The 107,221-nt window shown below is 40.4% G+C and overlaps 2 protein-coding genes and 1 long non-coding RNA gene across 8 annotated transcripts; 1 reads left to right on the plus strand and 2 right to left on the minus strand.

Moving 5' to 3' along the window:
• Positions 1–2,819: 2,819 nt before the first annotated feature.
• On the minus strand, positions 2,820–25,476 carry tspan31 (tetraspanin 31). 2 transcript variants are annotated; one of them, XM_057829344.1, is made up of 6 exons: positions 25,390–25,476; positions 19,241–19,408; positions 19,086–19,166; positions 16,334–16,474; positions 16,140–16,253; positions 2,820–7,947 (listed from the first exon to the last, which is right to left on the minus strand). In XM_057829344.1, exons 1-6 carry the CDS (start codon positions 25,411–25,413, stop codon positions 7,873–7,875), a joined length of 603 nt encoding a protein of 200 aa, XP_057685327.1. In that variant the 5' UTR covers positions 25,414–25,476; the 3' UTR covers positions 2,820–7,872. The 2 variants fall into 2 exon arrangements, with proteins under 2 accessions (XP_057685327.1, XP_057685326.1); XM_057829343.1 differs by lacking the exon at positions 25,390–25,476 and adding an exon at positions 23,639–23,858.
• Positions 25,477–26,486: 1,010 nt separating this feature from the next.
• LOC130906606 (arf-GAP with GTPase, ANK repeat and PH domain-containing protein 1-like) lies at positions 26,487–96,178 on the plus strand. 5 transcript variants are annotated; one of them, XM_057821119.1, is made up of 19 exons: positions 26,488–28,643; positions 48,276–48,334; positions 53,638–53,725; positions 54,026–54,111; positions 54,179–54,314; positions 59,929–60,063; positions 60,126–60,244; positions 60,653–60,793; positions 60,913–60,987; positions 63,066–63,170; positions 63,526–63,703; positions 74,216–74,329; positions 76,662–76,811; positions 78,989–79,048; positions 79,161–79,312; positions 84,753–84,843; positions 84,953–85,175; positions 90,020–90,272; positions 92,902–96,176. In XM_057821119.1, exons 1-19 carry the CDS (start codon positions 28,289–28,291, stop codon positions 93,085–93,087), a joined length of 2,706 nt encoding a protein of 901 aa, XP_057677102.1. In that variant the 5' UTR covers positions 26,488–28,288; the 3' UTR covers positions 93,088–96,176. The 5 variants fall into 5 exon arrangements, with proteins under 5 accessions (XP_057677111.1, XP_057677102.1, XP_057677081.1 ...); XM_057821098.1 differs by lacking the exon at positions 26,488–28,643 and adding an exon at positions 31,912–39,323 and having other exon boundaries at positions 92,902–96,178; XM_057821128.1 differs by lacking the exon at positions 78,989–79,048 and having other exon boundaries at positions 26,487–28,643.
• Positions 49,495–77,170, minus strand: LOC130906628 (uncharacterized). The gene is made up of 3 exons (XR_009061349.1): positions 76,642–77,170; positions 54,070–54,217; positions 49,495–53,750 (listed from the first exon to the last, which is right to left on the minus strand). It is a non-coding gene; the product is annotated as an uncharacterized LOC130906628 (long non-coding RNA).
• Positions 96,179–107,221: the final 11,043 nt, after the last annotated feature.

Below are 107,221 nucleotides of genomic sequence, written 5' to 3' on the forward strand. Positions count from 1 at the left end.
TGCTAATGCAATGCTTGTGTACTTTTATTTTGTAGTTTTATGACGGTCTGAAGAGGACAATGGTTTGAGGCCATTTTATTAATAAATCAGATGAAAAAGGAAGAAGAATTATTAAGGCGTCATTCACTAGCTGTCTAGCTTTGGAAAAAGTAGACGCTTCGGAGTGAGGACAACATAGACAGATTTAAATGACAGTAGAGTGAAATGCCCACTACAGTCCTTATGTACCGTATGTTGAATGTATATATCCATCTTGTGTCTTATCTTTCCATTCCAACAATTTATTTTACAGAATATATATATAATTTACAGAAAAATATGGCATATTTTATAGACTGTTTGAATTGCGATTAATTGCGATTAATTACGATTAATTAATTTTTAAGCTGTAATTAACTCGATTAAAAATTTTAATCGTTTGACAGCCCTAGTTTTAACTCATTATCGGTATAAAAGACGCCTGTCCACAACCTCAGTCAGTCACACTCAAAACTCCACTATGGCCATGACCAAAGAGCTGTCGAAGAAGACCAGAGAGAAAATTGTAGACCTGCATCAGGCTGGGAAGACCGAATCGGCAATAGGTAAAACGCTTGGTGTAAAGAAATCAACTGTGGGAGCAATTATTAGAAAATGGAAGACATACAAGACCACTGCTAATCTCCCTCGTTCTGGGGCTCCATGCAAGATCTCACCACGTGGCGTCAAAATGATAAGAACGGTGAGCAAAAATCCCAGAACCACACGGGGGGACCTAGTGTATGACCTACAGAGAGCTGGGACCACAGTAACAAAGGCTACTATCAGTAACACAATGCGCCGCCAGGGACTTAAATCCTGCACTGCCAGATGTGCCCCCCTGCTGAAGCCAGTACACGTCCAGGCCAATCTGCGGTTTGCTAGAGAGCATTTGGATGATCCAGAAGAGGACAGGGAGAATGTGTTGTGGTCAGATGAAACCAAAATAGAAATTTTTGGTAGAAACACAGGTTCTTGTGTTTGGAGAAGAAAAAATACTGAATTGCATCTGAAGAACACCATACCCACTGTGAAGCATGGGTGTGAAAACATGCTTTGGGCGTGTTTTTCTGCAAAGGGACCAGGACGACTGATCTGTGTAAAGGAAAGAATGAATGGGGCCATATATCGAGAGATTTTGAGTGAAAATCTCCTTCCAACAGCAAGGGCATTGAAGATGAGACGGGGCTGGGTCTTTCAGCATGACAATGATCCCAAACACACAGCCAGGGCAACAAAGGAGTGGCTTCGTAAGAAGCATTTCAAGGTCCTGGAGTGGCCTAGCCAGTCTCCGGATCTCAACCCCATAGAAAATCTGTGGAGGGAGTTGAAAGTCCGTGTTGCCCAGCGACAGCCCTAAAACATCACTGTTTTAGAGGAGATCTGCATGGAGGAATGGGCCAAAATACCAGCAAGAGGAGTAAAAAGCTTGTGAAGAGTTCCAGAAAACGTTTGGCCTCAGTTATTGCCCACAAAGGGTACATAACAAAGTATTGAGACGAACTTTTGGTATTGACCGAATACTTATTTTCCACCATGATTTGCAAATAAATTCTTTAAAAAACAAACAATGTGATTTTCTGTTTTTTTTCCCCCCACATTCTGTCTCTCATGGTTGATGTTTACCCAAGTTGACAATTACAGGCCTAATATTTTCAAGTGGGAGAACCTGCACAATTAGTGGTTGACTAAATATTTATTTGCCTCACTGTTTATATAATTCCTGACCCGAAGTATTATTACCATATTAATGATATATTCCTATTTTCCATAAAATATAACTCATCAATGGTATTGAAACCCAATCACTGACTGCAACAAAATCTAATTTGCAATTTTATTTGTAAAATAATCTCCCCAAACGAAGGGGAAAAAATACATCTCAACCACGAACGCACACAAATCAGGATGACAGACACACACACAAAAAAATATAAGGCTTATTTACAAGTCAAACTCATTTGATGCCATTGACGGCACTAGACATCCAATCGGTTTGTAGTCTCACTACGAACGGATCGGACGTCTACTAGTGTTAAAACTTATTGAAATCGCAAGTAGGTCCAGCTGCGGCCCGCGGTGCTCAAGCAGGTTAATGGATGGCAAATGATTGATCTGATTGATGGTTGAAAGTAGGGGGCGCGGTTGGTTTGTACCGCGAGCTGCAGCTGGACCCTTCTCTGAAATTTAAGGCAGAAGCATGAAAAAGGCTTTCCTTGCCCCTACCATCAAATTTAATGCATTTACATTAAAACTAAGTCAAAACTAGCTTATTTCTTGAAAATTTGAATTGCTCAAATGTCAAAGCATTTGCTATTTACTCAATGACAGCGCTAGACGTCCAGATTTGTTTGAAGTAAGACGGCTTGCAGCAAAAAAAAAAGTTTGCGGGTAATTTCTTTTTGATTTGTGGCATTTCCGGGTCACAGTAATTAGTAAATTGTAAATGTATAGTCCTACAAAGCATCGTGGGATCACTGCAAACTCTCTCGAGTCCAGAATAATTGGATGCCTATTCCCGTCAAACATTTTTTTGAATGATTTTTCATTTGAAACCGTATTTTCAGTTTTGCCCTCGAAAGCATTGTTCGACGACTTCCAAACCTCCCATTCCAAAAGGATTGGACGTCTAATGCCATCAATGGCAGTAAATGAGTAAAAAAAATATAATTTACGTTTAAAAATAGTTAAAAAAAAACAAAAAACAAACGGATTGGACGCGTCAAAAGGATGATTGGACGTCTATTACCGTCAATTGCGCTGAGTTAAAAGCTCATCAAAAACGTTGTGAAATGAGGAGGAAACATTAAACATCAAATGTAACTTTTTTTTTTTTTTACTTTTACAAAGCAATTAACACTGATGAAAAAAATAAGATTATAACCCGTTAATGCCTGGATTTAAATTGAACAAATATACATAAATCATTGAAGGAATTCATAAGTACATAATAGTATTCATTTAAAAAAAAAAAAAAGTATAGAAAATTATGTTGAAAAAAATATATGTATAAAATTGATTCAAAATAAACTTTTTTTTAAGATAATTTCTCAAATTTGTATTAGAGAATTATTGAATTTTCCCCAAAACTACGTATTATTTTGTTCTTGTGGAATAAATTAATACATGAAAATAGTAAAAAAAAAAAAAAAAAAACGCATTTAAAAAATATTGAATAAAAAATAATGCAAAATTTGAAAAAGCTTAAATATACTGAAAAATATACTTTAAATGAACCGTAGAAAATTAGAATAGAAAAAACATTCTAAAATTTGTTTGATATTTTTCTTCCCCCAATTTTTAATTTGTATTTTTTTGTTTGTGTAGAATACATAAATCCAAAATTAGTAGTCATAAAAAAAAGAGAATTAAATAGGAAAAATTACAGCAGACATAGAAAAAAAAAAATCAAAAGATATAGAAAATCAAAAATGTTATAAAAATAATTTTGGGGGGAAAAAAAATCTTAAATATAGGAAGAATTTACAAATAATTCCTCATATTTCATATATTTTCAAAAAATTATTCTCAATAATTTATTTAAACTAAATGGTTAAAAAAAACATTTTTAAAATTTAGGATTTTTTTTTTCATATTTTTCAATTTAATTTTCTATAGTTTGTTTAATTGCCATTTTTATATTTTGAATTCCCCAATATTTATATGAAGTATGACAAATGTAAATTCAGGCATCAAAAAATAAGTAGTGCTGGGCGATTGGAATCGTCATGAAAACTATACATTTTAAATTATTTCACTAAAAATGGTACAAATGATGTCTGTCTGGGTTAATCTTGCTGTTTTGCTTTAACAGTGCGTTTTACAATAGTTTTGAATGCAGCACTCAACTTAAAAGAGGGAGTGACCATAGATATCTCATATTTATGCTACATATTGATGCGTATAAGCGGCGTTGGCTGCCATCTTAAAGCAGTCGACATATCAGGCGTGGCTATGGTTCAGGCTGTTGCAAAATATTTATATTATTATGGATGCCATAAATTTAATGTGATGTTTATGAAAAAAACAAATCAATTGAAAATGTACTGTATAGCTAGTACACGCTCTATTCATGTTAGGGTCATCGAATGGCTCTGACACAAAATGGCTGTCAAGTGACAAAGTTTTCTATAATGTGTTTAATCCTTCACTAGACTCGCTACAATGTGTTCAACTGCTATTTGTACAATTTATGAACCATGAGTTTTTGCTGTGACGTGCCTTATGATACCCGTTTATAAAGGCTGAAGCCCTGTCCTATCACCACTCAGGTTGTTGTCGTTCTTGCCAATCGGCTAATAGAGGGCATGCATGCACAGCGCACGGACTTAGTGGTGCCTGTGTTGTCTGTAGGTTACCCTTTTGCCCCAGTAGAGGGCACCCTTTAGCCTGTAGAACTAGAGCACATGTGCTTGTTTTTCTTCATGTGGATGCTAACTTTGAAATCCTACTCCTCAGTTTTTCGTGAGCCATTCATCTTGAAACTTACTCGCTATGTAACGTGAGCCGATATCAATCCTCGGGGCCCGATTGTTTGTTTCGGGGCTGATTAATTAAATGCAGAATTATAGTTAGAAGTTAGCCAAGAGATGTTTGCACAGAGTACAAGTTGCTACTAGGTTAGAAATTAACCAGCAGGAGGCAGCCTTCAGGCTGTAGCAGCGCATGTGCTTGTTTTTCTCCTTTTTTCCTACTTTTCTGTCATTCGTGACCTGATCGTCTTGAAACTTGCTAGCGATGTAGCATAGGCCGGATCTAGCAATCCTCTGAGCCCGATTTTTTTGTACCGGGAATGATTACCGTACTTGCCGCAATCAAAGGCGCACCTTATATAGATCAATATTGTTAATCATGGCATGATTCCTTTCAGCACGGCTCCATCTAGTGGCTGCATAACGCAACTCCAACCACTACTACTACTACTACTGCCCCTTAATAATGCAGTGCACTCTTCATATGAAAACTGTTTTAGAATAGAACATTCATTGAAGGTGTTCCTTATAGTGTGGGAAAACACAGTAAGGAGTTAGCCAGGATCGGGCACCCTTTAGCCTGTAGTAGTAGCAGCATATGTGCTTGTTTTCCTTCTTGTGAATGCTAACTTTGAAAGCCTACTACCGGTACTCGTGAACCGTTCATCTTGAAACTTGCTAGCAATGTAGAATAGGCTGATATCTAACGATTCTCTAAGCCCCATTTTTTATAAAGGGAATGATTAATTGCAGGATTACAATTAGGAGTTAGCCAGTAGAGGGCAGCCTTCTGAAGGTTAAGAATTTGCTAGTAGAGGGCATGCATGCACAAAAACAAAAAAATGGACTTGTTGGTGCCGTGTTGCCTGTAGGAGTTAGCCAGTAGAGGGGAACCTTCAGCCTGTAGTAGCACATGTGCTTGTTTTACTTTTTGTGAATGCCAACTTTGAAGTCCTATTCCTCCATCTTTTGTGAACTGATCATCTTGAAACTTGCTAGCTACGTAGCATGAGCTGGTGTCTTTGGATCCTCGGGGCCCAATTTTTTTTTTGTATCAGGGCTGATTAATCAATGGCAGAATTGTGAGGACACAGCCAGTAGAGGGCAGCCTTCTGTAGGTGAGGAATTTGATAATAGAGGGCACGCGTGCACTGGATTGGAGTTTAAGTTGCTTGTAGGTTACTGGTGTACAGCTAGCATTAACGTAGCTGTGCCGAATAAATAACGATATAAGAAAATTCATCACCCAGCACTACGTGAATCACTTTTAGCGATACTAAAAAAAAAAAAAAAAAAAATTCTTGCTTCACATATCGAAGTTAAATAGGAGGTGAGGCTACGTACATGACAGCTAGCATAACACAAAAAGAAACTAGAGTGGAAACGACACCAAAAAATCAGTATTATGTACATATATTAAGTCTGCAGTCCGTTGGCGCTCCAACATGTGCCAGCTGGCTCAGTTACAGTTCAGGAAAAAAATTCTGATGCGCGACTTGGAATTTCACGTCGAATGCTTGTCGGGACGAGTTTCTAGGTAAATGGCCATCAGTCAAAATGCAGAGTTTGGATTTGCTATTTGGAATTTTGGACCAGGAGAAGTAAAAGACTGCGAACACCGGACTCGTCTCTTTACGTAGAGGTGTCAAAGTCAAGGCCCGAGGGCCAGATTTTGTTCGTCACATTACTACGTACGGCCCGTTAAAGCAAATCATGTGCATCAACTTTGTCGTTAAAATTTTACATTTTTTTAATAAAACTTTTAAAAATGAGATGTCGCGAGATAATTTAGTGACAAATCACGCCCCATTCATTGAACTCATTGGCTTCCATTGAACTAATGAACATTAGTTTAGTTGGCCCCTCCCAGTCAAAATTAATTGAACGTCTAATAACGTCAATGACACTGGATTTTACGGCACTAGATGATGAGCATGTCAATGGCAGGCAATGAGTTAATTTTGGGTCATTCTAGGTTAACTTCCTGAACATTTTTGGTCACTTTTTGTTGACTTAAGGGAATTTTTGGGTCACTACCCATTGAGTTTGGGGCATTTCCGTGTCACTTCCTGTTAGTTTGGGGAATTTTTTGGGTCAATTCCTGTTGATTTCGGAGACGCTTATTGGTCACTTTGTTGTTTTCTGACACAGTTTCTGATTATTTTTAGAGTATTTCTGGGTCACTTCCTGTGTATTGGTCACTTCCTGTTTATTTTAGGGCATTTCCGGGTCACCTCCTGTTGGCTTTGGGGCATTTCTGGGTCACCTCCTGTTAATTTTGGTGCATTCCCCTGTCGATATTGGTGCAGTTCCGGGTCACTTCCTGTTTGTCATGGCCTATAAATTTGGGATCATTTTCTTTATTTTAGGGTATTTTTGGGCCAGTTGCTTTTGATTTTGGGGGAATTTCCAGGTTACTTTGTTGATTTCGAAACACTTTTTGATGATTTTTAGAGCATATCTGGGTCACTTCCTGTTCATTGATCACTTCCTATTCATTTTGGAGCATTAACTTCCTGTTAGCTATGTGACACGAGTCGCTTCCGGTTGATTTTAGGTCAATTTCTGTCTGTTTTGGGGCATTCCTAGGTTGCTTCCTGTTAAAAAAATTTTTTTTGTCAAAAATAATGACCACCAATGTAGAATTTTTGCAGGTCCAAATTTCAAACTAGTATACTGTTAAAAAAATCAATGGAAACATTTTTGTGGGCGTTGAATGTGCCATTGTAAATAAGTGGGGCCATTGAAATGTATGGAGAAGTTTTTGTGAAATTCTGATAGAATGTTATGTTTTTGGCAAAAAACTGGCAGATAACTTTTGTGCGCCTTGATTTCGTAACATTATTTTAAGTGTGAATTATGTGAATCTGAATGTTTGAATTCATGTACATTTTGGGTCACTTCCTGTTAATTTTGAGGCAATTTGACAAGATTTTTTAGTCAAAAATATTGACCACAAATGTAGGAAAAAGTTCATTTAAAAAATCTATGTAGTACCCACAATGGTGTCAAGTATTTTTACGAGTATTGATATCGAGCTAAAAATGTTAGTATCGTGACGACAGTAGTTAGCGTAGTGGGTCATTCCGCAAAATGGCTGCCGCTAAACGCGCTAACGTATAAGCTACTTTTGCTTTGCGCGCCGCCTCGACACGAAAACGCGTTCGCTATATGTGAGATTTCACGATAATTTGAGAGATGTTTGTCGGGTCGGGGGGCGGCCTTTAATCTCTAAGGTTGGTGGCCCTCCAGGTCGCCGGACACGTCTCGCCAATATTACGAGTTGTACGCGGTCTCGGGGGAGGATGGCGGGAGTGGGAGCGGCGTGTCCTCGTGTCGGTTGGGCGTGCCTGGTGGGTGGGAAACGCCGCTCGTGCGCCAATTATAGGAAAGCGCTGGGGTTGGCTCGTGGGTCCTTCTGGTTCCTGTAGCGGACTGCCAGCCAAACACCCAAAATCTGGAAGCGGACATTCAACAGTTAGTGAGAGGACACATTGTTCGCTGTTGTTGGTGGCGGTAGACGTTCAAACTTTCATTCGCTGCCAACCTCCAGCTTCAAATGGATTGGACGTCTACTAGTGATAAACTCGTTGAAATTCACCGCAAAAGCATGAAAAGACACCTTTTGTCGCCCCTACCAAAATGGCCGTCCTGTGGCGACGTTCCCGCCGAAGTCAGTGCATTGACATTCAAATGAAGTCAGAACTAGCTTAAAGTGCCTATGACACGAAAAAGCATGTTTATTTCATATTTCACGCGGTATTTTACGGTCCTGAATAAAATGGACCGCTTGGATGTGTGTGGAAGCGATCGTTTTATTTATTCAATTTTTGAATCCTGCGCCATGAAAATGAGTGACTTCCAGCTCCGGTCTCTGGTTGAGGACGAATGCGAATGTGACGTCACCCGCATTGCTTTATACCATGCAGATGGACTGCAGATTTAGCTGATTTTGATGATTAATTCATTTGTTTTTCATGAATCATGACAGCCAAATCTGCTGCAGGTTTTTGTGACTGCACCAGGCAGAGGCGTGTGAGCCTTTTTGGGTTTCAGAAAGTTCCCGTTCACCTCGAGATCGGCCAAAACAAGAGTGCGACAACTGTGGGACCATTGGACGTACGAGGAAGTGAGTAAAAATTGTTTCGTATTATGTCAAATACTGGGATCATTTTAATACGGAGGTGGCTTGCATTTTGTGGCTGACAATGCCCCTTGTCCACCGAGAATGCCACTCGGATGACGACCGGCGGCCTGTCGCACCACTCTCCGCTTGGCGGGTTGCTAATCGGCGAAGAAAATCGACAACCCTGCCACCGTAGGATATGATCCGGGGTAGTTTTGTGCCATTTTTCGCTTCAAAAGTAGAGAATAAGACTTTGAACCATCACTCGGTTCCGGTAAGCATGTCGGCTAGCTGTCACGCCTCCTGGTTTGTTTACGCTCTCCGAAGTCGGGGCAGGGAAATGACAAAAGCCGGACTAACATAAAATATCGTTCGGGAGGTGCAAGAAGTCAACAGCTTTGACCATTCATATTCCATTTAGCACAAGACTTATCTGTCATGACCATGCAATTTATTTAGCAATTGGGGAAAAATACTTTGATAAAAAGAATATCCTGTGAAAATACTAGAGTAGAGACATTGAAACAATGACATTTTGCGGCTTTCTTCGTCGCATTTTCCTCGTTCTGAATAATTTTCCCTCAATGGGCTGAATTCTAAATCAGGTGAAACCGTGACCCTGCCGACGTCATCCTCCTGTTGGGGACGCTACAGCCCTATAATGACAGGTAGGTGCTAAACGGCAGATTAAAAGACTAATTTCTTGTCATCTGCGCTTTGCCAAATTGTTGTATATAGTCACATCGTCTCAAAATATTCTAATTCACATAATAATGCTATTTAAGAAGTTTTGTCCCATCACAGGCACTTTAAGTTTAAATTTTATCAATGTCAAAGCAAATGCTATTTACTCTGTGGTTGCCATTGACAGCAATAGACGTCCGATCCGTTTTAAGTGGGAGGGACGAATGAACATACGTTCGCTGTTGCCCTCCCAGTTCAAATAAACTGGACAACTGGTTTTGATAATCTCATTTCAATTAACGGCAGAAGTATGAAAAGAGCCTTCATCCCCCCTACCAACATGACCGCCAGTCGGTGACATTCCCATCAAAGTCAATGCATTGACATTCAAATCAAGTTATAACTATTGTATTTCTCAATTGAAGATTACAGGTAGTCCCTGGGTTACGACTTACTCAAATTTAGTGCTGCAATGATTAATCGATTAATTCGAGTAATTCGATTAGAAAAAAAGATTCAAAATAAATTTTGCTGCTTTGAGTATTTGTTTAAGTGGCGTTGTAATGGTATATTTTGAAAGTGTTTGTATTTAGTTTTATTGATTTGGTTGGATACACTGCCCTCTAATGGCAGCAGTGAATATGACTTAAAGAGCATACGACATGAGAAAAAAAGTCTTAAATAGCATTATTATGTGAATTAGAATCATATTTTGAGACGATTCGACTATATACAACAATGTAGCAAAGCGCAGATGACGAGAAATTAGTCTTTTAAAGGGATCCTCTATTTTTAAGACAAGTAATTCTTAAAACATGTTAGTATGAGTTATAATAATTTAATATTAAAACCCCTCTTAATGTTTTTGTTTTAATAAAGTTTGTAAAATTATTTTAAGTGATAGGTCGCCATTCTTGTTACGTCGCAGTGCGTGACGTCACTGGCCCCGAATGCCGAAATTCCAGCTTGTCACTCGTTAACTTTCCCAACATGTTGTAAGTTCTACCCTTCCTACTTGAACCAGATCTGAAAAGTGAAGAGCAGGACAGCACTGTCGGTCGTTCACAAGACGAGTTTCAGGGAAAAATGCGTGCAGCAAATACCTGATAAGACAAAAGTTGGGCAAAACTGGTGATGCGAGAGAGTCCTGTTGGTAACTCCGGTTGGGAGCGAGAGTGCATGCTGTTGGGATTCGGGAACTCCGGTTATATTAGCAGATATTCAAGGTAAGCATATTGCATTTTCAAACGTTTTCCCAATATAATTATGTAGATTGTTAGCATCCAGAGCTGTCGTGTGCTTTACATACAGTACAGGCCAATGAGCACACCTTGTGTAATCCAGGTCTTGTACATTGTAACGCGTGGTAGCTAGGATACGTGTATAAAAGTACCAGAAAGGGGAGAAGCTTCCACTTATGCACATTTATTCACAAAAAATAATATTTCAACCTTCACCACTCTTCACTCGAGAACTCAGCAGTACACAAACACGCATTCCCTGACGAACTCCAACATTGTTGTAAAGTCCACGTCAGAGTCACTGTCGTCACTGTAGCGTGCCATAGTGCTTTAATTATTTAGTATGATTTGGGGAAAACTCCCACGAAGAATAGTCAACAAAAAAGATGGCAATACTAATCCAAATCCGCGTTTTTTACTCACTCGAAGATCCAGGAATTAGACCGATCCCATGGCAATATCGCAGCCGCGATTAGGCCGTCGATTCCACAAAATAGACTGATCCGAAAAGCCGCTGTGGGACCGACGAATAAAAATAAACGGACAGATCCAAAACCATTATTGCAGAGGCGACGGGACCCTTACTTGACTGAGAATCCAGGAAAAATGTTCGGGCGCCAGTTGTAACGCGTGGTGGGTAGGATACATGCATACAGGGACCAAAAAGGGGGAGAAGCTTCCACTTATGCACATTTATTCACTAAAAATAATAATTCTATCTTGACCACTCACTTCACTCCCCTTTTTTCCATTTGACTGGAAATTGCATCCAAAGGCAGCACATCGTGGCATTTTACTTCGCGAGTTTAAGCAGCAATAAGCAATTGTTGAACACGCTACACATTCGGAAAGATACCAATTACGTCATCACTGCGAGCCCGCAAACCATGGTGCCAACTAACGGTCAAATTTAACATTTTATGTGTTTCTAACAACATATTTTCGTACAAGAGAACAATTGTGCTTTATTAGAGCCTACATGTATTTAAATCAGAGGATCACTTTAATCTGCCGGTTAGCCACGCCTACCATTATAGGGCTCTAGCGTCCCCAACAGGTGGATGACGTCAGCGGGAGAATTGGCTCATCGGTTTTACTATTCAGCCATTGAGGGGGAATTATTCAGAACGAGGAAAACGCGACGAAGAGAGCCGCAAAATGTCATTGTTTCAGTCTCTCTACACCAATATTTTTACAGGATATATTTTTTTATCCAAGTATTTTTCCCCAATAGATAAATAAATGGCTTGAGAAGGACCAGTCAGCCCGTCGAGGGGGAACTATTCACAACGAGGAAAACGCGACGAAGAGAGCTGCAAAATGTCATTGTTTCTGTCTCTTTACTTCAATATTTTTACAGGATATTCTTTTTATCCAAGTATTTTCCCCAATTGCTAAATAAACTGCATGGTCATGACACAAATAACAGTCTTGTGCTAAATGGAATATGAAATAATAAAAATGCACTTATTCAGGACATGGCAAAATTACTCCATAATGGTCAAAACTGTCGACTTCACCTTTACTGTCACACCTCCCGAACGATATTTTATGACACCTAAATCGGACATATGTCATTTCCCTTCCCCGGCTTCGGAGAATGTAAACAAACCAAGAGGCGTGACAGCTAGCCGACATGCCAACCCGAACCGAGTGATGTTTCAAAGTCTTCGAAGCGGAAAAATCACACATAACTAGCCCGGTTTATTTGACATGACGACTGGGTTGTCAATTGTCTTCGCGGATCGGCAAACCGCTCAGCGGAAAGCAATTTACAGTTCGTTCCCCTGAGGAGGGCGGCTGCAGTTGTTGTGCAGCTAACGTGCAGCTAATGTGCACTAGGAGAGCTTTTTATATGCCTATCAATGATCAAACGTAAGTAGTCCTTTATTTAAAGAAAGTTTGTAGTGTTTACTTTGTAATCGCTGTATTCGTATTTGACATAATACAAAACAAGATGTTTACTCACTTCCTCGTAAGTCCAATGGTCCCACAGTAGTAGGGCTTGTTTTGGCATATATCCAGGGTGAATGGGAACCTTTTGAAACGCACACGCCTCTCCTTCATAAAGCAAGATTTTTCTGCAGCCGTTTGGCTGGCGTGATGCGAAAAATAAACGTATTAATCCGCAAAATCAGATGAATCCTTAGTCCTCATACACAACAGTACCGCTGTTTCGTGAAGAGGACGCCTTCACCCGTACACGTCACAGTGCCCTCTTCCTCAATGCAAGACCGAAGCCGGAAGTCACTCATTTTCATGGCGCGGGATTCAAAAAACTAAATAAACATAGCGATCGCTTCCACACACATCCAAGCGGTCCATATCATTCAGGAGCATAAAATAACGCGTGTATTATGAAATAAACATGCTTTTTCGTGTCACATGCACTTTAACTCATTTCACATTAGTAAATCCAGCTGCTGCCTGTTAGGCTAACATAAGCCAAGTTTTTGTTTAAGCTAATGTTTTTTAAAGCATTCGTAATTTAGTTTATAGGTATATTTAGCCGTTTTTGTGAGAATGTGTTTAAACCATTTGGTAAGAGCATTGTAAAAAAAAACGTTAGCATTTTATATAATTTAAGCTAGAGGACCTTTGCTATGTAAGTTAGCCAATTGTTCTTTTGTTGTACTTACGGTCATGTGAAAAAAATAGGACACCCCATGAAATGTTCAGTTTGAATGTTCAAATATCAATGTCTGATCTTTTCTTAGGTAAAAAACAAAAATTAACATTTTTTTAATTATTAAAGCAAATATATCCACAAAAATGCATATTCTAACTGAGGATAAGGTTAGGACACCCTTCCACCTAATGGCTAGTGTTACACCCTTCGGCTGAAATAAATTCAGTGAGACGCTTTTTGTAGCCATCTACCAGTCTTTGACATCGGTCTGAAGAAAGTTTGCCCCACTCCTCAACGCAGAATATTTTCAGCTGTGAGATGTTTTAGGGGTTTCTTGCATGTACAGCCCGTTTCAAATCACCCCACAGCATCTCAATGGGATTAAGATCTGGGCGTGGGCTCGGCCATTCCAGGACTCGCCATTCCAGCCAGTCCTTGGTGGTATGTTTTGGGTCAGTTTCGCTTCAGCTTTAATTTTTTCCACAGATAATCTCACATTTTCCTCAAGCACTTTCTGATAGAATTGATGGTGGATTCTATGATGGCTAGCTGGCCAGGTCCTGCTTTAGCAAAGCATCCCCAAACCATGACACTTCCAATTCCATGCTTCACAGTTGGTATGAGGTCGTTTTCCTGGAATGGAACGCCAAACAGGTCCTTTGTTTTGGTGTTCAAATAATTCAATTTTAGATTCATCTGTCCAAAGAACATTATTCCAGAAGTCCTGGTCTTTGTCTACATCCACTCTGGCAAACTTCAGTCTGGCCTTCATGTTCTTCTTGGAGAGCAATGGTTTCCTCCTTGCACACCTCCCATGAAGGTTAAACTTGTGAAGTCTCTTTCTGATTGTAGAGGCATGCACTTTCACATCTACAGTAGCAAAAGCCTAGTGTAGGTCCCTTGATGACATTTTAGGGTTTTTGGAGACTTCTTTTAGCATCTTGCGGTCTGCTCTACGGGAACTTGGTTGGACGGCCAGACCTGGGCATGTTAACAGTTGTTTTGAATGTCCTCGACTTGTAGACTATTTTCCGGACAGCGGAAAGGCTGTTATTTTATATTGAAATCCCTTACCAGACTCATAAGTGTCTACAGTCTTCTTTCTGAAGGCCTCAGACAGCTCCTTTGATCTCACCATGGCATTTTCTCTCACCTCAACAGTCGGGCACACCAAACTAAATGTGAGGTTTAAATAAGGCAAGCCTCCTTCAAAACACTGGGTAATGATGTTCTAATCATGTGCACCTGATCTGATACACCTGTGAGTGAGTTTAGCCATTTTAAGTGGGATTGAATGTGGGGGTGTCCCAATTTATTCCTCAACAGAAATTGCATTTATTTAAAATTACATTTTACAGAAAGTTATAAAAGATTCTTTTTTTCAGTTTTAATTGTTTAGTTCTATTACTTGAATCTCTCAAGATTGGTAAAACTGATATTAAATATCCATACGACCAAATATGTTAGAAAACACATAGGCTTCCATAGGGTGTCCTAATTTTTGACTGAAGATCTTCATTGATTTTTTTTTTTTTTTTTTTTTTTTTTTGCCGTTTCAGGCTCAGCTCAGGTATTTATTTTTTCTTATGTTTCATATCCGATTACTACACTTTGAAAATTTGGAAAGCTGTAACACACATATGCACACTTATGTTCAAAACAACAACAACAACAACAACAAAAAAAAACTTGGTGTTCAAACATCCATCTAGTCTGATCAGTATGTAAATTTAGTAAATGAAATTAGCCTAATTTGCCTAACAAAAGTCTGCTATCTTAAATGCTACGAATGGTAACATATTTAATTCTCCTAGCAAATCGCTCACGCATAACTCCTCAAACTGTAGCTCTAAACCTAATCACAAATGCATACAGAAAGATATATTAGCTGAAACAACTTACAGCCTTATGTGGGCCAAACCAGAGCGCAGCCATCCTTTATGTATGTCAGATGTCTGAGTCTGCTCCTAAATCATACAAGATGACAGTCCAGCCAGACCCAACGCTGCCACCAGAGGACAGTGTATTCTCCATCATTAAACAAAATGGTAATACTTTTGGACTTTTTGGATAGTTATTTTGATTTTTTCAAGGGTTAATTCTGACTTACGCGGAAATTAGGGTTACGTCGCCAGCGTAGGAATGGAACTCGTTCGTAACCCGGGGACTACCTGTATTTTATCAATGTCAAAGCATCTGCTATTTACTAAGTGGCTGCCATTGACAACAATAAGCGTCCGAGCTATTTGAAGCATGAGGGTTGGCAGCGAGCCGCCCACTTCATATGGACAACTGATAAACTCATTTCAACTCAAAGCATTAGGATGATTGGCTGTCAACTCACTGTCCGCCATTGACGGTGATGCACGTCCAATCCATTTGAAGTCAGAAGGATGGCAACGAATGAACAAATGTTTTGGGGTAACTTCCCGTTGATTTTCTGGCATTTCTATTTTCTAAGAATTCTATAAATGTTCTGTTTTTGTGGAGTCTTCAAAAGCATCATAATCTCATTGCCAACAAAGAATTGGATGTCTACTGCTGTCAACGGCAGTGAATGAGTTAAAAATTTAAAAAATGGTCAATATTTTGTATTCTGCAAAATCATTGTTCCACCACTGCCAGTCCTCCCATTACAAAAAGATTATAATTCTACCGCCGTTAGTGGAAGTGTATACATTTGAAAAAAAAAAAACAGTAAATATTCTGTTTGGTGTAGTTCTCGAAAGCATCGTTTGATCACTGCTAGCCATCCTGGTCTTTAAGGATTGGACATATATATATTATATATTCATTTATTTTAAATTTATGAAGTAGAAATTGGTAAATATTGTATTTCGTGGTGTCCTTGAAAGCACTGTTTGACTGCTGCTAGCACTCCCAGTTCAAAAGAATTGGATGTTGATTGCAGTCAATGACGGCCAAGAAGATAAAAAGGGTAAATGGCTGATTTTGGTGGTGCGTCTCACCTCGGTGAAGCTAAAAAAGAGGCCGACTCCTCCGAGGATCTTGAGAGCTTCGCTGGCATGGTGCAGCATCATATCTCCGCACGTGTAGCATTTCGTCGTTGCCGTCTTGCACGGCTGCGGTTGGTCGGAAGCAAAAATGGCAGATTAAGCCTTTTGCCGTCAGCGGCGGGCGCTCAAAACTTCTACGGGCTTACGGCGGGACAGTCTCGCAGATCTTCCTCGTATCGTTCACGTTGGTCAGTGACGTTGAGCAGGCCGCAGCAGTTGAGCTGACTCTCCAGGTCTGTTTTGGTCTTACTTTCCAGCATTCCCCACGCAGAGTTCAGAAACACTTCCTGTCGAGGCAAAACAGATCAGAAAAGAATTGAATAAAGGACTTTTCCAAAGTCTTTGTCTCCACTTCTCGAAAGTCTCTGGCTCGTCGCGGTCTCGACTTCTCGAAAGTCTTGGTCTCATCTCAACTCCCCCAAATCTTGGTCGCATAATGGTCATGACTCCCAGGTAATGACTTCCGAAAGCCTTGGCCTCGTCTGAAGTCTCGACTTCCGAAAGCCTTGGCCTCGTCTGAAGTCTCGACTTGCGAAAGCCTTGACCTCGTCTGAAGTCTCGACTTGCGAAAGCCTTGGTCTCGTCTGAAGTCTCGACTCTCGAAAATCTTGATCTCAAAGCCCGGTAGTCTCGGTATCGTCTTGATCCCGTCACAAATCATCTTGACAATCAGAAGTTTTAGTCTCGTCTCTGAATTGAAAAAAAAATCATGTTCTCGACTCCAAAAAGTGGTCTTGGTCATGCTTATTGGCTTCTAAAAGTCATGGTCTCATCATGGTTTCGCCTTCTGAAAGTCATGGTCTCGGCTCCTAAACGTCTTAATGTTGTCTTGGTCTAAACTCCTGAAAGTCTTGATAACCATACCCGGAAATCTTGGTCACGTCGTGGTCTCGACTCCCAAAAGTCCTGATCTCGACTCCCAAAATCCTGGTCTCGTTGTGGTCTCGATTCCCCCAAATCTTGGTCTTATCATGGTCATGACTCCTAGGTAATGATTTCCGAAAGCCTCTGCCTTGTCTGAACTTTCGAAAGTCCTTGTCTCGTCTGAAGTCTCGACTCCCGAAAGTCTTGATCTCCACGCCCGGTAGTGTCGGTCTCGTTTCGTCCCCAGCTGAAAGTCTTGGACTATCCATTGGACTATCCACTAGGCCTGAACGATATATCGTTTAAACATCGCCATCGCGATGTGCACGTGTGCAATAGTCCCATCGCAAGTGCTTGCAATAGTTTTATTTTTTTTAATCCACAAATGTATGTTGCTCCATGCTTTCTCTGTCCTGAGTTGATCGCTTTAGTGACACTCACACAACCTCCCTGTCCCTCTCCCTCCGTCCCTCTCCTAGGTCTTTGTTCCTATGCGCACTTGCTTATTAAAGTTAACGATGGTTGTGTTTGATCTTGCCACAGAGGCGGACTTCAATCACACCGCATCTTTCAGTCGTCGTTTAACTTGTTAAGCACGTGTTGCATGAAGGAAGCGTGCGCTGGAATGAATGTGTGTGCGTGGAAACGTTGGGGACAGCCGGTGTTCTGACGAATGGGTATGCTTTGTACACCTGTTGTGTTGTGTCCTGGAAATAAACACTAGAAGTGATTCTGCAGCCAAGGTAGATAAACAGAAGCATTAAATAAAGCAAAGCATTTTTCTACTACAGTACATTATTCTTGTTTAAAAATGATTCGATGATCTGCACGTGTGGTACATTATTGGAAAGCTTAAAATCTCAACTTTCTGGGGGAAGAAAAATTTTTAACAGGAGGGCATTTTTTTAAAAAAAAAGAAATGTTTTTTAAACAGCAAAACCCTAGCTGGAGGTGAGAGCATGCGAGAGCAGAATTACAGACACCATGACTTTAACGAGATATTATCGCGTACTTATCTTGTTTCGATCCAAAAGCTCCATGTCGCATGTATCACTGAGTGTCAAGACACAGCTGTGACTGGCCGCAGCTGGATTATTTCATTTTATTTTATGGGTGAAACATGGTACTATGGCAGAAATCGCAGACATCAAGGAGTGGTCGAGATTTTCTTTTTTCATATATTTACCCTTTTAAACGTTTTTTTCCCCCAATTTTTCCTTTTTTTCGGGTAAGTTATTTATCATCTATCATAGCAGGGAAAATGCGACAGTAACAAAAAAATACAATTTAGCGAAAGTTATGAGGTAGATATCCGTGACTTTTTTACAGACGCCATATTTTTCATTGTGACATAATTTGTTTAAAAATTGAAAATATGCAAGTGAATCATTTTTTAAAGTTAGCCATATACATTTCTTAAAGCATATTTTAGGGGGAACATTTTGAAAAAAACATGTCCAATATATGTATAATATGTATCTTTTTTCAATGCAAAAAAAAAAAATATATATATATATATATATATTTTTTTTTTTTTTCTTCTTTTAATATCGCAATATAATATCGCAATATATTGCAACCCCCCAAAAAATCGCAGCAATAGTTTTTTCCAATATCGTTCAGGCCTACTATCCACTTCTTAAAGTCTTGATCTCGTTGGATCTCATCTTGGCTACCTAAAGTTTTAATCTCGTCTCTGAATCGAAAAGTCATGTTCTCCACACCCGAAAGTCTTGGCCTAGTCTCCAATCTGAAAAGTGGTCTTGGTCATGACTTCTAAAAATCTTGGTCTCTTCATGGTCCCTTGGTCTTGTCGGGGTCTCGACTACCAAAATTCATGGTCGGGGTCTCGACTCCCAAAAGTCATGGTCGGGGTCTCGACTTCCCAAAATCTTGGGTCTCATCAAGGTCATGACTCCCAGGTAATGACTGCCGAAAGCCTCGGCCTCATCTCTGTCAAGTTTCAGTCTCGTACACAACGCCAATTTGCAGACGTGAAACCGAACATCAAGAAATCAACCTGCGCAGACTCACCTGCTGGCCACGGTTCATTGCCAGGCAGGAGCAGGACACTCCAAATTGAAAGAGGAAGACTATGAAAAGAATGACCATATACTGGCGAACCGCACGTTAAAGAAAGCTGACAATTGAACGGACGGACGAAGAGACCCAAACGGTGGAAAGGATACGAAGAAAAGCATGACTTGATGGTGACGCACGGCTCCAACGAGGCCCACCACGGCGATAAGTAGGAGGAAGACGCCCACGGCGATGACGCCGCCGATGATGTGGATGCTGGACACCAGGCCGAAGCCCTTCCCCCACGCCGCCACGCCGATTAACAGCAGGCCTACCAGCTGGACGGATGGACACACAAAAAGATACAAATTAATAAGAAATTTAAGTAAATACAGAAAACTAGTTAAAAATGCATTGTTTTTAATAAAAAAATGGATCAAAAGTCAAAATGGATTGGACGTCTAGCACCATTAATGGCATGTAATGAGTTGAACACTATGGGGGTAAAAAAAAAAATTAAAATTAAAAAATTAAAAAATAACTTCAGTGTTACCAAAGGTGGGTAGTAATGAGTTACATTTACTCAGTTACATTTACTTGAGTAAATTTTTGAGAAAAATGTACCTTAATTTCCCGAATATAACGAGCACTTTTTTACCCCAAAATCAACTTGTAAAATCATGGTGCGCATTATAAACGGGTACAGGGATAGAGACAAAAATATAATTACATATCTATATATATATATATATATATATATATATATATATATATATATATATATATATATATATATATATATATATATATATATATATATATATAAAGACCGATTTTTTTTTTTATTGACACGGCCATGTTGTGTTGAAGAAACGTATGTGGCGATCCGTTGCCGACCATTACGGTACGTGACGTCACCATTTTGTTTCGGTCGTGGCGCGCTAGGGAAGGAGTCGGAGGCGGAGTATCAAACAACGGAGCTAATCCGCGTTGCTTTATTGACATTTAGCCTGCAACAAAATACGGTAGCAATGTCTGTCTCACATGCAACCCGCGGAATATAACTCTCTTTCCGGCTGTTCCCGCAACAAATAACTCCCCCCGGGAACTACACAAGGTGCCAACATAAGTTCCGCCCGTGAATTCTGTTGTAACTCGTTACACGGTAATACTTCACTCTGATTGGTCGAATGATTTCGTCTGTGTGAAATTCTGCTTTTTTTCACTCTTCATAAAGCACATAATTTAGTTTCTTCAACTCATTTGAGTCAACGTTTATTGCAGCTCCGCAACTCGGACCATAATAAATGTAACACAACACAGATTTTCTGTGTCCGTCAACTATATCTGTCCCTCGGGAAACTCAAACCCAAATAACAATAGTTCCTCTTGTTAGTCTACAGCGATGCATGCTTTCGGTTTTCCGACTTCTAGCCTCACTTTTATTTTACCGGATCTATCCACGGAAGAAACATTTATTCATCATGATGAAACGAGCAAGTTATACAGCAGCCTTCAAAAGAAAAGCCACATCGGTTTTGTTTTCTCCTGGATTCTGGTAAGTTGGAGAAGTTGTCAAATCATATTATTACGTACATATTGTCAGTTTACGGTAATGTTTTGAACTACCAATGTGCTATGCTTGTGCTGTGTTTCACCAGTCAGTAAAATGACATTTCTGTATCTGTACACGAGCTCTGTTTTCTTGTATTCTTCTATTCATTGGTGCAAAAATTAGGGTGCGCGTTATAAACGGGTGCGCCTTATATTCGGGAAATTAGTTCTTAGTTTTAACACGCAAATTTTTTTTTTAGTTTTACTTGAGTAGATTTGTGAAGAAACACTACTCTTACTCCACAACTTTGGGCTAAACTAGAGTCGTTACATTTTTCACATTTATTCTACTTATTGACTTTATTTTTGCCAGAGATGCCGCCAGTGGCTGTCTCAGTTTCACCAGTGAGACGTCACAACAATAACCAGTGCCAAATGACTATTATATCAGAGGTAACAATGTTTGTTCTCCGCTAGAGAGTACTCATGCTTTTTTGGACGGGTGATGTTTCATAGTGTTGTTGTGGTCTGAATTCGATGATGTATGCGTCATCTTTTTGGGCTAATATGGTCATGTAATAGGTGTTAGTACAGTACTATCAAGGGCGTAAGTCGTCATAGGGACGGTAGGGACAGAACACTACAAACTTTGCAGGATGCTCAAATTGTCCTCAACAACTTATTTGCATAATATAATGAGTTCAGTTATACTAATATGTCATTTAAATTGTCTTCCCATATGGTGTAAGGATATAATTGGCCCTACCATAATTATTTTCATTTTCCTTGCTAACCCTAACTCATTTTTCCCTTTTCACACCTCAAAGCACGTTTGATTGGCTGATGACTTGCATTTATTTAAAATGCATTGATTTATTTTCTACATTCTTTAAAAATGTTATTTGCAGCTTATGCAGACATTTTTCTCAGATAATCATACATTAATCATAATCGAGATAAAAAGTTTTCATTTTTCTGTTGAGTTTGGCTGTACTTGTGGACAAAAGCAGTAGTGTTTTACCTGAAGGAAGGCTCCATTTTTATTTATTTTTGTTATACTCTAAGAAGTGTTTTTCAGTTATATTTAAATTGCTTATTCAGACAGACAATGTTGAGTGGTCTAAAGGCATTTTTTTTAACCATTTCTGGATAGTTAAGAGATTATTAACAAGTTTTTATTTATTGTGTGTGTGTTAATATAATTTAAAGTGCGTATGACACCAAAAAGCATGCTTATTTCATATTTTACACGTTTTTTTATGCTCCTGAATGAAATAGACCTCTTGGATGTGTGTGGAAGCGATCGTTTTGTATACTCAATTTTTGAATCCCGCGCCTTAAAAATGAGTGACTTCTGGCTCCAGTCTCGGGTTGAGGACGAATGCGAATGTGACGTCACCCGGGTTAGCTTTAAAGAATACAGCATTGCTTTATAGCATGCGGATTCAGCTGATTTTGCAAATTCATTCATTTATTTTTCACATCACGCCAGCCAAACCGCTGCAGGCTTTTGTAGCTGCACCAGGGAGAGACGTGTGAGCCTTTTTGGGTTTCAGAAAGTTCCCGTTCACCTCGAGATTGGCCCAAACAAGTGTGCGATAACTGTGGGACCATTGAACTTATGAGGGAGTAAACATCTTGTTTTGTATTATGTCAAATACTGGGATCATGGCACACGTTTTAATACGGAGGTGACTTGCATTTTGTGGCTGACATGCTCCTTGTCCAACGAGAATGTCACTAGGCCAACAACCGGCAGCTTGTCGCAGAGCCCCCCGCCAGGAGAGCGCTATACTCGGCCCTCTTCGTGTGCCCGGTGTTCTGCCAAATTTTCCATCCCATCAGAAATTGCAACTTTGTGTTAAAAACAGCCGCGAATACAGCAATTACAAAGTAAACACTACAAACTTTCTTTAACTAAAGGACTATTTACTTTGTCTGATCATGGACAGACATGTAGAAAAGTTCTCCTCAGACACATCCTGCCATGTTAGCTGCACAACAACTGCACGCTGCTCTCTCACTGTTTACGTCTTCGCTGTGTAGTTAAGCATTAATTTACGCTACATTCGTATTGACCATGTGGCAGCTACGTTATTGTCTAGCTGCTCCTCTGGCAAACATGCTCTCCTGCTCGCAGCAGGGGAACGACGAGCTATAACTTGCTTGCCGCCGGGTGGGTTGCCGATCGGCGAAGACAATCGACAACCCCGCCACAGTGTGAAATGATCCGGGGTAGTTTTGTGTGATTTTTCGCTTCGAAGACTTTGAAACATTACTCTGTTCGGGTTAGTTCGGGTTAATGTCCCATCCCCAGCAAAAAATGTACATACAGGTTATGCCGTTATATCATCCCTAGACTCCCTACCAATGTTGAGACCAAACCTACGCCCTTGTACAGTATAATAAAAGTTCATATAGATGATATTTTGTTAAGGAAAATAAATACACCTACATTTTTTAAAATCTGACATTGTTTGCAGTTAGTCACAAATTTACTTATTACTTGAGTATTCTTTTCAATGAATACTTTTTTACTTGTACTTCTGTAAATTTTTGGATGACTACTTTTACTTTAGTAATATTATTTAGAAGTAACGCCACTCTTACTTGAGTGAAATCTTTGGCCACTCTACCCACCTGAGTGTTATAATACCTGGGCGATCCGAATTTAAAGAAAAAAACACAACTTGACCTTTTGACCCATTCAGGTAATAGGAAAAGATGCCAACTGCTTAGATTTCTCAATTTGTCACGAGAGATGACATCACGTGGCCTAATAAACCGCTATTCGGACTAGCTAAATGCTAACAGGCTAATAGGAGCTACTCTCTACATTTAAATCGTCCAAACGTACCAGCAAAGTTGACCTGAAAAACCGGCGGCGTGACGGAACAAAATTGTCAAATCGTGAGTGTTTTTTTTCTGCGTTGAAGCTAGCTAGAAATGCTAGCCGGTGGCTAACGCGGCTAGCCGCAAGTTAGCACCGTGATTGAATTCGACGCTCGGCTCACCATGTAGACCACGTTCAAGGAGCATAGCGCGTTCTTGGAACACGTGAAGCCTCCGCACACCATCTTTCTCCGGTTGGAGGACAAATATTACGGAGAAAAATACCGGAGTCCGGTGGTGCACCGACGACTGTTTTGTTTGAGGCTTGAGCCTCTTTCTCCTAGACAAGAACAATAAGTAGATAGGACACAGCCAAGCCTGCCTGAACGTCGTTGCAGCTTTTCAGACATTCATTTCTCCATTCACTTTTATGTTTTTATTTAGACATTAAAAAAAAAGCAAAACCGGAAGCACATTACATACAAAAAAATAATTAAAAAAAAAAAAAAAACTATAGTCTTTCATTTCTATTTATGTATGCATTTCTAAAATTAAAAAAAACGAAAAAGGAAAGAAATTCACTTTTATGTTATTAAAAAAAAATCAAATGAAAACCAAAGAAGCAACTGTACATATTCACTTTTTTTTTTAAACAATCTTAACAAATAGCAAAAAAAGAAACGTTTTATTTATTTCCATTTTTTAAATTAAAGCGACACTAGGTAACTTTTCAACCTTTAAAAAATATTTTCATGAAATTTGTGATTATATGTCGACAAGCAACTAGTTGAATGACACCGCTTTTATATATTGAGGGGGTCTGTCACTTCAATTTGAGGAGGGTGGCAGGAACCCTGTCACACACAAAAAAAAAACTTCAAATATGCTGACTGCTTTACGGCATACGTCACATCCCTCTTTCCCCATTCATTATAAAGTCGATGCTAACACTTTCGCGCGAATTCTGCAAAGATGGCAGAGCAGCCAAAGAGACAAAAAGTTTTGAAAAGGGAGGAAACCAGGATAAGGGGTTAGCCACACTCAGCCACTCAGTTGCTAACCGTCATATGCTATTGTTTAGCCACAACTGGATTCATCACCTTATTACTATTCATCCTTCATACAACCGTTGGAAACAGAAATGTTTTTTAATCCATCTGCAGGCGACCGGGAAATTGATCTTCGATTGATTGGTGATTTTACGACGCTGTGCGGGTGTGCGCTGGTCCTCATGGGAAACGCAGTCTTCCTTAAGGCAAAACATTACATGACATAACATACATTATATTGGTCCACAGGCGTTGCTTAAATCGATCAAAACTAAAAAGTTACCAAGTGTTGCTTTGAATAATGCAAATCTCTTCAATTTGTATTTATTTTAGGGCTGTCAAACGATTAAAATTTTTAATCGAGTTAATTACAGCTTAAAAATTAATTAATCGTAATTAATCGCAATTAATCGCAATTCAAACCATCTATAAAATATGCCATATTTTTCTGTAAATTATATATATATTCTGTAAAATAAATTGTTGGAATGGAAAGATAAGACACAAGATGGATATATACATTCAACATACGGTACATAAGGACTGTAGTGGGCATTTCACTCTACTGTCATTTAAATCTGTCTATGCTGTCCTCACTCCGAAGCGTCTACTTTTTCCAAAGCTAGACAGCTAGTGAACGACGCCTTAATAATCAGACATCTTCCTTTTTCAACTGATTTATTAATAAAATGGCCTCAAACCACTGTCCTCTTTAGACCGTAGTGAAACAACAACAAAAAAGTACACAGCATTGCATTAGCAACAACGTTAGCTTAGCACGCTATACAGGTTCACTAAACATATACAAAAAGCGTCTCATACAAAAAATAGAACATTTCGCTTACTAACATAATATGTACATTCTTTACAACAACCATACTTACGGACAAATCTTGTCCAAGGATCATATAAGCACTACATTATCAGCCCGAGACGTCGTGCAGCCATAATGAAGAAAAGAAGAAAATAATAAACCATGTCGCAAAGCGACCACAAGAGTTCACATGAGTTCAAATGAATTGGACGTCTTGTGCCATCAAAAGCAGCAAATGAGTTCCACACTATATTCATAAAGGTTAGCAACATTTTTTTTTTTTTTTTAGTATACTGTAATTTTTGGACTATAAGCCACTACTTTTTCCCCTCATTTTGAATCCTGCGCGTTATAATCAAGTGCGGTTTATTTGTTGATTTATTGGCTTAATAGGTAATGTAAATAACAATCAAAATTCATCTTCTGTTCTAATTATTTCTTCAGTTACTGTTCCAATTGTTTCATTAATTGCTAACTATGGTATTTAGTAACACTATTGACAGATGTCATTAAGTATTATCCGGCAATTTATGTCACTAACTCCATTTATTTCCAGCTTGGATCTTTTACATCCATTCAAAAGTGAGATCAATTGCTGGATGACACAAAATGACTTCTGTCATAAGAATTCATTAATGTTCATGGCAGTATCATGTCATAATTAAGATGGTCTGTTGACAGTTTTATGGTGCCACTGTCAAATAGTGTTACCAAATACCACAGTTAGCAATTAATGAAACAACTGGAACAGTAACAGAAGAAATAATTAGCACAGAAGATGAAATTTGATTGTTATTTACATCTGTAAAGCTGCAATGCATGCTAGGAGGCATGTTGGATGACAACAGCGTTGACAGCAGGTGGCAGCAGAGGTTGAATGTCTCCCCCAAGGGAGCAGTGATGCCAAATGAAGCTTCTCAAAGCAATAAAGCTTTGCAGCCAATCGCTTCAAAACTTCATGGTGGTTCTTAGACAGTCATATGATGCCACTGTCAAATAATGTTTTACCGGTTAATATCTTCTGGAGTAAATATCCCATAATACAGTGAGGACAGCTGCAGTTTATAGTCCAGTGTGGCTTATCTATGAACAAATGTCATTTTCAGAACAAATTTGGTGGGTGGCGGCTTATAAATAGGCGCGCCTTATAGTCCGAAAATTTTGGTAGTTAGCAGTAAAAAGTACATTTTCCCATTCAATGGTCACTTCCTGTTAATTTTGAGGCATTTCCGGGTCTCTCGCTGTTGATTTTAGGTCACTTACTGAGGATTTTGGGGCATTTCCGGGTATTTTCCTGTTCACTGGTCACTTTTTGTTGATTTGGGGGGATTTGCGGGTCTCTTACTGTTGAGCTTGGTCCATTTACGGTTCTTTTACAATTGATTATAGGTGACTTTCCGAGGATTTTGGGGCATTTCCGAGTCTCTTCCTGTTCACTGGTCACTTCCTGTTGCTTTTGGGGAATTTCTAGATGTTTTACTCTTGATTTTGACTTGATGTTGACTTTCTGAGGATTTTGCCGAATTTCTAGGTCACTTCCTGTTGATTTTGGGTCATTTTCTGAGGATTTTGGGGCATTTACGGGTCTCTTACTGTTGATTTTGGGTCACCTCTGAAGATTTTTGGATATTTCTGTGTCACTTCCTATTGATTTTGGGCCATTTCCGGTTCTGTAACTGTTGATTTCGGGTGACTTTATGAGGATTTTCAAGCATTTCCGGGTCACCTCCTGTTCAATTTGGGTGAATTTCTTGATGATTGATGATTTTGACTTCAAATTGACTTTCTGAGGAAGATTTTGGCACATTTCAGAGTGTCTTGCTGTTCGCTGCTCACTTCCTGTTGATTTTGGGACATTTATGGGTCACTCCTTGTTTATTTTTGGGCATTTCCGGGTCTCTTACTGTTGATTTCGGGTCACTTTCTGAGGGTTTGGGGGCATTTCGAGGTCTTTTCCTGTTCTCTGGTCACTTCCTCTTGATTTATTGGTCGCTCCCTGTTGATTTCATGGCATTTCCAGGTCTCTTACTGTTGCTTTCGGGTCACTTTGTGAGGAGTTTGTGGCATTTGTGGGTCTCTTCCTATTCACTGGTCACTTCCGGTTGATTTTGGAGCATTTATGGATCACTTTCTCTTGATTATGGGGAATTTCTGGATCTTTTATAGTTGATTTTAGGTAACTTTTTGAGGATTTTGGGGCATTTCCAAGTTCGTTTTTGTTCACTGGTCACTTTTTGTTGATTTTGGGCATTTATGGGTCACTCCCTGTTGATTTTTGGACATTTCCGGGGCTCTTACTGGTAATTTCAGGTCACTTTATGAGGATTTTGAGGCATTTACGGGTCACGTCCTGTTCAACGGTCACTTCCTGTTGATTTTGGGGCATTTCCGGGTCTTTTAGTGCTGATTTCTGGTCACTTTCTGAGGGTTGGGGGTATTTCCGGGTCCCATCCTGTTCACTGGTCAATTCCTGTTAATTTTGAGGCATTTATGGGTTGCTCCCTGTTGATTTTGTGGCATTTCCGGGTCTCTTACTGTTGCTTTTGGGTCACTTTCTGAGGATTTTGGGGGTATTTCTGGGTCCCTTCCTGTTTAATGGTCACTTCCTGTTGATTTGGGGCATCTATGGGTCAGTCCTTCTTGATTTTGGGGCATTTCCGGGTCTCGTACTGTTGATTTCGGGTCACTTTCTGAGGGTTTTGGGGCATTTCCGAGTCTTTTCCTAGTCACTGGTCACTTCCGATTAATTTTGGGGCATTTACGGGTCACTTTCTCTTGATTATGGAGAATTTCTGGATCTTTTATAGTTGATTTTGGGTCACTTTTTGAGGATTTTGGGGCATTTACGAGTCACGTCGGGGTGAACGTTCGTTCATTAGCTCCTCCCAGTCAAAATGGATTGGACGTCTAGCGCCGTCAGTGGCAGCCAATAGGTTAACAAGTTCAATATTCATATAGGTTAGCAATACATGATTTTTTTTTGTATCAGTAAACAAGTACAAGTAAAGCCGCCCGCTTCGTCGACAAAGGAAGTGAAGTTTGCGTGGCGCTTTCAACCGCAACGAGCCGTCAAAGCGGCTCGAAAAAAGGAAGTCAGTCGAGTCGAGTCTTTCCTTCCCGCCGAGCTTAAACGGGCCGTAGCGGTTCGACGGGCCCCGCGAGCGACCATGAGCGCCAAATGGCTCAACTCGGCCGCCATCAAAGCGGAGGTCAAAAGGTTCGAATCGCTGTACGCCGGCATCGCCAGACTTTCCAAGCAACTGGAGAAGATCGCCGATTCGCAGCTTCGCTCAGGCCTTCAAGTTTACCTCCGTGGGATCGAAGGTAAGATGCGCTAAAAATGCTAATTCTGCTTTGCTCAATGGGTCACTTCCTGTGGATTTTTGCTCTCTTCCCGTACATTTTGAGGCATTACATCTTACTTACTGTATATTTTGGATCATTTCCTGTTGCTTTTAGGGCATTTTCAGGTCACTTGCTGTTCATTGGTCACTTCCTGTTGATATTGTGTCACTTCCCTGTTCATTTTAGGGTACTTGCAGTACTGTTAACTTTGGGTCACTTTCTGTGCATTGTGGGGCATTTCTTGTTGATTTTGGAGAGACGGCGAGAACCAAAAGTGATACTTGCCATGTGGCAAAATGGATTTTGACATGTGGCATTTTTTGGGGGGGTGTGTGGCATTTTTTTGGGGGTATATGTGAATTTCAACGGCCATGCGCATCCACGTCATTGACGGCTATGCACGTCCAAATTTTCCATTCATTTTAAATGGCAGAAAACGTGTAGGGGAGTGGGGGGAGGTCTGGGCTCCGATCTCGCGTCGCCCTGCGGCGGCTCCTCGGTGTTCTCCTGCTTCCGCCTTCCCCTCTCTACTCTGCCTGGGTATCCGCCCTGTGCTGTGTCGCGGGTTCCTGGCTGGACGCCGGTGTGTCGGCTGGATGTCGCCTGCTCTTGCGGGGGACCCCGTCCTGGGCTTGGTGGGCCGTTAGGGGTCCCGTGGCATGCCGTGCCAGTTGGGGGGCTGCGGCTGTGGCTCATGGGCCGGGTGGGCGGACGTGGGTGGAGGTGGGCATGGGGTTGGTGGTGCGTCCCCTCTTCCCATCCCTGAAGGCCGTTTGATGAGGGCGCGGGTGGCCCGGGGGACCACCCGGGGGACCACCCTGGATCCCGGGGGGGTGACGATGGCTCCTTTTCTGGGCTGCGGGAGGAGGGATGGAGTGCGCTGGCTCCCCCCCGGGCCAGCTGGGTGGGGGGCCGTGGCCCTGGGTTGGTGCCCGCGTGGCATCTTCGCCCGTCTGGGTGGCTGTCGTGTGTTTGGTAGGGCTCGCACGCGGCTGGATGGGATTGACCGCGCTCGGGTGGGAGAGGGCCCTAGTGCTGGGATTGGCGATTGGGCGGCGTAGGATCGGTTGCCTACAGGCTTACACTCACAAGGGATTCACACGGACCTGATTTGTGTACAATCCACCGCTCCCAATCACTTATCCTATAGACTCCCCCACCCTCTCCCCTTCTTTCCCTGGTCAACAGGCCCCCCACATGGTGTCAACTGGAAATACATCTAGCTGACAATAGCACCAACATATTCATAGTTAGTGTAGGCGTTTAATGTTTTTTTTGTTGTTGTTTGTGTTTCTTTTCTTTCTTTTCTTGTGTTTTTTTTTTGTCCTTTCTTCTTTTCCCCCATAACCCCTTCCTGCTCGCTGCATTGTCATGATAAACGAGGTATGTTGAATGATCACAATGGGAGTATGTCATACTCTCAATGTGAAACATTAAAACTGTTCAAACAAACTGGACACTTAGACTTCCATTCCCCGTGTCACTTCCTGTTGATTTTGGGGCTTTTCCCGGTCACTTCCTTGTTAATTTTAGGGTACTTACAGTACTGTTAATTTTAGGTCACTTCCTGTACATACTGGAGTCACTTCCTGCTGATATCAGGCCACTTCCTTGTTATTTTTTAGGATACTTGCCGGTCACTAACTCTTGATTTTAGGTCACTTCCTGTACATGTGGGATCATTTCCTGTTGATTTTGGGGGAATTTCCGTGTCACTGTCTGTTCATTGGTCACTTCCTATTCATTTTTGGGCATTTAGAGGCCAGTTCCTGTTGTTTTTGGATCACTTCTTGTTCATATGTAAATTCCTGTTTATTCTGGAGCAATTCTGTGTCACTTCCTAATGATTTTGATTTTATTTCAAGTATTCAAATCCGAATAAACAGTAAATTGCCACTGAAATAGGAATTGGCCACACAATAAACAGGAAGTGATCAAAAAACAACAGGAAGTGACCTGTAAATGCCCCAAAAACAACAGGGAGTGACCCACGGGAGTTTATGCAACTGAAAAGCAAGCATCCCAACTCAATTTATCCAGAAATTGCATTTTCTAGTTCACCTAAGCTGTACCATACCATAATGTTTTTTTGTCAAATATCAGTTTTTAGATTTTAAATTGATATCCATTTATTTATTTTAGTTCGTTTTCAGACAGCGAATGCACATTAATAAACATAACGCAATTGTACCCAAATTAGCCAAAAGGCTAGTTTTGACAGCAATAGACGTCCCAGTTCATTCGCTGCCAGCCCTCTCACAAGGGATTGGACGTCTAGCGAGGTGTATCTCTTTTAAGCAGCCGTCAACTCGGATCAAGGCCCCGCCGAGGATGCGTTTGCTTTGATTCTCCCTCAGCCTAATTATGCCAAAATTCACTCGAATGTTGTTGAAAACACACGCGGGGCGGGACTGATCTCAATGTGAGCCAGACCTCAAAGCTCGGCCAATCCCCGAGAGGCATAACAGATAAAAGAAGTGTTCTGTGGTGGTTTAAATCAGGAAGCAGCTCCGTCTTTTAGGAAGAGCTGTCATTTCTAGCTGCAAATTTAGAGTTTGGATGGAGACGAGTCGACTAGCTAGCAACTAGCTAGTCACTAGGGTGAGAAGCTGAGGCCATGGGAAATTAACATCTCGTAAAAGGAAAGTGACTTTGCGAGCAGTTGCAGGGCAGGAGACAGGAAATAGGCTGCACGTCACTCCATCCGTTCGCAACTCTTTCATTGCCATTGATGATGACAGACGTCCAATGCGTACTGCAAGCAACACGTCACTTTTGCTCATTAACATTCATGACGTTAGCAATTGTGGCCAGGTGGGTCAACCTCCCGTTTGTCCCTAATAGTAAATGAATGGAAAGAGTGTATGTTTACTGAGCTAAACATACCAATTCTTTCTGAAAATGATGTCCCTGGTGCCAAATTCACTGGTAAAGATGTGGAAGAACATACAAATGTTCAGTTAAAGAGATGGCTTGAGTGTCGAGGTCTAAAAAAGACGAGCCGACCTGATCCAGAGTTAGCTTTTTTATCGATACCCGTTTCTTGTGTGCATTGCCTTACACCATTGACAATGACATTCTCCTGTTTCAACAATCTATCCTTTACTACCATATGCCCTGTCTTTCTTATATATTATATACCTACCTGTCCGACCGCACACAATTTGTCAAACTTGGCCCCCACTCCGCTGGTGTGCCCCAGGGTTCTGTCCTGGGGCCGCTTCTCTTTATCATTTACATTCTCCCCCTCAGTTCCATCTTCCGCAAACATTCACTTCCACTGTTACGCGGATGACACCCAGCTCTACATTTCCTCAAAACCAACCTCCTCCCTTCCTCCCTCACTCTCTGTTTAGATGACATTGACTCTTGGCTCTCCTCTAACCTCCTCCTACTCAACAGCTCAAAATCAGAAGTCCTCCTGGTTGGAACCATCGGCATGTTATCTCATGTCAATAAGTTCTCTATTACCATCAACAATGTACCGATCTCTCCTTCTACTCAGGTTAAGAGTCTGGGTGTCATCCTAGACAGCATGCTCTCCTTCCGGTCACGTATCAACGGCATCACCAGATCCGCCTACTTCCACCTTAGCAATATTTCTCGTCTCCTCCCTTCCCCCCTCACCCGCAATACCGCTTCCACCCTGGTCTGTAGTCTAATAACCTCCCAGCTCGATTACTGTAACTCCCTACTCTTTGGTCTCCCTAACAATTCTCTTTCAAAAACTGCTGCTCCTCCAGAACTCAGCAGCACGCTTCATCACCCGGACCCCTGCCACACACCACATCACCCCCATCCTCTGTCAGTTTCACTGGCTTCCAGTCAAATAAAGAATCAATTACAAGATTATCATCATTACCTTCAAAGCACTCCATGGCCTGGCCTTCGTAATCTACTCTGTTTAAACAATCTACCCCATCCACTTCGCTCTTCCACGATCCTTCACCTTTCCGTCCCCCCGTGTCCGTCTCTCCACCTTTGGTTCTAGAGCTTTTAGTCACTGTGCCCCTGCTCTGGAACTCCCTACCCCCTGACCTTCACAATATATCTACCCTGTCACTCTTCAAATCCAGACTCAAAACACACCTGTTTACTCTTTCTTACCCACCATGATCCCCAGCTCTGTTTTATCTTTACGTCTATTTGTTGTGCTTTCAATCTTTTTATGATTGTTTTTAGGGCCCGAGCACTAAGCAGCGAGAGCTATATTGTAATGCAAAGGATTTTCTTTTCTTAGCAAATGAAAATGGCCAATTTGGAGGCCTGAACATGCTTGAAAACTCACCAAAATTTGCACATACATGCGGCTTTTCGTAAATTTAGATAACTTTGCATCGTTGCGAAAAAATAAAACAAAATGGCTCAGTGGCGCCCCCTTGATTTTTTAAAAAAAGGCCTCTCCATTTAGGTTTTTTCAATGTACAGCAATAAAGTTAGGGGAGTCGATAGCTTGTGCAAAAGTGCTCCAAAAAGTCTTTTTGCACTCATATTCCAAACCCAACATGAAATCGAATATTTTTGATTGAATGTGAATTTTTTATTGATTTACAGGGTGCACATTTGAGACCTTGTCGCCTAGGGCGTTAGTTGGATCGTCTTCAAAATTAGTGAGACTGTTCAGGAGACATATGAGATCTTAAGTTTTCAAAATAGTGCATTTTCATTTGTGGGTCTGACCTGGGCAGGCTGCCAAAGTCGGCCATTTTTTGGCAAAACACTAAATTCAATAAAGGCTAATAACAATAAAATGACTAATAACTCCATCATACAACGTTCAATCTTTTTCATATTTAGCATGTACGTGAGGTATACCTGCCCATTAAGCCTGGCGACCCCTAGTGGGAACAGGAAATGCCCTTTGTTACGAGACTGGCTCCTCCTCAGGTCATTCATTGTCAGACAGAAGCAGCACGGCAAAACGACACGCTAAAAAATAAGTAAAAATATCAAAATGGCTTACCTCTTCCTCTTCTGAATCACCTTGGCCCCCAACAAAATGTTCACTGCAAATGAAGTGTGAATGGCTTCACCTTACTGGCCTTAAACTGGTCTTTTGGACATCCACACAAGTTAATTAATTCTGAACATTTTTTCCTCTGAGTTTTTGGTTTCAGGAAATGTATGAAGAAAAATATCCTTCATACGTCGTAATGTCTAGAGTCGTTTCTACAAGTTCGATAGCAGCAGTGTTTGATTGTCCTGTTCTTTTTTGAAAGATTACCGGAGAAAACAAGCAGAAATAATATGGTTTGTATGCGAGGGAGTGTCTATAATGTCCCACTTCCCGAAAATCAACAGAAGGGACCCAAACCAACTAGGAAGTGACCCAAAATCAACAGGAAGTGACCTTGAAATGCCCCAAAATCAACAGGAAGTGAACAAAAATAACGAGGAAGTGAACCAGAAATGCCCCAAAAATTTACAGAACGTGACCTGAAATCAACAGGAAGTGAACTATAATAACCAGGACATGACTTCACATTTTCTCCTCTGAGTTTTTGGTCTCGGTGAATGTATGAAGAAAAACATCCTTCATACGTCGTAATGTCTAGAGTCCTTTCTGCAAGTTCCATAGCAGCAGTGTTTGATCGACCGGTTCTTTTTTGAAAGATTACCGAAGAAAACAAGCAGAAATATTTATGGTTTGTATGCGAGGGCGTGTCTATAATGTCCCACTTCCCGAAAATCAACAGAAGGGACCCAAACTATCTAGGAAGTGACCCAAAATCAACAGGAAGTGACCTCGAAATGCCCCAAAATCAACAGGAAGTGAACAAAAATAACGAGGAAGTGAACCAGAAATGCCCCAAAAATTAACAGAATGTGACCTGAAATCAACAGGAAGTGAACTATAATAACCAGGACGTGACCTTGCAATTCCCCAAAATCAACAGGAAGTACCCAGAAATGCCTCAAAACCATCAGGAAGTGATCCAGAATCAACAGAAAGTGACCTGGGAATGCCTAAAAAAAAATAACAGGAAGTGACCTGAAGATCCCATGACCCATGAGAGAGCAAGGCATCCCCATGCAATTTCTGACCGAGGCTTTATATATTATGATATGACGATTGTCATGTGGCAAATTGTATTCTTGTGGGGATTACCCTTGAAGTGGTCGTTTTAGTCCCCCTTTCCTCACAAAAATTCCCTCCTTTATGGCACTGTGGAAATAGCCACCCTAGCTGCGGCAATAGGATAGTGAGGTAACAATTTATGCCAGCAGCGCCAGGAAGACTGTGACACCTTAGCAACAAACAAGTCGAGCCACCCACTGAGAGGAGGAGGAGGAGGAGCTACGCATTTAGCACATTTGACACAGCCGCTTTAAACCCAATGGCGCCATCAAGGGGCGGATCGGGGTGGCCACCGCCCCCACCCCGTAGATATCCCTCCGATTGTGTCTAGAATCTGACACTGAAGCCATATTGAAATTATTGTTTCCTTCAGAGAGACGGTGGGCCGACCTATAAAATATTTACCTGCCATTGACGGCAATATACGTCCAATCCGTTTTGACTGGGAGGGGTGAACGAATGCCCAAAATCATGAGAACCTGACCTCAAATCAACAGAAAATGGACAGGTAGGGTTCCAAAACCAACAGAAAATGAACCTTAAGAACTCTAAGATTAACGAGGAAGTGACCTGCAAGTGCCCCAAAATCAACAGGAAGTGAACAATGAACAGACAGCAACCTGAAAATGCCCCAAATTCAACAGGAAATGCTCCAAAATGTACCGCTGACCCAAATTCAAAGGACTTGGAAATTCCCCAATATTGACTAATGAGCAGGAAATGATGCAGAAATGCCCTAAAATCAACAGGAAGAGACCAAAATCTACTTTCTGGAAGTTATCTAAACCCAACAGTAAATTAACTGTAAATGCCTCAAAATTGAGATTACCCAGAAATTCCCTAAAATCAATAGGAAATTATCCAAACTGTACAGGAAGTGACCCAAAACCAACAGGAAGTGACCCAGAAATGCCTTAAAATCAATAGGAAATGATCCAAAATGTATAAGAAGTGACCGAGAAATGCCCTAAAATCAACAGGAAGTGACCAAAATCTAATGACATCGACCCCAAATCAACATGAAGTGATCTGTAATTGCCCCAAAACCGAGAGGAAGTTATCTATGATCAAAATGTATAGGAAGCGACAAAAAAAAAAGAAAATGCCCTAAAATCAACAGGAAGTGACCAAAATCGACTGAAATTGACCCAAAATCAACAGGAAGTGACCCAGAAACGTCCTAAAACCAATAGGAAATGATCCAAAATGTATAGGAAGTGACTCAGAAACGCCCTAAAATGAACAGGAAGTCACCAAAATCGACTGAAATTGACCCAAAATCAACAGAAAGTGACCCATAAGTGCCGCAAAATCAACAGGAAATGATCCAAACTCAACAGCAAACTACAAAATGCCATTTCTAGAGTAATATTAAGTCACTTCCTGTTAATTTAGGGGCATTTCAGGGTCACTTCCTGTTGTTTTTGACGTACATGGCTGTTAATCGCATCGACTTACACATGCATCAATGTAATCCAAGTACAGCGGCATCAATAGAATCAGCACACACGGCTGTCAATGGCATCGACATACATGGCCGTCAGTGGCATGGACGTGCATGGATGTTAATGGCATCGACTTACTTGTGTGCCAGTTGAATGGCAGTGAGCTGTAATGGCAAGTTTTTGGTCAAAAATCACAACTACTCATGTTTTTCAACCATTGAAAATGAATGGGAAATTAAGTCCATTAGAAATGAATGGAACGACGTACCTTACATAGCAATGGAATCCCATTGGAAACGAATGGGAAATTTTTGGCCAAATTTTGGGGGAACTGTACGTTTTTGGAAAATTATGTTTTATGCCCCTTACCTTTCTGAAATTTTTGATTAATGATTTATGTGAATTGGATAGAAAATTGTAGGACTAGATACATTATTTCTTTTAAATCCCCAGCAAATGATTCAAAATGTACAGGAAGCGACCATAAGCTAACCCATAAATCACCTAAAATTAACAAGTGACCAAAAAATGAGCTCATATGGCTCCTCCTAGTCCAAAGGAATTGAACGTCTAACGTCAACAATAGCACTGAAAAATGAGAATTCAAAGCCATTTAAATGCTCCAAAATTAACAGGAAGTGATCAAAAATCTAAAGGAAGTGACACAAAAATGCACCAAAATGAATAGGGAGTGAGGTAAAATCTACAGGAAGAGACCTATTAGAGAGAACAACGCATCCCCACACGATTTCCCCTGAAATTGCATTTTCTAGTTTGTGTGTCACAACGAGATTTCAAGCATCCCCATTTGTACACCATTGTGAAAAATTTCCAAAGGCGCCGCTGCTTAACCCCCTCCCATCCACCCCGTAGACACCCCACCCCCGCCTCACCCTGGGAGAAAGATGGAGAGGAGGGGTTGGGATGGGAGGGATGAGCAATAAAGAGCAGAGAGCAAGCACGCTCCGCTGCTGGAGGAATCGGTGAAGACGCAAGATTGTGTGAATCCGAACAAGGAGGGGCGCGCGCAGGGACATTGTCATGTACCAGCAACCGCTGGCACCCGCGCGACGGCGTCTCCGTTGTTCTGAGCCGTGACCGCCGGGGAGACGACGGGAGGGGCGTGATGGCTCCTCCGGTTTTATCGGCGTCTCCTCCCGTTCCTCGTCCCTCGACGTCCTTCCTGAACGGAGGCTGCCGCCCGCATGCGTGTGAAGCCTGAGGAACCGGCGCTCGCCATCCAGACCAAATACTTCCAGACCTCATTATTTTTGCGGTATTTACCTCGCATGGTTCTGCATTTTATCTTGCAGAAGAACCGCAGGGATAAAATGGAGGGTGCTACAAGAAGGTCAATCGAGGACCAGGGATGAAGATTGGTCAGCCTCGGTAAGCGCTCCTGTGATCTTCAGGAACAAAAGAGTTGGAGAGGAACTTCAATCGAAAGCTCGAACAAAAGAGAAGGTGGATTTGGGGAATGGATGAAGCTAATTGGAGAAACTGCATCTCTTCCCGTCTCACCGTCGGATTCTTCCGCATCCCGATACTCTGACAGCGTCAGTAGTTCACGTCCCCGTTTGGGCTTTCGTTCGTTTACTGCGTGTCAACCCAAGCCGGACCCCATGAGCGACGGCGGCGCCTTGCAGCAGCGCACCACTTACCTCATCTCCCTAACCTTGGTCAAGGTAGAGGCAGTGGAGGAGAATGCAGGGGAAATCCAGAGGAGCACCCCGGGGAGGGAGGAGAGAAAGGTGGGGACTGGAGAAAGCGAGCTCCAACCTCTGGAGGCTCCTCTGCAATCAAGTAAAGTCAAAGATGAAACTCTGTGTATCCCCTCCCAGCCAGAAAGAGACACGAGTCCAAAGTCTCTAGACCCAGACTTGAGGGAACCAGAGATAGAGGAGGAGAATGCATGGGAGGTCCAGAGAAGCACCCTGGGGAGGGAGGAGAGCAAGGTGGGGACTGGCGAAACCTCACTCCAACTTCTGGAGACTCCTGACCAGTCAAACAAGGTCAAAGATGGAGGAAGCACCTTGAAAGATGAACCGCCGTCCATCCTCTTCCAGCCAGAGACATCCACAAGTCCAAAGTCTGTAGACCCAGACTTGCGGAAACCAGAGATAGAGAAGGAGAACGAATGGGAGGTTCAGAGAAGCACCCCAGGGAGGGAGGAGAGCAAGGTGGGGACTGGCGAAACCTCACTCCAACCTCTGGAGGCTCCTGTCCAATCGAGCGAGGTCAAAGATGGAGGTAGGACCTTGAAAGATAGACCACTATGTATCTCCTTCCAGCCAGAAAGAACCACAAGTCCAAAGTCTGTAGACCCAGACTTTAGGAAACTGGAGATAGAGGAGGAGAATGCATGGGAGGTTCAGGGGAGGGATGAGTGCAAGGTGGGGATTGGAGAAACCTCAGTCCAACCTCTGGAGGCTAAAGCTCCTGTCCAATCCAATGAAGTCAAAGATGGTGCTCCGACCTTGAAAGATGGCCCACCATGGATCCACTTCCAGCCAGAAAGAGCCACGAGTCCAAAATCTGTAGACCCAGAGACGATCCGTAGCGCCCCTGAAACGAAGCAATCCTGGCCTACGGAGACGCTAGAACCCGTCCGTACCCCGACTAGGACTAGCCTGCCCATCCGTCCTGTCAGTCTGCTGAAATCACACGGCTGCACATCCGCCCGCGGCCGGGACTCCAGGGAGGCTCGGGAACGTAGCCCCGCCTCAGCCCAGAGTCTGGACCGCAAAGACAGCCGGGTGCCTTCGCGTTCGCCAGGCCCGTGCAGGGCCTCCTGGGCGGAGGCCGGCGGGACGGATCTGTGGAGGGACGCGCGGGACGAGGTCCCGGCAGCTGCGCCACGCAAGGATAGACTCAAGTCGGGTTCCGGTTCACTCCCCGTACCGGCTAGCCGGGCTAGCAAAGCTCCCCGCAAGGGGAAGAGTCGCACGCTGGATAACAGCGACTTGAAGAGCCTCTCTCAAGACCTGGCGCTGAGCAAGGAGGCCCAGCAGGGCCAGCGAGGGGCCTCCAAGGATAGGAAGATGTTGAAATTCATCAGCGGCATTTTCACCAAGAGCAATTCGGGGCCATCACCAAGCCCGCTCTTTATTCAGAGGGACTCCAGCGAGGAGGAAGGTAAGGGGTGGCAAACATTTGGCCCCGGGGGCCAGGTCCGGTCCGCCATGTCATTTCGGCTGGCCTGTGAAAGTTCATGTTTCTTGCCAAACTATTTACAGTATATACGGTACAATACAAAAATAGAGTTTTTTTTTTTTTCATGCTTTAAATTTTCAACATTTGAATGAATAAATAATTTGAAAAATAAAAAGACTTATATCATTATTATAATCATATTATTGTATTTCTTAAAAACTCAAAGTTTAAAAATATTAACTGTTTTTTCTTTAAAACAAATAAACAACTAAAAATCTTTTTACGAAACTTACAAAAAAAGAACTATGAAAAGGCTGAAAAATTAATAATTCAAAAATGTAAATAAAAACAAAGAATTAAAAATAATTTCCTTTTTATAATTTAAGAAATTAAATAGGATTTTTTATTGTTTTTTTCATCAATCAATTTTTTTTAAATTAAAAACTGTAACTAAATTTTAAAAAATGGGGAAAAATACTATAAAAAGGCCAAAAAAATAATTAAAAACATAAAAATTGAAAATTGAATAAAATAAAATTTTTGTATCCACTTTTTTATTTTTAAAAAGTGTAACTAAATTTAAAAAAAAAAAGAATGAATAAAGTTCTATGAAAAGGCTAAAACCGCAATAATTAAAAAATGTCAATACAAATAAAGAAATAAAAAAGTTTTATTTTATTCATAATTTAATGAGGATTTTTAGTTTTTCCCCCCACCTTGTTCTTTTATTAAAAAGTGTAACTAAATTTTAAAAAATGAAAAAAGAATATGTACTATAAAGAAGCTGAAAAATGATTAATTTAAAAAAAAAAACCTAAAAAATATTTGCCGTTTTTTTCCTTTAAAAAAAAAAAAAAAAATGTAACCACATTTCAAAAAATTAAATATGTACTATAAAAATCCTAAAAATCTAACAGTAATTTAATAAATGTAAATAAAAAGAATAAAAAAAACATTTACTGTTTCAAAATAAAAAGGAAATTTTACTGTTTTTTCCCCACTTTTTTTTTTCTTTCAAATTAACAAGTGTAACTACATTTTCAAAAATTAAAAACTAAATAAGTACGGTAAAGAGGTTGAAAAGTTAATAAGTAATTAAAACCTACATATATATATATATATTTATATATAGACTGTTTTTTCATACATATTTATAACTGGAAAAATATGCATATATATACATATATATATATATATATATATATATATATATATATATATATATATATATATATATATATATATATATATACACGATGAAGAAGCGAATTATGAAAAATAAAGAAGAAAACATTTGCTATTAAGATTTTGGACAATTTTTTGATCAACAATGTCGCTAAATCACAGTTGTCAAACTGGCGGTCCGTGGGCCGCCTTGTCCTTTTGTGTTGCCCGTAAAAGTACTGTAAATCATGTGCTTCAACTTCCTAATTCTCGCTAAAATAAAAAGTACATAAAATATAAACATTTAAAATATTTACTGTTTTTTCCCTGCTGCCTCAACATTTAAAAATAACAAAATATATATTATTATTATTAGGCTACTATTACTATTTTCCTTATTGTTTATTAATTGGTTTTTTAAAAAACTAAAAATTAAAAAACTGTTTTTTCTAACTTTGTAAGAAAACTTTGTTCCCTGCCATCCTACCACTTCAAATGGATTGGACGTCTTCTAGCGATAAACCCATTTCAATTGATGGCAGACTCATAAAAACAGCTTTCATTGCCCCAACTAACATGGCCGCCACGAGGCGACGTTCCCATCAAAGTCAATGCATTGACATTCAAATGAAGTCAGAACTAGCTTATTGTCAATTATAGTAACGTTTGACTCATTGACTCAATTGACTCATTTTCAGTCCAATCCATTTGAAGTACGTGGCTCGGCAGAAAAGAGAAAACTTTGTTCCCTGCCATCCTACCACTTCAAACAGATCGGGCACCTACTAGTGATAAACTAATTTCAATTGATGGCAGAAGCATGAAAACAGCTATAATTGCCCCTACCAACATGGCCGCCACTGGGCAACGTTCCCATCAAAGTCAATGCATTGACATTCAAATGAAGTCAGAACTAGCTAATTTCTCAATTAATGTCAAAGCATCTGCAATTTACTCATTATCTGTCCAATCCATTTGAAGTAGGAGGGTCTGCATCAAATGAATGACCGTGCCACCCTCCCACTTCAAACAGATTGGGCATCTACAGTGATAAACTAATTTCAATTGATGGCAGAAGCACGAAAACAGCTTTCATTGCCCCTACCAACATGGCCGCCATGAGGCGACGTTCCCATCAAAGTCAATGCATTGACATTCAAAAGAAGTCAGAACTTGCTTATATCTCAATTAATGTCAAAGCATCTGCAATTTACTCATTATCTGTCCAATCCATTTGAAGTAGGAGGGTTGACAGCGAATGAACGAACGTGCCACCCTCCCACTTCAAATAGATTGGGCACCTAAAATTGATAAACTAATTTCAATTGATGGCAGAGGCATGAAAACAGCTTTCATTGACCTTACCAACATGTCTGCCACGAGGCAACATTCCCATCAGAGTCAATGCATTGACATTCAAATGAAGTCAGAATCTGCTTACTTCTTGAAAGAGATGGTTTTATCAATTTCAAACCATCAGCTATTTACTCATTGTCTGCCATTGACGTTAATAGACGTCCAATCCATTTGAAGTGGGAGGTTTGGCCGCGTCAGTTAGCAGCTAACCTCCCAATTTAAACGGATTGGGCGTCTACTAGCGATAAACAAAGGCATTAAAAAGACCTTTCATTGCTTCAAAAATGGGCTTACGTCGGCCATGTTGGTAGGGGCAACATTCCCATCAAAGTCAATGCATTGTCTTTAAAAACAAGTCACAACTAGCTTATTTCTCAACCAATTATCCAAGCTAATTTTTCTACTCGTGGCAAACTCATTTAAATTCAGAGCACGACAACGATTGGACGCACGTCTATCGTCGTCAACAGTTTATTTCCAGCATCGGTCGTGATGCGCAAATTCAAACCGATGACAATTTGAGCACGTACAATAACAAGGGTCTTGGACAGTCTTAATCTAATTCCCCTCTGAGCGTGGGCCCATTTCACGCCGTTGGAGGGATAATCCTCGCATAAGCGTCGCTCTGAATCATATAATGAACACTGGGGGTGGGGGTCGCCGGTGGCGCAGATGGGGCACCGCCGCTTGGGGTGATTTGCAGCTGGTAAAGCTGAAAGTGACACAAATACGCCAAGGCGCGAGGCGGTAGACGCTCACTTGCGTCAAGAGGAGGATGAGCCCTTACTTGGTGAGCTCTAAATAGTCAGAGTATTTTTATTTTCTCCACTTTTTTAGGGCGCCGTAAAGCCCACGTTCGTAAACCTCTCAATTTCACAATAAAAGGATTCACAATAAAAGCTCCCATGTATTTACAATGGCAAAACCATTTCAAGTTTTCACTTCCTGTTGATTTTGGGTCACTTCCTATTGACTTGGGGTCCTTCCTGTTGATTGTGAGGAATTTCCAGGTCAGATTTTGTGTGTTTATGGTTCACGTCCTGTTAATTTGGGAAAATTACAGGTCACTTCCTGATGATTTTGAGGTATTTCTGAGTGACTCCCAGTTGGTTTGGGTCATTTCTTGTTAACTTGGGGCAATTACAGGTCACTTCCTATTGATTTGGGGTTATTTATTAGTCACTTCCTATTGATTTTAGGTCACTTCCTGTTGATTTGGGGTATTTATGAGTCACTTCCTGTTTATTTAGGGTGACTTCCCCTTAATTTGGGACAATTACAGGTCCTGTTGGTTTTGATGCATTCATGGGTCACTACCAATTGACTTTGGGTCACTTTCTATTGATTTTGGGTCACTTTCTGTTAATTTGGGGCAATTACAGACGACTGCCTGTTGATTTTAGGTGACATCCTGTTGCCTTTGGGGCATTTATGAGACACTTCCTGTGAATTTTGGGTGGCTTCATGTTAATTTGGGACAATTTCAGGTCACTTCCTGTTGATTTTGGGACAATTTCAGGTCACTTCCTGTTGATTTTGAAGCATTTCTGAATGACTTCCTCTTGATTTAATGGCATTTAAGGGGTCACTTTCTGTTGGTTTGAGATGTCTTCCTGTTAATTTGGGAAAATTACAGGGCACTTCTTGATGGTTTCTGAGTGACTTCCTGTTAGTTTGGGTCATTTTTTGTTAATGTGGGGCAATTACAGGCCACTTCCTGTTGATTTGGGGGCATTTATGGGTCACTTCCTGTTTGTTTGAGGCAATTACAGACGACTGCCTGTTGATTTTAGGTGACATCCTGTTGACTTTGAGGTATTTATGAGTAACTTCCTGTTGTTTTTGGATGGCTTCTTGTTAATTTGGGACAATTTCAGGTCACTTCCTGTTGATTTTGGGACAATTTCAGGTCACTTCCTGTTGATTTTGGGACAATTTCAAGTCACTCCCTGTTGATTTTGGAGCATTTCTGAATGACTTCCTCTTGATTTAATGGCATTTAGGGGGTCACTTTCTGTTGATTTGAGGTCTCTTACTGTTAATATGGGAAAATTACAGATCACTTCTTGATGATTTTGAGGCATTTCTGAGTGACTTCCTGTTAGTTTGGGTCATTTCTTGTGAATTTGGGGCAGTTACAGGCCACTTCCTGTTGACTGCGGGGGATTTATGAGTCACTTCCTGTTGATTTTGGGTGACCTGTTATTTTGGGACAATTACAGGAAGTGTACTGTTGATTTTTGGGCATTTTTGAATGAGTTCATGATTTTATGGCATGTATGGGGTCGCTTCCTGTTAATTTAAGGCAATTACAGGTCATTTCCTGTTGATTTTGGAGCATTTCTGAGTCACTCCTTATTGTTTTTGGATCATTTTCTATTGATTTTGAGGCATTTCCAGGTTACTTCCTGTTAATACCGGGTGACATCCTGGTGATTTTGGGGCATTTTGGGTCACTTCCTGTTGTCTTTATGCAACTTCCTTTTTACTCAGGGCAATTACAGGTCACTTCCTGTTGATTTTGTGTCATTTTCTTTTCATTTGAAGGCATTTTTGAGGCCAATTCCTGTTGACTTTGACTCACTCCCTGTTGATTTTGGGCAATTCATGTGTCACTCCTGGTGAATTCGGGTCACTCCCTGTTAAATTGGGGGGCATCACAGGTCACTTTGTGTTGATTTTCAGACACTTCCTGTTGATTTGGTGTTTTTTCCTGTTGAATTCTGGGACTTTCTGGGTCACTGAAGCATTTGAATTTGAATCGAGATCCCCGCTTTGTCAACATTGTGACACGAAATATTTGACAAAAACTACTGCTTGTATTTACAGTGTCCCCATTCACATCAATGGTTTAAAAAATGACTTGATATCAACAGGAAGTGACCTAAAAAATACCTCAAATCAACAGGAAGTGGCCGAGAAATGTTCTAGAACCAACAGGAAAATATCCAAAATGTACATGAAGTGACCTCAGAATGTTCCTGAATGTACAGGAAGTGACCCAAAATCAACAGGAAGTCAACTGTAAATACCCTAATTTGAACAAGGAAGTGACCCAAAATTCACTCATTGGCCAACAATAATGTCCTATTCATTTAAACAGAGAAGATTGGCTGCAAATGTGCTACAAGTCCAATCCATTTGGACTAGGAAATTATGTATTTTTTGTCGCGTATTTGAAGGTTTGAGGTTTCGTGTGCTAGCATGTTCCCTCATTGTGTATTCATGCCATTACACAGGCACATTGTGGATTCGCTCAAGTAGTCAGACGACACACGCGCGCGCACACACACCTTCACCCGGCTGGGGCGGAGGAAGTGTTGCCATGGCAACCGGCAGGCAGGCAGAATCTAATGAAACAGAATGGAGGAGGAAGAGGCGGCTTTCTTGCTTGCTACGCCTGACATCAAATCCCTCCTTTAAAAAAATGGGCTGCCATTGGTGAAGCTAGATGTCCAATCTATTTTAACTAGGAGGGCTGGCAGCGAATGAACATCTGTTCATTGGTCACTTCTTGTTGATTTTGGGGCATTTCTGAATGACTTCCTCTTTATTTTATGGCATTTAGGGGTCACTTCCTGTTGATTTTAGGTCACTTCCTGTTAATTTGGGACAATGACAAGTCACTTCCGGCTATTTTGGGTCACTTCCTGTTATTTGTGGCAATTAAAGGTCACTCCCTGGTGATTATGGGGCATTTCTGAGTGACTTCCTGTTGGTTCGGGTCATTTCTTGTTAATCTGGGGCAATTACAGGTCACTTCCTGTTGGTTTTAGGTCACTCCCTTTTAATTTGGGGCAATTACAGGTTGCTTCCTGCTATACTGGGTCACTTCCTGTTATTTGTGGCAATTACAGGTCACTTCCTGATGATTTGGGGGTATTTCTGAGTGACTTCCTCTTGATTTTATGGCATTTATGGGGTCACTTCCTGTTGATATTAGGTCACTTCTAGTTATTTGTGGCAATTACAGGTCACCTGCTGTCAATTTGCAGCAGGTAATCACAGGCAACTTTCTGTTCATTTTTGCTGCTGTAACCACAGGCAACTTTCTGTTCATTTTTGGGTAATTTCTTGTTAATTTGGGGCAATTATAGGTCACTTCCTGTTGATTTCAGGTCAATTCCTGTTAATTTGGGACAATTACAGGCCACTTCCTCTTTATTTTGGGTCACTTCCTATTGATTTGGGGAAATTACAGGTCACTTCCTGATGATTTGGGCTAATTACAGGTGACTTGCTGTTGATTTTAGGTCACTTCCTGTTAATTTGGGGGCAATTATAGGTCACTTTCTGCTATTTTGGGTCACTTCCTGTTGATTTTTGGGTCATTTTTTGTTAATTTTGGGCAATTACAGGTCACTTCCTGTTTATTTCAGGTCACTCCCTGTTAATTTGGGACAATTACAGGACACTTCCTGTTGATTTTGGGTCACTTCCTATTAATTTGGGAAAAATTACAGGTCACTTCCTATGATTTGGGCTATTTACAGGTGACTTGGTGCTGATTTTAGGTCAATTCCTGTTAATTTGGGACAATTACAGGCCACTTCCTCTTTATTTTGGGTCACTTCCTATTGATTTGGGGAAATTACAGGTCACTTCCTGATGATTTGGGCTAATTACAGGTGACTTGCTGTTGATTTTAGGTCACTTCCTGTTAATTTGGGGGCAATTATAGGTCACTTTCTGCTATTTTGGGTCACTTCCTGTTGATTTTTGGGTCATTTCTTGTTAATTTGGGGCAATTACAAGTCACCTCCTGTTGATTTTAGGTCACTTCCTGTTAATTTGGGGCAATTAGAGGCCACTTCTTGTTGATTTTGGTCACTTCCTGTTAATTTGGGGCAATTACAGGTCACTTCCTGCTATTTTGAGTCAGTTCCTGTTATTTGTGGCAATTACAGGTCACTTCCTGATGATTTGGTGTAATCACAGGCAACTTTCTGTTCAGTTTTGGGTAATTTCTTGTTTATTTGGGGCAATTATAGGTCACTTCCTGTTGATTTTGGGTCACTTCCTATTAATTTGGGAAAAATTACAGGTCACTTCCTGATGATTTGGGCTAATTACAGGTGACTTGCTGTTGATTTTAGGGTCATTTCTTGTTAATTTGGGGCAATTATGAGTCACTTCTTGTTGATTTTAGGTCACTTCCTGTTATTCGTGGCAATTAAAGGTCACTTCCTGACAATTTAAGGGCATTTCTGAGTGACTTCCTGTTGGTTGAGTCATGTCTTGTTAATTTGGGGCAATTATAGGCCACTTCTTGTTGAGTTTGGGTCACTTCCTGTTAATTTGGGGCAATTACAGGTCACTTCCTGATGATTTGGGGCATTTCTGAGTGACTTCCTATTGGTTTGGGTCATTTCTTGTCAATTTGGGGCAATTATAGGTCACTTCCTGTTAATTTGGGACAATTACAGGCCACTTCTTGTTGATTTAGGGTGACATCCTGTTAATTTGGGGTAATCACAGGCCACTTCCTGTTGGTTTGGGTCATTTCTTGTTAATTTGGGGCAATTACAAGTCAATTCCTGTTGATTTTAGGTCACTTCTAGTTAATTTGGCGCAATTACAGGCCACTTCTTGTTGATGTTGGGTCACTTCCTGTTAATTTGGGGCAATTACAGGCCACTTCTTGTTGATTTTGGGTCACTTCCTGATGATTTGGGGGCATTTCTGAGTAATTTCCTGTTGGTTTAGGTCATTTCTTGTTAATTTGGGGCAATTATAGGTCACTTCCTTTTGATTTCAGGTCACTTCCTGTTAATTTGGTACAATTACAGGTCACTTGCTGTTAATTTGGGGTAATCACATGCCACTTTCTGTTGATTTTTGGGTCACTTCTTGTTAATTTGGAGCAATTACAAGTCACTTCCTATTGATTTGGGGGCATTTCTGCATGACTTCCTCTGTATTTTATGGCATTTTTTGGGGTCACTTCCTGATGATTTTAGGTCACTTCCTGTTATTTAGGGCAGTTACAGGTCACTTCCTGATGATTTTGGATAACATCCTGTTGACTTTGGGGCATTTATTAGTCAATTCCTGGTTGTTATAGTTTACTTCCTGTTGATTTTGGGTCACTTCCTGGTTGGTTTGGGTCACTTCAATTGACTTTTGGGTTACTCTGGTTTATTTTGGGCATTTCTGGGTCACTAGAGTCATTTCTGGTACATTTTAGGGCATTCCAGGGTCATTTCCTGTACCTTTTAGATCATTTTCTGTGGATTTTAGAATCATTTGTGGCTGACTTCTTGTTCATTCTCCCTGAGAAAGAGAATGTTTAGTCCCTCTCAGTTTATTTGTTTTCCCTTTGAGAATGTATTAGGTACATCAAAATGAAAAATGTACATTAAAACATTTGTAAAAAGATTCATTAGAGAATAATTACTGTTCTTTTGTCTGCAGTTAACATTGCCAACAGCCAGGAATGGAGCTTGGGCAGATCCGTCCCGGAGCTGAGACTGGTGAGTGCGGCCGACAAAATTTCCCGAAAAATGAAAAATACATCAGAAACATTTGCTCTTATGAGGCTCGAAAAAGAGGATTTGGACAACTAGCACCTTCAATGATTTAACTGTGGGACATTCCCGGGTCACTTCCTGTTCATATTGGGTTACTTCCCAATTGTTGGGGGGGGGGCATTCCCGGGAAACTTCCTGTTGATTTTGGGTCACTAATCCTGTTGATCCCAACGCATTTTTGGGTGACTTCCTGTTGATTTTTGGTCACTTTTATATTCAAACCAATTTCCTGTTAACCTGGGGGCATTTCTGGGTCACCTCATTTCATGTAACTTAATGTTGATTTTGGGAGAATATCATGTTCACTTCTAGTTGACTTTGGGTCACTTTTTTCTTAAAATTTCCTGTTAATTTGGATGGATTTCAGGGTTACTTCTTGTTGATTTTGGGTCACTTTTAACTTCAAATCAATTTCTTGTTGATTTAGGGGCACTTCTGGATCACTTTGTGTTCATTTCAGGTCACTTCCTGTTGATTTTGGGTGACCTTTATTTATAATCATATCAACACATAGTTTTGATCACTTTTTGTTTATTTTTATGGGCATTCCCGGGTCCTTTCCTGCTGATTTTGGGTCACTTTTATATAAGGGCACTTTTTTGTTACTTCCTTTTCATTTTAGGATGACTTCATTTTGATTTTGGGGAATTTCTGGGTTACTTTTTGTTGATTTGGGGGCATTTCCGCGCCACTAATGGGTCACTTCCTGTTGATGTCAGCGCATTTCTGGGTGACTTCCTGTTGATTTTGGGTCACTTTTTTAATTCAAATCCATTTCTTGTTGATTTAGGGGCACTTCCGGGTCACATCCTGTTCATTTCAGGTCACTTCCTCTTGATTTTGTATTGATTTCTGGGATTTTGTCTCACTTTTATCTTCAAATCCATTTCCTGTTGATTTAGGGGCACTTCCAGGGTCACTATGTTTTGATTTTGGGGAATTTCTGGATCAGTTTTTGCTGATTTTGAGGCATTCAACGGTCACTTACTGTCAAGCTCAAATACGAATCCTTAGGAGGACATTTATAAACATCAACAAAAATAAGGAAAGAAGACACTCAATTTAATTGAAAAGGTTGCAAGGACAAGGAGGGAAACTTTACAATGCAATACTACACTACAAAATACAGTTTCCACAATCGTTCTGAAAAAAACCCAACAAGAGAGAGTGTCATCCTTAAAAGGAAGGGAGCAGAGCGGACGACACCTCTATGAATTTGTTTGGCTATGTGTATGCATGTAGGTGGGATTAATACATGTTCCATACAATATTAATACATGTGTGTCAGCACATTTCCAGCAAAGCAAGGCTGTCTCTGTTATCTCAGTCCTTGAACAGGAAAGAATCTTCAAGGCTTCTTTAAGGCAGACATTTGTTCTTTGTGAGCCATAATCAGCAAAAACATTCATTGCGAGCAGCAGTTGATTAAAGCAAATATATAGGATTAATGCAACTACATAATAAACATCTTAATAATTATCTCATCAGAATTTCGGTTGACTTCCTGTTGATTTGGGTGACTTTTATATTCAAATCACATATTCTTTTGATCACTTTCTGTTAATTTTTTGGGGCATTTCCGGGTTACTTCCTGTTGATTTTTGGGTCACTTACTGTTGGCCGTGGGGCACTTACGGGTCACTTCCTGTTGATTTCAGTGTATTTCTGAATGACTTCCTGTGGATTTTGGTTCACTTTGAAGAGAAAAGGCACCGTCATCGCACACACCATATAATTGTTTGCATTAGTCTAACACATTCATCAAACTATTGTTTAAGCAGACTCCACTACATGCCCTTTGACACAGTAAAGTGAATCACCTTATCCGGGCTAATGAGGGGGAGATGAGAAAAATGGTACAGTTTCTTGTAGGCACCGTCTAACTGTTTGCATTACCCTAACACACGTAATATAATTAATCAGGAAATAGTATCATTTTCATATTTACGGTAGGACTGCACTACTAATATAAAATAAATAGCACACCATAGTTTAATGAGAAGAAATAGAAGAGATACACAATGCCGTCTTATCACAGAAGCCCAACGCGTGCGTCACGAACAAGATTGACGCATCAACTCTTGCAATCAGCTTTCCCAGCAAACTCCGAGGACAAAGCGCTTTGTCCTAAAACAAGTACAGCCAGCCCGGACAACAAAGTTGATAGCGGGCGTCCCATCCACGCACGAACCTAAGCCGCCCAAAACCGGCCACAGAGGGGAAGACCCAAAAGCAACGCCCAGACACACCTTCGACACGGCCCGCTTCACCAAAGACTTTAAAAAGACTGTACACTGAGATAACACAGATTTTTGCTGCTCGGAAACATGTAGCCTTGTTTTGGATCCAGAATTGTCCCTCCGTCGTCTGTTTTTGCTTTGTTTTTGACCATTGTCGACGAATAAATTGTCAACCTGCTTTCGGCAAGTCTTTTTTAAACTTTTGGAACATGGAGTCATGGAGTACAAAGGGTTAATTTCAGAGGTGGACGCGCGAAGTTCTGCCTTCCCGGTTGGCGAACGCGAGGCAGCATCGGCCGAGCGGTACTTGTTTTGGCTGTCGCTGTTTTCGTGCGTCTTGGCCGGGGGGGCGAATTTCAACAACTTTTATATTCAAATCAACACATATAATTTTGATAACTTTGTGTTCATTTTTTGGGGGGTGGGGGCATTTCTGGGTCACTCCCTTTTGAGTATTAAGTCATTGCTAGGAAATGTCTTGTTGATTATGGGGCACTGGTGGGCAGTGTTGTTAATAACGGCTTTAGAATGTAACGGTGTTACTAAAGGTGTTTGTTGGGTCTAAAACTCGTTCTTTAACTTAGTTATTTACCCAAGGCAAGCTGACAAAAGGCAGGGCACGAAGTGAGGCAGAGTCAGAGAGTTGACGTTTTTCAACCTGCAGGTTGGGAGAGCCAGGAGACAGAGTTCCGTGACCATTGCTGTCTCATCGAAGTCTCTCTCCGAGCTCCCCCGCGCTGCTAACTTTTATTGAGGGCTTGTTGCTGGGCAGAATATAGTTACAACACTGTTGTCCAACGTGGCAGTTTTGATCGGGCAAGTTCCTTATTCTAGTCATTGATTTAACAGTCACACTCTTGATTGAATTAACAGTCACACTCTTGAGCGGGCAAGATATCTTTGTTTTGAACACACATTTGCACTCAAAGTACTGTAGCTTGGTGGAAAAGTACTGAGACGTTGTGTGATGACTCAACATATGTGTGTGTATCTATTTATCAGCAGAATGTGAGCAATTGCCGGTAATAAAAATGTAAGCACATGATTATGGGCTAAAACTGTATTCTTCATATTAGCTTGGGAGTGCGTGTATAATAGTTGTGGGAGAGCAAACTGGCATAATATATTTGGCATACAAAAACAAGCTTATCTTACAGTGTTATTTTTTTTCCGTAGTTAGTAATCTAATTAATTACTTTTCTCATTTTGGCAACGCCGTTACCGTTACTGAGGCGGGAAAGGCGTGCGTTACTATGCGTTACTATGTTAGTTGAAGAACGCAAGAAAAGTCTGAGACAGACGGACTCACGGAGACGACAGAGTAGAGCAGGAGTGGGGAGGAGGCAAGGGAGTTTTAACGCCGTTGGAAACGTGATGCTAGATGGCTCCAATAATAACTGACTGTAGCCGATAGCCTACAAACTATGCCCACATGATGCTACGGTAGATATCACATACTATAGAACTACATGCAAATGACAGACACGGCGGCATTAGCAACATGTATAAAGAACTAGATGCGTTAGTAAACAGCCACCATCTTAAAGCAGTAGACTTTTCAGGAAGGCTCTGTTGTAGAGAACCTTCCTAGCGAACTAGCTAAGTAACTTTTTATCTAAAATGCTCCTAAATCGGCAAAATCTTGACTTAAATCTATCTTTAAATGATGAAACAGTTTTAAAACTTACACATGTCGAAAGTAGACAGAAGGGAACTAATGCAATAACGGGAGCAATTTTAACAACTTTAACGGTTGATTCACAACATTAAATGAATTCCACACATAGCAAAGGTTACTATCTAGTTATCGCAATATCAGCAATACCCTGGTGTCTAATTAAGTTTAAGGTAAAGAATTGGGCTAGGGCCAATTTTCCCAAAAACCCTATAAACTTCACATTGTGTAACCTGTTTTTTTATTTTTATTTTTTTGAGAAAAAAAAACATGAAAATTATCACCAGTCACTTTGCCAAGTAACTAATTACTCTTACATTCAGGTAACTGAGTTACTAACGCAATTACTTATTGGGAGAAGTAATTTGGAACTGTAATTAATCACTTTTTTAAAGTAAGATTAACAACACTGCTGGTGGATCACTTCCTATTGGTGGATCACTTCCTATTGATTAGGGGTCAATTTTTTATATTGTAATCAACATAGTTTTGATGGCTTCTTGTTGATTTTCTAGGCATTTCTGGGTCACTTCTTGTTGATTTTTGGGTCACTTTTATATTCAAATCTACTTCCTGTTGATTTAGCAGCACTTCTGGGTCACTTCCTGTTGATTTTGGGGAATTTATGGATGTCCTTTTGTTGATTTCGGCTAGGACGTAGATTTAGTCTCAATATTGGTAGGGACGATATTACCGTAATGCACATAATGTAAACAATGATCCAAATAAGGGACAGCTAGCTTGACTTTGTTGTTCCTTGTGGAGGCTGGCCTGACCGCAGTAGTGTTACGCTAACTCTGATGCAGGTCGGACTTTCAGTAGCGTGGTGTTTCCCCCACTGCCACAGCATTTACGTCTTTTTACATGACTTACAGTGGATGCTGCTGGCCGGGAAAAAAAAAAAAACGTTTGTTTGGGGGGGCGGGGGGTGAATAGACCGGCACATTCAGCAAGTGAAAAGGGATAAATGTAAGTCTGAACATAATGAAAAAAAAAAAAAATCCCTTAATAATGGTAGGGTCAGTTCTATTATTACAGCATATGGGTATACAATTTAAATTACCTATATAACTGAACTCTTTATATAATGCAAATGAGGTTGCTTAAAAGTTAAAAGTTGGTGGGGACAATTTGAGCACCCCGAAAAGTTGGTAGTGTTATGTCCCTACTGTCCCTATGCAAACCTACGCTTTTGGATTTCGGGTCCTGTAAGTGCCACAAGGTCAACAGGAAGTGACCAAAAGCCAACAGAAACTGCCTAAATATATAGGAAACGACCAGTGATTGTGCTAGCAACGATATGTCTTTCATATCCCGTTTATTTCTCGCAGGGTATTCTGGGAAGCCTGAAAAGTGGCAAGTCCGCCCTGGTGACCAAATACATCACCGGCAGCTACGTTGCGCTGGAGAAACCCGATGGTAAGACCCACTTGCAAAACGCCAACTGAGGACAAACAAAAATACATGAAGAACACAGAATTTATAATGAAAGATAAATAACGGTAAAGGATGCGAGGTATCGGCTGATGCCGATAATTTACCAATACCACGTTTTTTGAAAAAAACAAACAAACAAAAAAAAAACTTTTTTTTCCCCCTTTTGATACTAAATTACCAGATATTCACTAAACTGTAAAGTCATTGCTATCATGGTTAAGTTTGCGCTAGATGCCCAATCCGAGCTAAAAATGGTATAATGCCCCAATTTGTCTCCGTCAGGCGGCAGGTACAAAAAGGAGGTGCTCGTGGACGGACAGAGTTACCTGTTACTGATCCGAGAGGAAGCCGGGGCCCCCGACGAGCAGGTTTGTGAAGGCGTTGGCAACGAGCGTGAACGCACCCTTGTCTCACCCGGTCGTGTGCCCCCTGCAGTTCTGCGGCTGGGTGGACGCCGTCCTTCTGGTGTTCAGTCTGGAAAATGAAGAGAGTTTCCAGGAGCTTTACCGGCTGTACGGCCAGCTCAGCTCGCAGCGGGCCGACGTACCCGTCATCGTCGTCGGCACTCAAGGTGAGAATTTCTGTGTCACTTCCTGTTGTTTTTTGGGCACTTACAGGTTACTTACTATCTTGCTTACTTCACCTTTACTGTCGCAACGCCCGAACGATATTTTCTGCCACCTAAATCGGGCTAATGTCATTTCCCTTCCCGGCTTCGGAGAATGTAAACAAACCAAGAGGCATGACAGCTAGCCGTCATGCTAACCCGAACCGAGTGATGTTTCAAAGTCTTCGAAGCGGAAAATCACACATAACTAGCCCGGATCATTTCACATGACGACTGGGTTGTCGATTGTCTTCGCCGATCGGCAAACCGCTCGGCGGAGAGAAATTTACAGCTAGTTCCTCGCTACTACGGACAGGGGAGCTCGCCAGGGAAGCAGCTGGACAATTACCGCTGCCAATCAATGACAATGACATGCCAATCTATGATGGAACATAAGTGGTCCTTTATTTAAAGAAAGTTTGTACTGTTTACTTTGTAATCGCTGTATTCGCGGCTATTTTTAACTCAAAGTTGCAATTTCTGATTGGTCAGAAAATTTGACAGAACACCGAGCACATGAAGAGGGGAATAAGCCGAGTATACAAGTCGTGCTCTCCCGGCGGGGGGATGTGCGACGAGCCGCTGGTCGTCGGCCGAGGGGACAATGAGCATGTCAGCCACAAAATGCAAGCCACCTACATATTAAAATGATCCCAGTATTTGACATAATACAAAACACGATGTTTACTCACTTCCTCGTAAGTCCCATGGTCCCACTGTAGTAGGGCTTGTTTTGTCCAATATCCACCGGTGAATGGGAACCTTTTGAAACCCCAAAAAGGCGCACACACCTCTTCCTCCTATAGCAAGATTTTTCTGCAGCCGTTTGGCTGGCGTGATGCGAAAAATAAACGTATTAATCCGAAAAATCAGCTGAATACTTAGTCCTTCTCATCCAACAGTACGGCTGTATAGTGAAGAGGACTCCTTCCTCCGTACACGTCACAGCGCCCTATTTCGCAACTCGAGACTGTTGCCAGAAGTCACTCATTTTCATGGCGCCGGATTCAAAAAACGAAATAAATATAGCGATCGCTTCCACACACATCCAAGCGGTCCATTTCATTCAGGAGCATAAAATACTGCGTGTATTATGAACTAAACATGCTTTTTCGTGTCACAGGCACTTTAAATACAGTGGTATGAAAAAGTATTTGAGCCTTTTGGAATTTCTCACATTTCTGCATAAAATCATCATCAAATGTGAGCGGATCTCTGTCAAAATCACACAGATGAAAAAACAGTCTGCTTTAACTAAAGCCACTCAAACCTTTATAGGTTTTCATATTTTGATACACAAGAAAGCTGTTTGCGGGCTTTCTTGTGTACCATCTTCAGAAGAGGCTTCCTCCTGGGGTGAAAGCCATGCGCACCAATCTGATGTACAGTAGAATGCGGTGTATGGTCTGAGCACTAACGGGCTGACCCCCACCTCTTCAATCTCTGCAGCAATGCTGACAGCACTCCTGCCACGATCTTTCAAAGAAATTTAGACATTTAGGGATGTAGTTTCTAAGGGGTATACTCACTTTTGCTGCCAGGGGTTTAGATATTAATGGCTGTATTTTGAGTTATTTTGAGGGCAAAATAAATTATTATACAAGCTACACACAGACTACTTTTCATTGTGTCAAAGTGTCATTTTGTCAGTGTTGTCCCTTGAAAAGATTTACTTAAATATCTGCAGAAATGCGAGGGGTGTACTCACTTTTGTGATACACTGTAACACACACAACATGTTGGCAACATACAACCCCCTTCCACCCTTTCAAAGAGGAGGGATATTAGACTTTTTTTTCGGCCAGCAGCCACTGTAAGTAATGTAAAAAGATGTCAATGTTGTGGAGGTGGGGAACACACCACTAATTTTGCTACTGTGTGAATTTGCTAACCTGCAAAACCAGAGTAGGAAGCTGCTTAGAGAGAGAAGTGTCCTCCTGTATGTGTTTTCTATAGGGCTGTCAAACGATTAAAATTTTTAATCGAGTTAATTAAAGCTTCAAAAATAATTAATTAATAATTAAAATATGCCATATTTATCTGTAAATTATTCTTGGAATGGAAAGATATGAGACAAGACGGATATATACATTCAACATACGGTACATAAGTAGTGTATTTGTTTATTATAACAATAAATCAACAAGATGGCATTAACATTATTAATATTCTCTTAAAGATGGATATAATCCATGGATAGAAAGACTTGTAGTTCTTAAAAGGTAAATGTTAGTACAGGTTATAGAAATTTTATATTAAAACCCCTCTTAATGTTTTCGTTTTATTAAAATTTGTAAAATTTTCAATCAAAAAATAAACTAGTAGCTCGCCATTGTTGATGTAATAATTACACCATGCTCTCTCATGGTACTAACCCATAAAATCAGTTGGACCCAAGCGCCAGCAGAGGGCGCCAAACACCAAAAAACAAGTAACAAGCGGACGTTACACTGTGCTGTCATTTTAATCTTTTTGAGCGGGGCATGTGCGTTAACTGCGGCAAATTTAAACGTGATTAATTAAAAATATTAATTACCGCCCGTTAACGCGATCATTTTGACAGCCCTAGTTTTCTACTGTTAACTTTAATTGAACTGTGAGAAATGTAGTGAACCGAGGTTTACCCTCTTCGCCCCAGTTGTCAGTTTTATTTTATTTATGTCGTCTTAAAGCAGCCCAAAGTAGTTTTCATTTTTTGTTGAGTTTGGCTGTGATTGTGGTCAAAAGCAGTAGTGTAGTCAACAAAAAGTGTATATGCAGGTTATGCTGTAATATCATCCCTACCAATATTGAGACCAAACCTATTCCCTTGGTTTCGGGTCACTTCCGCTACATTAATAGGGTATTCCAGGGTCACTTCTTGTACATTTTGAATCAATTCCTGTTGATTTTAGGTCATTTACAGGTCAATTCCTGTTTATTGGTCACTTCCCGTTCGTTTTGGGCATTTCTTAGTCACATCCTGTTGATTTTGGGTCACTGAAGAAGACCCTTTCACACCCGTACCCCGGTAAATTCCTGTGTAAGGTGACACGGGATTTACATGCGTCATTGCTTTCACACATGGAGAGATATCCCGGGAATGACGTGGGTTGGACTCTTTCACAGACTTGTCCCGTGAAGCCCACTCGGCGCCCTCTGTGTGGGAAGGGCTGCTGGCTCGATTTAATAACCTGGACATTACGTCATTTCTGGTCGGCATCGGCTGTCACGTTCTGCTGGTCAGATTGTGTTTTGTTACAGAGCTGGTTGTAGGAGCAATCCCGACATCGTAACTGCAGCCAATGCAAGCTCATCAAGACTGTATTTAAACCCAGGCGATCCGAGAGAAGGGTGCCGAGATATTAACTTGCAGGGCGCCATTTGACACCTTGTACCCTCGAATTTTGTGCATTTGCAAGTTTGTTCGTCTGATACCCTTGTCTTGCAATCCCCTACGTTGTGCTGGTATTTGAGTGTATTTGTTTTGTTGTCTTATCGGCTCTTTGCCTACCGCTTGGATTAGTATTATTGATCCCCGTCGAGCTACAGTCACTGACCCGTTGTGTTATTCCCCCTATTCTGTAATCGTGTGTATTTTTGTTTGTATTTAATAAACCCTTGAACCAAGGGCGTAAGTTTGCATAGGGACGGCAGGGACAAACCACTTTTCCGGATGCTCAAATTGTTCCCACCAACTTTTAAGCAACCTTATTTGCATTATATAATGACTTCAGTTATCAGTCATTTAGATTGTCTTCCTATATGTTGTAAGGATAGAAATTACCCTACCATTATTAAGCGAATTACATTATGTTCAGACTTACATGTGCCAGTCCATTTTTTCCCCGCTTAGTTTGAGGGATATTAGTTTTTTTCCGCCAACAGCAGCCACTGTAAGTAATGTAAAAAGACGTCAGTGTTGTGGAGGTGGGGAACACGCCACTAATTTTGCTACTGGTACAGTGCCTCAAGCCAATTTTACTCATTTAGATTTCTTGAAATAAAAACAGCCAGCTGAAAATAAGCTTAAAAGACTTAAATTTTAATCAAAAAGTTTGTATATTTAATCTTAAAAAACCTGTTTGTCAGAAATGTTCTTAATTGAAGAACAGATATTGTTCAAAACATTATGTGAAAGCATTTTTTTCTTGATTTAGGTGAAAAATGACCAACTTTTAGATGTATGTATGAACAAATAGTACTGTATTGGCCCGAATATAAGACTTCTTTGCATTGAAATAAGACTGAAAAAGAGGGGGTCGTCTTATATTCGCAGTCTAGACATTATACCCATTCACGACGTTAGCTGGTGCCTGATATCATTGAAGCGATGTTCTATCATGACAGATCTCAGCTACTCTCAAGTTTAACCAGTTTGCATTATTTTATTTTATTGCAATGCTTTTCTTTATTCAGATTTGTTACAGTTACAGTTAGACTTCACTTTGATGGTTAATGCAGTTATTGCAATTTTGTTGTTTTATCACAATAGATTGGTTTATTTACATTTCAAAAACCAGAAGCCATTGTTTTACGAATGTGATTGCACTTTAGTTTGCATATTTAAATGTTCAGATGTTAAGATTTGAATGAGGCAAAATAACATTCTTTTCTCTCAAATATATTGTTATAATCATTTGTTTCGGATGTACTGTAATTATTTTCTGTAAAACAATTAATTTGGTGTTCAAAAAGTCTTTTTTCAAACTTGAGTCTTGAAAAAGAGGGGGTCGTCTTATAATTAGGGCCGTCTTATATTCGCGCCAATATGGTAATATTAGTAATATTTATTTAAACTAAGTTCAAGAATCTGATGCATTCATCTGTTAACTAGCCTTTAACACTCAAAACAAGATGGAGAAAATTATTTGGCTAGATTTAACAAAAATGATCAGATTAAGACGTTATACATTTGAAGTGTGAAAGTTAGAAATACGAGTAGTTACCAAGGGGCACTTTACATGGCGAGACGAAGACGCAATGACTGTGTTGCGGAGTGGCCTCGCGTTCGTATGGTGTCGGCGAAGACGGAAGGCAAAGACGCAAACCTTGGAATCCTGCCTCCAAAGTGGAAGAATTTGATTGCGAGGGCTTGCTCTGCATGCATATCAAAAGCTCCCGCGGCGCGGGACCACCCCGATAATGTCAGCACTCGTACACGTCACAATGGGCGTGCGCAGCGGTGCTACTAAACATTAAAAACGGCAAATATGGCGGAACGTCGGCTTTAATTTACTGTTTTTAATAATATTTGTTATTTAAATATGTTGAATGTTTCCAATTTTTGTGCCTTTTTGAACGAAAGAAAATGCCATTGCTTGGAGTGGGCGGGCATGTTGTCTTACCGGCTGAGGAGGTCAAAGTGCATCATTCGCTGTCGCCTTGTAAATCTGCACTGCCCCCTAGCGCCTGGCATGAATACTACATCGTTTTCATGTGGAATTGCGACATTGTTCGAATGGAGACGGAACCATATAAATGCAAACATGAAATTTTTCGTCTTCTCGTAGAGTCACCATGTAAACGGCCCCTAAGATCCTGCCATGCCTGGGTAAATCAAATTTTTAATCAACGACACTAATGTCTCCTCGTTTAGATAAGATCAGTAGCGGCAACCCCCGAGTGATCGACGACAAACGAGCCCGACAGTTGTGCATGGACGTACGTCACTCACTCTTCTACGAGACCTGCGCCACCTACGGCTTCAACGTCGATCGAGTCTTCTCGGAGGGTGAGTTGCTTCCCGGACGCCGAAAAAGGACGCGTCCCCATTTGTTCTCTTCTCGTATGCAGCCGCCCAGAAAATGGTGGCCCAAAAGAAGCAGACGGGTCTCCAGGCCTGCAAGTCGCTGCCCAACTCTCCGAGTCACTCCGGAGGCTCAACACCGGGATCGGCCTCCTTCCCGGGACAGGTTGGAAGACCCCACCGCGTTCCTCTTTTGTGGTTACCCAAAGTTCTCTGAAGGGTTAGGGCTCCCGTCAGCAGACATTACAAATCATGTGGCGTCCACTCGTGCTTCTGCTACGAATTTCAACGAGTTTGTTACTAGTAGACATCCAATTCATTAGCAGCTAATTTAGGCCACTTCCTGTTGAAATTGAGGCATTTCTAGGTCACTTACTATTAATTTCGGATCATTTCTAAGTCCTACGACCTTCCGATTAAAAGTAAGTCATCACTAGCCTAAATTTCTACTGATCACTGTGGTGAACTTTGGGTAACAAACCCTGGCGAATCGGGTGCCAGCGGCGTTTTTACATTCCACCTTCATGGTCATCCCATCACCCCGTCCGCGCCACCCGCCGACCTTTGCTCTCAGGTCAGCAACGGCGTGGGTGGCGGCTACGCCTGTTCCCTCCCCTCCACACCCGTGCTCAGTCACAGGGAGTTGAGGGTGGCGCATGGGGAGGGTGGCGCCCGTTCACTCAAGAGCGTCCCCCGGAGGCCCTCGCTCTTCAAGGTCAGTTCACACCCGCCGCCGTCCGTCACCGTCATTTCACGCCGTCGCACTCTGCTCGTCGTCATTACGCCCACTTTTCAGTACGGCGACAGTGCTCGAGCGGTCGCTTTTTCTTCCAGAACCGGGACCCGGATAGGAAGGGCGCTGATGCTAAAGGAGATAGTGGCGCTACACGGGCCGTTCCCATCAAACAGGTTGGTGCCAAGCAAATACTGAAATTCAACTCCGCTGTAGTATTTATAGAATATGTGTTGAGGTATTTAGTAAATGAAAAGAATTTGACAAAAAAAAAAAAGCAATGTTCATCATTCACAAAATCAAGGAACTAAATTTATTGGCAAGATCGTATAATTCCGCCAAAATTTGACGAAAACTGCCCCACATTTCCATTCAATTACAATGGCACATTCAACTCCCATTTTGAATTTTTGACAAAGAAAAAAATCTTCAATGATTGTCATTATTTTTGGAAAAACAAAACAAACCAACTTTGCCCTAAAATTAAGAGGAATGGACACAAGATGTACAGGAAATGACCTGGAAACGGCTGACAATCCACAGGAAGTGACCCAAAATCAACAGGAAGTGACTCTAAATGAACAGGAACTGACCTAGGGATGCCAAAAATCAATGGAAAGCTACCCAAAATGCAAAAGTGACACGGGATGTCCCAAAACAGGCAGTGACCAAAAATGAATAGGAAATGACTCATAAATGCCCTAAACTCTACAGGACGTGCCCCAAACCAACAGAAAGTGACTCAAAATCAACATGAAGTGACCTAAAACCAACAGAATATGACCTCGGAATGCCCTAAAATTAACAGGGAGTTGCCCAAAATGCAAAGGAAGTGACACAGGATGTTCCAAAATAAACAGGAAGTGACCCAAAATAAATAGGATTTGACCCAGATATGCCTCAAACTCAATAGGAAGAGCCCCAAACCAACAGAAAGTGAACTAAAATCAAGAAAAAGTGACCCCAGATCAACAGGAAGTAACCTAAAATCAACAGACAGTGACCTGGGAATGCCTCAAAATTTAATGGGAAGTTACCTAAAATGAAAAGGAAGTGACATTGTAAGTCTCAAAATAACAGGAAGTGACCCAAAATGAATACAAACTAACCCAGATATGCCCCAAATTCAACAGGACGTGCCCAAAACCAACACTAAGTGATCCAAAATCAACAGGATGTGACCCAGATATCCTCTAAACTCAACAGGATGTGCCCCAAACCAACAGAAAATGACTCAAAATCAACATGAAGTGACCTAAAACCAACAGAATATGACCTCGGACTGCCCAAAAATTAACAGGAAGTTGCCCAAAATGCAAAGGAAGTGACACGGGATGTCCCAAATAAACAGGAAGTGACCCAAAATGTAAAAGAAGATACCCAGATATGCCCCAAAATCAGCAGGAAGTGACCTAAACCAACAGAAAGTGACCTGGTAATGTCCCAAAATAACAGGAAGTGACCCAAAATGAATAGAAACTAACCCAGATGAGCCCCAAATTCAACAGGAAAAGCCCCAAACCAACAGGAAGTGACCCAAAATCAACAGGGAGTGACCCAAAATGAATAGGGAGTCACCCAGATATGCGTCAAAATCAAAGGGAAGTGACCTAAAATCAACAGAAAGTTATCTGGGAATGCCCCAAAATGAATAGGAAGTGAGCTAAAATGAAAAGGAAGTGACCCAAAATCAACAGGAAGTGACTTGGAAATGCCCTAAAATGACCTGCGAATACACTAAAAATCAGCAGGAAGTGACATGGGAACGTTCCGAAATGAACAGGAAGTGACAGGAAATGAAAAGAAAGTGATATTGGACTGCACAAAATTAACAGGAAATGACATGGGAATGCCCCAAAATGAACAGAAAGCGGCCCAAAATCAACAGGAAATGCCCCAAAAATCAATTTAGACAATTTGGGAAGGTTTTTCTGCAAAAAGAATAATTGACCCCAAATGGACATCTTGGCAAGCCCGACTTGAAAATCAATAGGAATCCATTTTTGTGGGAATTAAATGTGACATTGGAAATGAATGGAGCCATTGAAAATGTATTGAGAGGTTTTTGTCAAATTTTGGCAGAATCATACATTTTGCCAAACACTGGCTGATAACTTTTGTACAACTGTGATTTATTTTTATTTATTTATTTTTTGTGTAAAATATGTGAATCGGACAAAAACTAGCATTTTGAAAATTTGAAAAAAACGTTTTTTTTTTTGGTCCAAAAAAAAATCTCAAATATTTTCCTCAGAGCATCCTGTGGAAGAGAAGTGGCAGCTCGCTGAATAAGGAGTGGAAGAAGAAATATGTCACCCTGTCCAAAAATGGCACCCTCTGCTACCACTCCAGCTCCAGTGTAAGAAGCAGTCCGATTGGACGACTAGTGCCGTCAATGGCAGGCATTGAGTTAATAGCAGATGCTTTGACATAGGTTGAGAAATACGCTAGTTATAACTTCATTGTAATGTGAATGCATTGGCTATGATGGGAACGTTGCCTCGTACAGGGCAATTTTGGTAGGGGCGATGAATGTTCTTATGCTTCTGCTGTTCATTGAAATGTGTTTATCACTAGTGAACCTCCAATCCGTTTCAAGTGTGACGATTGACAGCGAATGACACTCCAAACCTCCCACTTCAAGCGGATTGGACGTCTAGCACCGTTAACGAATGAGTTCATCTAAATTTGAAGTAATTGGCGTGCCATTTCAGGACTACATGCAGAACGTGCACGGGAAGGAAATCGACCTGCTACGCGTGACGGTGAAGGTTCCCGGCAAGCGGCCCCCGAGGGCCGTGGCGCCCGCGGGCCCCTCGCCGGTGCCCCCCGCCTCCTCCGGGGTCAATGGGCTCGCCAAGGAGATGCCGAGCTCTGATGGCTCCAGCACAGGTACCTTTATTTCACGACATAGTTAAACGTCTTAGCCTCATAATTACTTCGCTGTAAATAATACAACTTCCTCTTAGTCATCCTAACTCAAGTTTACAAGAACTTCTAGAACACTGTTCTTGGAGTATACGTGCAAGTACGTGCACTTGTAGTGCAAGTCTGCTCACTTGTAGTACAGGTCCGCCAGTGACGTGCGGTGAGGTTCATTGTTGGTGAGGCACTGACTCCTTTAGTGTCAGATTTCCAAATATATAAACCAAAAAGGGTAGCTTATTCAATTGGCTACTGGTTATTTCATATCTCATCAGCATTCTTCACAAAACACGCACACACGGTACATATTATCGATACGTAAAAGTAAGAAAATAACATGCATTTGCTGTACACCCTCAATGTGTTGGCCGTCGCAATTCTATAATTCATGCAACATAAATGAGAGTAAAGAGTGGTGTACAAAACCACAGAATTCAATTCTGACCTTTAGTGAAAAATTCAGTTGTTTTTAAAACTTGTAATTCTGATACTTTAATCAATTTATTACAGATTGCTAAACAAAAAGTGTGAAAAGAAAAACAAAGAATATTTTATTTAAGGCCAAAATTTAGTTTTTAAATATTCTATTGTATTTTTCTTAGTCTAAGTTCTTTTTTTATTTTTTTTAATTTAATTTTTTTTAATTTTTTTTTTTATATAAGATTGAAATGAAAACTGTTTGTGGTCTTGCGCCTGTCCTTCACCACAAAAACCGCCGTTACTTTGGAAGAGCATAGGTTTGGTCTCAACATTCGTAGGGACGATATAACAGCATAACCTGCATGTAGGTACACTTTTTGCTGGGGACGGGACATTAATAAGACCAAACAGATTGGATGAAGGGGGCAAAGGGCCACATTTCTCATGTATATGAACCTAATTAATTAATAGGCAAAATGATCAATGCAAAATAAATCCTTATCTACTGATAATAACTTTTACGTGCATTGGTTCAGATGATACACTGTTCGATTCAAACCTTTGTTTTAAAAAAATACTAAAGAAACATTTAGAAAACTTCCTGAATAAATGTCTGGTTTTTATTAGCATAAACATAATGAAAATAATTCACTTAATAATGGTAGGGTCAATTCTATCCTTACAACATATGGAACTATTGAAAGATCTAAATTCTCTATATAACTGAACATTATATCATGCAAAAAAGGTAAGGTTGCTTAAACGTTGGTGGGGACAATTTTAGCATCCTGAAAAGTTGGTAGTGTTATGTCCCTACCGTCCCTATGCAAACCCATGCCCTTTTTGTAAAAGTCCTCCTTAATTTCCTTTACTTTAAAAAAATCTCTCTGCCTTAATGGAGAGGATTGCTTCAATTAGATCGCTGTGTTCTATTTGACAAGCCAGAACACACAGTGGATGTGTCCAAATGTCTAGCTGACCTTTCATCTTTCTCAGCAAAACCATGTAATCGTTCTACATATAAGCCACGTTTAGAAGAGCTTACACGCTCATCATTACCACGAAATGTTAACTCCTGATTAGCTAGGATGCAGGCTGCATTAATGAGGTCTTTCAAACTCTTTCGGTTGTCCTTTACCTTAGCATTCTGGATGCTACCGTTGAGCTTCCGCTGTTCGTCAAAGCCAAATCGATCCTTGAGCTTCCAAAAGTTTTTAAAGCAATCATGCTTTGAATGTAAGTGGTCGAGCTCTCGTTTTTGCTGAGGCTTCGTGGTAGTTTTTTAATGTCACAATGTCTCGTGTTAGTCCAGACATTGGCACAAGTTGAGAAGAAAAGGCAGGGAAAGCAGCAAAGCCGATTTTTCGAAGGACAGCCACATAGCCAGTCTTTTCGGGTGCACCAGTCCGTTTGAAAAGTGCGAGTTATCTTCTGTCCCGTAGTTTGAAGCAAACCTTTTAGCTCCGGTGTTGTTAATCGCGTCCACTTTTGACGGAAAGTCCAGTTTCACGTACGCCCCCTTTCAGTGCGGCAGAGTACTATCTGCCGCAACCTGTGCATTTTCACTGCGGTTTTATTTCCCATCAGCAAAACTAAATATGTCACTAACAAAAATTAAACTTTAAGGGTTAAAGACATTAGCCAGACTGTGGAAAATCAGGTCAAATAAACGTATCTGGAAACATTATAATGGCGACATGCAGATGTACGGCAACCAGCACGCTCCAATTCCATGTATCAACCCAGTTTGTTATGGAATGCGCAATCAGAGGTGAGGCTTTACTCGTTGCTGCTGCACTTCTCGTTTCATTTCGTTATTTGAACAGGAAATGGGCAAATTCAGCGATTTTGACTATAAAAAATGTTTGAAATGAGTCATACATAAAGTGCAATTGACAAATATTAATATAAATTTGATGCTATAATTATTTTTTTGTCATGATGACAGGTGAGGCTCTGCCTCACCTGCCTCCCCTGACCGCACGTCACTGAGGTCCGCGCACTTGTAGTACAGATCTACACACTTGTAGTACAGATCCGCGCACTTGTAATACAGGTGCACACAAGTAAGCACACTTGGAGTGCAAGTACGCGCAAGACTGCGCACTTGTAGTACAGGTCCGAGCAAGTACGCACACTTGGAGTGAAACTGAATGCACGTACGCGCACTTGTCATGCAAGTCTGCGCGCTTGTAGTGCAAGTTTGTGCACTGGTTGTACAGGTGCGCGCAGGTCTGCGCACTTGCAGGGCAAATATGTGCACTTGTAGTACAGGTCCGCGTACTTGTAGTGCAGGTTCGCGCACTTGTAGTGCACGTCCGAGCAAGTACGCACACTTGGAATGCAACTGCATGCAAGGTCACGCACTTGTAATGCAAATCTGCGCACTTGTAGTACAGGTGCGCAGGTCCTCACACTTGTAGTACAGGTCCGCGCAAGTATGCACACATGGAGTACAAGTGCGCGCAAGTACAGGTCCGCGTATTGTAGTGAAGGTTCGCGCACTTGTAGTGCACGTCCGAGCAAGTACGCACACTTGGAATGCAACTGCATGCAAGGTCGCACACTTGTAATGCAAGCCTGTGCGCTTGTAGTGCAAGTTTGTGCACTTGTAGTACAGGTGCGCGCAGGTCTGCGCACTTGCAGTGCAAATATGTGCACTTGGAGTACAGGCCTGCGTACTTGTAGTGCAGGTTTGCGCACTTTTAGTGCACGTCCGAGCAAGTACGCACACTTGGAATGCAACTGCATGCAAGGTCGCGCACTTGTAATGCAAGCCTGCGCGCTTGTAGTGCTAGTTTGTGCACTTGTAGTACAGGTGCGCGCAAGTCTGCGCACTTGCAGTGCAAATCTGCGCACTTGTAGTACAGGTGCACAGGTCCGCGCACTTGTAGTAAAGGTCCGCGCAAGTATGCACACTTGGAGTGCAAGTGCGCGCAAGTACGCGCAAGTACGCGCACTTGTAGTGCAAGTTTGCGCGCTTGTAGTGCAAGTTTGTGCACTGGTAGTACAGTCGCGCGCAAGTCTGCGCACTTGCAGTGCAAATATGTGCACTTATAGTACAGGTCCGCGCAATTGTAGTACAGGTCCGCGCAAGTATGCACACATGGACTGCAAGTGCGCGCAAGTACGTGCACTTGTAGTGCAAGCTTGTGCACTGGTAGTAACAGAGGCGCGCAAGTCAGCGCACTTGTAGTACAGGTACGCGCACTTGTAGCACAGCTCCACGCAAGTACGCGCACTTGTAGCGCAATTCTGCACGCTTGTAGTGCAAGTTTGTGCACTTGTAGTACAAGTTTGTGCACTTGTAGTACAAGTGCGCGCAAGTCTGCGCACTTGCAGTGCAAATCTGCGCGCTTGTAGTACAGGTGCGTGCACCTGTAGTACAGGTCCGCGCACTTATAGTACTGGTCCGCGCACTTATAGTACAGGTCTGCGCAAGTATGCTCACTTGGAGTGCAAGTGCACGGAAGTACGCGCATTTGTAGTGTAGTTTGTGCACTGGTAGTACAGGTGCGCGCATGTTTGCGCACTTGCAGTGCAAATATGTGCTCTTGTAGTACAGGTGCGCACACTTGTAGTACAGGTCCACGCACTTGTATTACAGATGTGCGCAGTTGTAGTACAGGTCCACGCACTTGTATTACAGATGTGCGCAGTTGTAGTACAGGTCCGCGCACTTGTAGTACAGGTCCGCACAACTATGAACACTTGGAGTGCAGGTGCGCGCAAGTACGCGCACTTGTAGTGAAAGTCTGCGCGCTTTTAGTGCAAGTTTGTGCACTGGTAGTACAGGTGCGCGCAAGTTTGCGCACTTGCAGCGTAAATCTGCGCACTTGTAGTACAGGTACGCGCAAGTACACACACTTGCAGTATAGGTCCGCGCACTTATAGTACACATCCATGCAAGTATGCACACTGGTAGTACAGGTGCGCGCAAGTCTGCGCACTTGCAGTGCAAATATGTGCACTTGAAGTACAGGTGCGTACACTTGTAGTACAGATCCGCGCACTTGTAGTACAGATGCGCACACTTGTAGTACAGGTCCGCGCACTTGTAGTACAGGTCCGTGCAAGTATGCACACTTGGAGTGCAGGTGCACGCAAGTACGCGCACTTGTAGTGCAAGTCTGCGCGCTTGTAGCGCAAGTTTGTACACTGGTAGTACAGGTGCGCGCAAGTCTGTGCACTTGTAGTACAGGCACGCGGAAGTATGCATACTTGTAGTACAGGTCCGCGCACTTGTAGTACAGTGCCTTGCAAAAGTATTCGGCCCCCTTGAATCTTGCAACCTTTCGCCACATTTCAGGCTTCAAACATAAAGATATGAAATTTAATTTTTTTGTCAAGAATCAACAACAAGTGGGACACAATCGTGAAGTGGAACAACATTTATTGGATAATTTAAACTTTTTTAACAAATAAAAAACTGAAAAGTGGGGCGTGTAATATTATTCGGCCCCTTTACTTTCAGTGCAGCAAACTCACTCCAGAAGTTCAGTGAGGATCTCTGAATGATCCAATGTTGTCCTAAATGACCGATGATGATAAATAGAATCCACCTGTGTGTAATCAAGTCTCCGTATAAATGCACCTGCTCTGTGATAGCCTCAGGGTTCTGTTTAAAGTGCAGAGAGCATTATGAAAATCAAGGAACACACCAGGCAGGTCCGAGATACTGTTGTGGAGAAGTTTAAAGCCGGATTTGGATACAAAAAGATTTCCCAAGCTTTAAACATCTCAAGGAGCACTGTGCAAGCCATCATATTGAAATGGAAGGAGCATCAGACCACGGCAAATCTACCAAGACCCAGCCGTCCTTCCAAACTTTCTTCTCAAACAAGGAGAAAACTGATCAGAGATGCAGCCAAGAGGCCCATGATCACGCTGGATGAACTGCAGAGATCTACAGCTGAGGTGGGAGAGTCTGTCCATAGGACAACAATCAGTCGTACACTGCACAAATCTGGCCTTTATGGAAGAGTGGCAAGAAGAAAGCCATTTCTCAAAGATATCCATAAAAAGTCTCGTTTAAAGTTTGCCACAAGCCACCTGGGAGACACACCAAACATGTGGAAGAAGGTGCTCTGGTCAGATGAAACCAAAATTGAACTTTTTGGCCACAATGCAAAACGATATGTTTGGTGTAAAAGCAACACAGCTCATCACCCTGAACACACCATCCCAACTGTCAAACATGGTGGTGGCAGCATCATGGTTTGGGCCTGCTTTTCTTCAGCAGGGACAGGGAAGATGGTTAAAATTGATGGGAAGATGGATGCAGCCAAATACAGGAACATTCTGGAAGAAAACCTGTTGGTGTCTGCACAAGACCTGAGACTGGGACGGAGATTTATCTTCCAACAGGACAATGATCCAAAACATAAAGCCAAATCTACAATGGAATGGTTCAAAAATAAACGTATCCAGGTGTTAGAATGGCCAAGTCAAAGTCCAGACCTGAATCCAATCGAGAATCTGTGGAAAGAGCTGAAGACTGCTGTTCACAAACACTCTCCATCCAACCTCACTGAGCTCGAGCTGTTTTGCAAGGAAGAATGGGCAAGAATGTCAGTCTCTCGATGTGCAAAACTGATAGAAACATACCCCAAGCGACTTGCAGCTGTAATTGGAGCAAAAGGTGGCGCTACAAAGTATTAACGCAAGGGGGCCGAATAATATTGCACGCCCCTTTTCAGTTTTTTATTTGTTAAAAAAGTTTAAATTATCCAATAAATTTTGTTCCACTTCACGATTGTGTCCCACTTGTTGTTGATTCTTGACAAAAAATTAAAATTTTATATCTTTATGTTTGAAGCCTGAAATGTGGCGAAAGGTTGCAAGGTTCAAGGGGGCCGAATACTTTTGCAAGGCACTGTACAGGTCCGCGCAAGTATGCACACTTGAAGTGCAAGTCTGCGCACTTGGAGTGCAAGTTTGTGCACTGGTAGTACAGGTGTGCGCAAGTTTCCGCACTTGCAACGCAAATCTGTGCACATGTAGTACAGGTCCGTGCACTTTTAGTATAGGTCCACGCAAGTAGGCACACTTCAAGTGCAAGTGCACTCGAGTACGCGCACTTGTAGTGCAAGTCTGTGCACTTGTAGTGCAAGTCTGCGCACTTGTAGTACAGATACGGGACTCCGGTTTCCTCCCACATCTCAAAAACATGCGTGGTAGGCTGATTGAACACTCTAAATTGTCCATTGGTATGAGCATGTGCGTGAATGGTTGTTTTTCTCATTGTGCTCTGTGATTAGCTGGCAACCCATTCAGGGTGTATCCTGCCTACTGCCCATAGTTAGCTCGGATAGACTCCAGCACCTCCGTGACCCTCGTGAGGATAAGCAGCATGTAAAATGAATGAATGAATGCATATGTATATACAGTATATAAACACCTACTACAAATTGGAAAATCCTAAATCTAAAAAAAAAAAAAAAAAATTAAACTTTTTTTTTTTTATTTGTAGCACATGTAATTAGGTTGTTGTTGCCATCGTTGTCGTTATTGTTGTGGCCATAGCTGTCATTTCATTGTTATAGTTTTGCCACCATTCCTCAGATATCATTGAGTCCAGATTTTATACTTATTAACAAATAGATTGAGTAAGATAGAATGTAGGTGCTAATAGTGACAGTTAAAATAAATTGTTATATATATCTATATAGATGAAAACTAGTATGCAAACAAGTTTATATGTCTACACATTCAATATAGCTTGGAGTACAGGGCTGGCAAGCGGAAGCTCTGATGCTGGAGGCTAACCCCTCGGCGCGGGCTTCCAAAACTTCTTTTAATGCACGGTAGCAATGGGTGGTCCTGTTGCCTGGGGGTTGCTACCCTCTGGCAGCAGGTCCCCAAATAACATTGGATAATGAATAATACACATCTTAAGAAAAACGGTTGTCATCATGAGCACCAGTAAAGCTGTTGCATAGACTTCATAATGTAATGATGGCTCAGATCGGTCATGCACTGCGCCTCGCATTCAAGTAGAAGGCCGCCCACATGAAGAGGAGCTATTCACAAACACACGCAGTGATCTCACGCCGGATTTCTGTTGAAAAAGTACGAAAACTGTACCGCATATAAACAGGAAGGATTGCCTCAGGAGTGATTTGTTCAAGGATTCATGGTAATTATTATAATTATCGTACCATGCATGCATTTTGAAACGTTGTAAAAAATAAATGGGAGAAATTAGCCGCTACTGCATTGGCATTATATATTTTTTTATGCTTTTAACCAAGAATAGAGACTGTTTTACGTCCATATCTATGAAGAATTTGGGGATTTAAGCATTTATTTACAAGAATTTTCACCAGAAAAGCTATGTTTACATCAGGCAGCCGCTAGCTACATTCACTAACAGACTAGCACTGTACTTCGACATACAGTGGGGCAAATAAGTATTTAGTCAACCACTAATTCTGCAAGTTCTCCCACTTCAAGATATTGGAGAGGCCTGTAATTGTCAACATGGGTAAACCTCAACCATGAGAGACAGAATTTGGGGGGAAAAAAAAAACAGAAAATCACGTTGTTTGATTTTTAAAGAATTTATTTGCAAAACATGGTGGAAAATAACTATTTGGTCAATACCAAAAGTTCAACTCAATACTTTGTTATGTACCCTTTGTTGGCAATAACGGAGGCCAAACGTTTTCTGTAACTCTTCACAAGCTTTTCACACACTGTTGCTGTTATTTTGGCCCATTCATCCATGCAGATCTCCTTTAGCGCAGTGATGTTTTGGGGCTGTCGTTGGCCAACAAGGACTTTCAACTCCCTCCACAGATTTTCTATGGGGTTGAGATCTGAAGACTGGCTAGGCCACTGCAGGACCTTGAACTGCTTCTTACAAAGCCACTCCTTTGTTGCCTTGGCTGTGTGTTTGGGTTTTAATTGTCATGCTGAAAGACCCAGCCACGTCTCATCTTCAATACCCTTGCTGATGGAAAGAGATTTTCACCCAAAATCTCTCGATACGTGGCCCCATTCATTCTTTCCTTTACACAGATCAGTCGTCCTGGTACCTTTGCAGAGAAACAGCCCCAAAGCATGATGTTTCCACCCCCATGCTTCACAGTTGGTATGCTGTTCTTTGGATGCAATTCCGTATTCTTTCTCCTCCAAACAGGAGAACCTGTGTTTCTACCAAAAAGTTCTATTTTGGTTTCATCTGACCGTAACACATTCTCCCAGTCCTCTTCGGGACCATCCAAATGCTCTCTAGCGAACCGCAGACAGGCCTGGACGTGTACTTTCTTCAGCAGGGGGACACATCTGGCAGTGCAGGATTTGAGTCCCTGGCGGCGCATTGTGTTACTGATAGTAGCCTTTGTTACTGTGGTCCGTGTGGTTCTGGGATTTTTGCTCACCGTTCTTGTTATCATTTTGACACCACGGGGTGAGATCTTGCATGGAGCCCCAGATCGAGGGAGATTATCAGTGGTCTTGTATGTCTTCCATTTTCTAATAATTGCTCCCACAGTTGATTTCTTTACACCAAGCGTTTTACCTATTGCAGATTCAGTCTTTCCAGCCTGGTGCAGGTCTACAATTTTGTCTCTGGTGTCCTTCGACAACTCTTTGGTCTTGGCCATAGTGGAGTTTGGAGTGTGACTGACTGAAGTTGTGGACAGGTCTTTTATACCGATAATGAGTTAAAACAGGTGGCATTAATAGAGGTAATGAGTGGATCCTCGTTAGACCTCGTTAGAAGAAGTTAGACCTCTTTGACAGCCAGAAATCTTGCTTGTTTGTAGGTGACCAAATATTTATTTTCCACTCTAATTTGGAAATAAATTTTTAAAAATCAAACAATGTGATTTTCAGTTTTTTTTTCTCCGCATTCTGTCTCTCATGGTTGAGGTTTAACCATGTTGACAATTACAGGCCTCTTTAATCTTTTCAAGTAGGAGAACTTGCACAATTGGTGGTTGACTAAATATTTATTTGCCCCACTGTATTTACGTAAAATAAAGTCTAACCCTTTTTTTTTTTTTTTTTGCTTTTAACCAAGAATCGAAACCGTTTTAAGTCCATATCTATAAAGAATTTTGGGATTTAAGCATTTATTCACAAGAATTTTCACCGGAAAAGCTCTGTTTACGCCAAGCGGCCGCTAGCTACATTCACTAACAGACTAGCATTGTACTTCAACATCTTTACCTTAAATAACTGCATGGTTTTTTTGCTTTTAACCAAGAATTGAGAATTCAGAATTCAGGGATTTAAGCATTAATTCACAAGAATTTTCAATGAAAAAAGCTCTTTGTCTGTGATCTCACTCGGTCAGTTTTGATGGCCAATGCAGGCCCCCTATTTATCGGCCCCGTGCCCCGTCCTGTATGATCAATATATGGGGACAGCGGTGATGGTGGTGGTAGTGATGTCAGTAGTGATAGTGATGATGCAATGATGATGACGATATTGGGAAGTGTTTGAAATTTTAAGGTGTGAATTATGGGTGGGACTCAAAAAAGTGGTGCATCTTCCCACTCCTTTTCAAGCTACATATGTATGTATTTATTATTATTTTCTTAAATTCATGATTGCTGTTATTGTTTCCCCCCCTTTCTTATTGTTGTATTTCTTTATTACTGCTCAAAATAAATCAGTCAATCTAAAATATAAAAAGTTTGAAGGCATGAGTGTGTGCGTGAATGGTTGTATGTCTCATTGTGCCCTGCGAGTGGCTGGGTATACCCCGCCTACTGTCCGCAGTTAGCTGGGACAGGCTCCAGCCTCTCCGCGACCCAGGTGAGGAAAAGCAGTAGAGAAAATGAATGAATGAGTGAATTTTATATATTTATAACTTGCTTTGATTTTTTTTAATTAGAGATTTTCTCATTTTTATCCGTATTTTTCCAATTTAATTTTCCATATTGAGTATTTTTGTTAAATGTAAATTCAGGCATCAAGGAGTTAACCGTTAGCCATTTTTGTTTTGTTTTGTTTTTTTTTTTCCCAAAAATTCAGGTAGAATAGCTTGACTAGTAATCCTATTTTGTGGATAAAGGTATGAATTTCCTCTTTTTGTGTTTTTGTCAGTTCCCCAGTTGTGTCCTTCCACCCTGTCTGTGCTGGACGACCGCTCCACCACTGTCGGGGAACGAGGACTTCAACGCTGCCCCTCGTCCCTGTCCACAAAAGCACAAAGCGTCGGTATGTACTCAACCAAAAAGAGGAAAAAAGTTTGAAAAGGCTTCAAACACATTCTGTATTACCCCCCCCCCCCATAAAAAGATTTTGCGTTGGGCAATAACATAAACACATAAATAATTTTAAATAAAATGAATGACCGTATTAATTAATTTTTATACAGAAAGTAATTACAGTAGATCTGAAACAAATGATTATAACTAGGGTTGTTCCGATCATGTTTTTTTGCTCCCGATCTGATCGTTTTAGTTTGAGTATCTGCCAATCTCGATATTTCCCGATCCGATTGCTTTTTTTTTGTGCTCCCGATTCAATTCCAATCATTCCCGATAATTTTTCCCGATCATATACATTTTGGCAATGCATTAAGAAAAAAATAAAACTCGGACGAATATATACATTCAACATACAGTACATAAGTACTGTATGTGTTTATTATGACAATAAATCCTCAAGATGGCATTTACATTATTAACATTTTTTCTGTGAGAGGGATCCACGGATAGAAAAACTTGTAATTCTTAAAGGATAAATGTGACCTTGTATATTGTGACTAAATATTGCCATCTATTGTATTTGTTGAGCTTTCAGTAAATGATACTGTTGCCATTTAACTTCTGCCCAAATGCATGATGGGAAGTGCAACCATGACTGTGCGTAGTGGTACCACTTGATATGTCTTCTCTGCGTTGGGAAATAAAATAGGGTGTTAAGAAAAAGATCAACTACTACCTTTCTTTCCCACATTGCTTCCCACGATATTTCTAATTGTTGAGAGAGGGATTGTAAGGCTTTAGCCAATTAAAAAAAAGCTTCAAAGGCTGCCAAAATTTTCTCTACTCATTTAACATTGCCTTTTAACTCTATGTATACGTAAAACAGTGCCATTATAGATTTAACGCGACAATGCGTGAGTGGGTAGTGCAGCGCATGCATTAATTGCGTTAAATATTTAAAAGTTAAAATTACCACCGTTAAAGTGATAAATTTGATAGCCCTAGTTCAAGCCAAAACTAAAGACTCTGGATGAGTGTAAGACATTTTGTCTGTAACGTTAAATACAATTAGAAAATGATTTAATTAAAAAAAAATATATATATCTAAAAAAGGCATGTCCGATATTTTTTTGCCGATTCCGATAATTTGAAAATGACGTGATCGGACCCGATCGATGCCGATCGATCGGGACATCTCTAATTATAACAATACATTTGAGAGAAAATTATGTTATTTTGACTCATTTAATCTTAATATCTGAACATTTATTTATGTAAACTAAAGTGCAATCACATTCGTAAATGAAGGGTTTCTGGTTTTTGAAATGTAAATAAACCAATCTATTGTGATAAAATAACAAAATTGCAATAACTGCATTAACCATCAAAGTGAAGTCTGACTGTGACTGTAGTCTTGAAACAAATCTGAATAAAGAAAAACATTGCAATAAAATAATGCAAACTGGTTAAACTTGAGAGTAGCTGAGATCTGTCATGACAGAACATTGCGTCAATGATATCTGGCGCCATCTAGCGTCGTGAATGGGTATAACATCTTGACCGCGAATATAAGACGACCCCCACTTTTTCAGTCTTATTTCAACACAAAAAACACCGTCTTATATTCAGGCCAATACGGTAATTGAAGTATCAATTTTGGAATTAAAAAAAAAAAAAAAAAAAAGAATAAATAAAAAGAATGCAAAAAGTCATGAGTAATAAAATTGGTAAATAATTCTAAATAAAATAATACTTAAATATTTTTTACAAATTAGTGAATTTAAGGTATTTTACGTAGCCCCTTAAGGGACATTATTTTAATTTTACATATTTTTGTAGTCATTATTTATGTATTTTATTATCATAATTTCATTTATTTAGTGTATCTAATGCATTTCTATTATATAGATTTATATAATGTATTTTTAAAATATTCATAATTATATATATATATATATATATATTTTTTTTTTAATGTATATATTTGTTTGAATTTTTTTGTTTCCAAGCATAAATTACACAGACATATACACACACACACACACACACATATATATATATATATATATATATATATATATATATATATATATATATATATATATATATATATATATAAATATATAATATTTAATTGCAGTATCAGAAATTACAGGCAGTTCATAGCTCCATGCGCTGGGAGGCACTAAAATGCCAGGTAGAATTAGAGCCAAGAAGATGCTTAGTAGATAATCCTTGTGTTTACTCTATTGTTGTTTTATTTGTCACCAAAATGTATTATATCGTAGCACATGGTGATATGAGTTAAATTTGGAATACCTTTTTTCCCCTGACAACAGATGCCCTCGAAGGGACGTCGGGACCTTTTTCCGGAAAAGACGCCGGCCAATCATCTCCCATGAGCGACCGCAAGAAGAACAAAAGGAAGAAGAGCATGAATCAGAAAGGAGACGCCGCCGCCACAGCCGTCGCCGTCGGGCAAGCGGAAGGTCATTTTAAAGCTTTGATTTTTTTTTTCTTTTTCAAGCTTCCCATGATTCGGCTAAGCTTAGCATTTCTGCATCAACCTTCTTCTAAGCGCTTTGATGGCTTTTCATCGTGCGATGACATATTTACACAGTACGAGTGGAATTAATGAAGGTTTTTTTTTTGTTTTTTTGTAGCAGTTACTACTCAAGTGCTAAAATCCATAAGTCGCAAAATGAACAGGAAGTCACCCAAAATCAACAGGAAGTGACCTGGAAATACCCTAAATTCATCAGGAGTGACCTGAAATGGACAAGAATTGATCCAAGAATGACCCCAAATCAACAGGAAGTGTCCTGGAAATGCCCGGATATTGACAGGAAGTGACTTAAATGCCCCAAAAGAAACAGTAGGTTCCCCCAAATGCCCCAAAATAAACAGGAAGTGACTTTTAAATGCCCCAAAATGAACAGGAAATGAACCAAACCCAACAGGAACAGGAAGTGACATTTAAATGCCATAAAATGAACAGGAAGTACCCCCAAAATCAACATGAAGTGACCTGTAAATGTCCCAATATTAACCGGAAGTGACCCAAAAAAATCCTCAAAATGAACAGGACGTGACCTAGGAATGTCCCAAAATCAACAGGAAGTGACCTGCAAATGCCCCATAATGAACAGGAAGTGACCTAAAAATTCCCCAAAATGAATAGGAAGTGCCACAAAATGAACAGGAAGTGTCTTTTAAATGCCCAAAAATGAAGAGGAAGTACCCCAAAATGAACAGGAAGTGAACCAAACACAACAGAAAGTTATTTTTAAATGCCCTAAAATGAACAGGAAGTGCCCCAAAATCAACATGAAGTGACTTGAAATGAACAGGAAGTGACCTGTGAATGCCCAATATTAACAGGAAGTGACCTAAACATTTCCCCAAAATGAATATGAAGTGACCTAGTAATGTCCCAAAATCAACAGGATGTGACCTTTAAATGCCCCAATATGGACAGGAAGTGACTTAAATGTCCCAAAATAAACAGTAGGTTCCCCCAAATGCACCAAAATAAACAGGAAGTGAACCAAACCCAACTGGAAGTGACTTTTAAATGCCCTAAAATGAACAAGAAGTGCCCCCAAATCAACGAAGTGATCTGGGTATGCCCAGTAATCAACAGCAAGTGACCTGAAACGAACAGGAAGTTACCTAAGAATGTTCAAAAATCAACAGGAAGTGAACTAAAAAATTCCCCAAAACAAACAGGAAGTTACCGAGGAATGTCCCAAAATCAACAGAAAATGACCTGTAAATGCCCCATAATGAACAGGAAGTGTCCCCCCAAAAAAACAACAGGAAGTGACCTGAAATGCCCCAATATTAACATGAAGTGACCTAAAAGTTCCCCAAAATGAACAGGAGGGGACCCAAGAATGTCACAAAACCAACAGGAAGTGACCTGTAAATGCCCCAAAATGAAAAGAAATTAACCTAAAAAAATGCCACAAAATGAACAGAAAGTACCCCAAAATGCACTAAAATGAACAGGAAGTGAACCAAACCCAACAGGAAGTGACCTAGAAATGTCCCAAAATCAACAGGAATTGACTTTTAAATGCCCCAAAACGAACAGGAAGTGCCCCAAAATGAACGGGAAGTAAACCAAACACAACAGGAAGTGACTTTTAAATGCCCCAAAATGCACTTAAATGAACAGGAAGTGCCCCAAAATGGACAGGAAGTGAACCAAACTCAACAGGCGGCGACCTAGGAATGTCCCAAAATCAACAGGAAGTGACCTGTTAATGTCCCAATATTAACAGGAAGTGACCTAAAAATTCCCCAAACTGAACAGGAAGTGCCCCAAAATGCACCAAAAAGGAACAGGAAGTGAACAAAAACAAAAATAGGAAGTTACTTGTAAATGCCCCAAAATGGATAGGAAGTGCCCCAAAATAGTGAACCAAACTCAACAGGAAGTGACTTTTAAAAGCCCTAAAATCAACAGGAAGTGACTTCAGTTTACTGACCATCAATGACAGCCAATCAAGTTAACAGTGGGGACTCATTTTTTTTTAGTAGTTGCTACTAAACTACTAATAATGGAAGGTTTGCGTCTGTCTGTCTGTCTGTCTGTCTCAATGCGCTTGACTTGACTTGCTTTGTCTTCTTTCTGCCTGTGTACTTGTCTCTCGCTCTGCAGCCAAACGCAAAATGTGGAAGTTAAAAAGCTTCGGTAGCTTGAGAAACATTAACAAGACAGGTAACACTTGTGCTCCTGTTCGTCGCATTCGGGTTTCCTTTCGGCACGTCTGCATGCGCCTTCTTTCCTCGGAGCGCTCAATGGTTGATCCGCGTACCGTTTTGTCTTTCAGATGAAGAAAATGCCGACTTTATCATTGTGTCCTTTACCGGACAGACGTGGCACTTTGAGGCTCCCAGTCTGGAAGAGAGGGACTCGTGGGTGGCGGCCATCGAGAGTCAGATCTTGGCCAGCCTGCAGTCTTGTGAGAGTAGCAGAAACAAGGTAAGCTCACTCAGCTAACCCAATGTCTGGCGTGATTTGGGTTTTATCTGATACCGGTTATTCTCCTGGACTTTTAAAAACTGTTCCAGTGCTTAAACAATTTTTGCACATATAAAAAAAAACTACCCTCTCATTTTCAGTGCTAAAAAAAAAACAATCTAACAATCAAACAGGCAGTGACCAATAAAATCTCCCCAAATCAACAGGAAGTTACCCAGAAATGCCACTGAATCAAAAGGAAGTGACCAGAGTTGAACCAAAATCCACAGGATAAGAACTGAAATGAAAAGGAAAAGCCTTGGAATCAACAGGAAGGGACCTGCAAATGGCCCAAAATTAACAGGAAGTGTTGATTTTAATATAAAAGTGACCCAAATCAATGGGAAGGGACCCGAAATGCACCTAAATCAACAGGAAGTGACCAAAAATGAACCAAAAGTGACCTTGAAATGCACTTAAATCAGCAGGAAGTAACCTAAAATCAATAGGAAGTGACCTGAAAATGCCCCCAAAAATCAACAGGAAGTGTTGATTTTATTATAAAGGTGACCCAAAAACATAGCTCATGACCAGAAATGCACTCAAATCAACAGGGAGTGACCTGAAATGTGTGTGAAATGTACCAAAACGAACAGAAAGTGACTCCAAATTAACAGGAAGTAACCTAAATTCAATAGGAAGTGTCGCGTAAATGCCACAAAATCAACAGGAAATGTGGATTTTAATATAAAGTTGACCCAAATCCATAGCTCATGACCCAAAATGAACCACAATTGACCCAGAAATTTCTCAAAATCAACTCCAAGTGACCCGAAATGTGTGTGAAATGTACCAAAATGGACAGAAAGTGACTTAAAATGAACAGGAAGTAACCTCAAATCAATAGGAAATGACATGTAAATGCCCCAAAATCAACAGGAAGTGTTGATTTTAATATAAAAGTGGCCCAAATCAACAGGAAGTGGCCCAAAATGAACCGGAATTTGCCCAGAAATGCCCCAAAATCAACAGGGCGTGACCTGAAATGCGTGTGAAATGTACCAAGCGGACAGAAAGTGACTCAAAATTAATATAAAAGTGACCTGAAATGAACCGGAATTAACCCAATATTGCCCCAAAATCAAATGGAAGTGACCTGGAAATGCACCAAAATTAGCAAAAAGTGACTCAAAATTAACAGGAAGTAGCCTAAAATCAATAAGGAAGTGACCTGTAAATGCCCAAAAAATCAATATAAAGGTGACCCAAATCCATAGCCCATGACCCGAAATGCACTCAAATCAAGAGGAAGTGCCCTGAAATGAGTGTCAAATGTACCAAAACTAACAGAAAGTCGCACAAAATTAGCAGGTAGTAACCTAAAATTAGAAAGAAGTGACCTGTAATGCACCAATATGAACCTGAAGTGTTGATTTTAATACGAAGGTGACCCAAATCCATAGCTCATTTCCCGAAATGCGCTTAAAACAACAGGAAGTGACCCAAGATGAAGCAGAATTGAACCAGAAATATTCCAAAATCAACAGGGCGTGACCTGAAATGTGTGTGAAATGTACCAAAATCAACAGGAAGTGACCTGTAAATGCCCTCAAATGAAAGGGAAGTGATTTATTTTAATAAAAAAGTGACCCAAATCAACAGGAAGTGACCCCAAATGAACCGGAATTGACCCAGAATTGCCCCATAATCAACAGGAAGTGACCTGGAAATGCACCAAAATTAGCAAAAAGTGACTCAAAGATAACAGGAAGCAACCTACAATCAATAGAAAGTGACTTTGCAATGCCCCAAAATTAATAGGAAGTGTTCATTTTTAAAATAAAAGCGACTCAGATTAACAAGAAGTGACCCAGAAATGCACTTAAATCAACAGGAAGTAACCTGTAAATGCCCCAAAATTAACAGGAAGTGCTGATTTTAATATAAGTGTGACCCAAATCAACAGGAAGTGGCCCAAAATGAATCGGAATTGACCCTGAAATGCCCCCAAATCAACAGGAAGTGCGTATTTTAATATAAATGTGACCCAACTCAACAGGAAGTGGCCCAAAATGAACCGGAATTGACCCTGAAATGCCCCCAAATCAACAGGAAGAGACCTGGAAATGCACCAAAATTGATCAAGGGTGACTTGATTTTGGAATGTACCAAAATTAGCAAAAAGTAGGGCTGTCAAAATTATCGCGTTAACGGGCGGTAATTAATTTTTAAAATTAATCACATTAAAATATTTGACGCAATTAACGCACAAGCTCCGCTCAAATGTCAGCAGAGCGTAATGTCTGCTTGTTACTTGGTTTTTGGTGTTTGGCGCCCTCTGCTGGCGCTTGGGTCCAACTGATTTTATGGCTTTCAGCACCATGAGTGAGCATGGTGTAGTTATTGATATCAACAATGGCGAGCTATTAGTTTATTTTCTGATTGAAAATTTTACAAATTTTAATAAAACGAAAACATTAAGAGGGGTTTTAATATAAAATTTCTTTAACTTGTTCTAACATTTATCTTTTAAGAACTACAAGTCTTTCTATAAATGGGTCGCTTTAAGAGAATGTTGATAATGTTAATACCATCTTGTTGATTTATTGTTATAATAAACTAATACAGTACTTATGTACCGTACGTTGAATGTATATATCCGTCTTGTGTCTTATCTTTCCATTCCAATAATAATTTACAGAAAAATATGGCATATTTTATAGATGGTTTGAATTGCGATTAATTACGATTAATTCATTTTTAAGCTGTCATTAACTCGATTAAAAATTTTAATCGTTTGACAGCCCTAGCAAAAAGCAACTCAAAATTAACAGGAAGTATCCTAAAATCAATAGGAAGTGACCTGGAAATGCCCCCAGATTAACTGGAAGTGTTGATTTTAATGTACAAGTGACCCAAATCAACGTGAAGTGAGCTGTAAATGTCCCCAAAATTGACAGGAAGTGTTGATTTTACTAAAAAGGTGATCCAAATCCAGAGCTCATGACCCGAAATGCACTCAAATCAACAGGAACTGACCTAAAATCAGTGTCAAATGTACCAAAACGAACAGAGAGTGACACAAAATTAACAGGAAGTAACCTAAAATCAGAAGGAAGTGACCTGTAATGCTCCAAAATGAACTTGAAGTGTTGATTTTAATGAAAATATGACCCAAATCCATAGCTCATGACCTGAAATGCACCGAAAGCAACAGGAAGTGACCAGAAATGAAACAAAATTATCTGGAAGTGTTGATTTTGGAATGTACAAAAATGAACAAAAAGTGACTCAAAATTAACAGAAGGTAAGTTAAAATCAATAGGAAGTGACCTGTAAATGCCCCCAAATGAAAGGGAAGTGATTGATTTTAATATAAAAGTGACTCAGATTAACAGAAAGTGACCCAGAATTGCCCCCAAATCATGAAAATGTACCAAAACAAACAAAGTGACTCAAAATTAACAGGAAGCAACCTAAATTCAATTGGAAGTGAACTGTAAATGCCCCAAAATTAACATGAAGTGTTGATTTTGATGTAAAAGTGACCCAAATCAACTGGAAGTGACCTGTAAATGCCCCAAAATCAACAGGAAGTGTTGACTTTAATATAAAAGTGACCCAAATCAACAGGAAGTGCCCCAAAATGAACCGGAATTGACCCTGAAATCCCCTAAAACAATCCGAAGTGCCCTGTAAATGCACCAAAAGTAACAGGAAGTGTTGATTTTAGTGTAAAAGTGACCCAAATAAACAAGTACTGTCCTGTAAATGCCCCAAAATCAACAGAAAACACAGATTTTTAGGGTTGTTCCGATCATGTTTTTTTGCTCCCGATCCGATCGTTTTAGTTTGAGTATCTGCCGATCCCGATATTTCCCGATCCGATTGCTTTTTTTTTGCTCCCGATTCAATTCCAATCATTCCCGATAATTTTTCCCGATCATATACATTTTGGCAATGCATTAAGAAAAAAATTAATAAAATTCGGACGAATACATACATTAAACATACAGTACATAAGTACTGTATTTGTTTATTATGACAATAAATCCTCAAGATGGCATTTACATTATTAACATTCTTTCCGTGAGAGGGATCCACGGATAGAAAGACTTGTAATTCTTAAAGGATAAATGTGACTTTGTTTATTGTGAGTAAATATTGCCATCTAGTGTATTTGTTGAGCTTTCAGTAAATGATACTGTAGCCATTTAACTGTTCTGCCCAAATGCATGATGGGAAGTGCAACCATGACTGTGCGTAGGGGCACCAATTGATATATCTTCTCTGCGTTGGGAAATAACATAGGGTGTTAAGAAAAAGATCAACTACTACCTTTCTTCCCCACATTGCTCCCCACAATATTTCTAATTATTGAGAGAGGGATTTCAAGGCGTAGGCCAATTAAAACAAGGCTCCAAAGACGGCCAAAATTCACTCCACTCATATTACACTGCCTTTCAGCTTTATAAGTACAACGGCGCCATTGTAGATTAAACGCGACAATGCGTGAGTGGGTTGTGCAGCGCATGCGTTAATTGCGTTAAATATATTAACGTGATTAATTAAAAAAAAAAACTAATTGCCGCCGTAAACGCGATAAATTTGATTGCCCTACTTTAAGCCAAAACTAAAGACTCTGGATGAGTGTAAGACGTTTTGTCTGTAACGTTAAATACAATTATAAAACGATTTAATTAAAAAATATATATATATTAAAAAAAATCATGTCCGATATTTTTTTGCCGATTCCGATACTTTGAGAATGACGTGATCGATCGATGCCGATCGATCGGGACATCTTTACTGATTTTAATATAAAGGTGACTCAAATCCATAGCTCATGATCCGAAATGCACTTAAATCAACAGGAAGTGACCCAAAATGAACATGAAGTAACCTAAAATCAATAGGAAGTGACCTGTAAATGCCCCAAAATCAATAGGAATTGTTCATTTTTAAAGTAAAAATTACTCAAATGAACAGGACCTGACCCAGAAATGCACTTAAATCAACAGGAAGTGACTCAGAAATCCACTCAAATCAACAGGAACTGACCAGAAATGAACCAAAATGCACCAAAATAAACAGGAAATGATTTTGAAATGTAACAAAATGAACAAGTAACTCAAAATCAATAGGAAGTAACCTAAAATCAATGAGAGGTAATCAATAATAATTTAACACTTAACAATCAAACACCCAGATATGACCCAAAAAATACCAGGAAGTGACCCAGAATCGCCCTCAAATTAACAGGAAGTGACCTAAGAATTTCCCAAAATAAACAAATGAGCCGAAATCTGTCAAAAGTGACCTGTAAATGCCCTAAATTCAACAGGAATTGACCCCAAATCCATAGGAATTGACCTGTTAATGCCCCCAAATCCACCTGAAAGTGATGTTTAAAGACGACGCAATTTCTCCCAATTTTGTCATTTATTTGTGTTGTGCGTAGGCACGCCGCAGCAGCCAGAGCGAGGCGGTGGCACTGCAAGCCATCCGGAACACCAAAGGCAACAACCTTTGCGTGGACTGTCAAGCACCAAGTTAGTGTTCCTCCTAAACTTATTAGCTAAAAGATTACTTTCCCGCCATCCCTCCCGCTTCAAATGTCTATCGCCGACACACATTCGCTCTTGTCATGTCTATGGAAAGACCCCACCTGGGCCAGCCTCAACCTGGGCGCGCTGATCTGCATCGAGTGCTCGGGGATCCACCGTAACCTGGGCACTCACCTGTCTCGGGTACGCTCCTTGGACCTGGACGACTGGCCCGGAGAGCTGACGCGAGTGCTGGCCGCCATCGGGAACCACACGGCCAACGGCGTCTGGGAGGCTCGAACTCTGGGCAGGCCCAAACCCGCCCCCAACGCTTCACGGTGGGTTGCTCGGCTCGTTATTTTGCTTCAGGGCGATTTGATAAACGTAACATTGCAATGTCAGCAATAAATGAACTGAAAATTGATGGGCGGTCGTATGAAAAAGTATCTGAACCTTTTGGAATTTTTCACATTTCTGCATAAATTTACCATCAAATGTGATCTTTGTCAAAATCACATAGATGAAAAAACAGTGTCTGCTTTAACTAAAACAATCCAAACATTTATAGGTTTTCATATTAATGAGGATAGCATGCAAACATTGACAGAAGGGGGAAAAATAAGTCAGCGAACCCTCTGCCTAAGGAGACTGGAAGAGCAATTGAAACCAATTTTTACCAAACAGTTTAAGTCACGTGTGTGTTCAATCACTGATGAGTGGTTTAAAGCTTCCCTGCCCACTATAAAACACACACCTGGTAAGAATTGTCTTCATGAGAAGCACTGTCTGAACTGCATCATGACTCAGTCAAAAGAGCTGTCTGAAGACCTGCGATCAAGGAGTGTTGATTTGTATAAAGCTGTGAAAGGATTCAAAACCATCTCTAAAAGTCTGGATGTTCATCAATCGACAGTCAGAGAAGTTGTCTACAAATGGAGAGAGTTTGGCACTGTTGCTTCTCTCCCAATGAGTGGCCGTCCACCAAGGATGAGGCCAAGAATTCAGCGCAGAATACTCAGAGAGGCAGTGACGTGCGGTGAGGTTCATGGTGGGTGAGGCACTGACTCCTTTAGTGTCAGATTTCCAAATATATAAACAAAAAAGGGTAGCTTATTCAATTGGCTACTGGTTATTTCATATCTCATCAGCATTCTTCACAAAACACGCACACACGGTACATATTATTGATATGTAAAAGTAAGAAAATAACATGCATTTTCTCTACACACGCAGTGTGTTGGCCGTCGCAGTTCTATAATTCATGCAACATAAATGAGAGTAAAGAGTGGTGTACAAAACCACAGAATTCAATTCTGACCTTTAGTGAAATATTCAGTTGTTTTTAAAACTTTTAATTCTGATACTTTAATCAATTTATTACAGATTGCTAAACAAAAAGTGTGAAAAGAAAAACAAAGAATATTTTATTTAAGGCCAAAATTTAGTTTTTAAATATTCTATTGTATTTTTCTTAATCTAAGCTTCTTTTTTTTTTTTTTTTTTTTTAAATAAGATTGAAATTAAAACTGTTTGTGGTCTTGCGCCTGTCCTTCACCACAAAAACCGGCGTTAATTTGGAACGGCATAGGTTTGGTCTCAACATTCGTAGGGACGATATAATAGCATAACCTGCCTATAGGTACACTTTTTGCTGGGGACGGGACATTAATAAGACCAAACAGATTAGATGAAGGGGGCAAAGGGCCACATTTCTCATGTATATGAACTTTATTAATTAATAGGCAAAATGATCAATGCAAAATAAATCCTTACCTACTGATAATAACTTTTACGTGCATTGGTTCAGATGATACACTGTTCGATTCAAACCTTTGTTTTAAAAAAATACTAAAGAAACATTTTGTAAACTTCCTGAATAAATGTCTGGTTTTTGTTAGCAAACATAAACATAATGAAAATAATTCACTTAATAATGGTAGGGTCAATTCTATCCTTACAACATATGGAACTATTGAAAGATCTAAATTCTCTATATAACTGAACATTATATCATGCAAAAAAAAGGTAAGGTTGCTTAAAAGCTGGTGGGGACAATTTTAGCATCCTGAAAAGTTGGTAGTGTTATGTCCCTACCGTCCCTATGCAAACCTACGCCCTTTTTGTAAAAGTCCTCCTTATTTTCCTTTACTTTAAAAAATCTCTCCGCCTCAATGGAGAGGATTGCTTCAGTTAGATCGTTCTGTGTTCTATTTGACAAGCCAGAAAACATAGTGGATGTGTCCAAATTTCTAGCTAACCTTTCATCTTTCTCAGCAAAACCATGTAATCGTTCTACATATATGCCACGTTTAGAAGAGCTTACACGCTCATCGTTACCACGAAATGTTAACTCCTGTTTAGCTAGGATACAGATTGCATTAATGAGGTCTTTCAAACTCCTTCGGTTTTCTTTTACCTTAGCATTGTGGCCGCTACCATTGAGCTTCCGCTGTTCGTCAAAGCCAAATCAGTCCTTGAGCTTCCAAAAGTTTTTAAAGCAATTAGGCTTTGAATGTGAGTGGTCGAGCTCTCATGTTTGCTGAGGCTTCGTGGTAGTTTTGTCACAATATCTCGTGTTAGTCCAGACATTGGCACAAGTTGAGAAGAAAAGGCAGGGAAAGCAGCAAAGGCGATTTTTTGAAGGACAGCCACATAGCCAGTCTTTTCGGGTGTACCAGTCCGTTTGAAAAGCGCGAGTTATCTTCTGTCCCGCAGTTTGAAGCGAACCTTTTAGCTCCGGTGTGGTGTTAATCGCGTCCACTTTTGACGGAAAGTCCAGTTTCACGTACGCCCCCTTTCAGTGCGGCAGAGTACTATCTGCCGCAACCTGCGCCTTTTCACTGTGGTTTTATTTCCCATCAGCAAAACTAAATATGTCGCTAACAAACATTAAACTTTAAGGGTTAAAGACATTAGCCAGACTGTGGAAAATCAGGTCAAATAAACGTATCTGGAAACATTATAATGGCGACATGCAGATGTACGGCAACCAGCACGCTCCAATTCCATGTATCAACCCAGTTTGTTATGGATTGCGCAATCAGAGGTGAGGCTTTACTCGTTGCTGCCGCACCTCTCGTTTCATATCTTTATTTGAACAGGAAATTGGCAAATTCAGCGATTTTGTCTATAAAAAATGTTTGAAATGAGTCATACATAAAGAGCAATGGACAAATATTAATATAAATTTGATGCTATAATTATTTTTTTGTCATGATGACAGGTGAGGCACTGCCTCACCTGCCTCCCCTGAAAGCAACGTCACTGCAGAGAGGTAAGAAAGAACCTTAGAGTCTGCTAAAGACTTACAGAAATCACTGGCACAGTCCAATATCTCTGTGCACACATCAACTAAATGTAAAACTATGGCCAAGAATGGTGTTCGTGGGACAACTCCACGGAGGAAGCCACTGCTGTCTAAAAAAGCATTGTTGCTCGTATAATGTTTGCAAAACGGCACTTGGACACTCCACAGAAGTTTTGGCAAAATATTTTGTGGACTGATGAAACCAAAGCTGAATTGTTTGGGAAGAACACACGTCATGTGTGGAGGAAAATGGAACAGCTCACCAACATCAACACTTTATCCCCACCAAGAAGCTTGGTGGAGGGAGCATCATGATTTGGGGCTGTTTTGCTGCCTCAGGCACTGGACAACTTGCAATCATTAAAGGAAGAATTAATTCAAAAGTTTTGCAGGAAAACCTGATGCCATCTGTCAGACAGTTGAAGCTAAAAAGAGAATGAATGCTGCAAGAAGACAATGATCCAAAACACAGAAATAAATCAACTTCAGAATGGTTTCAGAAGAACAAAATACATGTTCTGGAGGGGCCAAGTCAAAGTCCAGACTTGAACCCCATAGAGATGATTGGCATGACCTAAAGACGGCGATTCATGCCAGACATCCCAGGAATCTGACTGAACTACAGCAGTTTTGTAGAGAGGAATGGGCCAAGATTAGTCCTGACTGATGTGCCAGACTGATCTGCAGCTACAGGAAGCGTCTGGATAAAGTTATTGCTGGCAAAGGGGGGGGGGCACAAAATATTAAATTTGATAGTTCATGTACGTATTTCCCCCCCTTCTTTCAATGTTTGCATACTATCCGTATTAAAATATAAAAACTAGGGCTGTCAAACGATTAAAATTTTTAATCGAGTTAATTACAGCTTAAAAATTAATTAATCGTAATTAATCGCAATTAATCGCAATTCAAACCATCTATAAAATATCCCATATTTTTCTGTAAATTATATATATATTCTGTAAAATAAATTGTTGGAATGGAAAGATAAGACACAAGATGGATAAATACATTCAACATACGGTACATAAGGACTGTAGTGGGCATTTCACTCTACTGTCATTTAAATCTGTCTATGCTGTCCTCACTCCGAAGCGTCTACTTTTTCCAACGCTAGACAGCTAGTGAACGACGCCTTAATAATCAGACTTCTTCCTTTTTCAACTGATTTATTAATAAAATGGCCTCAAACCACTGTCCTCTTTAGACCGTAGTGAAACAACAACAAAAAAGTACACAGCATTGCATTAGCAGCAACGTTAGCTTAGCACGCTATACAGGTTCACTAAACATATACAAAAAGCGTCTCATACAAAAAATAGAACATTTCGCTTACTAACATAATATGTACATTCTTTACAACAACCATACTTACGGACAAATCTTGTCCAAGGATCATATAAGCACTACATTATCAGCCCGAGACGTCGTGCAGCCATAATGAAGAAAAGAAGAAAATAATAAACCATGTCGCAAAGCGACCACAAGAGTTCGCTGTTGGACAGCGCAAAAAGCCTTGCTGTAAAACTTACCAAAAGGCAGAATACTTTCTGAGCGGGACATATGCGTTAATTGCGTCAAATATTTTAACGTGATTAATTTAAAAAATTAATTACCGCGCGTTAACGCGATAATTTTGACAGCCCTAATAAAAACCTATTAATGTTTGGGTGGTTTTAGTTAGCAAAGACTGCTTTTTCATCTGGTCAAGGTCACATCACATTTGATGGTGATATTATGCAGAAATGTGAGAAATTCCAAAAGGTTCAGATACTTTTTTATACCACTGTATTTATTTTGTTGTCATTGACGGTCATCGACGGTTAAGCGGCCGACGAGTTGAATCGGCGTGACTTTTGCTCATTTTTCGGACAGCGAAGAGAGGGAATCGTGGATTCGCGCCAAGTACGAGCAACGGGCCTTCGTGCCGCCCCTCCGGCCGCCGGCGGATGACGACATGGCATCTCGGCTGCTGTCGGCGGTAAACGAGAGAGACCTTCCGGGTCTCCTTCTGCTGCTGGCCCACAGCAGCAAGGAGCTGGTCAACGCCCGACCGCCCCCCACCGGCACCGCCCTGCACGCCGCCTGTCAGCTGGGCGACGCCGTCATGGCGCAACTGCTCATCTGGGTGGGTCTCAGAAATCCAACTAATCATGTTAACAAAAGGTTTGCTGTACTAAAAGTAGGAGTCGGAACTTCTTGTTACCTCGTGATACGATACAATTTGCGATACAAAGCTCACGATAACGATGATCTGACGATATGGCGATACAACGATTATCGATACATTGGTCAGAAAATCATTCTCGGATATTCTACAAACAACTAATAAGAAAAACAAGCTTCTGCTGTGAATTGGAATGAGTTTATCACTAGTAGACGTCCAATCCATTTGAACTGGGAGGGTGGCAGCGAATGAACATTTGTTCATTCGCTGCCATCCCTCCCACTTCAAACGGATTGAACGTCTATGGCCATCATTGGCAGCCAATGCCAGGCAATGAGGTAATTTTGGGCCATTTAAGGTCGTTTACCTGTTGATTTTCAGTTACTTCATGTTGATTTTGGGGTATTGTATGTGTCACTTCCTGTTTGAGTTACAGAACAGGAAGTGACCTGGGAATCACCCAAATGATTAGGTAGTGACTCAAACTCAACAGGAAATGACCGGTAAATGAACAGCAAGTGACCTGTAAACAGAGGTTGCACTTGACTTTTTCGTTGTCTGTCATTTTGACTTACAGTGTCATAAAAATCTGGTCATAATCTATTTTTACCCGTCACTTACATTTTTAAAATGATAATAATGACATATTCAATAGTATTTAGTTTTCATTCATTTTTAATGAATATTCTGTCCAAACAAGCTTAACAGAGGCAAACAGACAGCGGAGTGCACCAATCAGCGACGGGCAGACGTGACTGCAAAGCGACGAGGGCAGGATGAGGGACTTGCGCGCGGAAGTAAACATACGAGGACAGCGGAGTTTATTCAACATGGCTAGCTCGAGCCAGACTGTTGTCAATGACTCGTGTCGATGTGTTTTAGCTCATTTAAAACTGAATTTACCGCGGATTGGAACATATTCTCGGCCCTCCCGTTCGCCATCCGTGTTGTTGTGGAGACGACTTTCGGCGCGCAAGAGTGACGGTGCTCGTGAAGAACACGTCACGCAAATAAACAAATCTTATTTGTCGATTGATTTTGTCCCTACTCGAGAGGCCGTTAATGGGTTGCATCCCAGACTTTTCTCTCAGTGTTTGAAAAATACAGGGAGAACAGTCTGGCCGTGCCAGGCAAACACTCAGTTGCCTTGACATTTTTCCGAGTAAGGCCAACGACATCATGCATCAAGAGAGACAATAGCTAATTAATATGCTCACTCGCCACCCTGTGGTCTGGGGTGGGAATTGCAACCTGTCAAAATGACAGATGGACTTCAGTTTTTTCCGTCACCGTTTTAAAAAACCGGTCAACGACGGAAAATATTCGGTTAACGCGACCCCTGCCTGTAAATGCCCCGAAAAATCGGACAGAATGACTGCGAATGCCCTGGTGTTGAATTAGTGCTGCGACGATTAATCGATTACCCCCGTGTATTCGATTTAAAAAAAGATTTTTTTAGAAAAAAAGATTCAAATTAAATTTTGCTGCGTCGAGTATTAGTTTAATTAAAGTGGCGTTGTAATGGTTTGTTTTGAAAGTATTTGCATTTATTTCCATTGATTTGGGCTGGATACACGGCCCTCGAGTCTACCTCATTTCACATGGCTGAATTCATCTGCTACCTGTTAAGACCAACATAAGTTTTTGTTTGAGCTAATGATTTTTTATAATGCTTTTGTAATTTAGTTCAAAGGTATATTTAGACATTTTTTGCGGCAATGTGTCTGACCCATTTGTTAAGAGCATTGTCAAAAAGCGTTAGCATTTTATAGCATTTAAGCTAGCGGACTTTTGCTATGTAAGTTAGCCAATTGTTCTTTTGTTGTACATAGATCCTATTTTTTTATATACCGTGTGAGGCTCAGCTCACGTATTTTAATTTGTGTTCCGTATCCGATTACTTGATTAATCGATAAACAGTTAATCGATTAATCGGCTACCAAATCGATAGCTGCAGCCCTATTTCGAATGAACAAACGTTCCATCGAGCACCTTCAATGGCAGCCTTAGAGTTACCTGAGACACTATTATGGTGGAAGATTTTTGTAGCAACTTGTAGGTCCCTTTTTTTTTTTTTTTTTAAACACTGACACCTTTTTAAAACGATATCTCGATTCTTGGCAGGAGCATATCGATAACCTTTTGGGATACAAAGTATCACGATATATCACCATTTCAATATTTTGTCACACCCTTACTAAAAAGTCGAATGCCGATGCTACCCAATATGTACTTTTTGAGGTCAGCTGGTTGCCCTACCCAAGATGGCAGCCAGCTAAGCATGTCACCGCAGTAAAAGTAGCTTGTCGCTCTTCCCAAGACAATGATAAATGCCCAATTGTGTGACGCACATTCATTGTCCTGAAGTGAATTTAAATGAGTTAATCACTGTTAGACATCGAATTCATTTCAAGTGGGAGGACAGCAGCGAATGTTAGAATCAGGAGCCAAAAAAATGATATCGGTGCAACACTGCAAACTAATACTCGCGTTTTATCTTGTAAATAAGTTTGGAATTATCAATACATCAAGAAACAGATTATTTAAAGTTTTGTCCTATTTTTGATCGTGCTTTGTCTGGTGCCCTCAGTACGGAATCGACGCGAAAGCCAGGGACCACCAGGGCCGGACGGCAATGATGATGGCCAAAAAAAGCGGGAGCAAAGGTTGCGTGGATATTTTGCTCCAACACGGCTGCTGTGACGAGACTTCGCCCGCCGCGACCACGCCCGTTCTCGCGCGCCGCTCAAGCGGCGCTGGAAAACACGGACCGTAGCCCGCCAAAAAGATCCGGACTGTGATAAGAAGAGGTTGGGAGGGAGACTGAAATGAGTCGCAAGCACTGTTGTCGCCATACAAAAATTTTCAATGCCATATCAATACCCTCAGAAATACCATTTTCAATACTACAAAAATCCTAAATTAAATGTTTGTTTTTTTTTTTAAATAATACAGTATTTACTCAATGTTTCTCCATTGGTGGTCATTATTTTTGACAACAGTTAAAAAAAAAATACTTGCCCAACACTAACAGTAAATGACCCAAAATCTACAGGAAGTGACCTGGGAATGCCTCAAAAACAACAAAGTGACCTGAAATCAACAGGAAGTGCCCAATGGTCAGGAAGTGCCTGGAAATGCCCTAAAACCAACAGGAAATGATCCAAACTGTACAAGAAGTGACCCTTGCATGCCCCAACCCCGAGTGTACAGTAAGTGACCCAAAATCAACAGGAAGCGATCGAGAAATGCTCCAAAATCAACAGAAAATGATGTGCAACCAACAGGAAGTGACCTGTAAATGGCCCAAAAAATTAGGAAGTGACCCAGAAATGATCTAAAATCAATAAGAAATTAGCTAAAATGAACAGGAAGTGACCCAGAATAGCCCCAATATCGATAGGAAGCTATCTGGAAATAGGAAGTGACCCAATCAACATGAAGTGATCCAAAATGATCAGCAAGTGACCCAAAATCAACAGAAAGTGACCTGTAAATGCCCCAAAATTTACTGTATAGGAAGTGACCTAAAAATGTCCCAAAATTAACAGGAGGGGATCTAATCAATTTGAACTGCAAATGTTCCAAAATCATTAAGAAATTACCTGAAATTCACAGGAAAAGACCCAGAATAGGCCCAATATCAATAGTGAGTGACTTGAAAATAGGAAGTGACCTGTAAATGCCACAAAACAATAGGAAGTGATCCAAAATGTACAGGAAGTGACCTTTAATTTCCCCAAATCAACAGAAGGTGATCCGAAATGACCAGTTCGTGACCCAAAATGCTCCAAATTTAATAAGAAATTAGCTAAAATGAACAGGAAGTGACCCAGAATAACCCCAATGTCAATGGGAAGTTATCTGAAAATAGGAAGCGACCTGTAAATGCCCCAAAATTTCTAGGAGGTGACCTAAAAAGGTTCCAAAATTAACAAGAAGTGACCCAAAATCATCCAGAAGCGACCTGTAAAATCCCCCAAATTGATAGGAAGTGACCTAAAATGTCCCAAAATGACCAAGAAGTGACCCAATCAACATGAAGCGATCTGAAGTGATGCGCAAGTGATCGAAAATCTACAGGAAGTGACACGTAAATGCCCCAAAACATTACGAAGTTACCCAGAAATGTTCCAAAATCAATTTGAAATGAGCAGGAAGTGACCTAGAATAACACTAATATCAATAGGAAGTGAACTGTAAATATCCCAAAATTTATAGGAAGTGACCCAATCAACATGAAGTGATCCAAAATGATCAGCATGTGACCCAAAATCAACAGGAAGCGACATGTAAATGCCCCAAAATTTATAGGAAGTCACCTAAAAATGTGCCAAAATGCAACAGGAAGTGACCCAATCAACATGAAGTCATCCGAAATGATTAGCAAGTGACCCAAAATTAACAGGAAGTGACCTACAAATGCGCCAAAACATTAGGACGTCACCCATAACTGTTCCAAAATCAATCAGAAATGACCTGAAATCAACAGGAAATGACCCAGAATTACCTCAATATCATAGGAAGTGACCTGTCAATGCCACAAAACAATAGGGAGTGACCCAAAATCAACAGGAAGTGACCTTTAATTGCCCCAAACCAATAGGAAGTGATCAAAAATGATCAGAAAGTTACCCACAATGACCAGGTAGTGACCTATAAAGGTTAGGAACATTAGGAAGTGGCCCAGAAATGCTTCAAAATGAATAGGAAATGACCTGAAAAAAGGAAGTGACCTGTAAATGCCACAAAACAATAGGAAGTGACCTTTAATTGCCCCAAATCAACAGGAAGTATCTGAAATGATCAGAAAGTTACCCAAAATGCTCCAAAATCATTAAAAAATGACCTGAAATTCAAGTGACCATTGATCAGTAAGTGCCTGGAAATGCCCTAAAAGCAACAGGAAATGATCCAAACCACCCAGAGTGTATCGGAACTGACCCAAAATCAACAAAAAGTGATTCAGAAATGCTCCAAAATCAACACTCTAAATGAACAGCAAAAATTAATTAGCTTTTCCCTAATCAAATTACTCGTTTAATCGTTTCAGCACTAATTCATTCCTACTGATTTCCAAACCAAGTGACTCAATTTCAACAGGAAGCTACCCCTGAATGCCCCAAAATCAACTGGAAGTTACCCCAAAATGACCCACAATCAACAGGTGGTGACGCGATATCAACAAGAAGTGATATACCAACCATCACTGCAAAGCTACCATCGCAATTTCTTCAGAAATTGCATTTTCTAGTTTATTAATGTACTTATTAATAAAAAATAATGTCAAAGTAAAAAAATATTTAAACAAAAAGTAAGATAATGACGTGTGATAATGAGTTAAATAGCAACAAAAAAAAACAAACAAAAAAAACAAAGAACACACAAAAAAATAAAGATTATTTGCCCTTCAAAGGGTCAAGTCAAATCACGACATGATGTTCCGGATAGGTTTGAATGACGAATTAATGACTTCCGCCGGAGAGAGCAGTCGACCGGGAAGAGCGAGCAACATATCAAAGCGCTCAGAGCAAGCAATATTTATTCGTTTTGTAGCTCACATTCCTTCCTCTAATCAAGTGCAATAATACAACCCCTAGCAAAAAGTATGGAATCACCAGTCTCGGACGAGCACTCACTCAGACATTTTATCATGTAGAACAAACTCAGATAAAAAACTTGAAGACGTAATGAATTAGTTCAAAGTGCAACTCTTTAGCATTCAGAAACACTAAAAGAAATGTATAAAAAACATTGTGGTGGTCAGTAAATGTTACTTTTATAGAGTAAGTGCAGGGAAATAAATATAGAATCACTTCATTCTGAGGAAAAGTATATGGAATCATGAGAAACAAAGAAATAACAATCAAAACTAGGCCTGCAAGCAGGACTGAACGGGCCCTCGCAATCTAGCGCAACTCGGACGTCACGCAACTCGGACTGTGTGCAGGTCAGGGTGGTGGCAGATCCTCCTCTCTAATCATCTCATTAGAACCTAACATGCTCGAAAGTCGCCTCTTACATTACCACACCCAAGAGATAAAAACCCCTATTGGAGAGATTACTACAAAAAAGGAGCCACTACTGAGCTGTGCAGCCAAGCCCTTATTCAAAACCAAAATTAATCTTCTAACTGGGCCAATTTGACCAAGTGTGCCAAATATTGTGGCTCTATAAGCTGCCTGACTCTCTGGAAAAAAATATTTCCTTTAAATGGCGAACAAAGGGTCGTCACGGCAACAGACAGACACGTGGACATGGGCCGTAAATAAGTATTTTAATAGGTCTTGAAACTACAATGACCAAACTGAAAAGAACTGGATATGTATTGGAAAAACGAGTGACTTTCTATTGCCACTAGTTGGCGCTGTAGGGTTGATGCAAATGACCCCTACAAGGCACTTCAGGGTATGACTCTCAACAAGCACGGGAAGTTTGTCGCAGATATGTTGTATATCTGCCGAGTTATGACTGTTCAAAGTTTTTAGCGAGACAAATTGTTGACGGTCATTTTCACTTTCCTGTTTGGACCCCTCCGCTTCAACGAAACCTCAATATTTTTCATCAGGCACCTGAACACAGGTCTTAAGGCTTCCCTTATACAGGTTTGAGGTAGATTGTTTTTTTCCCTTTAGAGGAGGTGTGTGTCCCGTAAAAAAAGGGCTTTTCCTGTTCCCACTAGGAGGCGCCAGGCACAAATGGTAAATTCTCAATCCAGTCCTGCTCAGGCAGGTATACCTCACACACATGCCAGATTTAAAATAGATTGAACGTTGTATGAGGGAGTTATCAGTCATTTTCTGAATTTGGTGTTTTGGCGAAAAAATGGCCGACTTTGGCACCCCGCCCAGCTCAGGCCCGTGAATGAAAACACACCATTTTGATAACTTAAGATTTCATATGCCTCATGAACAGTCTCGCCAATTTTGAGAATGATCAAACTAATTCCCTAGGTGCCAAGGTGTAAAATGTGCACACTGTAAATCGATAAAAATTTCACATTCAATCCAAAATACCCGATTTCCTGTTGGGTTTGGAATACGCATGCAAGAGACTTTTTGGAGCAGTTTTGTACAAGGTATCGACTCTCCGAATTTCATCCCTCTACGTTGAAAAAACCTAAATGGAGAGGCCTTTTTGAAAATTTCAAGGGGGCGCCACTGAGCCATTTTGTTACATGTTTTCGTAACGTTGCAAGATTATCGAACGTTATGCAAAGCCGCATGTATGTCCAAATTTTTGTGAGTTTTCGTGCATGTTCAAGCCTCCAAATGTGAACTCCTACTGTGAACCGATAAAAATTTCACATTCGATCCAAAATACCCGATTTCCTGTTGGATTTGGAATACGGGTGCAAGAGACTTTTTGGAGCAGTTTTGCACAAGGTATCGACTCCCCAAATTTCATCACTCTCTGTTAAAAAAACCTAATAGGAAACGCCTTTTTGAAAAATTCAAGGGGGCGCCACTGAGGCATTTTGCTACATTTTTTCGTAACATTGCAAGATTATCGAACGTTATCTAAAGCCGCATGTATGTGCAAATTTGTACAAGTTTTTGTGCATATTCAAGCCTCCAAATGTAAACTCCTACTGTGAACCCATGAAAATTTCACATTCGATCCAAAATACCCGATTTCCTGTTGGATTTGGAATATGGGTGCAAGAGACTTTTTGGAGCAGTTTTGCATAAGGTATCTACTCCCCAAATTTCCTTGCTCTATGTTGAAAAAACCCAATAGGAAAGGCCTTTTTTAAAACTTCTTTCTGTCGCCACTAGTTGGCACTGTAGAGTTGATGCAAATGACCCCTACAAGAACCTTCAGGGTATGACTCTCAACAAACACGGGAAGTTTGGCGCAGATATGTTGTATATCTGCCGAGTTATGACTGTTCAAAGTTTTTTGCGTGACAAATTGTTGACGTTCATTTTCACTTTCCTGTTTGGACCCCTCCGCCTCAACGAAACCTCAATATTTTTCATCAGGCACCTGAACACAGGTCTTAAGGCTCCCCTGATGCAGGTTTGAGGTCAACAGATTTTTTTCCCTTGGAGGAGGAACCTGTCTCGTAAAAAAAGGCATTTCCTGTTCTCACTAGGGGGCGCTAGACCTAATGGGTAATATTTCAATGCACTCGTGTTAAGGGTGGGATACCACACATACATGCCAAATATGAAAAAGATTGAACGTTGTGTCAAGGAACTATAAGTCATTTACTGAATTTGTCATTTTGCCGAAAAAATGGTCGACTTTGGCACCACGCCCAGGTCAGACCCGTGAATGAAAACGCACCATTTTCAAAACTTAAGATTTCATATGTCTCCTGAACAGTCTCACCAATTTTGAAGATGATCCAACTAACTCCCTCGGCGAAAAGGTCTCAAATGTGCACCCTGTAAATCGATAAAAATTTCATATTTGATCCAAAATAACCGATTTCCTGTTGGGTTTGGAATATGCGTGTAAATGCTTTTTTGGAGCGGTTTTGGACAAGGTATAGACCCCCCAAATTTCATTGCTCTACGCTGACAGACCCTAATGTTATAGGCCAATTTTAAAATTTCAAGGGGGCGCCACTGAGCCATTTTGTTATATTTTTTTGCAACGTTGCAAAATTATCGAAATTTACAATTTTCCGGACGTATGTGCAAATTTTGGTGACTTTTCGTGCATGTTCAGGCCTCCAAATTGGCCGTTTTCATTTGCCCTGAAAAAAAAAAAAAAAAAAAAAAATAAAATAAAAAATAATCCTTTGCAAAACAATAGGGCCTTCGCACGCTTAGTGCTCGGGCCCTAACTAGGGCTGTCGAACGATTAAAATCTTTAATCAAGTTAATCACAGCTTAAAAATTAATTAATCGTAATTAATCGCAATTCAAACCGTCTATAAAATATGCTATATTTTTCTGTAAATTATTGTTGGAATGGAAAGATAAGTATAGTATAAGATATGTAGATTCAACATACGGTACATAAGTACTGTATTTGTTTATTATAACAATAAATCAACAAGCTGGCATTAACATTATTAACATTCTGTTAAAGCGATCCATGGATAGAAAGACTTGTAGTTCTTAAAAGATAAATGTTAGTACAAGTTATAGAAATTTTATATTAAGACCCCTCCTAATGTTTTCGCTTTAATAAAATTTGTAAAATTTTCAATCAAAAAATAAACTAGTAGCTCGCCATTGTTCATGTCAATAATTACACAATGCTCATGTGGTGCTGAAACCCATAAAATCAGTCGCACCCAAGCGCCAGCAGAGGGCAACAAAACACCAAAAAACAAGTAACAAGTGGACATTACACTGTGCTGTCATTTTAATCTGTTTGAGCGGGGCATGTGCGTTAAATGCGTCAAATATTTAAACGTGATTAATTTTAAAAATTAATTACCGCCTGTTAACACGATAATTTTGACAGCCCCAATCAAAACACATCTCTAGTACCGTATTGGCCCAAATATAAGACGGCCCTGATTATAAGACGACCCCCTCTTTTTCAAGACTTAAGTTTGAAAAAAGACTTTTTGAACACCCAATTTTTATACAGAAAATAATTACAGTACATCCGAAACAAATGATTATAACAATATATTTGAGAGAAAAAGCATGTTATTTTTCCTCATTCAAATCTTAATATCTGAACATTTAAATATGTAAACTAAAGTGCAATCTCATTCGTAAATGGTTTTGAAATGTAAATAAACCAATCTAATGTGATAAAACAACAAAATTGCAATAACTGCATGAACCATCAAAGTGAAGTCTAACTGTAACTGTAGTCTTGAAACAAATCTGAATAAGGAAAAACATTGCCATAAAATAATGCAAACTGGTTAAACTAAAAACAGTAGCTGAGATCTGTCATAACAGAACATCGCTTCAATGTTATCTGGCGCCATCTAGCGTCATGAATGGGGAGAGTAGCTGAGATCTGTCATGACAGAACATCGCTTCAATGATATCTAGCGCCATCTAGCGTTGTGAATGGGTATAATGTCTAGACCGCGAATATAAGGCAACCCCCACTTTTTCAGTGTTATTTCAATGCAAAAAACAGTCTTATATTAGGGCCAATATGGTATTTAGTTGCACCACCTCTGGCTTTTATGACCGCTTGCAGTCTCTGAGGCATGGACTTGATGAGTATTCTTCATCAATTTGGTGCCAACTCTTTGATTGCAGTTGCCAGATCATCCTTGCAGGTTGGAGCGTTCCTGTGGACCATTTTTTTCAATTTCCACCACAGGTTTTCAATAGGGTTGAGATCTGGGCTATTTGCAGGCCATGACATTGACTGGATGAGTCTTTCTCCAAGAAATTCTTTAACAGTTTTAGCTCTGTGGCATAATGCATTGTCATCTTAGTAAATGTAAACTTGTGAATTTATTGAAGATTTAACAACAGCCATCTCCCCAGTGCCTTTGCCTGACATGCAGTCGCATATATCATCAAGGACTGAGGGAATTTTGATGTTTTCTTCAGGCAGTCATCTTTGTAAATCTCACTGGAACGGCACCAAACAAAAGTTCCAGCATCATCACCTTGTCCAATGCAGATTCTTGACTCATCACTGAAAACAGCCCACTGCAGTCTTGTTCTTTTCTGTTTAAGCGTCAACGATGGTTTCCTTTTAGCTTTCTTGTATGAAAATCCCATTTCCTTCAGGCGACTGCACAGGCGAATGCACAGTTCTCTCACTCCAGCTTCCTCCCAGTTCTTCATTTGTCTCGTTGTAGATCTTCTGTTTTCAAGACATATGGCCTTTAGTTGTTTGTCATTGTGAAAGAATATTTTATTCATGTTTATGAAACACCTAACTGCGGTGAGACTGTATTCATCCATGTTCGTGTGCTCTATTTCTTTGAACATAATACAAAAGGGTTTCTGTGGACTCATCAGATTTTACTCCCTTTTCGTGCCAGCTACGGCTAAATTCCCTAGGTCGTAATTCACAATGTTTTTCAGCTAAAAATCACCTGTGGTGGGCTGTAATAAGTTTTGTTCTTGCTTTCACAGTAGGTATCGTTTTCATATTAAGCAACACCCTTTCGACAAGCATATGTAAACCCTTGACTTATGTATCCTCTTTGTACTCCTGCGTGTTCACGGCTCCTTGCCGGATCATGCCATCGCATCCTTGATAGATCAACCTTTTATATAAAGTCTTCGAAGCAGGCAGTCCTTGGCTGGTCAGATTCATTTCTCTCGTTGAGCTATCGAGTTGACACTTGTCTTGGAGTTCAAAGTTGAATTTCCCTGACAGTCATGACGTTTGGATGTCTTCCTCGGTCTACCAGTACGCTTAACTTTAACAACCTTGCCATGTTGTTTGTACTGGTCCAGATTTTTGAGACAGGTGACTGTGAACAGCCCACATCTTTGACAACCATACGTATGGCGTTACCTTCTTCAAGAAGTTTGATAATCCTCTCCTTGGTCTCAAGAGACATCTCTCTTGTTGGAGCCATGATTCTTGTGAATCCACTTGGTCCAGCAGCCCTCCAAGGTGTGATTATTGCACTGTTTTTAACTGCTGACTAACAAGCAGATCTAAACTGAGGCAAGGGCCCACTTAAGGAAAGGAAATTGACTGGATGTGTCTGTATTTTCTCCTCAAAATGGAGTGATTCCATATTTTTTTCTTCAGAATGGAGTGATTTTATATTTATTTCCCTGCACTTGCTCTATAAAAGTAACATTTACTGACCACCACAATGTTTTTTATTCATTTCTTTAGTGTTTCTGAATGCCAAGGAGTTGCACTTTTGAACTAATTCATTATTTTTTCACTTTTTATCCGAGTTTGTTCTACATAGTAAAATATCTGAGTGAATGCTCGTCCGAGACTGGTGATACCATACTTTTTGCTAGGGGTTGTACGGCTCTTTACCCAACCAACAAAATGTCCGCCTGTCGGTTTTAACTCATTGTTGTCTCAAAACGTTTGACCGCGGGTGTGCATTGGCACAATGGAAACCAATCAGTCAGTTTTGTAAATGATTTTTTCCCCAAAAAATAATCTGCTGTTCAATGGTTTGATATTATTGTCATTATTTCTGATTTAATGAAAACACATTCTGTCATGAAATGTCATTTCTGAAAATGTTTTGTGATTCCTGACACTTTCTGGGTCGTGCCGATGAGCGAAGAAAAATGGTTAATGGTACTCCAATAAAGTTGTTTTTTTTAAATGTTGAGTCGTGGCTTCAGGTTGTTTTGCCCGTAAGGTTTTATTTCCATATACAGCGATGAAAATAAGTATTTGAACACCCTGCGATTTTGCATGTTCTTAGAAATGATGGGCGGGTTTGAAATTTTTATGGTAGGTGCTTGTCCACTGTGAGAGACAGTCTAAAGAAAAATAATCCAGAAATCACAGTGTACGATTTTTTTAAACAATTTGTATTATACTGCTGCAAATAAGTATTTGAACACCTGTCTATTAGCTTGAATTGTGAGCCTCAAAGACCTGTTAGTCGCCTTTAAAAGGTCAAACGATTAAGTGGAGTAGAAGTAGACTTTTTGAGTCTGACTTTTTGACCTGTTTGAGGCGGTTAGCTGCATATAAATACCTGTCCACCCCATACAATTCAATTACTAATATGGTCAAGACCAAAGAGCTGTCCAAAGACACCAGAGACAGAATTGTAGACTTCTACAAGGCTGGAAAGGGTTACGGGGCAAATGCCAAGCAGCTTGGTGATATAAGATCCACTGTTGGAGCAATTATTAGAAAATGGAAGAAGCCAAACATGAATGTCAATCTCCCTCGGACTGGGGTTCCATGCAAGATCTACCTCGTAGGGTCTCAATGATCCAAATAATGGTGAGGAATCAGCCAAGAACTACACAGGAGAAGCTGGGACTCCTGAAAAGAGCTGGGACCACCATTTCCAAGGTTACTGTTAGTAATACACTAAGACGTCATGGTTAAAAATCATTCATGGAACAGACGTTTCTAAAACCAGCACATGTCCCGGCCCGTTTTAAGTTTGCCAGTGGATGATCCAGATGAGTCATGGGAGAAAGTCATGTGGTCATATGAGATTAAAATATAACTTTTTGGTCTTTAATTCCACTCAGTGTTTGGAGGAAGAATGATGAGTACCGTCCCAAGAACACCATCCCTACTGTGAAGCATGGGGGTGATAGCATCATGCTTTGGGTGTGTTTTTCTGCACATGGGACTGGATGACTGCACTATATTAAGGAGAGCATGGCCAGGGCCCTATATTGTGAGATTTTGGGGAATAACCTCCTTCCCTCAGTTAGCGCATTGAAAATGGGTCACGACTAGGTCTTCCAACATAACAATAGCCTGAAGCAGACAGCCAGAATTACCAAACAATGGCTTTGTAACTAGCATATCAAGGTTCTTGAGGGCCCTAGCCAGTCTCCAGACCCAAACCCAATACAAAATCTTTAGAGGAAGCTCAAACTGGGTATTTCACAGTGACAGAACAGAAAGCTAATTGATCTTGAGAACATCTGTGTGGAGCAGTGGTACAAAATCCCTGATGCAGTCTGTACAAACCTGGTGAAAAGTTACAGGAAACGTTTGACCTACGTAAATTGTAATCAAAGGCTACTTGTACCAAATATTCACATTGATTTTCTCAGGTGTTCCAATACTTATTTGCAGCAGTATAATACAAATAAATTGTTTTAAAAAATCATACACTATGATTTCGGGAAAATTCGGACATGGGAGGAGTTCAGCGAGGCCATGAAAAAATTATCTTCGGACGGCTTCGAGGAAATTCTGGTCAGCCAGCGTTTCTCACAGAAATTAATGCAATTACAAATATTTGCAGAATGAATTAGTTTATTTCTCGATGTGCATTGGGAAAACACATAACAGCTGAGGAAAAAAGTCAAAATTGACAAAATTTTAGAGGAAAACTCAAAAAATAGGCTGGACAAAATTGTTGGCACCCGCACCTCAATATTTGGTTGCACATCCTTTGGAAGAAATAGCAGAAAGCAATCGCTTCCTATGACCATCAACAAGTTTCGTGCACCTCACAGATGGAATTTTGGACCACTCTTTTTTTGCGAACTGTTCCAGGTCTCTCAGATTTGAAGGGCGCCTTCTTGCAACAGCAATTTTGAGATCTCTCGATAGTGTTCAATGGGATTTCGACCCAACTCATCGATGGCCACCTCAGAATTCTCCAGCGCTCGTCTCCAACCATTTCTTGGCGCTATTTGCGGTATCCTTGTACACTGTCAAGGCACCCAGCTGTATTGGATCAGCTGAATAACGACTGACGGCCGGTCTTAAAAAAAAAAAAAGTCCATATATGGCGAAAAACACGGACAAGGCTGAAAAAGCAGTTTCTGCTCTTGCACCCTCTCTAAAAAAAACTTCTGTATTTTAAGCCAAAAGAACTGTTGTGTTTAATAGAACAATATGTCTGTATGCTGCCATAGCAGTTTCATGGCGCATTATGCCCCCGGACTATTTTTAATTAGTCCGTTATACCCTGGAGACCCCCATTTACAGACATCGCGTCATTGCTTTTGTTTCAACCCAGCTTCGAAATGTCTATCATTTTTAGCTTGGAATCACTAATTGATGTCTAATATTTAGCTTAAAAAAATAAATAAAAATTCACTCGCATATTTAACTTTTAAATTAATTACGTCACAATGAAAAAAAAGGGGTCTGTAAATAGGTCGCGGATATCTACCTCATAACTATCACTTAATTGTATTTTGTTTTTAGTGTCGCATTTTACCCGATATTTGAGATGATAATCGATCCAAACAAAGAAAAATTGAAAAAAAAAAACATTTAAAAGGGTAAATATTTGAAAAAGAAAATCTCGACCACACCTTGTTGTCTGCGACTTCAGCATCGCGACACTTGTTATATTACCGGGTTTCACCCATAAAATCCCCACAAAGTCCGGCCGTGGCCATTCACAGCTATGTCTTGACACTCGGTGATACATGCTACGCAGAGCTTTTGGATCATAACAAGGAAAGTACGCGATAATATCTTGTTAAAATCATGGTGTCTTTAATTATGCTCACTCATACTCGCACCTCGAGTTACCGGAAAGCCACAAAAAGACATACATTGCAGTCAAATGAGAGAATTATGGACACAGCAGGCTACCTGACTAGCATGCTGTCCTTTGTCTTTTTGACCCTTGTTGCCGTTTGGATTGCTCATTATGGGATGATATTGATGTACAGTTTTAGATACATTCATTCATTCATTAGATGCTTAAATAATAAAGCCTAGGTTTTAGGCTTCAATGCTAAAAACCAATAAATATGTACTCACATTTATGTTCCTTTTATGCATATGGAGCCTTTTATTCTCAGTATCTCACATTCACATTTTTAAATCAAAATTGAAAAAAATATTTTAAAAGCCCACAGCAAAAATTCAAATATTATGTTATTGGTATTTCACCCCTAAAATTCCCCTGGAAATGTTTTTTCTTTGCACAGATTAAAATCAAGCCAAATCAAAAATTGTATGCAGTAAAGTTATCATTAACTATACAGCCTGTTTAGCCATTTTTATTTACAAAATAAAACACATGGCAAAATTAAATCTACATTTACTCACACACCAATTTCCTTTATTATTGTACATCCACCCAAATGTCTTAGTGCATGCATATTGATTATTAAAGACTTGAGTAGAAAATGGGCAGACATGAAAATTGGTCAGGGGTTAAAAAGGTGAAAAGGGTGTGGGGGAAATATGTTCCGGTATTTGCAAGCTTGTAATTGTCGTCTTCCAAAATTACAACTGGGTGACGGCGCTTTAGGTGTGTATTCAAGGCCGATGTGCAGCCAAGCTTGGCATTGAAGAGACAGGACACAACAGTACCCTCCTTTGTTTCGTTGTAATAAGTCAATGTTTTGGCCACTCTGGTGCGCTTCTTTGGCTTTGTGCCGCTTTCCCCGCTTGCATACCAAGCGTCCGACATAAAAAAAAAAAGTCTCCCGAACCCCCACTCCCCCTTAAAAATTTCCTCATCGGGTCTACATAATTCATGTAGGTCACCCTTTTTTACTTCAAAACGGCAAATTTTGCCGAAAGGTGAGAGATTTTCATGCCTGAAAGGGGGATCATCTTGAAGTGTTGGTTATTTATTATGTACCAGGATGGGTGTCCAAAACCTTTTTTAAATGAGAAACTTAAAATTTCAAAGGTCTCAAAAATGTCTATTTTTCACTCACCTGATTTGACCTACTTTTAAGGGGTCAAAAATGCTCTCCTGTTCAAATTTTTTCTTCCCCCAGAAAATAGAGATTTTAAACTTTCCAATCATGTATCACACATGCATATAGAACAATTTTGAAATTTGTCAAAATGGGGGTTTCAGAGCAGAACTTCAAGTCAACGGAGTGTTTTAAGCTATATATATGGCGGAAAACACAGACAAGACTGAAAAAGCTGTTTCTGCTCTTGCACTCTTCTTTAAAAGAAACTGCTGTATATTAAGCCAAAACAACTTTTGTGTTTGACAGAACAATATGTTTATATGCTGCCATAGCAGATTCATGGCGCATTGAGCCCTGAACTATTTTTAATTTGTCCGTTTTACCCTGAAAACCCGTTTACAGACGTCACACAACCGCTTTTGTTTCAAACCAGCCATAAAACGAAGGTAATTATATTATTCAAAATGTTTTTAGCTTAGTATCATTAATTGATGTCTAATACTTCGTTTGTAAAAAAAAAAAAAAAAAAAAAAAAAAAAAAGACTTTAACATTTTTTTCACTATTTTAAACCTTTAAACAAATGACGTCACAATGAAAAAAATGGCGTCTGTAAAAAAGTCACGGATATCTCCCTCATAACTATCGCTTAGTTGTATTTTTTTTGTTACTGTCGCATTTCCTCCGATATATTAGATGATAATCGATCCAAA

Source organism: Corythoichthys intestinalis, chromosome 2 (assembly GCF_030265065.1).
Source record: "Corythoichthys intestinalis isolate RoL2023-P3 chromosome 2, ASM3026506v1, whole genome shotgun sequence".
Taxonomy (NCBI): domain Eukaryota; kingdom Metazoa; phylum Chordata; class Actinopteri; order Syngnathiformes; family Syngnathidae; genus Corythoichthys; species Corythoichthys intestinalis.

Coding starts and splice junctions, on each gene's coding strand:
- LOC130906606 (XM_057821098.1), top strand. CDS start 37,670: ATGAAGCTAATTGGAGAAACTGCATCTCTTCCCGTCTCACCGTCGGAT. Junction 39,324..48,275: donor GGACTCCAGCGAGGAGGAAG/GTAAGGGGTGGC, acceptor TTTTGTCTGCAG/TTAACATTGCCAACAGCCAG. Junction 63,171..63,525: donor GCTACCACTCCAGCTCCAGT/GTAAGAAGCAGT, acceptor GTGCCATTTCAG/GACTACATGCAGAACGTGCA.
- tspan31 (XM_057829343.1), bottom strand. CDS start 23,701: ATGGTGTGCGGAGGCTTCACGTGTTCCAAGAACGCGCTATGCTCCTTG. Junction 19,409..23,638: donor CCTTGAACGTGGTCTACATG/GTGAGCCGAGCG, acceptor CCATCCGTCCAG/CTGGTAGGCCTGCTGTTAAT. Junction 16,254..16,333: donor ATCTGCGAGACTGTCCCGCC/GTAAGCCCGTAG, acceptor GACCAACCGCAG/CCGTGCAAGACGGCAACGAC.